This window comes from Phragmites australis, chromosome 3 (assembly GCF_958298935.1).
Source record: "Phragmites australis chromosome 3, lpPhrAust1.1, whole genome shotgun sequence".
NCBI lineage: Eukaryota > Viridiplantae > Streptophyta > Magnoliopsida > Poales > Poaceae > Phragmites > Phragmites australis.
The window spans coordinates 14082601-14225897 of NC_084923.1; the positions used below are offsets into that span (position 1 = coordinate 14082601).

Sequence of the window (143297 nt, forward strand, 5' to 3'; positions counted from 1 at the left end):
TCTCTGGGAAGAGAATCCCTGGACACATGGAAACTGCCTATAGATACCTAGGATATCTCATAAATAGGAAATTTATCTCTAGGAAGAGGAAGGAAGACCCCAGAGGGTGTACGACGACCCACTATATATGCAGAGCCTAGGGTGCTTGCAGAGAAAAAAGAAGAGCCGAGTTGAGACAATTCGACACAAGCCATTACACGCCATTGAAGCCTGCAGAAGCTCTACATCCTCCAAGCCTTTAGCAATTAGATTTGTACCTCCCCCAACTACACGCAAGGAAGCCGTTCGACTAGGTTAGATCCCTCTAGGATAGCCACACACCACCTTTTAACAGTCTCAGAGATAAAACCACTCTATGTGTTTCTTTGATTAGTCAACTCAAAGCATCCCCTATCTCTTTTACAAGTTCGTAAGATCGGTGGTTCACCAATCATTGACATAAGTGGTCAAGCTACGGTGGTCAGTTTTGATAATGAACTCTGAATGTTGCAAATAGGCATGCCAATGATCAACTGCAAATATCATTGGCAAACAATATTTTTCATAAGTAGCTAGACTTTGATTCTTAGAACAAAGACCTTTATTTAAAAATGTAAAAGGGTGGCCTGCTTGCATCAATACAGCTCCAATACCTCTATCACTAGCGTCGGTTTCAACTACAAACTGCTTAGTAAAATCAGGTAATGCTAGGACAAGAGTGTTGGTGTCCATTTGAATATAGCATCTTCCTTGAGCATATCAGTCAATGCCTTACTGATGAGGACAAAATTTTTGACAAATTTTCAATAGTATCTAGCTAGGCCCAAAAAGCTTCTGAGCTCTTTGCATTGGTAGGTAAAGGCTAGTCCTGAACATCTTCAATTTTGTCCCCAGGTGAAACACCCTTTTTAAATAACATGCCCAAGGTATGAAATAGTATTATGTGCAAAAGTACATTTATTATTTGACCTTTAGTCCATGATCTATCAGTAGTTGAAATACTCACTTCAAATGATCAATGTGCTCACTAAGGCATGATTGTATGTCAAAATATCATCAATGAAAGCAAGCACGCATTTTCTCAACAATGGAGCCAACATCTCATTCATAGTATTTTCAAATGTGTCTAGAGCATTGGAAAGGACATATGGCATCACTTTGAATTCAAAATGCCCATGATATGTTTGAAATGCAGTTTTGTGTTCATCTTCCTCACCCAATCTAAACTAATGATATCCTACTCTAATATCCAGTTTAGAGAACCATGAAGTTCCAACTAATTCATCTATAATTGGTAGAGGATATCTATTCATAATTGTGTTAGCATTGAGTTGCCTAAAGTCAATACAAAAACACCATGTGCCTTCTTTCTTTCTGACTAGCAACACTGGAGAAGAGAAAGGGTTGGTGCTCGGTTGGACCAAACCTGTTTTTAGCATTTTTGATACTCGTTGCTCAGTCTCAACCTTTTGCTCTGGGGTATATATCTAAGGCCTAAAACTCAGTAGAATGGCCCCATATATAAGAGAAATGTGATGATCCCATTTTCTACGAGGAGGTAGAGAGTGGGGCTCTTCAAAAACATCAGCAAACTCTGTCATAATATATTGGACTGTAGCGGGTAAGACAACCTGCTGCTTTTCAGGCACATGTACAGATAAGCATAAAATATGTTCCATGGCTTTACTCTTTAGCAATTGACTCTGATCAGCAGATAAAGAAGAGCACTAATTCAGTGAGTAGTGATCCCTTGTAGAGTGATTATCCTTCCTTTGCGCTGAAATGACATTTTCTTCAAACCCCACTGATTGACCATAGGAAAATGTTTAGCTAACTAGTCCATTCCCAATATTATGTCATAACATCCAAGTGGTAGAATTCTAAAGCTGGTGTTGAAGGTATGGCCTTGCACCCACCACTCACAATGAGATATCTCACTGTCACAATGCATATGCCATCAATCTGCTATTTTCACCTTCATCTTAGGAATGCCGGTTTGCTTCTTGTGAATTTTTGCTGTTGTGTGTGAGTTTATGAAACTATGTGAGCTACTTGAATCCACTAGTATGAGCATTTCTTGATCTTCAATCATTCCAAGCAGTTTGATAGTGTGTGCATTCTTTACACATGGCACTGCAACTTGAGAGATTGTCTAGAGACTATCTTCATCAGAAGTATCACCCTGAGTGGGAAGCTCTAAAGATTCTTGATTCTGCAAGAGATCAAGCAACTCTTCAACTGCATGTAGCTGGACTGTATATGCACAACGATGTTGTTGTCCCCACTTTTCTCCACATTTGAAACACAGCTCACACGCCCGATGATAAGCGTGTAGTGCTGTTACCTACCTTCAAAGGGTCGATGATCTGTTGCTCTTGCACTTTCCACCCCTCAATGATCAACTTCATTACTATCTCCAGATATCCTCACCATTGTGTGCACAGCCAGTAGCCGCCCATTCCCATGAACACCTAAGACGTGTTCTCCAAGTCGATCACCATGTGGGCGTATAGACATCCCCACACTCTGTTGTAATGAGGCCAATGCATGCGCAATATTGAGACCCTTTGGCCAATGCAATATGATCATGTTCCATATGTCCTCATGGATTCCATCGACAAACCATGTGGTGAAGAACACATGATCAAGAGAAGGGTTATGTTCTAGAATAGAGTGCATAACCGGCTCAAATCTGGTCATATAATCTTCCATCGTACTCACTTGCTTCATGTCAAACAGTTGGCGGATCAGCTCTTGATCTTATTCCTGTCTGAAACGATTGCACACCCGAGAGCAGAACTCATCCCAATTTCTAGTATTCCTTTGAGCTTGTAACCAGAGAGCCGCACATCCAGTGAAATGATAGGACTTCACCTTCACCCACCTCTCTAGAGGCACCGCATAAACTTCTAAATAATCTTCACATCGCTTCCTCCAGAATAGAGGGTTCTCACACTCAAAACCAGTAAATTCAAGTTTAAAATGGGCGTCGAGGTTAAAAGCAGAACTCTCGTATGAATTCAACTGATGAAATCGTTCAATCAGTGGAGGAATTGACGAAAGTGCTGGGAATGAAGCTGAGTGTGCACCTGTGATCAGGGTGGGCGCAGGGGTGGTGACACCCCCAAACGTTGTTCCCCGATGTTCATATGTCTCACCGTGGCCAGATTGCCTTGGCCGCGAATCCGCAAGAAACATGCCCAAAACTAAATTGGAGTGTGCACTTGTGGTGTTGCTAATGTCAGAGTTGGTCACCGGAGAAGCGATCGTTGGGTGTCTTGTGATTTGCTCAACTTACTACCAGAGATTGTTGACGGCGTGATGCAAATCTGCCAATCGTGTCTCCAATTCGGGCTGCCATTCCTTGATCGACTTCTGGAGCACTTTGATCCATTCTTGTGTGAGCTTGCTATCCTAACGGAGCTATAGCCGGACCTTATTGTACGACTTGAGGAAGGCTGCAAGTTGTTCCTTTATGGATTGCGTCTTCTGCTATTTGCAAGTTGTCGCAGACCTCAAGGGAGGGAGAAGCAGCCTTAGTCAAAGAAGAGAGAGAGAGAGACCGAATTCGAGAATGAGAGAAAGATAGGTGATGATGACTACTAGATAATTATGATATCTGGGCACCCGAAGGTTTCCCGTAATTGTCAGGGCATATCTTTGTTTTTAGAAAGGGAATCATTGGATGAAAGGAAACTACCCGTAGGTACTCAGGAAAGTTTATCTCCAAGAACGGGAAGAAAGACACCAGGGGACGTATGACCCCTAAATATAAGGAGCCTGGGGACCTTACAGAGGGAAAAATACACGACAAGTCAAGAGTCGCAGGTCTTTCGGCAAGACATTAGAAGGCAGAAGACACCACAAGCCGAACAAGGAAGTCGCCAACTAGGATAGACTCATCTAGGTTAGCCACGCACCCCCTTGTAACAGGCTCATATCAAAACAAGATAAACTTGATGTAGGGCTATTATCCTAAGTGAAGCCCAAACCTGTCTAAAAACCCCTCAGTGTGTTCCTTTAATTCGTCTACTCAAGGCATCCCACTTCTATTCTACAGGTTTGTAAGATCAACGGTTCACCAATTATTGACAGTTGGCGATGTTCGTGGGGATCATGATAATAGACGTTGATGATTCTTCACAGAACATGTCATCGACTTCGGCCAAGCATGCATCGAGGATTGGTTTCTCAGGTGAGGGGTTCTACGACAACTTCACCCCTCCCACCGATGGACCAGCGATCGATCACATGAATTTTGATGAAAATCTTTCCATCCATTATTCTAGAGATAAGGAAAGTCACTTTATAGATCAATGCACCAAGGATTATAGCATCGAGTTTCAATCGCTCAGTAGCCAAGACAACCATGAATGCCTAATTCACCACAAGACGGGATCTTCCCCCCCCCCCCCCCCACAACTTACGACAACATGGATTGTCGAGATAACTAACAAGAGCAATCCGATAAAAAATCTATGATGGATCTGGACACTTCCTCTAGTGGAGGTAACCCCTGAGAAGTCATCGCTATCGAAGACGAGGGTGACAGTCTAGAGAATCGTAATGACGATCTTGCAAACATGGATTATCGAGATAGCATTGTCAGCAATCGTTACAGAGAAGATGTGTACTGGGATGTGTTCTTTCTCTGGGAAGATGAATTATGGAATAGGTACCTGCATGATGTTGTGCATAGAGGTTGGCCTCTAATGTTGCTTGTGCAATGAAAGAATAAGGAGGTAGTTGGGGAGAAGTAGGGTGGAACGTATGCGGAGGAGGAGGGTGATGAGGAAGAGTATGATGAAGATGTCGATTCGGATAGTGCACATTCATCGGATTATCCGACTGAACCGACCGGTGAGGCAGACGAGGGGGAACAAATCCCTTCTCTAATTGAACAGATGGAGTGGGATGATATTCAGACTGATGAAACTCATCAGTATGATAGCTCGGATGATGAGGACGATGTTCCGATTCCCGCGGATTGGAACAATCCAAAGTTCAACAACCTTGTGGTGAATGAGGAGAATCAAATGGCCTGAGAGTATACACGGAATGAGATGGCCCAAGGAGCTAGGTATCCTACCAGTCAGGCTATGAAGAATGCTCTAACTCAATGGACGATCTCACTTCAGCGACAGTTTTATGTTGTGAAGTCAAGCAAGAAGGAATATGATGTGAAGTGCGTGAATGAGGATTGCGCATGGAGGTGCATGGCTTTAAGGGGAAGTGGGTTGACTATTGGGAGATGTCAATTGTGGTCGAATACACTTTTATGATGGAAGAACTTGAGCGGAGCCATAGGAACATCACCTCATGCTATATCGCCAATGTAATGTACACCCAGATTGTAGACAACCTGAACTACGAATCAGGGTCCATAATCAGGCAAATTGAGGAGGAGTACAAGTACACTATCAGCTACAATAAAGCATGGAGGGCGAAGAGGAAGGCAGTTGAGATGAGGTTCGGGACCTATGAAGCATCGTATGAGAATCTGCCATATTTGTTGCAGACTATTGCTCGAAGGAACCCGGAGATGTATTACGATATTGATAAGTACCCACTGCTGTCCAAACCTGGAAAGTACGTCCTGAAGCGATGTTTCTTCGCAATAGGGGCATGTATCGAAGCTTTCAAGCATTGTCAGTCAATCCTGTGCATTGACGGCACTTTCCTTGCCGGCAAGTTCATGGGACAGATCCTAACTGCTATTGGGGTTAATGAGAACAATCAAGTTCTATCGTTGGCCTTTGCATTTGTGGAGAGTGAGAACAACAATTGTTGGTATTGGTTTATGTACCGAGTGAGCATTATAATTATTGGTACTCGGTCGAACGTGTGCATTATACATGACCGGCATGCTGGGATACTCAAGGCAATCTGGATCTTCAAAATGGAACGGACGATGGCTTGATTGGACATGTGTGGTGCATGAGGTATTTGGGTGCAAACTTCTTCTACCAATTCAAAAACAAGAACCTCATAAACATGTTCAAGAGGTTGTGCGGTCAGAACCAGTAGCGAAAGTTTGATGCTCTTTGGAAGATACTGGACGAGCTGACGAAGAAGCAAACATTGGAGTGTGCAGGGAGACCCGTGACGGGAGAGGAGGACGTACCAACACCTCTTGAGTCCCTGCCAAATGATAATGAAGCTGGCATCACACGGATGAGCGGGTCATCTACGAGGTCATTTAGCGAATGGATTGAGAATGAGCCCAAGGAGAAGTGGGCTCTTCTCTACGACACAAACGGGCTATGACTACAAATTTAGCAGAGGTTTACAACTGGGTGATGAAAGGTGTGAGGGGATTGCTGTTGGTGGGGATTGTAGAGTTCATACTTCAAGGGACATGTAAGTATTTCAGGGACCGCTATGCAGTAGCGCACACAGCGCTGAATAATGCTAGTATGATTTATAGGATGAAGATGACTAAGTACATGGAAGACAAGGCGGAGAAGGAAAAGATGCACCAAGTGAAGACAATGGGAACTGCACAGCAGAGATACGAAATTCTATGCATGGACAAAGGAAGGAGAGGGAGCAAGCGTGAGAGAGTTATCCACGAGTGTACCATCTTCGATGACAGGTGCGTTTGCACCTGCTACAAGCTGATGCTATTGCATAAGCCATGATCCCATGTGATTGCTGCGTGTGCTGTGATAAGGCTGAGGACTCAGAGGTTCGCCTGCGACTACTTCAAGAAGGAAGCTCTGTTCGACACCTGTAACCGTGAGGTCTATGGTTTCGAGATTTATGGTTCTTTCACGAAGGAACCTGGGCCTGATGCTTTGTTCGTACCGGATCCTGACAAGATGAAGCATAAGAAGGGGCAGCACAGGACTACGAGGCTCCGTAATGACATGGATGAAGCAAAAATTAGACGCCATATGAAATGGTGCAGCAAGAGCAATGGAACCGGGCACACTAATAAGAAATACACTGTTGGTGTCCAAAATGTGAACCCCATGGAAACAGGTCCGTTCGGGTCTGCTGGAGATGAGAGATGTCCTCGTAGTCATCGATCGTTGGCTTCGTCGGCTTATTGAGATTGATTAATGTTGTAATTTCGTGTGTGATGGATATTCATGTGCACACAATTGTACTTTACTGTGTTAGTACCAAGACGGTCACAATATTCGAGGTTGTAACGTGTTATATTACGATTTGTTCACATGTTTATGTACCATTTGAACAATGTATTATATCATGTTATATGCTAGACGCTTACTCGTTCAGTTCCCACAACTAAAGACCAATTGACACTTCTTACACTTTGTTTTCTTCATATAAAAATGTACATAATTTGTAAACATGCAGGTATGGTGCAGCTGGAGCTGCTCAGCCCCTAGATCAACGTCAGGCACCGTTCATACCGCATCATGTGCAGGGTGAGGAACTCCCGATACTTCAACCTCGTGTGCCGAATGAGCTAATGAGGATTGTCGAGTGCTGGATCCCGAGGTTTGTTAATTTTGAATTTATGGTTCCATACGGATTTTGACACGATATTGGTCGCTAATTGTAGTATGCTTGCAGGTTGCATGCTGCTGGCCTACTTCCGTTATGTCGGCTTGTGGAGGTGGACGCGTTGACAGGGGCCTCGGAGGCGGTGACACGGTTGACCAGGAGTACTAGCTCATGACTTGCGCCCTCGTCTTCGACATCTGTGTCGAGGAGTACTCACCACATCGCGTCATGCAGCAGTTTGGGAAGTTCCGGTTGTGACCGCTACCATTGACTAGGTTCGTGCCTATCAACATACACAGGTGCGTAACATTGTAATTACATTTTCATATGACCCACGTGTACACCTTGTATTCATGGACTTATGTTTCTGCAGGTTCACAAGGAGGGGGGGCTCATTCCACTAGCGTGTTTGCGTCGTGTGTGCAGAGATGGGTTGAAGAATGGGACGCAGCTGTCGAGCACATCGTGGACAAGGAGCGGTCACACTCGGAGGAGGCGTACGCGGAGTACCTCTCATTGTTCGTGTGTCGAACACGGGTTCGAGTGACGTACACACCAGCCGAGTTTCCACGGCACGTGGTGGATGTGCGCGACACATACCCTACGCACAGGAACCAGGCTTGTTCGCTTGAGGTACGGATAACCGTACGTGATTCATCATTTACCTCAATTGTTAGCTTAAAAATTGTGAAGTGAGGTGAAGTTTATCTTTGCAGAGGGACATACAACGCCAGATTGATGCCGAGGCACGTGCGTCGAGACTACGGCTTGACAGTGGGGGTGAGGTCCCCAGGGCCGAGATGAGCGTGTCATTTGGCTGGATTATCCAAAACGTGGCGAAGGCCTTAAGATCGTTGAGCTGCAGTTCATCCTCCGATGTTACAACGAGACCACGATCGTCGGTACAGATGCCGGCACGACCGTCTGCCACGTTCACCACGCCGCCGCATCGACCGGTAGTTCCACCCTTCACTGTCGAGCGGTCGAGGACGTCTTCGACACCGTCTTCCTCTTCGACCCCTACGACGGCGAGGCAGTCTTTCACTGCTGCTGGTCACCCCCACTACAGTGGCACGTTGCATCAGCTTTTGTTCTCCAGCGCTGCTGACCCCTGCTACGGTTCCGCTGGCCACTTCCACGCCTTCAGTGGTGTGATGCACCCTTCCTCTGTGAACATAGGTCCTTCATGCTCTCGTGTCCCCAGTGCAGGTAGGACACTCGCTTCATGCATGCCATATTATTACGTATGTCATGGTTTACCAATGGTAACCTGATTTCTTTGTTGTTCCATGTGCAGAGTTTGATGATCTCCTTAGAAGTAGAGGTACAGGATAGCCACATGAAGCTACTTAGCAGGGACGTTAGTCAAGTCCCTGCTTACGATTTCATCGTCTGACAAAGCGACGAGATCAGTGCGTCACAGCTACCTAGTGCAACACTCCCGGGGAGTTAGCCCTCCCAGGACGATTATGACACTCCACCGCCTGTTGGCCAACCTGAGTGGCCGGTCATTCCACCAAACCGCCTGACGTACTCAGGTGACCACGTGCGAGCGATGAGGCGCAGGGTCCCCAAGACAGATGTGACCAGGGGTGTCGTCCCTAAGAGGGGATGTAACCTGTAGGATTCTATGTCATTGTTAGTTTCAGGGTGTTATGTACTAGTACTCTGTGTTACTATTTTACGTGTACTTTATGCTAGTATTTATATTGTGTGCCTGTCATATCATGTTGGATATTAATGTGGGATCTTTATTATCAGCCATGTTTTTATTAACTGTGTTCTCGATCGATACCAAGGAAGACCATCGTGCGGTCATATCCCCTTTCAAATCGTTCACTTGTAACATTCAAAATAAAAAGCCTTCGCATCAAAAAAATCTACTACTATAACACTTGCAAATACAATAAAACGTTACATGATAGGATATATTGCCTTAAGTATTGTAGCCATAGGCAGACAATAAATGATTACGATGACCCTTATACGTGATGTATTTTACGTTCTTCAATAAAATGGTCAGAATTTATCATTCTACCAATACATTTTTTTCTAAGTCTAATAATTTCATTGGATTCTCAGCCTTACATGCAAAGACAATAATAACTACTTGCTGAACTTTTACATAATGAAATGACCACACCAAGCAATAGCTTCAACAGGGAATCTCTGCCAAGCATCAATGCCATAACTTTTCCAGCTTTCACAGGGAATCCTATGCTCCAGCCCCAAGCTGAGCTTGTGCACTCAGTCCATGTACCAGCCCCCATCCATTATAAATAACCCCACCCTCATCCATGGATAGACCACTCTTTTCTCAGCTCTCTCAACTGCAATGTATTCCTCAGCTCCACCAAGCTCATTCAAGAAACATTAGAGGATTTTCATCCCCCAGGGGGTCGAACCATCGATGTACTTCTATGACGACCGTTGCAGGCTTTGCGAGTTCTAGGACATATCCTACACATATGGCCTAAGCTTTTTTATGTGTGCCAACTACCAGTACAACAAGCCTCGATATGGACCGTATGAGCACCCGCTGGTATAGTAACATAGATCACTCATGTGACACTTTCCACACGATTTCATGCACTCTCTTACTAATCCCCCATCTTGTTTCTTTTGTCCAGTCTCCTACACCTATCTACGACTTCATGCAATGGCTTGATATGGAGCAAAATGAGGACCAGAAGCGGTGGGTGGACATGGATATGCGATGGAGGAGGGAAGCTTACCAACGCCACGAGTACAAGCGACATCAAGAGGAACTACAGATGAAGCGATAGGAGGAGGAGCGCATCAGGAACGCCGCGAAGGAGCACCTACGGCTCAAGCACGCGAAGCAGAGAAGGAAAGGAAGCAAGGGCCCATCGCGCTAAGGCGGGGGGGGGGCGATGCCCTAAGAAAAAGCAAATATCCTAAGTGCACTCAGTAGAGAGCATCTATTGTACCCCAACCTATTTCTATTCCCTAAGGTATGTTAGGTTTAGCAACGACACGCTATTAGGTTAGTCTTTAGGTGTAATGTACATGCCAATATTTGTTGTCATCTCTTTACAATTATGGTCCATTCACGCAGTGATGAAAAATCCCATATCTCATGTAATATTTATCATCGTAGGTAAATTTCGTACCGAGTTATATAATATTTGTGCTTTATAACTACTATTGCTCGATAAAATAGATTTTGTATCTCATAGTCACTTCGTACAAAAAAATTTCACACACTTTTACACCAAATAAATAAATAAATTGAGAAAATTAATGTTCAATATTTTTTAACTTAACGAATACAAATTCTATTAAAAAACTAATTATAAAAAGTTATCGCCCGTTGAACAGGCGAGAGAAAGGTCTCGCCAGTTTAGCGGACGAGACCTTCCTCTCTCCGATTATTAAATGCGCTGCCAGTCAGGGCCCACAAGGTGTCACCCGTTGAACGGATGACGGTATGGTAGACTTTATTATTTTTGAAACAGGTTTGTAATCTTGAAAATTTTGAAAAAAAATAAAAAAATTCCAGGAACAACAACCGCACACAACACCACAAATTGGGCAATTTGCTACAACGAACTGGGCATGATTGAGACCGTTTTTTGCCCTCATCCATGGCTGTAAAACAGTAAGCACGCGAGGTGCAAAAACCGGTCAAGACAGACTGGACCTCGCACGGTTTGCAACCTCGCGTTCACATGGACAGTAACATCAGGCGTCCTGGGCTGCAAATTTGGACGGGTCAATTTTCCCAAAAGCTGGTTGGATGCTTGGGGAGATGTAGAAACCAGAGGCAGTAAGCCAAGGGCCAATGGGATGAGGAGCTAGTCAGATCAATCTTTTGCCAAGCGGTTCAACGGATACTTCAAATCTCTTTGCATTTTGACGCATTTGAAGATTTTGTTGCCTGTCACGATACAAAGTTGGGAACTTTACCGTTAGATCGGCATATCACAGGAAATGGTGACATCAGTTTGGAAGCATACGCCAGGGTACCTCTGTAACCAATCCAGTTTGGAGAATCTTATGGCGACTAAAAGTCCTTGGAAAAATGAAAATTTTCTGTTGGAGGGTGCTTCACATGATTGTTCCTGTAAAAACAATTCTTGCAAATCGCATATAGGCCACAACGGCCAATGTGCAGTTTGCAAACAGGACCAAAAGGCCTAAAACATTTGTTGTTCTCATATGCTAGTGCTGGAGAAATTTGGAAAGTTTTGGGACTCCAAAATGTTATTAGAGATTCTCTCCCTATTGATCAATCAGGTTCAGCTATGCTAGATCATATTCTGTTATTAGAGATGCTTTGAGACTCTAAGTATCACAAAGATCAAATAAATTGGTCTACAAGAAACAGTAGTAGTGACCTATTGGTACCTTTGGTAGTTGTGAAGACAAAAGGCAAATGGGGAGACTATCCCCCAATAGATGTTCTATGTCAATTTAGGGCCTTACTACGCATCATGCAAAGACGAATTCAAAGATTGGGACTAACTCTAGTCATCATTGGACCAAATCGTTGCCTAACCAAGTAAAGCTTAATGTTGATGCAAGCTTCCATGCAAATTTAGAACAAGGCGCAATGGAAGCAATTATCAAATATATGAAAGGGGGATACGTTGCTGCTTTCTGCTCGTTTCTCCCTCATGTTTTGAGTGCTACGACAGCAGAAGCTATGGCATTGCGCAATGGATTGATGTTAGCAAACAATATTGGATACAACAGGGTGCTAGTAGAATTTAATGCTATAGAAATTATCAATGCTTGTACAGGGCAGAATCAAATCTAGAATGCAGTGGTGGCGATTTTCACTAAATGTTCAGAGCTAACTGAGAAGATAGGGGGTGTTCAATTTATCTATTATCCAAGAGAAACAAACGAAGCAACACGTGAAATAGCTAGGTTTTGTTTTCTTCGTAAGGATTTATGTAATTGGGTTGATGAACCCTAAAGTTTATTTTTAATAGAATCGTGGACGATATAATTATCATTTAATTATCAATAAAGTCACCACGATGGCTTTTCCAAAAAAAAACTAAGGGCCATGTGTTGCATCCAAAAATGGGCCAATGCCGATGTACCATACGCTAGCCTTCACATCAGTTACAGTATACAATTGAAGATCAAACGAGTCATGTAGATCCGAAAACTAGCAGACGGCATCCATGGCATTGAGTCATCGACCAGGCAAATTGATGCAGGCGAACAAAGAATTGGGATCGCCATAATGAAGTCACTTTACTCCGTTGTAAACCCTTGGATTTAATATAGATGAGTAAGCTTTAGTGATACAATATCATATAAACAGTAAAACCAGAATAGTATTCTCATATACAGTAGCAGAATTGCTACAGTATCCTACTGTAGATTACAGTATCGCCTCTCCCACGTCACTGTTAACTATTGAAGTCAGGCGATCTGGATCCGCAGATAAGACCCGAGATCAACTCGAATTTTACCAAATCGGGTAGACGCCAAAATCGGGGTACGACTCCAGTGATTAAAAAAGAGCACTCCAATAGTCCAGTTGCATGCAGGGTTAACAAATTCATCGGTTATTGTTTTTTCGTGATAACTGATCTTACACCTTCGTTTTGATAATATAAATCGATTGATTATCAAATTTAAATTCAAAAGAAATCAGAAAAAAATTCTAAATAATTAGAGACAATTTTAATAATTTCTGTGAAATTTTTTTAAAAAATAATATCGTTTGTATCATATTCTATAGGGAGGAATTTTTTTTTAAAAAAAAGAAAAAACTTGAAACGTGCAGCTCATTTATTAACTCATGTTAAAAAAAATATTAACATGTAAACATATTTTTTTTATATAGGGTATATCTTAAGAGGATTTTTAAAATTAGTTACACTTTATTTAAAGTTTTATTAATTTCTTCATGATTTTTACAAAGTTCAGAAGCATAAAGTGAATATGTTAACAAACATCACTGTAATTAATTTTTTCTTGTATCATTATTTTTCTTATATAAAGCATAGTATAAGTAAACTAATAAAAGTGGATTCACTAATTTTGGAGGTGTGATGGGTTGGTTATGAATTAATCTAGTTGCAACACATTTACACAATCCTGCATATTACAGTAACTATTCAATGAGTTCATGTATTTTTAAAAGATATAGAATCATGTAAGAAGACTAACAAAATTGGTTTCATGATTTTTGGATTAGCAAAGAGTAAACTATGCATTTAACTTGGTTTAGAAAATACATTTTCTCACAGAAAATATTCAACTTTTTTATGAGTATAGATATTTTTATCATGTAGATCATGTTACAAGGAAACTAACAAAATTTGTTTCACTTGATTTGAAGCTCAGATGATTTAGTTATTGATTTTACAAGGTTAAACTATCTTTTGATTCTTTTGTTAAACTTCACTAAAATTCGAGAAAATCGCTCGATAAATCGCTAATACGGTCGGTAACCGGTGCAAACCAACTGGTTAATTCGGTCAATTCGGTCCGAATTCTCGCCGAATTTTAAATTTGATCAAGTGAATTTTAAACGAATTCTCACTGAATTTTACCCGGTTATCACGATTACCGCGATTTTTTGATAACCGCCGACCACTGGTTTTCGTTGGCAAAACAAATTTGTAAACCCTGGTTGCACCCTCCCAAAGGAAATGCTCGGCCGGTGCCCGGTAGCTTGCCGGATTGTTCTAGCTGCTGAATTCTTGAAGCTCGAACCCAACGAAGAGAAAGAGATTTTTCTGTCCTCGTGGCCATGTTGCGGCACAGTAGGAGTGGTGAGATTAGCAAACAGGGACCAGGAACGCGTTCGTTCAATGAGATTTTTCTGTGGACCACACGACACTCGCGTCTATGGAGCAACCAGCAGCACCGACCGGCGACGCATCCGCGAGATATGCCCTGCCCCTGCCCAAGGACGGAGTTGGCATCGGACCGACCCTTCCGGATTCCAGTTCCACTTCTCCGCAGCCAACGATTCTTCTCCCGGGAGAAAAATCCCCTGGTCCAGACGACGGGACGACCCGGCCCAGACGCTCAGCAACTTGGGAGCAGGAAAGTGCGCAAGTGGCGGCCATCCTTCCCGGCTGATGGCACCACTTACATCGCCGTTTGCTTTCGTTCATACGCCGCACACATCCAAGAGCCCTCTAGAACACCGGCCGTATGCATCACCGCCAATCTCGACGCTCACCAGTGTTACCTATATACGGAACATGTCTCGATCCAATTTGGATTCAGAGTCGGAGTGCCCGAATTGGTAGAAAAAATGAACACGGTGTCTAGTAACACTGAGGTGGCACGCACTAACGTCAAGCTGCAATTGTTTCCAAACATGATCCCAGCTAGAACCATCGTTCCAGCGCCACCAGCAGCAACCCTGACAATGGCACAGTTGGAGCCACGTCGACACAGTACAGGACAAGAACGTCGGGCACGGGAGTTCCTTTCTAGTTACCCGAAGACGCCAACGTTGCCAGCCGGTCGGCGCCGGAGACGATTAACAAATTGAGAAATCAGCAGAGACGATTGCACACGGCACACGGCAGAAAAAGGCGCAGCACCAGTGGAAGGAAAAGAGTAAAAATTTCCAGTGACAAGGATAATTGGAGTCCCCGGCCACGCGTCCGCCAATCCTCGGTGGACGACGCGGCCGGAATGGAACAGCAAACCCAACACAATCGACTACTGAAAGGCGACTACAGATGGCCCAAAAGTGGTAACACGACGAACAATTTCTCCCCTCTTTTCATGAGCTGCCCTAGCTTCTCAGATTCTCTGGTCTCTTCCACTAAGAGCGTAGGCAGGACGGCAGCGCGCGTGTACATCTCGTACACCGGCGCGCCGGTCACCTGCGATGCTGCTGGGGGTACGGCGCGACGCGCGTCCGCCGGGTCCCGTCCGACGGCACGCGCCCGCCGCGGCTCCCGCCGTCGCCGTTAACGATGTCCTGCAGCATCTTCTGCAGGTCCTCCAGCGTGTCCGGCTTCTGCACGAAGCCGCCAAGCAAGCAAGCATCGGTGTAAAAACGCCTTCTTTAATTGCGATTAGTATTAATAAATCCGTGTGGTTGGTGGTTGCGCATACCTCGTTTTTCACGTTATCCATCATCACCAGCATCTCCTGCATGAAGTCGGTGAAATCCTGGCCGTCCAAAAACAGAGCGAAGTAAAAAAATTTGAACCATCTAATACTAGCCCTAAAATGGCAAATTAATCAGAATAGTATTTTTATAGCAGTAATCGAAAGAATATTGATCGAGGAGTCGAGGACTACTCTACAAGACAATAAGCAGGGTAGGCAAAACTAACGGAGGCATTATTCACCTCCTCGTTGTCGTCGAGGGGATCGAAGAGCCCGGCGTCGTACATGGCCCTCCTCCCCTTGTCCGACAAAACTGCACCAACCAAACAAAGAATTTGATCAAATCTCGTGCAGGTGCAGCCAAGCAGCGACGGGCAAACGCGTGAGCCTTACCGGAGTACGCCTCCTGGATCCGCTGGAACCGCTGCTTGGCCTCGCCGGCCTCGCCGGGGTCGCTCGCCCACCGGTCCGGGTGCCACTTCTGCGCGCGCACGCGGCAAAAGATCGGAACGCTCAGAACAGAACCCGATCAAACACCCGCGCTCGCGCGAATGGACAGGAAGAGAACTCACCAGCGCGAGCTTCCTGTACGCGGCGCGTACGTCGGTGGCGGAGGCGTTCTTGCGGATGCCGAGCAGGGCGTAGTAGCAGCAGGCGGACGCGCCGGCGCCGCCGGAGGCATTGCCGGATCCGGCTCCGGCGTCCATGGCAACGCGGCAAGCGACGGACCGCCGGGAGATGCGACGCTTCGGCGCGGCGCAGGACTCGCACCAGAGAGGCTACCACGGCATCGAACTGGGAGGGGGACGAGCGAGACGGGAGGATCGGTTCGAAGGGACGCTACAAAAGTTTTTAATTCTTCCCGGCGGGGGCGAACGAAGCGGAGGCGGGGGAGAAATATCTGCATATAAATAGAGAGAGCGTGCTTTGGTCGTCGCGAGGGTGGGGGCTTGGGGCCCGTGAAGGTTCCAGAGCTCGTGCCGAGGCGAGATATTTTCGAGCGGACGCTCCGGGCTTCGCCACCGGGGTTCCAGCTATTTACGAGTTTGGCATCCCAGTTGGGCCGGGAGCCTAGCTTCTTAGTTCTATTCTTCTAGAGGCGCTGCATGGGCCTGGATGATTTGGCTGGAGGCCATTTGTTCTTGAGATTTTTTGTTTCTATATTTCCAAAACAGAAAATTATAAATCTCCGTGGCCATTTCGAATTTGACAGAACTAAACTCCACCCGTCCTTTCCGTGGACAAGAAGTAAAAATCATAATATTAAAAATCGTCGGCCATTTTTTCCCCGGCTACCTGAAAGGGCGGAAAGTGCTCCGGCACGCTCGCTTAGGAAATCGATCGTCCCGGTCTCGTATTGGAGTTTGTCCTGTAAATAAAATTTTGTTAATAACTTCGAGCATATGTGCATCATAAATAGTGTAATATACCTATTGTTTGCAGAGCTAAAGACTTTGTTAATTTCTTTAGTATATATAGATTATAGATTTAGTGTGTATTAAAGTTGTGTGAGTGTATATGTATAAAATATTATATAGGTTTGAATGTGTATTTAAATATTATAACTTGTAAGGTCATCTTCAACGACTACCTTAAATTTTTATCTTAAAAATACTATTACAGCATCCTCTATCACCATTACAGCATCTCTTATTTTTTCATCTCTAACAACTACTCTATTTTCTACCTTCTACTACTTTTTTACTCTCTCCAGACCCACTGTCACCCTCTATAAATAGTACTGAAACAGTAACCCGACAGTGTTTTCCTTCCTCCGGGCCACTGTCAGTCTCTATAAACAGTACTGCTACAGTATTGCGGCTGCTACAGTACCCCGCAAATTTGCGACGCTGTGCTCTCCGTAATACTGTAGCAGCATTGGATAGAGGATCTATTGGAATCTGTAAATTTGAAGACTCTATTAGAGTTAACCTAAGGGAGGCTTAAAAAAAGGAAATTGGTTACTCCTCCTTTATTAGGAAATTGGCCGCTGCATGTTGCTGGTCATGTCAGCATGGGCAAAAAAGTCCTTCACTGCCTTGTCATGTCACTGCATGTTGCTTTTTGCTTTATGTTAGCCACAGCATGTCAGCTTTGGAGTAGAGCTGAGGTGGGACCAGGTTAGAAAATTCGTCGGCAACCGATTAAAATGCGTGGTAACCGGTCGTCTCCGAGCGGCTGGGTTTCAAAAATCGAATAGTAATCTAATTTAAATTTAAAATTTTGAAAAATAAAAAAATTCTAAAAAAATTAGACACAATTCTAAAAATTTCTGTGAAAATAATTTTCAAAAATAATGTAGTTTGCATCATATTCTAAAGGAAGGAAGTTTGAAAAAAAAAAGGTGAAGCATGCAGCTCAGTTATTAATATACAAACACATATTTTTCTTGTGTAGAACGTATATTATGAGTATCTTTAAAATTTATTTCACTTTATTTAGAGTTATATTAATTCCTCTATGATTTTTACAAAATTCACAAGCATAAAGTGAATATGTTAAAAACAGCACTGTAATTAATTTTTTCATATCTACTATTATTTTTCCTACATAAATTATTATATAAATAAACTAATAGAAGTAGTTTCACTAATTTTTTAGGTTTGATGGGTCAATTATGAATTAATCTAGTTGCAACACATTTACACAATCCTGCATGTTACAATAACTAATTCATGAGTTCATGTATTTTTAAAAGACATATAGTCATGTAAGAAGACTAACAAAATTAGTTTCATGATTTTTGGATTAGCAAAGAGTAAACTATGCATTTAACTTGGTTTAAAAATTACATTTTCTCACAAAAAATTTTGAACATTTTTGTGAGTATAAATACTTTTATCATGTAGATCATGTTACCAAAAAAACCAATAAAATTTGTTTCACTTGATTTGAAGTTCAAATGATTAGTTATTGATTTTACAAGATTGAGATAATTTTTAGGTTTTTTTTAACTTTACTGAAAATCGAGAAAACCGCTCTATAAATCAAGAAAACCAAACAGTTACCGACAAAACCGAGCGGTTACTGATAATACGGAAATTTCGAGAAAATCACTCAATAAATCGAGAAAACCGCTCGGTAACAGGTCCAATTCGACCGATTACCGAGAGGCTGAATTCACGAATTTTTTCCCAAATTTTAAATTTTATCAAACAAATTTTATCCGAATTTTATTCAAATTTCGAACGATTATCGTGGTTATTACGAATTTTTAGTAACCGCTAGAGCTCGGTTACCGACGTGAACCTTGGGTGGTACTTACGCGGAGCCGAATTAGGTGGCTCATGTCAGGACAATTTGGTACGGCGTATGGTATGGTACATACGAGAAAAATTAGATCAGGTCATATAGTATGGATATACAGATCGTGCCATATTCAGTGTCTTAGCACGGTGGATGGTTCGGCCTAGAAATAATGGGTAGTACCTAGACCTGTCTGGTATGAATGGACTCGATTCTCGTAGAGTTATGAGTTGCTGATTAGAATATATTGTTATTGATGATGGATCAAACTAACATAAGTATTCGGCAGTTGGTATGTTGTTGGGCTCGTAATATTTTATTCAATCTTCTCTTTGTGGCGCTGATCAATTATGATAAAAGAGTCTTATGTATATTCACGAATATATTAAAGCTTATGTACTGATTATTACTAATTATGTTCATGTGTATCCCTATTTATTAAGCATAATAATCGTGTTTGCTTATAGTGATAGCTAGATCAAATTCTTAATGATGTTTAATTGTGCAGCAGTGATTGTATACAAGTTTATAAATACGAGGATCGTGCCTAAGCCGGCACGAAACGGCAGTGGCACAGTGTGCTATGGGCCATGCTTAGGCCTACCCGTCAGCTTGTCGTGCTGGCATGGCACAGCTCGATGAACTGAGCGGGTCCATTCTGCTCGACACGAGACGGCACGAAGGACGAAGGAGTCATATCGTGCTAGCCCAGTCTAAGCCCAAGTCTCACCTCTAGAGTAGAGCAGCGGTACGAGAAAAGTCTCTTGTTGCAGTAGAGCAGCTCTCGGGCTAGAGCAAAGGTGCAGCGAGAAAAGTGGTCGAGATTTCCACCCTTCCAAAGAGCGGTAGGCTGCGGAGGTGAAGCCGGTGCCACTTCCCAGCCGCTGGATGTGTGGGAGGTGCTTCTCGTCTATCAAACAAAACTAAGTGCTCCTTCTATTCTCATTGTTACTACGCTGGCATTAGTATCAACTTTTCGCTCGTGATGATTGTTACTTTTCTCCCATTGAACGGCGTTAGAGGAATTGGTTTTGTCAAATTCGAAAATTAGACGCATAGATTTACAATTTTCTTTTTTAAGAGATATAGAAGGAAAAAAAATATTTGTGTCACGGCCCATATCTACTGGCCGGATTTATTGGATCAGAGCAGTCACGGAGCCAGATCTCGTTCAAGCTCCTCCTCTTCTGACCTCCTGAAGACCAGGGGGAATGTGCTCTTAACCTGCCAAATTTATCTATGTGCAATGCTTAACCTACGCTACTAGAAATTTATGGGAAGCTGTTTGTGCAAGTTGTTCAATATGCAGCTATATTTGTGTTTGACCTTATATCTTTTCAATTTTTTTCAGGACCTTCTATAATCCAGTATATCAGTTAGCTTCCATTAATTTAGATGTCAGAATAGTGGTTTTCAAAAAAAGATTAATGGAATTTACGTGCATGTTTTTCAGTGAACTGTGACTTCGCGAGTCAATCTACAGGAATTGCTTTCAGAGGTGGTGGTAAGACTAGACTTCGCAGGTCAATAAAGTCACATTTCAAACTTTTCAATCACACATTTTGAACTTTTGAATGTAAAGAAAAATGAATCAAACTGGCACACACAGGCTAGCTACCCAAGAAAAAGCATATCAAACCATACCTATACCCTGTTTATTTCATGCAACAATGAATGTGATGATAGAGAAGTACAATGTACAAAAGAAAACAATCATTATGATGATAGCGAAAGTACAATATACAAAACTACGATACAATATTATTCTTTTTATTAAGGATAACGCACCAGCACAATCATACTTACGTACCCGTAAGTATGTCTCATATGACACGCCTGTTACAATACTAAACATTAAGTCACCTATTACACGATTGCTACAACAACACACATTCAATCAAACAACATTGATCGCATACGGAAGAAATAGATCACAAACACACACCCAAGCACACATACAGAACAAATACACGACAATAACGCACCAAGTACACGAGGCCAGACGCCAGCCGCGCTCTTTTCGGTATAAATCAGACCTGCCTCATCAACTCCAGGGCCGACTCGACGAGCGAGCCAACGCTGACGGCGCGGCGGCTGAAGCCGACGGTGCCAGAGAACACGTTGAAGCACTCGAGCCCGTAGGTGGTTTTGGTGACGTGCCTTAGTTCTAACTCCACGAAGAGTGCCACGAAACGCGCGTCCCCAGCCGCAGCATCGCGATGGCGAGCTCGATGGTGTACAGCCGGATGCGCTGGTGAACCATGGAAGGGCGGTTGTACTCCTGCAGGACCTGCACCATGGCCGCGTCTGCGACGCCTGCCGTGGCGAGGCTCGCTCGAAGCTCCGCAAGCTGCATGAAACGGAGCATCTGTGCGGCGAGGCCGACGGAGATGTTGAGGAGCTTCGTCTTCTCGACCATGATGGTGCTCAGCACCTGATCGACCATGGAAAATACGATATCATACGCGTCACATCGAAAACACATGAGAATTACATGTCGTTGTATGACCTCGGCTGCGTACCTTGGTGGCGCCGGAGGTGACTCCTCAGAGTGGAAGCTTCCACTCCTCCACGTCGTAGGTGCACAGGTTGCGCAGGATCTATCCTTGCGGCGCTGATGACGACGACGGGATCGTTCAGCGCCTCGACGAGAAATTTGTGGGAAGCTGTTTGTGCAAGTTGTTCAATATGCAGCTATTTGTGTTCGACCTTATATCTTTTCAATTTTTTGCAGGACCTTCTATAATCCGGTATTTCAGTTAGCTTCCGTTAATTTAGATGTCAGGATAGTGGTTTTCAAAAAAAGATTAATGGAATTTACGTGCATGTTTTTCAGTGAACTGTGACTTCTCGGGTCAATCTGCAGTAGAATAGAATTGCTACCAGAGGTGGTGGTAAGACTAGACTTCGCAGGTCAATAAAGTCACATTTGGAACTTTTCAATCACACATTTTGAACTTTTAAATGTAAAGAAAAATGAATCGAACTGGCACACACATGCTAGCTACCCAAGAAAAAGCATGGCAAACCATACCTATACCCCGTTTATTTCATTCAACAATGAATGTGATGATAGAGAAAGTACAATGCACAAAAGAAACACAATTATTATGATGATAAGGAAAGTACAATATACAAAATTACGATACAATATCATTCTTTTTATTAAGAATAACGCACCAGCACACAATCATACTTACACACATATGAGTATACCTCATATGACACGCCTGTTACAATACTAAACATTAAGGCACCTATTACACTATTGCTACAACACCGCACATTCAATCAAACAACATTAATCACATACGGAAGAAATAGATATTTAGATTCCATAGATGTATTTATTTTTAGCAATTGGTTAAGCAGATTAAAAGATATGGGTAAAACGGTGAGCAAAGTAGAAAGTTAGATAAATTTTTGAATAAAACAAGATTTGGGGTTTTAGTATTTTATTAAGACTGGGTTGGGTATTCATTATATAGACTTGAGATTATCTTGAGATAGTTCTAAGTGTAGTTTTGTTTCTCGGGTTTAGGGACTTTCGTTGCCCAGGGCATGACGCTAGGTTTCCGCTAAGGCTAAAGCAAATATATGACGAACTTGTGTGTGATGATATGATTCGCTTGTTGGTTGTTTTCTCAACCTGGTCAATTTTTTTTTTTTTTGGAAAAATGACGGAAAGAGGATTGACGTTGTTTATTAATAGAAGAAATAGTCGAGAACAACTATCCCTGCCGACAATCAAGGGAAAATAACTAGCGCCAGAAAGCACCGCTACAAAAGAGCAGACACGAGAACAACCACAAATAGACGAAAAACAAACAACTATACCAACGAACCTGTTTCTGGCTACTGGCACCAGCTTTTCTCCTTTGTTCTATGTCTATTTTTGTCGACATAGCCACTGTATGCGGATCAAGCAAATGACCCTAGAAAATAGGTCGATTTCTTTCATTCCAAACATTCCACCAGAAGTAAATAACAGCTCTATTGAACTCTCATCTTCCATCTTTTGGTATCTTGATACGAGCATGGCGCCACCACATTCAGGCACTGTTGTGATCAGAAAGAGCAGGGAGATGACCCCATCTAAACCAAAGAGATAAAGTGCTTCACACATGATTTGTGTAGGGACAGTTCTTCGCTAGATGCGTGACATCCTCATTTGTCGTGTGACAAAGGGAGCAAACCTGTGTGTGGCCATCCCTTCCTTGCCAAGTTATCAGTCGTCAGAATTTTCCACTGCACAAGTAGCCAATCAAATATTTTGCATTTGGGCTCCGCATGAGCCATCCAGACCAACCTCATGTTGTAGCGCTTGGAGGCTCCAACAAACTGTATGTTGTAGGAACTCCGTGAATCATAAGTTCCTCCCTCGATCCATTTCCAGCGGATTTGATCCTCTATTTCCCGAAGCAGACACACATGCTGCAGCGTAGTCCACAACTCAATGAACCAAGCTATCTCGTCCCGCGTTGTAAGAGGACGCAGGCTGGTGATCCCACTACCATTTTGAATCTATTTGTGCACTATGGGTACTTTATGTTTAGCCGTTTTATAGAGATCGAGGGCGATGACCCTCGGTGCTACCTCATCCAGCCAACTATCATGCCAAAAAGTGGTCTTTCTTCTATTGCAAATTGATACTTCAGTGGAGTCCATGAAGAGATGTTGATCCATCTTGTCACACAGAATTCGTAACTTGTTCCAAGGTCTTTTGGCGTCCACCAATCGGAACCAAAGCCACCGGACTCTCAAAGCTCTAGCAAAGCGCTCTAAGTCAAGGATACCCAGTCCCCCAAGCTCTTTGGGCCTTGCTACCACCTTCCAGTTCACAAGGGAGTGGGAACCGTTTACTTTCTCTGGTTCCTCACCTTTCCACAGGAAAGCTCGAGAAATGCGGTCAATTTGGCGTAGGAGCCATTTATGCAAAGGAAGACCGTCAAATGGCAAGTGGACAGGGAAGACAAGACTAACTTTACCAAAACCTCTTTAGCGCCAAAGTGAACAATTTACTTTTCCACCCGGGTAATCTGCCTCCCCCCCCCCCCCACACTTTTCCAAAAGGGACTGCACATCAATCTTTCTTAGTTTCGTTGTATGGAGGGGCAGGCCAAGGTACATGCAAGGGAAGGTCTTGATTGTACCCGGGAGTTCCTCTTGAATGTTGGCTAGTTGGGCATCATCACATCGAATCGGAAATGTTTTGGTTATGAAATTGGACAACAGACCCGAGCTCTCTCCGAACACTTGCAATATTATTTTTTATGGACCTTAACTGCTCTTTGTCCGGTTTCTAGAAAAGCACCACATCATCCACATAAAGGAAGCAACGGAGGTTAGCCTTTCTGGGTAGAACCGCCGAGAGAAGGCCGGTTTGCTCAGCCAATTGAAATAACTGTTGAAGCGGGGTCAATTGCGATGATAAACAACATCGGAGAAAGGAAGTCCCCTTGCTAAAGACCTCGTGCGTGGTTGACGTTGTTCCCAGGCTCCCTGTTGAGCAGAATGTGCGATGAAGCAGAGGCCAGAAGCTAAGCAATCCAATTCCTCCAACGGACCCCGAAACCCAGCGCCTCAAGGACCTCGAGCAAGAAAGGCCAACTTACAGAGTCGAAAGCTTTCTCTATGACCAATTTCATGAACAAGGCTGGTTCCTTTTTCCCGTGCAGTTCTTGTATCACACCTTGCACGTGGATGAAATTATCATGGATATAACTTGTTTTGATAAATGCATTCTGACTCTTCGACATAAGCTTGTTCAGATGTGGCGCCAATCTATTTGCAAGTAACTTAGAGAAGATCTTGGTGAAGTTGTTGATGAGACTTATGAGTCTATAATCCGGAACCTGAGAAGCATCAGTCTTTTTAGGAAGCAGGACGATGTTGGCATCATTGAGGTGAAAGTTGGCGCATCTCAAGTCGTCAAAGGCACGCAAAGCAGCCAGCAAGTCCGACTTGATAGTCTGCCGGCAAATTTTGTAGAACAACCCAATGTAGCCGTTTGGGCTCAGCAATTTTTCTGAAGGGAGGGATTTAATTGTCGTTAGAACTTCATCTTCCTCAAAAGGATCCTCAAGCTCACTAAGATCATGCTAGAGTACTCCATGGCTTCCCAGTTGAGCCTCACCGATCTCACCCTTGACGTCCTAATGTGCTTGACAAAATATGCGAACAATTTTGCTGTCTTTTCCTTCTTGTTTATAGCCATGCCGGTGTTTGTTTCTAATTTTTGGATGAAGTTCTTCCTCTTCCTTGCATTAGCTTTGAGTTGGAAGAATTTTGAGCTTACATCAGCCTTCTGAATCCAAGTGAGGCGAGAGTGTTGCCGTAGGCGTATTTTTTCTATGGTCACCAAACCAATTGCTCTACATCTAAAAAAATTTCCTGAACTCTAATTCATCTGGTGAACGGCTTCATTTTTCCTCCACTTGGTCCAGCCTCAAGATGAACTCTTGTGCGACCGCAAGTCTTAGTCTAGTATCCCCAATAGTCCTACACTTTCAGCTGCATAGATCGTTCTGAAGGCGGGAGAGATTTACGTGGAATTTTAGCATGTGATCACTCGAATACACAAACCTATCCTAGCTTTTTTGTACCACTTCGGCGAAGCCTGACATTTTAACCCAATACATAAAAATATGAATATTGAAGTAACTCTTCCACTGTTGGGATGGTGGGATCAGTCGTAGTATTCAGATAAGAATAAGACAAATAATATTTATTGTTTGCACATTTGCACTTTTGTACTAGTTTGCACCAAAGATTCTCCCACGTCTTGGGGAGAGGGACCCATGTCGACAAAGACCATAGTCGGCCTGGTTTCGCCCCTGGTAGCCCTGATCGACATGGTCCCGGATGAAGTCCCTCGAGTCCCGACATGACCTGATTATGTTATTTGAATATTCATATTTTCATATGTTGGTTTGATTCGAGTTTCATGATTATGTTCCTTTCAAAATTGATTTCATGATTCATGTTGTTTCTTTTGTATCATTCATATTCCATGGTTATTTCAATTCATGGTTGTGCAAGTTTGTTCTTATATTCATGTTCATGTGAGTAAGTGTTTATCCCACTTGCTCGACTTTACTTGTAAATACTAAAAATATATTCAATTTGTCTGTTTCATACATAAACCATTGTTACATTGTTGTTTTCAAGAAAAAAGAAAACTTCACTATTTCTCATTCTTCATTTACTTTGATGACGTGTATGCTCTTCCGGGTTTTATATTATTTTTGCTGAGTATTTTTACTCATATTTTTTTATTTGATTTTTAGGTACCAATTGATGACCGCAACATGTATATAATGAGAGTAGCATCACGATTGCGGACATGGCGAGCTTGCTGTCCATCCCAAGCAGCTACGGTGTCACGCACCACGGGAAGGCGTATCCACCAGAACACCTCGGTCGCCGTGTGGAACACCAGCATGTGGTGCTCCTGGCTCTCCTGCGGCGGCCAATGCAGGCAATAGTGGAGCCGGAGCGGCGAGCTAGCGAACGCCGGCGACGGCCCCCTCGCCAGCGTCGCGTCCAGGGATGCCGACGACGTGAAACGCCCGATGCATCTAGTCCTCTCCCGCAGGTCGAGGGTGCTCAGCATGATGATGTAGTAGTACTTGTCGGGACCCTCGCCGCGGTGGTACAGCACCCGGTACTCTCCGAAGGGCGCATGCGCGGCGTAGAGGGCGGTGATCTCGCTGGAATATGAAGCGGCGGGAGGAGAGCCCACTGGCGCGTGGCCGGGTTGCAGACGTAGAAGGCGCCGAGGAAGTGGAGGAGGAGGCCGTCCCAAGAGGCGTGGACCTTGAACACGTGGTCGTCGTCGAGCGCCGGGCCGCGCCCGACGTCAGTGAAGCCTTCGGTGACCACTCGGATCTCGCCGGTGCGGAGGTCGACGCCTGGACACAGAACTCAACGAACTGGTCCCCGGTTGCGGCGGCCTTGCGGACGACCGCGAGGACTGGCTGGAGCGGCTAGTGGCGGTGGTGCGCGAGGAGGAACTCGCAGTTGGTGGTGAGGAGGTCGCGCCAGGCCCTGCGGACAGCGCGGAATCAGAAGACCGACTCTGTAGGAAGGTGTGCGAGGATGGCACGGACGACGTCGTGGGGAGGAAGTCGGCCAACGGCCCCGGCCCTGCGTCCTCCGCATGGTTGTCGCTGTCGCCAAGCGGAGTGGACTGGCGAAACGAATGGTTTCTACAAGGGAGGGTGACGAGATGACGAAGGCGAAAACCCTACGTCGTGCCACTCGCTTCACGAAGTAGTAAATGGTTTCCAAATTTGCAAGAGGATAACAGAGATTAGGAGCTCCAGTTAACTAAAACCGCACGGGTTTGATCAGAAAAACTGGATTAAAACTACAGGGGATGGCGTATCAAGCCGGAAAACCCCCAAAGCCAAGAACACTAGAAAATCTAGCCCAATAATTGGCTTAGAGCTCACCTATTTCTCCTCCTCCTCCTCCGATCGTCCCGGTTCGTCGCCGTCCCTCGAAATCCTCGGCTTCCCTAACCATGGGGAGGGGTTGGTGTACGTACGTGTACAATCCTCCGCCTTGCCCCGTGAAGGGGCTAAAATTGGTATGGACCAAGGTGAAGCCTAAGTAAAAGTGTTTCAAATATTTTGGGCCGGGTCGAGCGAATGGAGATAACTACATGGGCTGAATGTGGTTTGCTACGAGATAATGCGTGCATGTTCTTGCAGCTGTTTAAGATCCTTGACACGTGCAAGATGTACCATGCAATGTATTATCCTCTGTGTGAGATTTTTTTTTAAGACTAGTCGAGTGTTTGTGCGTTGCAACGGAAATAAAGATTATAAAAAATGGTATTAAGTATATGTAAAAACTATTGCTTATATCAATCGAGGCAATCACATGTTTGTCTTTCGCCCTCTAAGCGTAGCCAAGCAATACATCCACTAACCATCCAATTGAACCATATTGCATTTGAAATTCATACCAGCAGTGAACAAACAACGCTCATAAAAACAATACACAACCAAATAGATTGGGAGACTAAAATTTGCATAAGATAATATTGTTGACAGGATAAAACATGACCTAAAAAGCAAAAATAAATTATGTAAGCAGCACAATAACAATTTATGATTTATGTAACAGAAGCTTTATATTAAACTACAAAGTTATACGATTCAAACATGACTATGTATTGCCATCAAACAAATTGATGCACAAATATTTTGTAGAGCTATGCAATAACTCTTAATAATATTTCTTCTAAATCTAAAATATTAACTTAACAATAGATGACAGTAACATGCCACCATAAAATCTTGCATATCATAGCATAAAGAACACCATACAGAAGCAGAACTAATATTTTCAATCACCAAATGCAACCAGCTACCAGGTATGCCAAAAGGCAGCGACTCAAAATGTCAAGCCAACTCTGCAACCCAGAGAAGTGAACGATGTTTATGATGAATCAACAAGCATAATGTCATTTAGCACTTGTGAAAAGGACCGTAAATAATCTCATCCAGTAATCCTAGAGTCCCAATACATTAGCTAAGGTCTCAATATATGTAAAAGAGAGAGCAAAAACTTCTGAAGATCACCAGAAATGAAGCCATCAAACTTTCTACTTCATCAACTACTTAGACTCAGCATTTGTTAACATTGACTAAAAGCCACCTTTCAGAATATGGTACACCAATAGAGCGATGTATAATCCAATATAAAGCTCGATAAGCCAGACGGCTACTGCCATCGGCAATCCAGCAACCACAGTTGCCAACTTGCAATTTACAGATTATGTAAAAGCTCATAAAAATCAGGCAGACAAGTCTTAAGCAAAATAGGCATACAATAAAGCTTAAGGCCCACAGAGATTTCACCAAATGCAGGATGGCACTTCATAAACTTGAATAGAAATAAACTAAATAGAATTTAAGATTTAAACATTTGCATTGGCAAACCTCGAGATGCTGAGGGGCTTTGTGATCTTGTAAATGGTGTAGGCGTTGTTGGAGCAGTCACATTTGATGGCCGAGTTGATGTTGGAGTTGATATCGACGTAGGTGGTGTCAACGTGATACCACTGCAGGACTCCCCGTTGCTGCTACACGGCAGTGACACTCGTAGGCCCTACCTGGAAGGTTAACAGAAGTTACAGAACAACAATAGGCATCTAGATCAGTAGAAAAACTGCCGTTATAGGGGTGACACATTCAACAAGTTGAATTGTATATGATGCCGAATCAGCCATTGCGCCAGGACATATAGTGATGATAAATCCAGTTACTGGAGCAACACATTCAGTAAGAGTAGTAAGTTTACTTTAATATGTCTAAAGAGTTAGGACATATAGTGATGCTTTGGTGTTTAGATGGCTCAAAAATTTCACTCAAATGTGCAATAAATACTATACTTGTAGCTCCACTCTGTCTAGTTCTTGAAAAGGGACAGACTGGCTCACTACGCAAAGAACCAATTTACCAAGACTAATAAACTACAGACAACCTTCTATTCCGCCTGGTAGTCTACTAAAATTTCAGAAACAATCAAATAGCTCATATCGTTGAAATAGTGGAAAATACTTAAATTGTCAAGGCTCCTTTCCATCAATTGCTCACACCCAATACAGAGCACATGCAGTAGGAACTCATTTCATGAACATAAGATAATCCCAAATTGTTATTCAATCACCAAAAGTCCTCACAGGAATAATTTCCATCCTTAAAATGGTGGAAACAGTTTGCATCATGCACAATAATCTCCCTTTCAGCCATCTTTGAAATAAATTTAGTTATTGTGTGGCAGTCAACACAAACTCGGAGATTCTTCATCACACGAATTATTGTTCCAGCAGATATCCTTATAATACCAAACACTATCTCAAGTTTCTCACTGTGACCACATACCACATCTCTTTTGCTCTTCTTCACTATCCTAGAAAACATCCTCTGTATTGGGTACATGTCCTTGGAGTGCCATTTGTTCTGAGAAAACATTCAGTGCACCACTAATCCTATCATACCAAGGATGCGACTTATCATGAGCTACAAACACATGCAATTTGTTCTTCACTTCAATCCAACTGCAAGCTGGCTCCTCCTTCATACCCTCGACCGAGTAATCTGTCCTAGCATACATATCAACTAGGCTACTACCAACAAAAACATCATTGTCAAACCCATTCCTGGTAGCAAATCCATGCACTTCCATGCCTCTCCTAACATCGACGGACTCCACAAAGATGGCAGCACACTCGATAAGGTAGATGAGTCAGGACTGAACTCATCCCTCCACATCTTCCTGACCAAGCCCACAACTTACTGGTGCCTCCAGTCCTCCATGCACCCCAGCACCAAAGTGTTCCAGGACACCACGTCACTCTTTGGCATTTTGTCAAACACCTTCCGCACGCTCACCAACAAGGTTGATTTGACACCTCCACCGCTGGAATGTGAGCCTGTCCTGAGGGGCAATGATACGAATCCGAGCGTAGGTGGTGAAGCGGTCGACGAATGCGCCGGAACAGATAACTAGCGGTGGTGAGGGAGGGGCCAAGGGCACGGAGGTCGACGGCAGTGCAGGACTTGAGCGTTGTGGGGAAGGAGGTTGGGACGTCAGTTGTTTTGATTACCTGTTGTGGTGATTGCAGTATGTTGCAACATCGGTGTGGAAGAGCAACGCAGATTCAATTGAAAAGCAAACAGAGAAGAGAGCAGCAGAGAGGTGGTAGCGGCCATGGGAGAAGCGGTCATTGATGGTGGCCGAGGCAGATTCGACAGGCGCGGACAGCGGCGGCGGCGACGACCGAGGTGGATCCGCTAGATGCAGATGACAGCCGAGCAGCAGATGAACTGAGTGGCCGGGGAGGAGCGCATGACGCATGGCTAGGGGTGGATCCGCCCGATCTGGACGAGAAGCGCAGTGAAGGAGACAGATCCGGGCATGGACTGTGTGGAGGTGCGTGTTTTGGGGGAGGGCAGAACGCGCCGGGACAGGAGTAGAGGTACTCGGAGGAGGAAGAACGTGGAGCCGTGGACGGGAAAGAGCGCCCACTGTCAGAGCGATGGAGGGGTGGCATGACGTCCTGGGCCAAAACCATTACATATTTTTTAAATAAATGATGATAAAATATATCAGCATGTTATATTTTACCGAATTCTTAAATGAGAGCAGAAATTATACTAATACTATCGGTACAATATCGAAATGCTACAGAAGGAAATTACATCACAAGTACTAGATGCCAATGGTACATCTGAGATCATGTAGGTTCAGTCCTTATTTGGTGAAATTAGGCATCTTTACAAAACCAGTAACATCAAGACAACTGATAACAGCTTGTAACAATCTCAATCTCACATGTTGTGATTGAGGGGCCTGTGAAAGAATACAACATTAGGTTCAATCTTGTGTTACTCGGTCCCCACGAGTCCTAGTCTTTTGTTGTACCGAGTCTTTAGCTAGTTAGCTCAGTGCACGATCGTCCTGTATAGCCTGCACCAAGTTCAATCTTTCTTCTTTGTAAGATCTCTGAACTGAAAAATCAAGTTGAAAGGTGTTTTGATATATATCTGATAAGTGATTACTAAGATTTTTATTTAGTTTGATGATTTTTTATTACATAAGCGTGTCTATATATTATAATTATGATCATGACTAACCAAAAGTATAAAGAAAATAGAGTTAGTATTTTTATCTCTGAGTCTAAGAAAATTTGCCTCACCGGATGTTCCGACATCCAGTGAAATAAACATGTCGGATGGTCCAGTGCTCAGGAAGATTTCATGCCGAAGGGTTTTGACTTAGTAGAGAAAATCCATTGAAACACCGGATGGTCCGGCGATGGACAGCATAGCACGCCAGACTAATTTTTCTAGAGAGATTGCAAAGCGTGTTTGCTGTGATTCTATACGTTGGATGGTTCAACGATGGAGGATGTGCATACTGGACTAATTTTTCCAGAGAGGATGTAAAGCTTGTCTGGTGATGATATACATGCTAGATAGTCTGGCGATTGAAGGTGTGCACACCAGAGGATTTTCCAAGAGTGTGTCGGTGAAGGAAGTATTGCACATGTCAGATGGTCCAGTGATCAGAGGGGAATACATGCGGATCATCTAGTGTTCACGATTTTTCTATGATGTGCTTTCAACTGAGGATTCTGATTTTGACTAATCTATAATAGAGTTAGAGATGCGTATTTATTTTTATTATGATATGCAGGTGATGGATGCAACTTGACGGTCGACGGCGGGATGATCGGGGCTAAGCAGGGTCTTTGATGCTGGAAGATAAAGGAGGCTGAGCAGAATCAATGGTGATTCTAGATATACACGTGGAGTTCAAGCAAAACGTGATAAAATAGATGAAGATGGCGTGTTGACAAAGTCAAGTGAAAGGGATATCGATGCAAGTGATAAGGTGGTTCGAGGGATCGGGAGCAAGAGAGACTTGCCGATGGTCAAGATCGCAAGACAGATTACACGCTTCAACATCGGATTGCTTGCTTAAGTTGTAAACAAGTGGTGGTAAGTCACGCTTTGAAAAATGTGCGAGACGGTTTCACAGTTTGGCCTCAAAATCATAGGAAGGAGGGGTGCACGTGGCATCATCGCGAAGCTTGCGTCGAGACAAAACTAAGTCATGAAGGCACCACATCCATCCAATGAATGAGGAAAAAGATAGAAGAAAATATTCTCGATGGTAGATAAGAGTGTATTGAAAGAGATGGATATTTTATGAACAATCTAGGAAATTTAGAGGTCAAAGAACCTATGCTATAAATACAAGGAAAGGCTGGTTGAGCCCTTTAAGCCATCCATTTGAGAGTTGTGTTCTAAGGTTTTAGAAGGGTGAGTGTAATGCTTAGCCTATGTATTATGTGGTAGCTTTTTGTGTGCAAAATACTTTGTAATCTGTTAAAAATAGGGTTATCGTTTTTAAGTAATTAAGTTCATATTGCCTCTTATGCTTGTGTTTATTTGCTTTTAGTTTTTCTCTATTGTCTCTCATGTTTCGTTGCGAGTTTTTCGGTTTTCATTACGAATTTTGTTTTGATTTGAGAGCTGAATTTTTTTCACCATGTTAAAGTGGTTCTTCTTATTGCTAGAGGAATAAAATTCACATTTAGAATTGATCTTGAATTTTCTTGCCTCTAAATCATCAACTTGAAGAACTTCTTCACCTAGTGACTATCTCTTAGGATTTAAGTGTTTTTTTCTCAAATTCCAAGCTTTGGTGTGTGATGACGCATAGATTAATTTTTAATAGAACTTAGTGTTCAATTCCATCCATGAGAAACATGTGTTCCTTAGAGATTTTCATTGTGATTTGTTTATCTCCTTTATGTTGCTTTCACTCTTAGTTTTGATGTGCGTTGGGTGAGAAAATAGAAAAAGATCATCTGTTTCAGAAGAAATTTGTTAAGACACATATTCACCCCCTCTGATCGTCATTCTCAGTCCTACCTGAATTGTATGATGTATGTATAAATACATTGAATCGGCACCAAGTTCAGTGCGAGGGTTGCAGCATCTTTCACGAAGGTCAAGGGATTCGACATAGTAATCAAAGAACCCTAGGTCCTCGGGGTAAACGCCCACATCGCAAACAAATAAGAAGAGGCGCTGGGGCGGCTGGCGGCGGTGGTGTGCAAGGAGGAACGCAAGATCGGAGGCCTTGCGGCGCAAGGCCTTGCAGATGGTGCAGCACCTAAGGATGGATTTCGGCGACAACAGGTGCAGAATCTCTGAGACGATCTCTTCTGGGATGTCAAAATGGGCTCTTCACCGCCTTTCCTGCGCCCTTGTAGTTCCCGTCATGATCGCCACTGTACTACGACTACCTAAAAGCTACGATTTAGCTCTGAAATGCCTCAAGATTTCCATGGATAGAGAAGGAATTCGGGGTTCCCAAACACAAAACTGGGAAGAAAAAAAAAAGAAAATTGAGCTCAATGATGTGTGCTTGGAGCTCGCCTGATCAGCTCACTCTCCAGTCCATCCTCCCTTCGACGAATTAGCCCTAATTTCCGTGGGTCTCTGAGCTCTAAAGTCTTCAACCCTCAGACAGCGGCAACTCAGAGAAGGGGAAGAAACGAGAGACGAGGAGGACGGAGAGCTCCCTCCCACACACACCATATTCTTGAAATCGGCTAGGCCGGAGAGGAAGATGAAGGTTTGGGTTGGCACCAATCGGGCCAGGCCTTCGTTTAACCAAGAAAAACCCATCAGATGTATATAGCCTTTATTAGAGGAGAACTCTCTCGACTCCTCTCATCCCCCTGCTACAGTACAGTGAAGCGACTCAGAGGCGATTTGGCGGTGAATCGGTCGGCCCCCTTGCCTCCGACGTCCTCCAGGCGTCGGAATAGGAGGGTGGCCCGACCCCAGTGGTGTAGGTTAGTTTATTACTAGTTTATGTAGTTTAGTTAGGTTGTGATGGTAGTTTCTGTGGTGTCGTTGTGGCAGCCACCCGTGCTTTTGTTCCTCGGCATCCATTCCGGTGATTTCAGTCTTGTATGCGAGATCTCTAGGGTTGCATGTGCAAGGGTAGTTTTGTGTGTTTGTGTGGGTTTTGTTTCTTGGTCGTTCGCTTCAATGCCGGTGGCCAAGGAGGAGGATGTTGTATGTTCGTCGGTGTTGGATTCTGCTCTAAGGTTTCTGCTGGAGGTGTCGGTTCTCTTCTTGTTCGGTGAGGTTACGATCGTTGGCCGTTGTGCATTGCCTATGCGTTCAGCGCTTCCAACGCTTGTCTGTGGCAGGCTGTCCGTTGTGCAAAAAAAAAATTTGCATCCTTGTTGATGGAGGGAACAGCTTCAGGCTTAAGCTTCAGTTCGCATCCATATCCGGCGAGGCAAGGTAATGGTCGGGTGGTGTGTCTGATGATGAATCAGTTTCTTTGAAGTTGTAGTCGGTGGCTTGTTTTTATCAATGATATGTCAATCCGGTCCCTTAAAAAAATGTATATAGTCTTTATTTGTTGGGTCTTGTCCACCGCTAATAAATCGTAAAATAAGCAAGCATGTCCCATCAGTGCAAAATTGCCTGCTACACCACTGAGCAAACCGCTGATGATTTCGTCCCACTAATTCGAGCGGACAGCCGGTTGAATTTGAACGACAGAATGATAATGTTTTTGGCCGATCCATGCCTTGTCGTGTATAAAGATGTCCTGTTTAGTAGGCCAATCTAAGGCGACACTGTATGCACGGTTTATGCACAACACGGCTCGAGTCGAGACGGACCGGATCGGCACTGTATTAGGTCACGAGTCATGTCTGGACCGAGCGCACGGCACGGCACGGCCCAGGTGAGTCAGGCCGGCACGGGCACAGCCTAGCTCAAGCCCGCACAAGCACGGTACAGCCATGCACGATCTGGCTCAGCACGTATGGATCCGACTATTTTCTATATATATTTTTAATTTTATAGCTATTTTTATCTATTATCTATATTTTTTTATCTTTTTTTATCTATTTTCTATATATATTTTAATTGTGTAGCTATTTTTATTTTATCAGGCTGGCTGTGTCGTTGGGTCGTCCGTGGCGCCGTGCTTGTCGTACTCGTCAGGTCGACCCGATACGACATGGTGGCTGAGGGGAGGTACATGGGTCAACATGACACGACCCGTTACAGTAGCCGAACCGTTCGGACCGTATTATAGCGCCGGATCCGTATCGAGCCGATCTAAATGGTCTATTTAGCCATTTCTAGTAGTGTAAACAATATTCTAGGCCCAACAGCCAGCTGATAAGTCTACCCTTCAGTCTCAGGAGAAAGCTCGACAAAACGTAACATTCACCGCACATATGATACATTTCAGACACTTAGCTGTAAACAGCACTAGGTAATTTGGCAAATGGGATATGATTGGGCTGTTCGGCAAATTAAGGGCACGTTTGAATGTACGCCCAGTCACCCAGTCAAAAAAAAAAATGCGTTGACCAAGTGCGTGTGTAAGCTGCCCGTCCTAACCGCACTGCTAGCCTCCCTCTCCTTCCTCCTCTTTGCCCCTCACCGCCCAGCATCAACGACTCCAACATTCGCAGTCGCCAATCAACGCCGACGCCAATGCGCTGCTCCCCTCCTGATGGACGCCATCACGTTACCTCCGCCTTTCCTCGACGACGACTTCAATTTTGGTGATTTCACCTTCGCCTCCGCACCAGCGCCCCAGCCCCCCCCCCCCCCCGCGGCCGATCCTTGACCCTCTGCCTTCGATGACGACTGGGGTGACTTCGTGGCGAGCCCGATCGAATACAAGTAGGATGCGTCCGCGCAGCCCACGCCACTAACGGCCATGTCCACTGCTTCCTCCTGGGAGAGGCCATGGGGCCCGCTCCCTCTCCCTCTGTTTGGCACTAACGACGAGGATGCGGATGGAATTGCAAAAATGGAGGTGAGCATTTCACACTGTGATGCATTTTTTTAATCACCACTTTTATTCCGTTAGTTGTTTTTGTCCAAATTTCATAAAATGTTGGGAGTTAGGAAGACTGTATAGTGCCATCAACACTATCCGAAAAGAACATATGGATTTTCACAATATGATGTTGCACTCGCAAACCAGAGAAACTGTGATGGTTTAAAGCTCCCAGGATTATTTCAGTGGCCAGCATGATGTATTGATGATAATAAAATGTGATAGCTAACATAATGCAAATTTGAATAAAGATCTGGTTGTTGGTGTAGGAGATAGGTATGTTGTTTCTTTGGTTCTGACAAAATTTAAGCTAGGTAGCCAAAGCTGGCCTATCTAAAAAAATCCTTGAAAACCCGTTGGTATTGCAATATTAGGACCTCTCAGATAACGGAAAAGTAAATCACACCATTATCATATTCAAGATAAAAAGTAGAACTACTTTGTAATGTATTGGTTTGCCTGGTAGTACATACAGCAAAGATAATGTTGGAGTGCGAAGCTCGAAGCTCCGACTGAAACACCATTCAAACAAATATCACTGAGTATTTGATAGCAGTTCAGTGTCAATGATAATTTGTACTAGAAGAGGATCATATACATGCTTGCAATGAATGATCATATAATCTTTCATAGAAGATAATTCTATAGAACTGCACCATTGCCAACCCCATCAGCAGTTATTTCTAGACTTTGTTTCGTCTTTTAATCTGGCTATTTATCCTTCTCCATTGGTTGCAGTGGTTCCTACACCCAGTCAAGACGTCTATTGGTTACTAGGTGTTCAAAATAGTGTATTTAGTGTTTGCAGTATTTCAACAATATTAACAATGTTATTGCTTGAAAGATATTTCGACGATGGTGGTTGGTTTTATGAAAGTCAACAATGTTATTATGTGTAAATTTGTGGCTCCTGTTGCAACGCACGAGTATTCAACTATACAGTTTAATTTGCATACACATGCAGAGTAAAGTCATCATCCATCCCCGGAGATACTAGAAATAAAAACAATTACAAATGAAAAAGAGTACATACTCTTACTATGATATACCACATAAATGAACTGAATATACTCATTTGTCACTATGAGTATACTTATATACTCATTCTAAGATACTCCAATGTGAACTACATGAAAAAATATAAATAAAGTCCATCAATTTATTAGATTTTGATAATACCTTTGTATTTATACATAAAGTATAATACACTCAAAACAATATGTGCAAACCACTAAAAAAACTATACATGTCACTTAAATGATCTTATATACTAACATGTTCCATATACATACCATTTATCACACGAGATATTCCCTATGTAATACGATACATGTGTGGGAGTACAGACTACCGAAAGTACCATATATATATATATATATATATATATATATATATATATATAGGAAAACTAGTATGTACTCCTGGGTGTATGTACTCCCACCTCTCATATACCACTTTTACACGTGTGTTATACTTCTTTATCACTTTAAATATACTTCATTAGTAATTATAAGATACTACAATACAAATCCCACGAAAATTTTTATGAAATTCCATGATTTTTATCATAATTTGCGTATATATTTCTTTTATGTATAAAAAAGAGTATATAGCAAAAATGAAAGGCTAACATTGAATTTTTTTTCATACAACTCATATTGGAGTATCTTAGAATTAGTATTAGAGTATACTAAAAATGATAAAAGAGTATAAAGTGTTTGTTTAGGTGGTATATTACATGTGAGAGTACATACTCCTAGGAGTATAGAATAGGTGTCCTATATATATATATATATATATATATATATATATATATATATATATATATATATATATATATATATATATATAATCGAGGCTATTCTGCGCCTATGCGCAGCGCGCGCTGCGCACATACCGCAACCGCTAGTTACAATCTAAAAAATTGCGAGTTACAACTTGTTACATACACTAGTTACAACTCTGAGTTACAACTCGGTCTCCAACATGCACCAAATAACTTGAGCGAGCCAACCAGCTTGTACCACGTCACCCATCATCCACCCACCAGAGCGTTGCATGCGGAGAATCTTTTGTTGATTCGAATCGTTAAAATGCAATATCTCTAGAAACACAGATCCAATTCTCGATCCGTTTGATGTATATTGTTGAAAAAAATATGCTTAACAAAATAAGATCCATCAAGACTATTGTCGGCGTATCAGGAACCGGAGGTCCCTGAATCCCGAGGCCAGGCCAGCCATCCGCCACATGGCGCCATCCCGCGAGGTCCCTCCTGTAGGATGAGAAAAGCTAAGGTCCCAGGAGAAGGTGCTCGGGGCCACAGTCAGTAGTTCCCGAGCACCCCAGTTCCCCGATGATCCACGGAGTCTAAGTACCGGGAAGAAAGTGCTCGGGGAGGTGTCTGGTCACCCCCGAGCACCCTAGTCCCCCGACGATCAAAAGAGCCAAGTTCCGGGAGAGAGTGCTCGGGGCTGCGCGCGACAGCTTCCGAGCGCTCGGTTCCCCGAAGGTCCTTACAAGAGTACTCGGGAGAGAGTGCTCGGGGCTGCACGTGGCAGCCCTCGAGCACTCGGTTCCCCGAAGGTTCGTGCAAGAGTGCTCGGAAGAGAGTGCTCGGGGAGGTGAACAGTACCCCCGAGCACCTGATACCCCGAGGACAAGGATGGGCATTCTCGGGAGAGAGTACTCGGGGAGGTGAACAGTACCACCGAGCACTCGGTGCCCCGACGACCCAGAAAGGCCCCCGAGGGGCCTACCGATGAGGTGTCCACCAGTCAGAGGTCCGAGGCCACATTTAATGAGCATGCGTGGCCTGACACCTCCAACTGCTCCCGCCGCAGCGTCAGTTCCTGCTATGTTTTGGCAGAGAGGCGTGGGGTCATTAATTGCACAGGTCCCGTCCCGTGCCATCCGGCTTGTCTCGGGATAACATCGCGAGGATCAAGGCGTTCCGTCTGCCGCCCTGCTGTGACAGAGGAACAAGACAGGGCGGGCACGCCGGGTTGCTCTGCGGCTGCCCGGTGGGCCCTCTCCACGACGCTCGTTGCCAGGGCGTTTATGGTGACAGGTGACCGGGAGTGCGACGTATTTTTCACCCCCGGTCACTTCACCCAGAGGAAATGATGACGTCTTTCCCAGTCATGGCATCTTGGAACTTGTGCCCCCTCCTTCCCGTTCGGGACATGTCGCGGCCGGTGAGTACTTAAAAGAGCCGGCGGCATAGAAGAAGGGGGATCCAGAGGAGACGCAGAACAACACAACGCATAAGGTACAACGTCAACAAAGAAGAACGAAGAGAGACATTGTGAGCAAGGTTGAGCACAGTTCCAACCGAAGAACAAGGAGCCTCAAGCTCTTAGTTAGGCCAATATTCTTGTAACCAGCAACATCCTTGAGGGACTTCCTCAGGACAGTTATTGCATCCATACAGGAGTAGGGTATTACGCCCCCGTGCGGCCCGAACCTGTCTAAATTCCGATGCATTTACTTCTTCTTGCACTAGGTCGACACCCCCACCACCGGCCGTTGCATTCATTCTCATTTATTTCTCCGACAAACTTATTCAGGATCATCCCCCGGCCGAATCTCTAAAAAGGGTCTCTCGGGATCCCTGCGACAGGAGTTAATCCTCCGACAACTATATTTTGATGAAGTTTTAGAATCATAAAGGAATTACGTCCATATAGTTACAATATGGTGAACATCGCAGTTACAATATGGTGAATATTACAGTTATAACATGGTGAACTGCAGTGTTCTTTGATGGTGATAGACACTTTAGTTACAATATGGTGAATTCTTTAGTTACAACATGCTAAACACTACAGTTACAACATGGTCGAGCAGTATAGTTGCAACATGAAAAAATAAAATCAAATTAATTGTATCATACAACTAAAAATAATTACAATATGATAAACACTACACTTAAAACATGGTAGATAATCTAGTTACAATATGTATATAGTTATAATCGCTTTGTCTGTGGTTGCAACTAATAGTTGTAATCGCTCTATCTGTAATTGCAATACTGTATACGGCGAGTTGTAACTCGTGAGTTGCTATTATGTGTCTCTGCGCATACACATATACTATACATAGACACAGAATAACAATGCAGTATTGACAGGCCAAATATTGTATATATATCATCTTATATAAATTTCGTTTTCTTTACAACGGGCACTCAATTAAGTCCTTCGCCGAAGTATTAACAGGCCAAAACATTGAGTGGGCTGGCGCATGGGCCATCCAACGTGCCCTAGCCTCTGGCGATCTAGAAGACTGGAGAGCTGACTCATCAGCGGATGATACCTGCCTTTGCTTCCAAGAACTCGCCATGTGCCGATGTGCGCGGTGCGGGTTGCTTTATTCTTGGACATGCTGAGCTGAACGCAACCAACATTTCCAGCCCAATCATCAGGAGGAAGGCGAGCATGATTATACTCAGACTTGCAAATTGGCACGTTAAATGGAAAAAAGTCAACCTCTTTTCAGAGTTGAACAGCTCAAACCTCATCGAGTAGACGGAGTAAACGGAGTTTCTGCGAGGACTCAAAACGTGGGCAGCACATGGAGGTTAGTTCGTACGTACAGTTGGCGAGGAAATGAATTTCGTTTCTGCCTCTGAAGCGATAGAACTGAAACTCTGTACCAATGAAATAAGCTAAGTCACGTCCAGTTAGTTATTGCCTTATTATCCTAGTTGATAAGGTGGTTCTTAGTAGTCAATACTCATATGACAATCACGAGCCTACCAAGTACTAGTATTTTGGTTCTGTTTTTAGTTTTATATCAGATATCAAGTTTGTTGGTTAAAATAAAATAATTTAAGTCTATATTTTAGATTAAAATAAAAATTAAATAATTTATCCAAACATACTCGATATTTTCATAACTCTACCTCTACAAATTTATAATGTTTAAAATAATCAATTCTAAATTTTTGAAACTAGAGCTATAATCAGCAGGCTTTTTGTTTGTACAAGTCCCCCTCAGAGAGGATGAATAATCGGGAAACTCTCCCTGTTTTTATCTTGGAAAAGACACGGCTCTATCGAACAGAACATACGTGTACGTGTCACGACTGCAACTCTAGGTCGACATGTATACCACTGTCGAAGCCAGCTGTTCTGCAGTGGCACTATACGGCCCTTTGAGTTTTCTTCGAAGAACAAGCAAAAACTCACGGTTGTGCAAACACCAGCATCGACTCCGAGCGCAGACGATCTAGCACTAGCACTTCGCAGCGGGAGAGGCGCACGCGACAGACAGGAGTGACCTCGCTGGAAAAAGAAGAAGACTCGGCTGGGCCGTGGAGACGTGTCAGTGCGCCACGGCTCAATCGCTCCGAGCTGCCCCGGTCTGAGCCACCTCGGCGGTCGCCGCGCCTTGGGCCCTGCAGCCGTGCTCGCAGCCTGGCGCCGCGCACGTCATCTCCGGCCGGCCGGCCAACAGTGCGCCCAGGCCTCAGGCGGTGGGGCCACCGTGGCAGTGACACCATATCCCCCTACGACGTGGAGACCCAGGCGGCGTCAGACGAACCAGTTGCCCCCGTGCCCGCCTTGGCCGCCGCCTTTCGCTTCGTTTCCCTGCCGCGCGCGCACGAGACCGCACAACGACGCACCCACGTATCGACGTGAAAACGAACAAATGAGGCTGTATTTTAGCTGGTTCAGCTCAGGGGGGGAGGCGTTTCAAGAAAAGAAAAAAGCTTGAAACGGGAACGTTATCCCGTCGTGGGCGTTCGTTCGGTGGGAGGTCAACGGTCGACGCGAAGGTGATTGAGATATCGTTTTCTACGCTAAGGCCAGATAGTTAAGAGAAATGATTTTAATGCTATAGTTTTTTTGTGTTTGTCAGAAATGATCGTGATGATCATAGGTTCCTGAGTATAGGGCTTTGTTTCTCACGGCATGTGGTCGTTTTACCATCGGCGGATCGAGATCCAGCATGTGCCAATTTGAACGTCCGAGAGTGGTAATTTTGGTTCTCCAGTGCGTTTTACTATCGTGCGTTGTACTTCTTTTCTTTTCTTTTTTTCTAGGACTTGCGTTGTAAAACGATTCGGCGAGTTTTCACTGTGACGGCACTTTGTTGTGAGCATGAAAATGTCTCGTTCTACGAATCTACATTGGAACGGAAGCTGGAATGGTAATTCTTCTATGTGGTGATGAATTAAGATCTTGATGATTATAGTCGTAGAGTGTGTTTGCTTATTTTTCACAATCTACCACTATACATATTAGACACACCATACAACTACGTATGTTTATATCAGCATCAATCAAATTTTCTTACTCTTTTGTTCTATATGTTATAGATTTATTTTTAATCAAATTTTACTATAAGTATGACGATCATTTTTTCCATTATAGATTTTATAATAACCACCCATTAACTTACCTTAGTTATAATGAAATTGAACGTCAACCAAATAAACCCTTAATTTCTCTCTCCATTCACGCCCGAATTCCCTACTTGCCATATCTTAAAGCTATGCAGAAATCAAGAAAACGTGTTAAATCAAAGCGAACAGCATTTCGAAATCCCACGGAGATATCGCGCGAAATCGAAATTTGGTTACCCGATAACCCCGAGACAACAACAAATCAGCACGGAACGGAAGGGAAGGGGGCAGCAGTAAAACCGAAAAGGCGATCTGTGAGTTCGGCGTCCCGCTGCCGCCCAGCCAGCCAGGCCAGCTGCCTCCTCCTCCTCGCTACAAGTCCTCTCCCACTCCGCCCCCTTCTCAAAGCCTGGAGAAAAAAAAAAAGGACGAGAGGCCGTGAAAGAATCCCCAAAATCGCAACGCAGAATTAAACAAAACCGGAGCGGTAGATACAATAAGCAAAAGCATCCCCGCAGCTGCCACCGTCACGCCACCGCGCCGCGCTGCCGCTGCGGAGAGAAAGAGGCAGGCGAGAGGGGAGGGAAGGGGGGAAATCGCCTGCCGCGGTGGGTTGGTGGGTGCCGCCTCCGTCTCCTGCTCCTGTTCCGCAGCCCACCCTCATTTACCTCGCCTGACCTCGCATGGATTCGCGCTCCCTTCTCCGCCACTCCACGCGCCGATCCGCCACCTGCCAGGAAAGCGCGACGCGATCCAATTGAGGTCGAGGAGGCGGGGGGTTACCTGTCTGTCAGTGTGTTCCCCTTTTGCTTCCGCCCAGCCTGGCCGCGCTGCCGCTGGACGAAATCGCTCGCCTGCACGGCGTCTTGGTGGGGTGGTCGAAGCCACCGCGCGGGCGGACCGTCGCAAGGAAGCGGTGGCCTCGCCGTGGGAGCGCTATGCTGTGGGTGGCGCGCCTTTCCGGCTTCTTATCCGCCGCCATGCTGATGGTGGTGCTGTCGCCATCCCTCCAGTCCTTCCCGCCCGCCGAGGCCATCCGGTCATCGCAGTTCGACGGCAACGTTCGTTTTCCCGGCCAGATCGCGGGGGGTGCCAGGGGGATCGCCTTCCGCCGCGCCCCGTCCTTCCGCAATGCCGATGACTGCGGGAGCGGCGGCAAAGGAAACGGCACCGCCGCCAATGTCTGCGATCCCTCGCTCGTCCACATCGCGATTACGCTCGATGAGGAGTACCTGAGGGGCTCCATCGCCGCAGTCCACTCGGTGGTGCAGCACGCCAGGTGCCCCGAGAGCGTCTTCTTCCACTTCCTCGTCTCCGACCCGGGCCTCGGGGACCTCGTCCGCGCCGTGTTCCCGCAGCTCCGGTTCAAGGTCTACTACTTCGACCCCGGCCGCGTCCGGGGGCTCATCTCCACGTCGGTGCGGCAGGCGCTGGAGCAGCCGCTGAACTATGCGCGGAACTACCTGGCCGGCCTCCTCGAGCCCTGCGTGCGCCGCGTCATCTACCTCGACTCCGACCTCGTCCTCGTCGACGACGTAGCCAAGCTCTGGCGCACCGACCTCGGCGGCCGCACTGTCGGCGCGCCGGAGTACTGCCACGCCAACTTTACCAAGTACTTCACCAATCGGTTCTGGTCGGACCAGCGGTTCGCCGGAACATTCGCGGGGCGGCGGCCGTGCTACTTCAACACGGGGGTCATGGTGCTCGACCTCGAGCGGTGGCGGCGCGTGGGCTACACGCAGCGCATCGAGCGGTGGATGGAGATACAGAAGTCGCCGGCAGGGCGCATCTATGAGCTGGGTTCACTACCGCCCTTCCTGTTGGTGTTCGCAGGGCACGTGGCGCCGATCGAGCACCGGTGGAACCAGCATGGCCTCGGTGGCGACAATGTCTTTGGCAGCTGCCGCGACCTCCACCCGGGGCCGGTGAGCCTCCTGCATTGGTCCGGCTCCGGCAAGCCGTGGGCGCGGCTCGGCGCGGGGCGCCCGTGCCCGCTCGACGCGCTCTGGGCGCCCTTCGACCTGTACGGCCCCGGCGGCGCCGAGGAGTCCTGGTAACCGCAACACTTGAAAAAGAAAGATTCTTTTCCTTCTTTGGCCGACCCGTATAAATTCTGAGCCCTAATTCTTGGTATCCATTACCTGTTCAAACCTATATGTTTTTTCTTCCCCTTATCGTTTTTTTGGTTCTGTTCGATCAAATGTTTTGTGTTAGATTGTTCATGTTGGTACCTAGTGATCTCTTCTCCCACTCTTTTTGATCGTTTTGTTACTAGACGAGGTCATTTGTAATCGTTTTATTACTAAACGAGGTCAATTGTATCCTACTTCACAGGATTGCAGGCATGCAGCCTCATTACCATAAATAAAAGAACAGAAAAACAGACTTTTGCAGTATTTGTTCTTTCTTCTCTCCCTGACCCTCCGCTGTTCGGTGGCTTCTCATTCACTCTTGCAATCAATCCACCCATCCATCTCAATGGAGAGTCAGTCAGTCCAATGCAGCACCTGCAAATCCCTTAATGCCGCTCGCTTAATACTATCCCCATCACCCCACCATGGACCGGTTTCTTGGACCATGGCAGATTCACATTCAATCACAAACATGAGTAACTTGGAATCCTCATCTTCGTGGCCGCGCACGAACTGGCTGACACTAACAACCATTTCGAGCTTAGCCCTTGCGCCAGATAAGTACACGAGATAATTATAGGCAGAGGCTGCTGTTAACTGAGCTCGCGGGTATTAAAGCAGGGGGAAATGGCCGGTGTGGGGGCGAGAACTCGGTGGCTGCAAGCAACACGGGGCTTGTGACTTGTGAACTACCGCCCAAGTTCGCCACTCTTTCTTTTCGAGGGTCCTTTACGGTGGGGCCTCTCGCCACTCCGGCTCCTCGCCGCTTTATTCTTTTGCAAATCATTGCTGTGTTGCTCTCCTCTCATCGCCATATATAACTCCATCGAGGATCTATTTCCTCATCTTCTCTTACAAGAACCTTTTGTTTTTCTGATCATCTCACTTTCCTTGCCAGCTCGCACTTAGCATCTACTTGTCGCCCTCCGCTCAATGCGTCCAACCAATATTTTGTGAACATTGTGGAGCAAGAAAAGAACTATTTCAGGTGTGTTTGATTTAATGGATGAATTTATAGGGAAGATGGCCATCTAGTTTTTTATGTTTAGTTCGTTCGATTGGTTGAATGGGATGGGTAGAATGAAAAAATATTCCCTCAGATCCTAATAAGCCGATCTAGCTGAAATTGGTCGGACCTAGCCATGGAGCTCCCTGCTCATCCACCCGTATATTTGCGTTGTAATTTTTCATTTAACTCTCGATTTATTTAAAAGTATAAAAATGATTTAAATTTTTTAAATGTTTTCATAAGCAAACTAAAACTCATCATGAACCTGTTTTAGTTAGTTTGATAAAAAAATATAAGCTAATATTTAATTAAAATTCTTCAAAAAGTCTACATTTGTAACTTTTAGTAATTTTTAATGCCTCAAATAAACTCTCAAAAATCTGAGAAAAATCCCTAATATTCTTCTGTACTAATTTATAAAAATATTTTTAATCCTATGTTATTTGGTGAAAAAGTGAGCTCCTTTATAATACTCTATTTATATATATTTATTTATTATTTCATGTCATATTCTTTTTTAATTCAAATTGAATTTAAATAAATTTAAATATGTACAAATTTATCTAAATGCTTATGGAATGCATAAATATAAATGGATCATCCTATCCACTCTAATCTCACTAATCAAACGGAAAATTGTTTCATCCTGTTCACTCTAATTCTATCAACCAAACAGAAAACTGGTATCACATCTATCACAACTAAATAGAAATTGTATTATACTATCCAGAAAAGCATGAATTGCACTTCCAGAAAAGCATGAATCGCACTATCCTATCCAACATCGTCATAAACCCTTTTTAATTCAATTTGAATTTAAGTAAATTCAAACATACACAAATATATCTAAATACTTATTATATATATATATATGTGTGTGTGTGTGTTGATACTCTCATCCACTCTAATCCTACTAACAAAATAGAAAATTGATTTATCCTATCAACTCTAATCCTACCAACCAAACAGAAAACTAGCTCATCACATCTATCACAAACAAACAAAAAATTGAATTATCTCATTAAAAAACATAACTAGCCATATCTTATCTAACGTCGCGCTCTAATGTCATGTTTGTTTCAGCTGGATATTGTAAAAATCAGTTTATAAATTGTGGATTGTGAGAACTGAATTGTAAAATTTGTATTGTAAAAGCTGGATTGTGGATTGATACAATCTGATGAAAGATGGATTGTTGGATTGTAACAATTCAGCTTTTACAACCAGCTGCTTGTTTTAGCTTTTGAACTGTGATCACAATCTAGCTTTTATAATCCGAAACAAACAAGCCCTAAGATCATCTCCAATAGATTCCCTTCGTGAAAGGATTTTTGTTCACTTCAGCGTTCCAACAATTTTCCTTTACGAAAAGATTTCTAAGGTCATTCCTTTTAACTTATGATTTTTCTTCTCCTTTATTTTCACGAATCTCATAAAAAACTGTTGAGGATTAAAAAATAAAAAAATAGAAAATAAAATAAAATAAAGAAAAAATAGTTGAATGTAGCCTAACCAAACATACCCTTCGTGTCAGTGCTTGGTACAGTTCGTGCGGAACTCCCGCTGGCAAGGGGGGCCAGCCAAGCGGTGAGGTGGTAAAGGGCGACGCGCGTCGGTTTCTGCCACTGCCAGGCACAGTTCAGCCTCAGCCGGGCTCGGTCGATTTGAGTTGGGTGACATGACAGTGATGGTCTAACCGACGGGCATTTTGCCTTTCTCACATGTTGGATTCGTGCTATGTTGAGAGTTTAGAAATCTACCGCACGCTTTACTGTTTGGTTATCATGCCTGGTGTTTGTCTTTTCTACAGATCAGGTTAGCAACGCCAAACCATGTATTTTTTCACCAAAAGCTACACCTTTACGGTGTTTGCTCCGGCAAAACCTTATTCGTTTCTCCTCCGGGTACGTTAGAAAGACCAAAATGCTAGGGCCTTTTCTGGGGCCCGTAGCATAACATACGCTAGCTGCTGCCTTTGGAGTAGTGCCGTATCGCGATACAATACTCTAAGTATTGAGTCATCTCATGAAAGCGAGCCGTGGGGGTGGTCCTCTTCGGCGCTGATGGATGGCAACGGCATCTCCTGAGATGCGCGGTGTTCTGGTGGGGATCGTTCACGCGCGTTGCTCTAGTTCCTTGCGTCGGTTGGCATGTCGGCGTCGCCGAGCACTGCCGTGGTGTGTGGCCGCGAGGGAAAGCTGACCCGGAAATGTGACCGGCAAGGCGAGCCGTGCATGCGCCTGCTAATTTTTCTGTTGCGAACCGGTGGCACGTCAAGGCGTCATCGGCGGTTCGGGCTTTAAAGAACGGCGTTTTTTTTGGGTGGGCGCCGGCGCGCCTGGTGCGCACCAGTGCTAGGTGCGGCCGCCTTGGCGGCCTTGCTGAGCAGAGACAGCAGTTGAGACGTGTCAGGGGAGGCACCGAGGCAGTGCCGAAACGAGATGGATACGGAGCCTGATTGCCCGTTCCCGCGGGGGGGGGGGGGTTGCATTGATCTGGTTTCAGTGGCACTGCGTCCTTTTGGCTACTGGTGTGATGTGTTGCTGTGTACGACGGGCTTGATTGAACAGTGACGTATCGCGGGGGCGCCGTGTCTGAGAAAGACGGCGTATGGACCCCGAAAAGTATAGTCCTTGGATTGTTGACCTTATATCAGGACAGGTTGCCCCGAGGAGGGGTCCGTAGACTGGGGATAAGATCCGGAGATTGTGGCTTGGTGGAATTTCATGGTTTCTCTTGTTCATTTGCCAAGGGAGATACTCTGTCTGGGGTACTTACCTACTTCCATAAGCTAGCTTATCACACAGGCTGGTGAGTGCTTGTCAGGGCCAACATAGCTTAGGCTTTAGATTTCTCAAATGGACCATCAGTCTTGTTGCACAGCTAAGGGGTACGTTCATGTTTCGTGATTGTGTGCCAGCTCTGCACCGTCAAGCTTCATGGAAATGCTGAAGTGTACGTGCAAAGGATGCTAGAAGAATGTGAAAAAATACATTGTTTGGCGTGATCGACGAGGCAGCATATGTTTGAGCATTCCGTGCCTGTTGAGTGGAATCAGGAGCATAGATCAGTCCCGATATACCATGTGATGGTAGGGCTCTATTATGAGAATTTTTACTGTGTGCAAGCTCTTTCTCCTCTGTGCTTGAAGTGAACTACCGCTTTACTTGCGATAGTAGGGCTCTGTGTTTGAGCATTCCGTAAAGATGCTCAGACACGTATCTGACGATGATGATGTCCAGCGTTGCGCCCTACATGCGAATGCATAGCCATTCATGTCCCAGTTATGGCATGGACCGCCACAGGTAGACACCGAGACACATGACAACAAGCTAGGCCGTTGCTGATATACAAGACATGATCTGCATTTGCCGCTGCAGTATGCATATAATATTGAGTATTTTTGGCCTTATGACTCTCTGGTCTACAGAACGGGACAGCCTTGTCCTGCTCTCTGTACTAATGGCGAATGGGAAGCTTGGTTCGTGTTGGCCGTACCTGCCAAGCACTTAGCGTCCGCTGAGCAATTTGTTCGCGGGTGGGAGGCCGCGAGGAGTGAAAGACAGCGTGGTGATGCGTCGTCCCTACTGCCTCGGAAAGGGGCGCTCGAAGCCGCTTCCCGCGGCAGGGAGTACAGGGCGGACCAGGCTGTGAGCCAGCTTATCCACGGCCTCCTTGCTGGCGCTCGCCGCAGCGACCTGCGTCTTCTCGGCCTGCACAGCCTGCGCTTGCACATGCACGGTCTCTTGCTGTACACGCGCGCGTCAGTTATCTCGCACACCATTCCATTTCCCGTCTGGAAACGTAGCATTTGATACTCTGATAGAAACTTTGCAGAGCTTTTATAGAGAACACTTTTACTTATCATCTTGCGTCTCAGATTGGGCCTTGATGCCGCTACAAAAGCAAGAAGCCAAGAGCATCCAAATACTCCTTAAGTTTGCTTTCGAAGACATCCCAACTCAAGTAAAGTAGTGATTCCCGAGCCAGTTACGGTCTTTGCACGGTCTCTCGTCTAGGGCCCATTCGTCACGCAGGGTGGGAATTTTCACAAGAATCAAAACATCAAATTGTGTTTATTATCCTCCTAATCTAAAAGAAGTTCCGTGTTGCAAATGGCATTTGTCGATACGGCATTTTCTCGGACCCATAGGGCCCTTTATTTGCCGTTTGTACTCCAAGGTCAGTAGTGTGTGGATATATACGACCTTGCCTTAGTCATACGTCTTAGCCGAAATGGTTGGCATTTCCCAAGCTATACAATGACAAGAAGATGAGATGCGTGTAAGATATTTCGTCAGAATATATGGACCAAGGCCACCAACCTCTTGAGAAAGGAATCATTAATACAAGGCGCTGGAATTCGGTATGCGTGTCAGCTGGAAGGGGGGGTTCGTTGCTAGGGTGCGTCCATTATCTGTGCTTTCATGTTGCGATCAGGAGGAGCCCGAGTGATCTAGCCCGATGGGTGAGATTGCTGGGGTACCGTTGCCTGATTGCGCCTCTCTGATCCGTCGATGGGCGATCAATGGCTTCCAGTTCTGTGTGGGTTAAGAACCGATGATCGTTAGTTACATCGGACGGCTGGTACCAAAAACCAGGCGCATGAACACCGAAGAGGAGAAGAGGGTTCACTGAATTGGACCTAACTGAGGTGTAGCATAGGAGACTGCATTTAAGTTTATAGTGTTTATTTGGGTTGTCATTTTGTAGGATCAAAATGTCTGAGAAAGGTGAATTGAGTTCTAAAACTTTTCTAACCTTAAAAACTATTTGCAAAGGAAAACAACAACTTTAATCTAGATGTGCACCAGTTTCTAGGTAATTAACATGAAAGCTCGAACAAGCACTATCCCTATTCTAACAAAGCAACCATACTAAAGGAAATTGCAAAAATATAAACGCTAGAAGCAAATTATTCAAAGTAAAGAGAAATGATATGGAGACTCGATTTTTTTCTTGTGTATCGAGGAGTTGGCACTCTCCCGAGTCCTCGTTGGAGCAACAACGCAAGGGTATAGCTCCCTCTTGATCCTATGCAAGGGACCAAGTGCTCTCTAGTGGTAGTTTTTCTCCACTATAGATCGATGGACTCCAAACCGATATATCTTCATCTTGGGATTTTCACAATTACTTCACCATAAAGCTCCTCAAGACCAAACATTATCAAGTTGTCTAGATGACGATAATCACCAAGAGCAACAAGTTAAGAACCTTACTTGACCTAATCTAAACCAAAGAGATAAGCGGATGCACACTAAATATTCTTCTAGCACTAATGATGTTTTTAATCTTACAATTAAGGAGCATGGAAATCACTCGAGTGCTTCGTCATCTCGACTCTTCAAGAATGTAAGTGAGCTTAACCACTAGCGAAGAGAGTCATCATAGCGCAGATGAGGGTGTATTTATAGCCAACCACCACAAACTAGCTGTTACCCCTCCACTCAGAAAAATTACACTTATCGGATGATCCAGTGATGACATCATTCTCTTCGTCAGACACATCTGATATGTAGAAGAAAACAGTGTCTAGAAACTGGTCATTATTTTACAGCACACTCATAGGATGATCCGAAGGTTTGAACTTCAACACAGGAACATCCTGTGTATGCCGACATGAGACCTTAAAGTCATCCGACTATGTACAATTACTCCTGTGATTATTCCAATGATCCCAGAATATCCAATGCACAATCCTCCAATGCATTCAACAGATCTTCCAGTGTCTACAGCTTCAAAACTTCACTAAAAAATGCTCTTTATAATTCTTTCGATGAGACCAGTTCATTGGAACATCCTATGAACATAGCTTCAATTTTTATCTGAAAATTGCTCTTTGTAATTGCTCTGGTGCAATCTTCTGGTATTAACATCAGATCATCCGATGAACACTGGAAATCTGTCATCCTCCAAATCAATCAAGACTTTGATCCGTTTTCAATCTTCGCTTTCCTAGGCTTCATCTAAGCTTTCTAGTGCTAGATTTGACTAGTGTACATCACAACTATCTCTCTAGCTCAAACTAGATCAAGCTACTATAAGTGGCGAACCTTGAGCTAACATGCAAGAGTTCTCTTCTTCTCCCTCCTCCTCTTCAGCTTTTTCTTCTTCTCCATCCTCTTCTTCCTCCTCCTCCACCCCTTGTTTTGCCTTGTGTTCCAGTGGCTAAGACTTGAGCCCCCCCCCCCCCCTGAAGATCTGCTACTTGCTACTTTTCTCAACCTCCTTAATAATACGGTCAAAGAAAAAACAAGAACCCTATCTACTCTAAGTGTCAAATAGCTCCTTGCAACACTTAAAACTAAATAGTCCTTAATCTTTGCACATATCCTTTGACAATCACTATGAATATCAATATTAGGTTTGAGAATACCCAAAAATTATTACCGTGACCTAACTTTCAATAATCTTACAAAACACATGTTAGTTATGATGATCGCGTTGTCACTGACCACCAAAACTGAAATAAAGCATCTAGATGCTTACACATTTCACACTTAAATGGACATGGGCAGTGAAGTTTCAGACAAGGCAGCCTAATTTGGTTGCTCACTACTTCGCTTTAAGGAACATGCTGCATATATGATGACCCTTTCGTGCGCCGCACTGTTCACATTTGTGCAAACAAACCATCATCGTTCAAGGTTGATGACGCAGATGGCTAGCCACACCTACTTCATTTGTCTCAGGCTCTCAGCTAACCAAGGTGCTAATCAACATGTCACATCACCGACACCAGTTTCAAATGGTTGCCACATTCATGTCACTCACTCACCCCCTTCACTTGCTCCTTGTCACGTGATGCCACTGGCCGCCACATACATACGTAAGCCATGCGCGCAGGACGCCAAGAGTAAGCGTACCAGAGCTCGAAACAACCTTGAACTGCTTCGCAGCGACGGGTCAACCCACGGCCTGATAGCTCCATGTCGACTAGAGCTCGGGGTCTCTACAGTGCTGAAGCAGTTGTTTATCGGTCTCGCAACAGCAACGGGGCAACCGACACGGCCGGCGACGAAGGAGGGACATGAAAACTAGCACGAGGAGGGAGCAGAAGAGAACACGTCCGGTGCGCCTATCTGCGTCATGGCGTCAGCTCATGGATCTCACGTTTGCGCATGGCTGGCCCGCGTGGTCTATTCTAACAGCGAGTTACCGGCGGCATGGTGGGCCGGCGGATCCAAGGAGGCGAGGTAAATTGCCGGACGGTGCCTCGTACGGCCTGCCACGGGCGAGCTGCTGTGGACTGGAGCAAACTAGTTTACAGATCGCCTCCTCCATGGACCTGCAAACGAAGCTCGAGCGTTTCGGCGTTTCGCTGCTGTGTGATGATTACTCAGACCGATGAGTACAGTGGTTGAAGAGTACGTGTAAGATCGACATTTTAGCGTAACCTGCTAACCATTCGCGAGACGAGGGATGGCTGGATCGCAAGGGGAGGTTGGCTGGTCAAAGATTGCAGTCGAAACAGGCCTATGCTATGCACGTGTTCTTCAAAGGCTTGCTGGTACGCAATGTAGCAGCACTGCAGCAATAGCTGCAGCACTAGCAGTAAACAATGTGTCCGTGTGCAGCTTATCTAAGACTTCCAGAGCAGCAAACCCAACACGGCCCTGTTGCGCTAAGATGCCGTGCAATGTAACAGGCCCGTGCAGCAAAAAGGTAAACAAGGAAATAGGGAATATATGCTCTCTTTCATGAGACCCTACCATCTTGGAAGGATACCTCAAATGGTGAGCTAGGCTCTGCATAGTGCAATCCTGTTTTAATGACTGCAAATTATGTAGTAAACATCAGTACATCACACGCATTTCTTGCAAGGAAATAAGAATCGTCCTTCTTTTTCTAAAGGAAATCCGGGTCCTTTATTCGTTAGCTGAAACTCATGGCCAGGAGACCCAGTCAACAAATCATGGAACATGCATGCCCGGCACCAGAGTACATGCACACTTAGCCACCAAATGATCTTCTCCATGTGAAATGCTTTCATGGCAGAACCGAGCTTCTCCTATGCTTGCAGGCTTGCAGCCTGGCTACTGATCTCCTCCATTGCACGCCGAATGTCCTCTTAAAAATGAGCTAACCACTACAGAGCCCACTTCCCTCTTGTCTGGACGCATGATGATTTCACAGCCCATGAGCCGCATTATTTATCTCAATAGCCCACTAGATTGCCTGCCTTCAATTGTGGCCCCAATTGAACCGGCAGGTCCTTCAATTGTGCAATTCTGGGCCTCGTACCTGCTGGCAACTGAAACGAACGAGAGCACTCAAAAGTCGAAACTCCTGGGTTTTCTGAACATGCCGATGGCGCCAAAGAGTTATAAAATTTTCCCTGTCCTTTCTAGACGACTCTGTAATCTTATGTTTCTCCAGGGTCGCCCAGACCCTCGATGTCAAATTCTGAAATGGTTCTTAAACTAAAACTAAAATGCTGAAAGGAGGTGGCTTCACCAGAGGCAATTATACTTCACTAGGGGTCCAAATACACTCGCCCGTCCTTCCTCCACACACTGCAAACTTGCGGTGCCTCCCCATCGCACTTACCATCGTGGTCGCGTGCAGCACCACCATGTCTGAGCCCTAGCTTGCTTGTGCATGGCGACGGCAGTAGGGAGGAGGATGGAACTCAGGGAGGACCAAGGGTGCAGAGGCGAGCGGGAATTGGCAGCGGGGTGTAGGGATGTAAATGGATGAATTTAAGAGTATATATCAAATATCTTTAGTTCAACTAATAACACTATTTTTTTAAATTGAGTAATTTTTTAGAAAATTAATGTATTTAATTAAACTAAAGAGCGTGGATGGATACCCTTAGTTTCACCAATTTGCACCCCTTACGAGGTGTGGACGAAGCCGATGGAACGACAGCAGGATGACCTTGGGTGCATGGCTGCAGTTACTGGCCGCATGGGGAGCATGGCTGCGATGGCCGGGTGTGGAGAAAGAGGGGGGGGGGGGGTCTGCGAACTTTGCATCCCAGTCGCGCATGCGACGTATAATATTTTCGGACTGCACCATAGCCACCATCTTGAAGTACAAGGAACGCATGAGAAAAAGAGAAACTGCGTGGTTTTTGAAAGAAAGTCGCTACTACATCTAGGGGTGGCAACGAGGCAGGTCGTGGCTGAGTGGAGCAAGAATGCATCTACCTGAAACCTGACGGGGCTCCGAGGATCAAACAGGATGCAAATAGACCCCTGCCCTTGGCCCCGGTGGGGACCCGAGACGCGACAGGGGACCCAAAACCTGACGCTTTTTTCACACAGTGCGGAGAGGATGGTGATGTAGACCTCTACGGTTAGCGGCGTTCGCACCTCCTCCAGTTTGCCCCCGTTGGCGAGCCTTCCACCAGATCCGCCCCGCCGCCTTCTCCCCTTCCTGTCACCATCTTCTTCGGCCAGAGCTATTGGTACGCCGCTGCGAAGGAGTAGGAGTCATCTGCCATCGCGACGTTGTGTGAGAGCTGCCTGAGGAGTTGCTTTGTAGGACCGAGGAAGGCGACAAGAGAAGGTGTGAATAAGAGTCTCACCAAATTCTTGGACGGTCTATCCTAATTTTTCACCTAACGCGCCTCAAATCAAAAGATGAAAGCAAGAAACTGAGAGAAACAAGAATAAATCACACCGAACATCTCCGAAAAGAATATAGTTCCAATGAATGGATCTGAACTCTAGGTTTCATAGAAAATCATTCCAAGTGTTATAACTTACAAAAACTTGCAACTCGATAAGGAAACACTCAAATCCAAAGAACTACACACCGGGTGAAAAAACTCTCCAAGTTGATGGATCTAGATGTAAGGGATTGTTCAAGATCAACTTATAGATGATTTTTATCCCTCTACCAACAAGAAGAATAAATTTTCAACATGATCAAAAAAAATTAGCTCTTCAACAAAAATAAAAATCACAACAACACTGAAAAAACTTACAATTGTGCAAGGGAGCCAAGAGAGGAAAACTAGAAGGAGATGAATACAAGCGTAAAAGGAAACATAATATTCATTACTTGCAAAGGAACATCATATTTTTAGTTGATTACAAAGTGATTTTGGATACATAGCTCTCACCTAAATCATAGGCTAAGCATTCATCTCTTTCTCTTCTAAAATCCTAAAACTCAACTCATAAATGGATGGCTCAAGAAGGATCTCATAGCCCTCCTCTTATATTTATAGACCTTAAAAGCTTCCTTGCTTCTCGAGTTTTTTAGATTCTTTGCTCCCCAAGTTTTATAGATCATTTACATCTCAAGTAACCAAGCTTTCTTGTATTACAAGTAACCTTCCTGATGATGACGTGTGTACCATATCTTGCGATCTCGACTGCTGAGGTTTGTCTCTCGCGCTCCTGACCCCTTGGGTTGCCTTATCACTTACATTGACATCCCTTTCGTTTGCCTTTGTCAACACACCACTTCATCCACCTTATCAAGCTTTGTTTCCTCTCCACATGTACATGTAGGATTACCCTTGACTCTGCTTGACCTATTTTATCATCTAGCACTAAGCACACTGCTTAGCCTCGATCATCCCGCCATTGTCCACTAAGTTGCATCCATCACCTATATATCATAAGACAAGCACATACGTTTCTTCAACTCCATTTATCTCCATCTCTAGTTAGTCATAATCATACATTATAATACATAGACATGCTCATGCAAACTAAATTCAATTCAACTCAATCTTTAGCAAAGACTCATCACATATAAAAAGGTGTGAACATCGGATGTTCCAGTGTTAATAGTAGTACAAGCACCAGAACATTAGGTGTGTACAACAGTAGTACAACTCTATGAATCCTCCGGTGATTCCTCCGATATGTGCGCCGGACCATTCGACGTGTAGAAGTCCTATTTCCAGTCAACTCTGAAAATTCTTCTGGACTTTACTTCGACGAAGCATCCAATGTATACGCCGGACCATCCGGCATGTACAACCTTGAACTTCAACTTCTGGAATGCTCCGACATTCCTAACTCTTCATCGCCAGACCATACGGCGTATACAAAACAAGCAGAAAAAATGTTCCGACGTATACTAACGCCTCTGCGCTAGACCATCCGGCGTGTATATATTTTTGGGACTTATCCAATTTAATCTAATCTTTTTCAATGACTTATCACATATAAACTAAGGTACATATCTACTTGGTTTCTCATGCTTCATGGTGTTGGTGATGAGGAGGTGGAGGAGGGGAGAAGGAAAGGTGTGTTCTTGGAGCTGCGGGAGGGAGAAGAAGCCAGGTAGGAAGAGGGGTGGCGCCTAGCAACCAACGGTGGTGGGGTCATCGGAGAGGTGAAGCAAGAGGTGTCAGAACTCCGCGACAAGGCAGGGGATGCGGAGCGCGCTGGGGTGGCCGCAGTCGTACTTCTGCGCCGCACGGTGTAGGAGAGCCACGAAGGCCAGCTGGCCCAGTAGTGCGGTGCACACGGAGAAGAGGTCCACAAGCCCGCCCTCCTCGTTGACGCACACCAGCATGTGCCCCTCTGGCACCGCTGCATCCATGCCGCTTTCTCCCCCTCATGCTGCCTTCTTCTTTGGTCGGAGCTCCGGCTCTAGGGGTAGCGGTTGACTCGTGTGGGGTGACCTGACCCACTGACAGTGTGACTGAGGGATGGGCTATAAGGGCCTAAGAGTTAAATGGGTAACGAGCCTCTAAATTTTAGGGCATATCGGGTACCTGTGGGTGCAAAATAAGATTCAGATCCGAACCTGACTCGGGTTGAGGGCTTGACCCGATGGCCCCATGAGGCAGCTTCTACACCTGAACCCGCCCCCCTCCGGGTCTAAAACGTACGGGCCCCCGACTCGACCTGGCCCGTTGCCACCCTTAACTACATCTACAAGTTGTTGGTTTCATCAAGGAGGAGATAGTTCTACAACGCATGGCTTGCGGCAACCAAGTGTTAGTTTAGTTTTCAATTGTGATAAACCTTGAGTTAATTATTTTCCTATATAATATAATCTATGTAAACTCGCATACTTTCTCGTTAAATGAATGGCTAGTGCTTCTGCTTAATATTAAAAAAAGAAAGGAGCTGGCTCCTACCTGACGGGATAGTATACGTTTTCTTTTTCAAAACAGTGGCATGAGCGCTGCCATTCATTTACGGAGAAAGTATGCGAGTTTACATAGATTGTACAGGAAAAAATGGAATAAAGAGAAAGTAAAAGAAAAGAAGAAAGAAAGAAGATGGGTTGTTTCTCTCTTCTAGCTCGTAGCCTCCTTTTTTTCTTTTAGCCACACAAGCATGGGCCCTTTCTTCTTCTTTCGGCCGCCCCGGCCCACTTGGGTCTCGCTCTCTCTTTTTCTTCTCGCCCGGGCCGTGCAGTAGTTGAAGTCGGCCCCCTTTCCCTTTCCCCTTTGGGCCGCAGCCGCTTGAGCCAGCTTATGCCGTCTTCTTCCTCCGGCCAAGCTGCCTGCAGAGCAAATCGATTCCCATCGCCTCTATTGCAAATCGGTGTTGCTCTTCTATCTCTAGCACTTGGGACCGGATCCTCTTAACGCTATCTGAATTCCCCCTCTATCTCTATCTCTAATTCGGTTTGTGTTGCTCCCGAGTTCGATCATTCTGTTAGCGCGATCTGGTTCTGGCTGCGAGGGAAGGAGTATACGACGGTGCGCTCATTCCCCAATCATCAGGATGGAATATACTGCGAGGGAAGAAGGATGTGCCGGAGAAGAAGGGCCATCTGATGTTATACAGTATGAAGTAGCAGCCATTTTATCACTGTCATTTGAAAATTGATCTTTTTCTCTCCGCTTTGCAAAGGTCTTTTTCATTTAATGGTGACTGGACTGAAGGAGTATCAGGTCAAGTGATGGTTATGTCGCCTCTAGTTCTGTTAGACTATATTTGGCATATTTTTTGTGATTGGCTCGCCTTCCTTATCCTCCCGATATTGTTGCCATAAGTCGATTGAGTGGTTATGAAAAGAGCGTCGCCTATATATGTAATTCTCCGTGATCAATACATCATCGCGTTGAGTCCTATCATCTCTCATGGTATCAGACTTCCGATCTCCCGCTTCCGCAACCTAACTCCTCTTCCCCGCGGCGCGCGCCCTCCCGCCGCCGCCATCATCGTCATGTCGACCAACTCCCCCCATTCGGCCGTCCTCGACTTCGCGGTCGACGCCATCGCCCAAGCTGTCCGTGCGTCGTTTCTTCCCCCGGACGACCTCCAGGTCGACACCGCAACAGCCACGGCCGTCGCCGACGGCGCCGCGGAGAAAGCCTCCGCCGCCGCCCGTCAGACCCTCGCCGCGTTCTTTGCGTCCCTGGCGCCTCCCACTGCGCCGATCTCGCCGACCCCTACGCCGACATCTGCGCCGGCCCCTGTCTCCGACTCCCTACCGGCAGCGCCGGTGTTCGATGCCTTGCACGCCGTCGTCGACACTCCTCCTCCACTCGCACCGCCAAGCGTCACCGACATCGCGGCGTTCTTCACGACTGCGGCTCGCGCCTTCGCCTACCCCTACGCCGGACCAACGCCGCCCGTCCCATCTTTCCACTGGCCCGGCGCTTCGTCCCGACCAGCCCCGTCGTTCCCGCACGTCGCCGCCAGCGGGTCTTCTTCGGCACCTCCTGCGCTCGACGACGACACCCGCGTCACGCTCCACGCACAGGCCGTCGGCATCCTCAACGTCAAGGCCCTCGTCCCCGTCACCCTCGACATCTCGGCCGCCAACTACACACGGTGGCACAGCCTCTTCCTTGTCGCGCTCGGCAAGTACGACCTGACGGACCACATCCTCTCCGACACTCCCTCTCCCGATCGTCCCGACTGGAAGCAAATGGAGTGCGTGGTCCTCGGCTGGCTCTACGGCACGATCTCCTCCGAGCTTCTGCAGGAGGTCCTCTCCCCCGACACCACCGCTCGGCTCATCTGGAAGGGCCTTGAACATCAGTTCCTCGGCAACCGTGAACACCGCGCCCTCACCTTGAAGGCCGACTTCCACAACTTCCACCAAGGGGACCTCTCCGTCGCCGAGTACTACCGCAAACTCAAGGCAATGGCGGACAACCTCGGCGATCTCGGTGAGCCCGTCGCCGACCACTCGCTCGTCCTCACGGCGCTACACGGTCTGTCTGACAAATTCAAACATTTAAAAACTGCGGTTACCTTGCAGCGCCCCTTCCCGTCCTTCGCCGAACTTCGTTCTCAGCTCCACCTCGACGAGCTCAGCCAGGCCCGTCCCGCTAACACCTCCTCCGTCTTTCTCGCTGGCACGGCCGGCGGCGATGGAAGCGGCACCAAGAACCTGGCGCATGCCACGGGCTATGGCGCCCCTACCCAGACCACCGGCGGCGGCACTGGCGGGAACAGCCACAACCGCCGGCGCCGCGGCGGTGGCGGCGCGGCCACTCAGAACAACAGCGCCAAATCCGGAGGTGGCGGCCGCCAGGGGCAGTGGCCGTCCCCTCAAAACCCTTGGGCCAGCACTATTCACATGTGGTCGGGTCCATTGGGCCGCGGCCTGCTGGGCCCTCTTCCGGCCGGCTCCCCCTTCGCTGGCGCTGTCCTGGCCGGCCCTACAGCCGGCCCACAGGCCAGCCTGCCCCAGCAGCAGCAGCCGTTCCTGGCGCCTCTCCAGGCCTACAGGGGTATGGGACAGCCGGCCCACTTCGTGCAATCCCAGCCCCCCACCCCAACGGCTTATCAGCAGCCACTGGGCTGGTTCGGTGGGGCCCCCTCGCAATGGGACCAAGCTTCACTTGCCGGCTCCTTCAACACCACGACTCTGCCACAACCCGCTCCAAATGAATGGTATATGGATACTGGTGCCACTGCACACATGACCTCCGACACCGGTACTCTCTCCTTCACCCACCCACCCACCTCTACTTCACCTTCCCATATTGTCGTCGGCAACGGCTCCACTATTCCTATTATCACCATTGGACACACTAGTCTTCGTCACTCAGACCGTTCTTTTACTCTCCGTGATGTTGTGTGTTCACCACATATCATTAAGAATCTGATTTCTGTTCGCCGTTTTGTCGTTGACAACTGGTGTGCTGTCAAGTTTGACCCCTTTGGCTTTTCTATGAAGGATCTTCGCACCAGGACCGTGATCGCCAGGTTCTATAGCTCCGGTCCCCTCTACCCGCTTCACCATGCGTTGCCTTCGCCACCATCTGCCACTGCTCTCACCGCCAGCACCACCACTAATGTCACCTGGCACCGTCGTCTTGGCCACATTGGCCACGACGCCCTCGCCCGCCTTGCCCCTCTTGTCCCAATGACAAAAGGTGGCCTCCCCGGTGTTTGCCACGCCTGTCAACTCGGTCGTCATGTTCGCCTACCTTTTACTAGTTCTTTTACTAGGGCCTCAGCAAATTTTGAGTTAGTTCATTGTGATTTGTGGACATCTCCTGTCGTTAGCGCCTCTGGCTACAAATACTATCTTGTTAATTTAGATGATTGTTCTCACTTTGTGTGGACTTTCCCTTTGCGCTTCAAATCCGACACTTTTGTCACTTTATCACAGTTTTTTGCCTATGTTAAAACTCAATTTGCTACTACCATTCGCAGCATTCAGTGCGATAATGGCCGCGAGTTCGACAAATTCTGCTGCCCGCACCTTCTTTCTCACCAATGGTGTTCATCTCCGGATGTCATGCCCCCATACCTCTCCACAGAACGGTAAAGCCGAGCGCATTCTTAGATCTCTCAATAACATCATCCGCTCTTTACTGTTTCAGGCCAGCCTTCCCGGATCCTTTTGGGTTGAGGCTCTCCACACCGCCACCCACCTCATCAACAGGCACCCCACCAAAACCCTCGCTCAACACACACCCTTTTATGCTCTTTACGGTACCCACCCTACTTACTCACACCTCCGTGTTTTCGGTTGCAAGTGTTACCCTAACCTTTCCGCCACAACCCCACACAAACTTGCTCCCCGTTCCACCATGTGTGTGTTCCTAGGCTACCCCCAACACCATAAAGGGTATCGATGTCTTGAGCCCGTCTCTAACCGGGTCATTATTTCGAGGCATGTTGTGTTTGATGAGCACTCGTTTCCATTTGCCGATCTTGCCGGAACTTCTAACAGTAATACTGATCTTGCATTTTTGGAGGATTTTTCGGCTCCCCTGTAGAGTCCAATTGGCGCGTCTCGCCAGCCCCGTACTGTGGCACCACTACCGGCGCCGGCCTCTCCGGACTCGGCTAGCTCGCCCGCCCCCGTTGCTGGGCTGGGGCTGCCGCCCCCTCGATCGGCCTGCTCGCCCCTTGCTGGGCTGGAGCAATCGCCTCCTCCTGCCGCATCTGGGCCGGCGTCCCCTGCTGGCGGTTCTACCGGGCCAGCCCACGACACATCAGCGCCCCTGGTCCAGGCCAGGCCGTCATCCCTCGGTTCCAGCTCGCCCAGTGGACCAGCCGTCGGCCGACTCGCCCCTTGCTGGGCTTGAGCAGCCGCACCTCCAGGCCGCTGGGCCGCTCGTCACCGGCCCACATCTCCCGCCGGCACCTACCGTTCCTCACCGCGCACGGTCTGCACGACTTCCTGGCGCCACGGCTCCCCCGTCCTAGCTCGGCATCTCGCCTGTCGTCAACACCCACACCATGACGACACGCGCCAAGGCCGGCATCCGCAAGGCGGTTACTCGGCTTAATCTCCATGCCAGACCACTGTCTCCCATTCCCAAGACGTACAGGGTGGCCCTCGCCGATCCAAATTGGCGCGCAGCTATGGAAGAAGAGTACAACGCTCTCCTCACCAACCGCACTTGGGACCTTGTTCCACGTCCCGCCGGCGCCAACGTCATCATCGGCAAGTGGATCTTCAAGCACAAGTTCACCGCTGATGGCTCCCTCGACCGGTACAAGGCTCGTTGGGTTCTTCATGGCTTCACCCAACGACCGGGCATCGACTTCGATGAAACCTTCAGTCCCGTCGTCAAGCCCGCCACGGTCCGCACCGTCCTCAGCCTTGTAGTGTCACGCGACTGGCCTGTCCATCAACTCGACGTCAAGAACGCCTTCTTACATGGCACCCTTCAGGAGACCGTCTACTGCATTCAGCCGCCCGGTTTTGTTGACTCCTCCTGCCCCGACATGGTGTGCTACCTCAACAAGTCCCTGTATGGACTCAAGCAAGCGCCTAGAGCGTGGTACAGCCGGTTTGCCACCTTTCTGCTGTCCATCGAATTTACTGAGGCCAAGTCCGACACGTCACTGTTCATCCTTTGCTGAGGCACTGACACTGTTTATTTACTGCTCTATGTGGATGATATCGTCATCACAGCTTCCTCCGCCAAGCTCCTACAGTGGACCATCTCAGCTCTGCAGTCTGAGTTCTCTATGAAGGATCTTGGCCCGCTACACCACTTCCTCGGCGTCAGTGTCACTCGGCAGAAGTCTGGCCTTCTGCTCAGTTAGCGATAGTACTGCATCGATATCCTCGAGTGTGCGGGTATGGCCGACTGCAAGCCACGCCACACTCCAGTCGACACCTGCGCCAAGCTATCTGTAGTTGATGTACCCCCCATGTCCGATCCCACAGACTTTCGCAGTCTTGCTGGTGCTCTTCAGTATCTGACCTTCACTAGACCGGACATTTCTTATGCCGTTCAGCAAGTCTGTCTCCACATGCATGATCCTCGTGTGTCTCACCTTACTGCCCTCAAAAGGATCCTCCGATATGTCCGTGGCACTCTCGATTTGGGACTTCACATCCACCGCTCCTCTGCCAGCGACCTCGTGGTGTACTCCGATGCCGACTGGGCCGGCTGTCCTGACACCTGGCGTTCCACCTCCGGCTATGCTGTCTTTCTTGGGGACAACCTGGTGTCTTGGTCGTCCAAACGGCAGAACACGGTATCCTGCTCCAGTGCCGAAGCTGAGTACCGTGCCGTCGCCAATGCAGTCGCCGAGATCACCTGGCTCCGTCAGCTTCTTCACGAGCTCCACTCACCTCCGTCGCGGGCCTCGCTGGTCTACTGCGACAATGTCAGTGCAGTCTACCTCTCCTCCAACCCTGTGCAGCACCAACGGACGGAGCATGTTGAGATCGATCTCCACTTTGTTTGTGAGAAGGTTGCCGTCGGTGCCATTCGTGTGCTCCATGTGCCCACCTCATCACAGTATGCTGACATCTTCACCAAGGGGCTCCCTACTCCTGTCTTCACTGAGTTTTGTTCTAGTCTCAATGTTCGCTAGCGACGCTGCGACTGCCGGGGGGGGGGGGGTGTTAGACTATATTTGGCATATTTCTTGTGATTGGCTCGCCTTCCTTATCCTCCCGATATTGTTGCCATAATTCGGTTGAGTGGTTATGGAAAGAGCGTCGCCTATATATGTAATTCTCCGTGATCAATACATCATCGCGTTGAGTCCTATCATCTCTCAAGTTCAGAGATATTCGCATGCTTACTTTGGCTGTGAGTTGTTCTGATTTCTAGCTACTATGTAAACCTGATCCATGTACAAAAGATGAAAAATGTAACCTGTTTGAATTGTGAACTACAACTTTGTACAAGTATTTGACACTGAGATTTACATATGAACTTCCACTTGAAAGTAAGCAGCATATTACATTCTGAAGTTCAGAGGAGTATGCTGTGCGTCTTTAATACAAAGTTTCTGTATTCTTTTGAGCCTTGATGTAACAGTACAATTTCTCCAAAATCCTGGAGTAGTATCGAACTTCTTTGGTATATGGCCCAGGTTTTTTTTTATGAGATTTATATGGCTCAGGGTTGTGTTAGCAGAGGCTGACCAGAATGCAATAGTCCTTGCGGCGTACTCCGATCAGGGTTCAATTTATCGACGGTAACCGGTCGAAATTCGCGGTTACCGAGCTTACCGTTCCAGTCCGGTTTTAGAAACTGAACAACAACCGAATTTGAATTCAAAAAATTTAAAAAAATAAAATAAAAATTCAAAACAAATTCTAAAAAAAAACTAGAGACAATTCTAAGACCTTCTGTGAATTTTTTTTCAAAAATAATATCGTTTGCATCGCATTCTATAGGGAGGATTTTGAAAAAAATAAAAAAAGTTGAAGCGTGCGGCTCAGTTACTAACTCATTAAGGAAAAGCTTAACATGTAAACATATATTTTTCTTGTGTATAACATATCTTAAGAATATCTTTAAAATTGATTTCATTTCATTTAGAGTTTTATTAATTTCTCCATAATTTTTACAAAGCTCACAAGCATAAAGTGAATATGTTAATAAACAACATTGTAATTAACTTTTTCATGTCTACCATTATTTTTCTACATAAAGAATATTATAAATAAACTAATAAAAATGGTTTCACTAATTTTGGAGGTGTGATGGGTCAGTTATGAATTAATCTAGTCGCAACACATTTACACAATCCTGCATGTTACAATAACTAATTCATGAGTTCATGTATTTTTAAAAGACATAGGATCATTTAAGAAGACTAAAAAAATTAGTTTCATGATTTTTGGATTAGCAAAGAGTAAACTATGCATTTAACTTGGTTTAAAAAATATATTTTCTCACAGAAAATTTTTAACTTTTTTATGAGTATAAATACTTTTATCATGTAGATCGTGTTACAAGAAAACCAATAAAATTTGTTTCACTTGATTTGAAGCTCAGATGAATTAGTTATTAATTTTACAAGATTAAACCTTTTTTTTTCTTGTTGAACTTCAGTGAAAATCGAGAAAACCGCTCGATAAATCGAGAAAACCGAGTGGTTACTGATAAAACCGAGCGGTCACCAATAATACGAAAAATTCGAGAAAATCGCTTGGCAACCGGTCCGATTCGACTGGTTACCGAATGGAGAATCTGTCATTTTTTTTATCCAAATTTCAAATTTTAGCAAATGAATTTTGTGTGAATTTTAACCAAATTTTGAGTGGTTATCACGATAACCGCACATTTTCGATTACCGCTTGGAAGCGGTTACCGTTTGAAAAACTGTAAATAAAACCCTGACTCCCATCCAGAGATTATGGTGCCAAAGGAGGGGCAGGTTTTCCAAACGGATACATGTGGTTTTAATTTTTCCAATATGTTTGCTATGTGTTTGGGATTCGGTGTTTGTCTACACGAATACTAGAATAATGTGGCAGGAGTAAACACAATGCAGGAGATGTGCTGCACACACTAGGTCAGTGAGCATCCTCTTGATCGTTAGTGGCATCGTAGATAAATGAACTACTTGAATTCACTAAATGAATGTTGATATGATTTTGGGTTAAATATTCAGGGGGCATAACTCGAAGACAAAGAAACCTTCTGTGTGTATTGGGTGCCAAGCTATGATTATGTCACACCCTAAAATTTTAATCTAGTCATTAAGTATACATAATCATCATAACATCATGTTTTATATGGTTGATTTTAATTTAAGGGTTAAACCCATTTAAAAATGATACGTTATTAATCAATGCACGTTTTCACTATATATGTATATTTATATTTATGAGTGGAAATAGTTTAGAGGTAGTTAGAAAGACCCTAAAGTCATTTGAGAAGGAGAATAAAAAGAAAAAGAAGAAAAGCAGAAAAGATACTTCCTGCGGTTTGACCGCCATAACTCAGAGCGTCATTTAAAACCACCGACTGAAGCTCACTCGTCTCTCTCGCTCATTTCACTCCTCACTCACTCCCCTTCACCCAAACCGAGAGAGAGGGAGAGGGAGAGGGAGAGAATCACCTCGATGGCCGAAGATCAACAGAGAAGACTTCCTTGAGCTCCCCGAAGGTTTTTTTGAGCTCCATCCTATTGTCTTCTTTGTCGGAGACGCTTCCACACGAGTTCTTCCACCTCGAGGCCAGTAACCACCTTGGAGCTCGATCTACGAATCGAAGCTTCCCCGGAGTTAGCTAAACCAATAGAAAGCTTTCATACATCGAGGTGAGACTTCCCCTACCTTTCCCCCATAGTTCTTGAGCTCTAAACAGCTCCCATTTCATTTAGACCCAAGATTAACCCTAGCCATGAACTTCATCCATGGAGTCCTCTAGTTTGGCTCCGTGCATATTGCCCATGTCACCCAAGAAGCACTTCTCTAGTCTTGTAGAGTGTTTTGGTATCTTTCATGGTCGAAGGCATCACCAGAGCCTTCGCTAGCGACCTCGTAGAGATGGCATCGGCCAGGCCAGCGGTCTGATCGTCGCTAAGACCGGTTTGATCACCAATTGTGACTTGGCCGATCAAACCTTCTGTCAAATTCCATCATACCGTCGCTAGGGCCAATTTGACCGTCAGACCCACAATTTAACTGCCAGACCTACTTAGTACCGTTTCCTTCTCTGTCCAACCCCCATGGTCTGACCATTAGCTACTCAGTACCATGTAACCTTAAATTATCTTATACGAGGTTCAAACCTTTTCTTACCCAATCGATTAGCATTCTTTTTCAACTACTTCTAAAACATGGTGCCTTTCATGTCACTCATGATCATGCATCATAAGCATAAATTTTCGCCATTCATTTGTTTATTCGATGCATTTTTTAATTGCCTAGAGAGTGATGCCTCGACGATTCAAGCGGTTGTCACACCCCAAAATAGTATTTTGGGTTGTGAGCATTTTAAAACAATAAAATAATATTTTTTCTGAAATTTGAAAGCTTTTCCAAAATTTTGTTTAGAGTTTAAAAAGAATTTGTTTTGTGTGATGAAAAATATATTTATAAAATATTAGATTAGGTTAAGGAATTTCAAGGTTGGATAAATCCTTATTCCATTTTCCCCATATTATCCAAAAATTCTTCGTGGACAATCTCATCTTGCATCATTTTGATCTAACTCAACGTGCACTGCTTTTCCTCAATGTTTTTCTCTCTAGCCTGTGGCTCCAAACCAATATCAAGCCATCAACCTTGCATCACGTTGGATTGCTAGCATGACGGCACACATGTGCGCTAAAGCTAGCCCACACCGGCTCTCTTACATGTGCATGTACCTGACTGTTTCAATCACTTCCAAACGATATCGTCCTTTCGTCTGGCAGCCAAGGTTGGCCACTAAAGCTCGAGTTAGTGCTCAATCAAGACGCATTGACATCTATTTATCCTCTTTCAATTCTTAGCAATTTATAGTGGAAACCGCCGCTTAAGTGGCCATAATGGCAATTGAAGTCGGCTACCAGTTACTCCTCGTCGTCAGCCTCATCTTCTCACACAGTTTCGGAGTTCAATATGGCCTCAAATGCAAACCTTTACAATACCAAAGTTGTAGGTCTCGTCGAGTGCTTCGATATAAAACTATGGAAGTCCCCTTTTGCATAATGAACCTAGGAGTTATGGCTCCCGAAATCAGTGCTGCGTAGATAAGTCTGAGTTCAAACAGTTTATCTTGTGGTACATTTTTAAAAATCAAGATGGAATTTTCAGAAGTCCAATGAATACCAAAGTTTTAGATCTTTTCGAGTACTACAATTTAGAGTCTAGAAACGTCCAATTTGGAGTTCGGACGATGAAAATATCATCCTCGGAATAGATATCTGCGGAAAAGGAAACCGTAACCGACTCGAACTCGAATCCGATTCATGTTCGGCTTGGACTCCACCTCAACCAGCCCCCCTAACCCTATAAATAGGAGTTACACATCCTCTCATATCCCTATTCCACACCCTTAAGCCTTAGACTTCGCTGCTGCCCTGTCCGTGCGTCGCCGTTCGCCGGAGCTGCCACCGCCGCCGCCCGTGATGCACTATCTCGTCGTCGTCTCGGCAAATCCTTCTTCCCCGATCATCACAGCAAGGTGAGGACCCCGGACTAGCCCTTTCCCCTCCTCCTTTACCTTGTGTTATCGTCCCATGTTATCCCTAGCCAAACACCCATCCCCTCGAATCCACCATCGCGCCGCTACGGTCGTTGCTGTCGTGGACATGCACTCCATCGTGGATGGCATCAGCATTCCCCAGACGATCAGAGCTCGGATCACTGCTCCCATTAACCAGCACGTACCCCTGGATGTCGCAAACGCCCTCACCAAACCATTTGTCCATTAGAGCCTCGACGCCAGCGGGATCACGATCACCGTGCCCGCTACCTAGTCTAGAGTTCTGCGCGTGCAGCGCGGGTTCAGATCGCGTTCCCTGGCGAACTCGCACTCCAACCACGAGTCCGTTGGCTGAAACGTGCCCCTGCTAGTCCTCTACATCATCCCAAAATCGGTTTATCCAAAGCTGCAACAGAGCCCCCGTTATTGACGTCGCAATCCTTGCTGCACAGTACCATACACGTTCTGCGTACCTAGAATGTCAGCCGCATTCCCCAGCGAACCAGATCTCTAATCATCGATCCCTTAGACAGAGATGTGCCCCTGGCTATCCTCAACAATCCCTAAAAGTAGTTCGACTAGAAGAGCACCGACGCCAACGATTTTGTGGCCGCTACACCGCTGCCCTCATGTCTGTGAGTGTTCTGCGCGTGTACCCAGAATGCATTCGCGTTCCCCGTCAATCTAGGAGTCGTTTGGATGCATCGACCGCATCACGGTGTGTCCCATCGCATCTTCTATGCAGCCACATGAAGGTTCCCTCGCATCTGCAGCGACGCCACCAGGAACACGATCCTAACTTCCAACGTCGTTGCGCAATCTCGCCAAAGTTCCAACCGATCGATCTCCTTCTCAGGTGAAGCCCTATCTAAACCATCACTGTAGAATCATGTTCCAGAAAATATGAATATTTCTATTCAAGCCATTTCTTGAATATCACAGCCAATCTCCGAGAATGTGCATGTCTTCTATGTTGTGTCTGTGTGCGGGGGATCTTTCGTCTCTCTTTTGCCGCTACCTCGAAACTTCTCTAACAAGACCAACCATAAAACCAAGCTTATCTTCTTGCATTCTACACCCGTGCTCTTGCCGTTGCTATTGCCATCTAATCGTGCACTTCGCCGCCTTCAGCTCGTCGGTGTGCATGTCCTTCTGTACCTTAGGTCAAACTAAGCCCTTCATGAGTTCATGGCTGCGATGCGCCCCCGTCTGCACCATCTCCGTCAACCTCGGGCCTTTTCCCTCACTAGTGACATCGAGAGCCCATCGTCAGCCGACTCCTCCATACCAAATTCCCTTACTCTGCTCTTTGATCTCGCTCTCTTGGTGAGAGTCCCAAATAACCCCTCCGGAGATCCTTTATTTCTATCTTTACTGTCCTATTTAGGATGTTTACACGTTAGCCTCTGCCTTCTATAGTTAATTCTATTACAACCTTTATTATTCAAACAGAATCATCTATTCAAATCTTGTTCAGCGAATTTCATTCAAATCCAAGCAACACTCTATGAATTCGCCTAAATCTCGTATCCTATCCAACCATAGAGTTTTTTTTTATGATGTGATACCTCTGTTTGATGTACTGTTCTTAGTTATTTATGTTTTCACTTTTGTCGGTTATTCCTGCGAGTAGATGACTACGTTCCGAAACAATACAAGGATCTCCAAGAGCAACAGTTCGGAAATCGATAATATGTAAAGTCAAGACTTCGAGATATACCAGAACTGAGTTTACGAATATCGCTGAGCAGCAGCCAGGCAAGTGTCCTTGAACATCTTGCACCTATTTTAGGACTTTTATATTAATTGTTTATCCTTTTTGCATGCATGTCTAATTTGGAATCCCATGATTAGGGTTTACTAGATTTTGTATGATTATACTTGTTACCGTTGATGAGTCATGAAAAATGAAGGGTAGATATGCTAGTTGCTGTCATGGTTGGGGTAAATGTTAATATTTACTAATGTTTATGCAACAAGAATTAGGTACGGTAATCTTGTAGTAACATGGTATAGGGATCCTAACAGGATGATTGGTATGTGGATGGTGCATGAAGGCGCATGTGTTGTACCGCACGATGGGAATGTGTATGTTCCTATGCGGGGTCCTAAGGACCGGTTCTTAAAGCCTGTAACCCGGTTGAACAGCGCAACCACGAGGCTTATATGGGTACAGCATGGTCAATTAATTAGATGTCCTCATTATTCTGTATGTACTAGTGGATGGTTGAGTTTCACAAGAGGGGGCCTCTGCAGTGGATGAAATCCCTATTAGCGGTGAAACTTTAGTGAGTGCATATGGATTTGGAGGCGCTTTGTAAAGGCCTTGTAGTGAGACCCCGGCTCTACACCTCGGAAGTGTGAAGCAAAATGGGAATCACAACTCGTGGGTAAAGTGTGCAAACTCTGCAGAGTATAAACTGATCGATCAGCCATGCTCGCGATCAAGAGCGGCTTGGACTTCTTCTTGATTAGTCGGGATCAGGGTTCTGGTATGGATGGTCGGGTAGCCAGGTAATAGGATTACCTAGTGAGTTATGATAGCCGGATATGGAATATCTAGTGAGTTTGGTAGTCAAATGGAATCCGACGAGCTGTTCTTCTTGTTAAAGTTGTGTCTTCACACTTAGTAAATAGGATGTCTAATTCTAGGAGTTATAGGTTAAGGTTGCTTAGTGCAGTAAACCGGTGTCTAACCCTTTCTTTACTTAAGCCATATGTCATACTTTCCTACACTTGCGGAGTACGATATGTACTCATACTTGCTATTTCCAATAATAAATATTGCTCAATTAGAGAAGACCTCATCAAGATCAAGGAAGCTGAAGGCTATATGAAGATAGAGCGTTCTGGGTCGCGTTGGCTCCAGTCGATTGCCTGTGGTGTGCCTAGAAGATCCTTAGGAGTCCTCTTGTGTTCTTCCGCTGTTATCTTGTAAACTCTGGTATTTATTTCAATAAAGTTGTTTTTGTTCGATATGGAACTGTATATCACTGATAATGTCACCGCATGTATGATGAAACTGATCCTGGCATACATGTGTAATGCACTTGGTTATTCTTTTGAAAAACCAGATGTGATAGTGGTCGAGGCTGACATCAAACCAGATTTGTATGTGAGTGAAACACCGAAACAACAAGGCAAGCATCTAAGCATCTAAGCAACAAGGCAAGCAACAAGGCGGTTTTAAGGGTGTTTCTCCTGTGCAGATGTGGAGTTCCCCTGGGTAGGTCGGGAGAGAAACTCAGATACCATAGACCGTATGCATCACTTAAGTACCGATCGTTGTTGCAGTTGACTCTAGCACTTACCGTACTTACCATATGTTGATCTAATGGTAAGATAAGCCGAATACCTCTGTAGCTGTGATCATTTGGGCTTGAACATCGACGGTGTGAGAGGACAGCCTTGTAGAGACACTTGTGGTTGCTCCTGGAGTTAACTAAAGTGGACTTTGCACCGAGTGATGCACAATTCAAATGGTTGGGACTTATTGGGAAAGGTTGATATGAGTACCCCTTGTATGGACATGTGTGGTCATGTAAACCGTATGGTCCTCAAGTCTTATAGGTAAAGTTGTACCCCTTGCAGGGTGTAAAAATATTTCAAAATATCACGCTCTTGATCATGAGCATGCTTTTGTCTATTTGCAGCAGTCGTAGAGTTACGAGTGTTGATTGATGTGGTTGATGGTTTGAGATGTGTTTTACAGATTTTAGTCACATGGTTCATTTTACATAATGTTCAGTTGATATTTATAGGCTAGTATGTTTCTTTGGTCAAGTATAGATACTTACATATGTGTATGTCAAATTTGCTTTTGCATATAAAATTTACTTAACCATGTGATTGCATCATTGCTAACATCCAAATACATAATCCTTAAGGCCGGGCTATTTATAAGTGCCTATTATGAATTAAGTTATGCGAGTACTTTCATACTCACGCTGCTTTTTCAGGTGTTACCGGTGAGGAGGAGTTGATCTTTGGCTACTTCATGCCAGCCGAAGGTGGCGGTGGGTATGAGTAGGCAGCTGCTCGGAGGTCATGCTTTTGTGATGGAGTCTAAAGTCATATGGCTTCATCCTTCTTTTGTTGTATAGTCTTTAGTCTTCCGCTGCGTAGTTTCTTTTGTTGGTTAAGAGTTGAGTCGGTTTTTATCTACTGCTAGCTCTCTTTTACTATAAATTATAATAACTTGGTAAATAGTTAAGAATTTGTAGTCTAATATTAATTACTCGCTCTTTATTAAGCTGTGTTGTGATGTTAAACATTGGAAAGGTATATGTTTCGATCTTAGACACAAAACATATGCTGGGACTACAGGGATGATATTCTGATTAGTCATGAGAGTCGTGATTAAAAAAATGATCGACTTAATGACTAATTAGAATACTGTTTGGACGGTTTCTTACATGTTATCTCTATTACCGCCTTGTTATTCCTGTTGCTGGATGATGAGTAGCTTGTGGTATTTTCTGTGTTGGCATGATGCCCTGTGCTTTTCATGCTGCCGGATGATGAGCAGGCTGTAGTGTTTTCTCTGTTGGCATGATGCCATGTGGTAAATGAATGGTTTGGCTATATGTTGCATGTGGTCAATGATGGTGTACTGAGGCCGAAGGAGAAGGAGGATTGCTGGCAATGTACGTGTTGCCCTAATCTATTGGTTGACAATGGTGACTGTTGCCATATTTGTGAGGTTGATGTTTGGTTTGATATGCTGATGGCAATAAGCTATAGCCAATGATGTTCTTGAAGCCCTTCGGTAGCTTTGTGATTATGATGATGCATGCTCACTTCTTGGGCTGATCATGGCTTAGTGCTGCCTGTTGCCTTGGGTTGTGGCCGTTGATGAGTTGAGGCTAAGGGGATGTCGCATGTCATCTGAGGGTTTTGTAGTGTTTATCGCCGTGATAGATAAAGATGAGGGTTGTGTCAGAAAACGCACTAGTGTGCTAAGCACAATAGCGGGCTCCCGGTTGCAGTTTGTCTGTGGCACTGTTTGTATCTAAGCATTGCGATGTCCTCTAGGTGTCTTCGTTACCTTATCTTTAGCTGAGGTCGATGATATATGACCGATGATACTCCATATAGCCTAATGGTCGATGATGTTAATCCTTAGACAAAACTTTGATTTACTTCATAATTATGTTATATTATTATTGGTGTTTGTCTTTTTTACAGCTATGCAGGGCTCAGAGACCGCAGTGGGATGATCATCACGTGCAGCTTAATCAAAAGTAGTCCGTGAAGACAGATATAATTAACCGAAAGGCTTTACAAAGCCTCGGAAACCAAAAAGACATGATTACCATATTTTAGTTAGTAAGATTTGTATGACCTGAGTTCAATGTAAGATGGAAACTTGTACTTTATGATTTTAAAAAATTAACAAAGTAACTGCGTTTTCGCTTAATTACTGTTTATTTACTTATATACTGTGTAAATACTGGTATGTCAGCATTTTAATCTATTCTAAGCAAAACACTGTCGATAGCAAGTTTCTCTTGCGCGAAACAACAGAAAGTTTCAAAAGCAATATTCAACCTTCAAGCATAAGTTTGCGCTTAATTTTGATGAGTTCGTTTGGTTTCTGGTCCAGTTAGTGATGAGTTTGCATTAGAATACTGGAGAAACTCTGGGCGTGACAAGTGCGCTCGAGGTTGGCAAAATGATTATAATTTCTCGTCCCATGTTGCAACGGTGCCCACCAACGACAATCACGGAACCATTAACGTGGGCTCATGTCCATATGCCACGCAGTCGACTACGCGTACGCAAATACTTAAAAAATCAACCTAGATCGAAGAAAAAGAACGTAAGTTCAATCGGCTCAGCTGATGGCCGCTGATCTTTACCTACAAATGTCGCAAAGATGAGGTTGTCGTGGAACATCAAGTGACCGTCTTTCGAAATTTCTACATAGACTCGATCAGCTAGTGTGTGTGAAGACACCGGAGTCCCGTAATCCAAAGCGGTTAAGAGCGCGGGGTCGGGTCGTGCGCACACACCTCAATCTACCAGCACCCAACAAAACATGCATGGAACTGGCCACGTTCTTCCGCGGTTTACTGCACCGAGTCAAGCGGGCCGTGTGCAAAGCCCTCTTGGTAGAAGCAACGCGGAAACAGCGGTAGCAGCCAGTGTTACAGGAATGGTTTGGATCTCGATTTGGTGGTTACAGGAGTGGCTTGGATATCGGAACCACATGTTGGTGCGGTGGAGCCGTGATGATATAACTCCACGTATCAGAGTTTAAATCCTGTTTAACGGTATTATTTGTAATTACAAAAAAATGGCTTGTTCTCCGACCCATTTTCGCGTGAAGCGTGTTCGCCAGAAACATCGTGCTGCCCTGTTCTTCGCTCTCTGTCTGCACCATGGATACTGGACCGACCACGAGCCACTCTCTCCCCTGCACAAACTTCACATGCCACATGCGCCGCACCCCACGGCCCGGCCCGGCCCGGACCGGCCCAAACGTTTCCATACAGGATGTCTCCTCGGCACATGCGCGGGCCCCACGCCGCAAATGGCAGAAGCCCCCACCCGCCGCCGTCCGCCACCCGCATGCCAGAATCGGACGGCCCACCCCGCCTCTCGCTCGTCCGCGGCGCCGCTGCCCGAACCGAACCCTACCGGTTGCAACCATTCTCCCGCCTCTCCGCGTTCACTGCGTCGCTTCCAGCTGGGCCCGGGGCCACGCGCCATCGTCCAATCAACGTCAACCCACGATCCTCCTCCCCTCCCCTCGCCTCGTTCTCGCCTCGTCGCCTTTCCGGCCGGCGTCGCTTTCCACGCTCTTTTTTCAAAAATCAATCCTCTCAACATTTTTTTGGGGGGATAGGTAGCACAGAGACGAAGGAAGCAACAGGCAAGCTACGCACGCCGCTCCCCCAGTTCAAACCCACCACCCCCTCGTCTCCCGTCCCAGCTGTGAACGTGCTTTCCAATCGCTTCATCTACCCGGTCACCCCGCTCCCGCTCAGCCCCAATCGCCAGCCCACTGCATCCGCGCTCCCGATCCAGCCATGGCTGGCTCTTTAGCGCCCCACGCCACGGTCCTCGGGCTCCTCCTGCTCGCGGGGCTCGCGGCGGCGCAGAGGGGGACGGCTCCGGCAGCGGCCGCCCCGGCGCCTGACCCCGGCTGCAACGGCATCCTGCTCACCTACACCATGGAGGCGCGCACCAAGATCCGGCCTTTCGTCAGCGACAAGAACAAGCAGCCCTACTCCTTCCGCGCCAACGCCACCGTGCTCAACTCCGGCACCCGCCCGCTCAAGTCGTGGGCGATGCTCGTCACCTTCTCCTACAACGAGATCCTCGTCGGCGTCGACGGCGCCGTGCTCACCGGCGGCGGCGAGCTCCCGTATAACACCACCGAGGACGCCGGCAACGCCACCTCCTTCTCGGGGTACCCGCAGACGGACCTCCTCACGCCCATCGCCACCGCCGGGGACCTCTCCCAGATCCAGGCCTCCATCGGCATCGTCGGCACGCTCTTCGCTGGGCCAGGACCCTTCGTGCCGCTCCCCACCGCACTGTCGCTCGACGACCCGGCATACGCTTGCCCGGCGGCGACTAACGTTACCGCGGGGATCCTGTCCACCTGCTGCGCCCTCACACCGGAGGCCGAGGCCAACGCCACGGCCATCGACGCCAACGCCACCGACCCGACCAAGAACTTCCTCCCGCGCGGCACCGGCGATCTCGTCATCACGTACGACGTTCTCCAGGCGTACCCTTCCAGCTACCTCGCGCTCGTCACGCTCGAGAACAACGCCAAGCTCGGCCGCCTCGACAACTGGCGGCTGTCGTGGGAGTGGCGGCGCGGCGAGTTCTTATTTTCCATGAAGGGCGCGCACACCTCGGAGGTTGACACGTCCGGCTGCATCTATGGGGCGCCGGGGCAGTACTACCAGAATCTAGATTTCTCTCAGGTGCTCAATTGCGACCGCAAGCCGGTGATCCTTGACCTGCCGCTGTCCCGGTACAATGACACCCAGATTGGGAAGATTGACCACTGTTGCAGGAATGGCACCATCCTGCCCAAGTCCATGGACGAGGCACAGTCAAAATCGGCGTTCCAAATGCAGGTGTTCAAGATGCCACCGGACCTGAACCGGACGAAGCTGTTCCCCCCTGCCAATTTCAAGATCGCTGGTTCATCGTCGCTGAACCCGGACTATACCTGCGGCCAGCCGGTACCTGTCAGCCCAACAGCATTCCCAGACCCAAGCGGGCTCGACTCGACGACACTGGCTGTGGCAACATGGCAGGTGGTTTGCAACATTACCACAACAAAGGGGGCCAAGCCCAAGTGTTGTGTGACCTTCTCAGCGTTCTACAACGACTCGGTGATCCCCTGCAACACCTGTGCGTGTGGGTGCCCGGCGAACAGACGGGGACCAACATGCAGCACGACTGCACAATCCATGCTCCTGCCACCGGAGGCGCTGCTTGTGCCATTCGACAACCGCACTCAGAAGACGCTGGCGTGGGCTGGGTTGAAGCACTACAATGTGCCCCGCCCACCACCTTGCGGTGATTTCTGCGGTGTGAGCATCAATTGGCACGTCTCAACAGACTACAACAAGGGCTGGAGTGCTCGGGTGACATTGTTCAACTGGGAGGATGTCGACATGGCCAATTGGTTTGCTGCCATCGTCATGGACAAGGCGTATGATGGCTTGGAGAAGGCGTATTCCTTCAATGCCACTGCAGTGGGCAAGAACACCATCTTTATGCAGGGTCTGGAGGGGCTCAATTACCTGGTGAAGCAGACCAACATGAGTGGATCGGAGTACCTTGTGCCCGGAAAGCAACAGTCAGTCATCTCGTTCACCAAGAAGCTGACCCCTGGGATCAACGTCGTTGCTGGAGATGGCTTCCCAACAAAGGTCTTCTTCAATGGCGACGAATGTGCAATGCCGCGAAGGATTCCAATGAGCAGTGGATTCAGGACCCATCTCAGCATCTCCCTCGCCTTGGTCTTGGTCCTTGCTGCTTCAGCTTTCCTAATGCTTCAGCAATGATCCTTGGGGCTACGATTCTTTAATTCTTTCAGGTGGTTGGATCGATACCATTTGTAAGAAAGCCTTTTTTTGTTTCTGTTGATTTCTTAGATCTTATTTAGCTGCTGTTATTAGTCAAATCAAGCAGCAATTTGTGCAACAGTATGAATACTTGAATAGTGAGAAAAAGTGGAGGGAGCATTTGTTGCGGGTTTGCAACATTGGTACCTCTCTCTCGTGACATTTACATGTTTACACTAAGATGAGTGATCTGTACATCTCTGATCCAGTTGTCTCATGTTGGGTACGTCTTTCATACGGAATATACTATGTGAATTCAAAAGGCCTCTGTTTTCCCTTAGATTTATCGTTCATCAAACCGTATGCCTGTTCATCTGATGGTGCTTTAATGCTTCTCTCCGGAGCTGTCCCTTCGAGTCTGCTGTAGTTAACTCTTATCAGAGGGTACAAAATGAGTGCTGTTGCATGTTCTGTGGAGAAACACCGGATGCTTTCTCAGATCAGAAATAACTTTAAAATAGTACGAATGTTTCGTGCGTCTTCCATTCAAATTCCGGAAGATCTTCGGCGGCCAGTGCCCGTTCGGATAGCCGGGGACCACTTGAGCCTTCAGTGTCCCCCGGCTGCATTTCAAACTGCTTGCAACTTGCAAAACGGTATCAACTGCAACGTTCATTTCACTTCTGCTTTCAGGGTTGCCACGAAGGAGCAAGCCGACGAAACCCCAACAAAACCTTTTGCTTTCTCGAAAGCAACTTGCAGCTGATAGTTGCATCGCCCTTTATCTGCTCGGCTGGATCCAAACGGCCAATGCTGCTGGCCATTGACCTTTCCCCTATCATCTTACGACATCTTCCTCTCAGACTTGTTGAAGATGCTGCGTATCATCTCTGCACGTAACGTAGGGTGTCCATTTCATGCCTGAGATAACATGACTGGCACGCACAAGCCTGTGTTTGTTTATGCAGGATTAGGAACTCGCTCATGCGATGTCATGGAAACCAGCAAACACCGTGTTTTAGACGGGCACGCGAACTTATTCATTTCTTTAAGCTCGAACTTATTCATTTCTTTAATACAATGATACGCAATTTTCTTCCATATTCGAAGGGGGAAAAAAAGAGTGTGACACCTAATGATATCTCAGGATATCCTTTTCCCCTGCAATTTGTGACCTGGGATGCAGGGACTAACATGCTGATCAGTGATTTACGAAAAAAACATTTTCGGATAAAATATGTACGTTGTGCTTTAATTCATGCCGGCCATGATCTCGCCTACCTTGTGCTATTATTGCTGCAAGAGCTGAACATCATTCAGTTGACTTCTTTTAAGGCTATACTTTTTGCAGAGACATGCAAGATGGGTCTGCCGTTTCCTACGATTTGTGGTGAAGAACAGGTCTCGGCTACAAACTTGTCACTGCGCCTGGCGATTGATCGATCTGTTCCTCATTTGACCAAAAACAAATAATAACGTGCAGCATGTTACTTTTGAAAAAGTTGAAGTACGCAGAGGCAGTACCTAACATGTGAATGGAGTGAAGGCTCCAAACCAATGTACTAGTGAGTTCCTGAGTTTTGCCACATTCAAACTTGATCAGAAATTATCGACGAGTTAGGTGAATTCTTCCATCATGGAACTTTAGAAAGTACGCGGCTGTGGCCTGTGATCGTATTGAGGGATGGTTTGGTTTGTAACCGGCATTTAGAATGCAGCATGCAGACTACAGACTACAGCATGCAGTTTAGGATGTGTTTGGTAAAGCTTTAGCTGTATAGATTCTTAGAGCTGATCATCTTTAGTTTTAGAAATTTTTAGAGCTATAAGCAGACTGAGAGTCTTTGATATAAACATCTTATTCTTATTTTAGATTGAAAATAAATATTTAAATCACTCTATTTTATCATACAAACTTTAAATCGTACATGAATCTTGGAGCTATAGCTCTATCCTCAGTTGATCGGAACTTCATTAGTGGCTTCAATCTCATTATTATTTTCAATGATCTCATGGGCCGTAGAGGCTCCAATCTCATGGGCCAACCCATCGAAATCCAAGTCCGGTAAACCCACCATGCGAGGGAAATTGCAGGCTCAGGTCCGACTCAAACAGCCCGGACCACACGCGCACATGCCGTAGCCCAATGGAGCTGATCGTGGATTTTTTTTCATTTTTATATATTTTTTAAATCAAATATTTGTAAATATATATATCTATTTTGAAAAATTGCATATCTAGATTACCGTCGCTTGTTGAAAGGGCGACAACAAGCGATAGGTTTAAATTAAAAAATATTAGATTTCAATGCTCTCAAAATTCAAAACACTATCAAAATAGTCATAAGAAAATATGTAATGTACAATATGCTATCATCTAGCTCTCTAACAAAATTCAGCTCAAATAATTACTTCTCATTGTTCAAATCATACTTTTATTTGAAATGGGAGAGCTAGATGATAGCTTCCTCTACACCACATACTTTTTAAGATTTTTTTTTTACTATTTTGAAAATGTTTTGAATTTTGAGAGCATCGAATCACAATATTTTTTATTTTTTAAACATGTCACCCCGTTTGGTATTTTCAAAATAGACAATTTATATTTACAATTTTTTGATTAAAAAGACATAAAAAATTCACTGATCGAGCACGAGTAGCCGCTGCCTTGACGCAACACAACATCCCAAGCGTGACCTGACCACCGATCACTGAACGAGCCAAACCAACCTAGCGTTTCAAAGCGAGCGCTAAAACCAGAGGGAGGCATTTCTAATCATGCCGCAAGCAGCAGATGCCACTTTCAGAAGAGACACCACATCACACCACCACCCCACGCTCCCGGTGCGGTTGATCCACCAATGAGAAAATTGAGTTTTTGCCCTTCTCAACAAAAACCAATGTAGTAAGCAAGAGAGTGATCATGTTTAGATCCGTTGTTGAGAAGGCAAAACCTCAATTTTCTCTCCGACAACACCCCTCCGCCCGGCCGCCCCGCTCTCCCTCCTGTTCCCGAACCCCCCCCCCCCCCCCCCCAACTCCTCCTCCCTCTCGCCCGCCGCTCCTCTCCTCCACGCCTCTCTCCCTCCCTCCTCCGTCCACACTTTCGCATCCCAGCAAGGCATGTACCTCCCGTAGCGTAGCGTCCCTCGCTTCCTCCTCCCATCCTGTATCCCTACCCCTTAATTTGCTGGTCTCCCTGCATTCTTTCGCCGTCACTCTGGATCTTGGTGGCCCTGAGACCTCTCAGGTACTTGCTTGCTTCTTTTTTGTTCCTCGTTGAGCCATTTTCAGGTTGTTTTTCGGTGAGGCATTTCGCCGAGCACCTGGGCGGCGTTGCTGGGACTGCCGTTTTACTTTCTTTTTAGGCCGTCTTTGCTAGTGCTTCTAGTTGGTTCCGTTGGTGTGTTTGTTTCACTGTGATCATTCGTGTGTTTGTTTCACTGTGATCATTCATGTGTTTGTTTCACTGTGATCATTCATGTGCTGTTTTTGCCTCTAGTTCTTGCGGGCCTCAGAGGAAATGTTTTTTTGGGGGTGTGTGCGTTAATTACATGTTCTGGAAATTGATGCGTTGTTTAGCATGTGATAGTTGTACAACCGTAAGACGTAAGTTGCGCATTATTGTACTGAGTGTAGAGGATCGAGACAAGGACTTGATTGTGAACACTCGCCATGAGATTCATTAAATGGTATCATAATGATTATCAGAATTGTCTCAAATCATCTTGTGTTACAGAAGCTTGATTAGTGTGCTCTAAATAAATGGTATCATAATGAATACAAGCCGTGAGATTCAATAACACAAAGATGATAATTAGCAACCAGGAACATGTGGTTGTTCCATGTGTAATACATTCTTTATACTTACTCTGTAGCTTCAATTAATTCGTGGGCAAGAATTGATGGCCATTTTATTCACTCATTTCAGGATAGTCAATGAGCATAGAATTCATGTTTCCTGATTACCTTAGTTGCTACTATGTGATTTAAGGTGTTTTCCGACTTCATCCTGAATACATTAGGTTGCAGAAGAACTTAATTAGCTGCCTGGTGAAATTGAAATTTTCCACCTGCATTCTAGTGAACTCACTTCAGAAGCTTGTTTGCACTATGTCTTATGCAAACTATTTGAAGAAACACACCTATAGAATCGTTGTTCCATATGCCAACTCCATCCTCAGAGCTTCTTTGGAGAAAGGCTTCCCACAGAAGTCACTAATGGACTATAACACTTTGCTCCATTTCACTGCTTTCTGCCCTGATTACAGAACCTATGCTCTCGTTCTCAAAGCTTGTGCAAAGTGCTCAGACCTCTATACTGCCATGGAAATCCATTGTCATCTTACTAAAGCTGGTCTGATATCCAATCAACATATAACGGCTCCTCTGTTCAAGTTATATATTGCTCATGATCGCATGTTGGAAGCACATGAATTATTTTGGTCAATTCTGGAGTGGAGTACCGATCCCTTCAATGGTAAGCTGATGCCTATAGGATTCTTGGAGAGTGGACATCTAGATAAGGCATATCCGATTTTCAAGAGGATGCCTGTCAAGGATTTGGTCTCATGGAATTCAATGTTTGCAGGTGCAGTAAGGAGCTCGCACCTGAAAGATGCAATGAATCTTTTTAGCAGGTTGGTTGATTCAGGTCTTGTGCCTGATGGCTTCTCGTTCTCCTCAATCCTGTCAGCATGCGCTCGAGCTGGTGCTCATCGATATGGAGTGTGGGTTCATCAACTGATGACTGAATTGTTGGTGGAAATGAATCATATTTTAAGCTCAGCACTTGTTGCCATGTATGGAAAATGTGGAAGAATTGATGTGGCAATTGAGCTATTCAATACAGTTAACAGAAACCATGTTTCTGCGTGGAATACAATGATTAGTGGCCTGGCAGCGCATGGTCTTGGATCCGATGTAGTGATTTTGTTCCACAAGATGAAAAATGAAGAACTGGTTCCTGACGGGGTTACATTTGTTTATTGACACCATGCAGCCACTGTGGCATGGTTGAAGAGGCTCGCCAATACTTCAAAGCAATGACTACAGAGTATTCTATCACACCAGAGGTTGAACACTATGGTGCAATGGTGGATACATTGTCACGAACTGGGTTGCTTGATGAAGCATACAATTTGGTAAGGTCAATGAATGTAAATCCCGATGCTGTGATATGGAGGGCATTACTTAGTGCTTGTTGTAGGTATCGACAAACGAAACTAGGTGAGTTCACTATTGAACATATGGCATGCCAGGGCAGTGGATATTATACCCTTCTTTCAAGCATCTACTCGACAGTAAATAGATGGAATGATTCAGAGGAAGTATGGAAACAGAGGAAACAAAAAGAAAGTTAGGAAGAGCAAAGGCTTGAGTTGGGTGGAATTAGGGGGAAGCACCCATGAATTTAAAGCTGGTGATCGATCTCATCCTGATACTGAGGATATATACCGATTGCTGCATGGGCTAAAAGAGCTAAGGCTGAAGGCTATGCTCCATTGACTGAACTAGTAACAAAAGATGTCTCTGAGGAGGAAAGAGAAGAATACCTCACCTTCCACAGCGAGAAGCTAGCAGTGGCTTTTAGTGTCCTTAAGACTGGCCCAGGGACAGAAATAATGGTGTCAAGGAATCTGCAGACTTGCAGTGACTGTCATCAATGGATGAAGATAATCTCAAAGGTACTTTGTCGTGTTATAATTATGAGGGATAGCATTCGATTTCACCGGTTTGAAAGCGGATGCTGCTCCTGCAAGGATTATTGGTAAGCGTTTTCCGGGTCAATACAGGTGTGATTCAGTTAACATTAAATCAGCTGTTCCGAGGGGACACAACTGATGTAATCACTTTCCCATATGGAGCCTTGGGTGCTGCTGCTGCATAGCTATAAGCCCTGAGACATTTGGTTACCAGTTTTGTCGATACATCACATGGAACCACGGAAATAAGGGTAGGACAACACAGACACATGCATTGTGTATTGTACACTCCCACCAAGCACGCGATTTCTGAGATCAAGGTCAAAACCTTCTACGCTGGATTTGTGTTCTTATTCATTCAGTGCTCTTATGGTTTCCAATGCGTATCATGTAAATTTTTTACTGGAGTAATGTGTGCTCTGCTATCTTGTTCTGGATGCTTACTTGTGTTGATATGATATGTGGTGTGATATATCATATATGTAATGACTACATCACTTTTAGTTTGGATGTTTTCCCCCCTCCATACTTGTCCGCCTGGATTAGTTTATGTTTTCCAAGTAAAATTGATTGTTTCCTTATCGTTTCAGGATTAATACTAAAGGGGCATTCAATATTTAATCAACTCAAGCTGTACCGATAAATAGGAACAACAATACCTTTGATGCCCCATTCACTCCATTTCTGCAATGTCCTTGTATTCTATTTGCTGCGGGAACTTTTATCAACTAAGGAACTCAATAGGAAACACTTATGGCATCAGATTGCTTAAGTACCACAGCAGATTACTGTATGAAACTTTACTTCCGAGCAGAAGACATCAAACTAGACCTATTAGTACAACAATATTAGCAAGAAGCACAAGAAAATGAAGTAAACAGTCATTTAGCAATAGCCGTCGTTTGCACAGTGAATCAGTTGAATCATCGATAGAAGTCTTCAAGCAGTCAGAGCTTGAGCACCTTAAATCACTCCAGTGCTACAATGTTGAGGAAATGTAATCTGGAGCCAAGACCAAATGACCTGCAACTATCCTTGTTTTTCATATTGAAACTACTGGCTTCTCACGCCGTGATGACAGAATTATTGAGTTTTGCTGTTCGTGATCTTATTGGGGGGGGGGGGGGGGGGAGATAGTACTTTCCAGACCCTTAAACCCTGAGAAAGATGTAAGAAATACACATGTTCATGGTATTAACAACCACATGGTCTGCAGGCCTGATATTCCAAGGTATGTTCTTGTCTTGTTATCCCAGATATTCTCCATTTTTTTCCTGTTCTCGCTTCAGTAGCCGTAAACCGCGGTCTGAGGGAAGATATAAGTCTATTGTTTGACGTTAAAATAGAGATTGCTTTCTTTATTGAAATCGAGGAGTGCTTTCTCTATCCGCCATATCCTTTCTTTCTGTTTTCCTTTGCTTGCAACTGTGTTCAACTGCTATTCATTTATTGTGATATTGTCTGAAAATGGCTCCTTATTCCTTAAGTTTAGTTCTAGGACACGTTTTGTTCATTTGAGGAAAACCATGAATTGAGAGTATCAAACTGATGTGTTATATTCTGAAAACGCAGTTATGCGAAAAGAACTATGAACTGAGATCAAGATTCCATTGTTACTTCCTGGAGGCAATCTGTTACCTTTTTTGGTTAAACTTCATTCGTTAATTATGATGCATTCAAAACTTTATTACCCTTGATTGTTTATGCACACTTATTTGAGTTTCTCATTTTTTATAATCATGGAGTTGACATGCATGGTTTTGCAGATTTGGGGTCGAGGAGCTTATCCCTATTCTACTACAATATGTTTGGAGTCGTCAAAAGGACGGCAAACCAGTTCTGTGGGTTGCTCATAATGGGCGTTCCTTTGATGTACCCTTTCTGATCTTTGAGTTCGGACGGTGTAAAGTGGAGATGCCTGGTGACTGACTTTTTGTAGATACTCTTCCTATCACAAGACAATTGGTTGATTCGAATGGTACGTTCTCGCATAAAGTGTTCTATCTGCTTGCACAGACATACTGTTTCAGTGCTAGATTGGTGAAAGATGCAGTGATGCACTCTACCCCAGTGTTGCTGATGAACTAGTGCGCTAAACCTAGTTTTGTTATTCTAGCTATTTCTTTCTATACTATTATAGTTTCGTGGTTAAGTGTTAGTGTGATGAAGTAAGCTGCATTAGGTCATCTCTAAGGAAGCACCCTAGTTTTTATCACTGGATCCTATTGCCTAACTTATTACAAGAACAGAAAGACATATTACCATGCAGCAGTTGATTCAAAATTAAACCTCCCTTTCATATTTGGTTTGCAGGTTCAAAACTCAGCTCTGCGTCATTGGAGAAGCTGAGAGAACGCTACGGAATCCCCCTGGCCGGGAGCCCGGGAGCGCGCACCGTGCAATGCTGGATGTGACCACCCTCTGTTATGTGCTGCAGAAGCTGACCTTTGAGCTGAAGCTAGCTGTTCCTCAGCTCCTTGAGAAGTCATTCCGGGTGTCCGATCTTGCATCTTGCAACGACTCGTCCTGAAAAATAACTGCATCTGCCTCGCCGGGAAGGTCGCCCGAAGCCCTAGACTGTTCCACTGTTGTTGTATTATTACAGAGCTGTTATTTGGAGATCCCAGCTCAGATTTCTATGCTGTTCTAACTATCGAATAAAACCAGCCTGATTGTTACTGATACTGCTCAGTACTACGGCACTCAGTATTACTGATACTTCCTGCCTTTGTAGTCTTGTATACATTACTGAATCATTCATTATTCATACATTTACTCGATTACAAAATTACATACTTCTGTGTGCTGCTCAACCAAGAAGAAATGTAATGTTCTCGACTGCTTCTAATGGGTCTACTGCAGTCTCAGTGTTTCAGAAATTAAGGGAAAAGTCTATTATACCCTTGTTGAGCTGATCAGCCCCACTCGTTTTGTATATGTTCAACCATTAGTTAATCTTGACGTTTATACAGCATAAATATCTCAGGTACAACCTGTGGTGTTTTAAAAAAATTTTTACAAGAAATGGCGTTTTAGTTATTAACTGCGAACAAACGGTTGTCTTGCAGCTTCATCAGAGGCTTGTTGTTTCCATAGCAGAGTGAAAAAGTCGATTCTGCCCTCTGTTTTGGTGGCCAACGGGTTCTATATAAGCCGGGGCTAATCAAACTACAACTACTTGCTTCCCTCCAATTTTCCAGCCCGACGGCGACACGAAGGTAACCGCCGCGACCTCCTCATCGTCTTCCTCACGATCCAAACCCTAGCTTCATCTCTCTGCTGCTCTTGCTTCGCAGCTTGTGCGCTCAAGTGGAGGCGATGGAGGGGGAGCTCGGGTTCGTCTCGGCGGCGAGACCGTCCCGCGACTCCTCCAAGGGTGGCGATGGCTGCGGCTTCGGCTCACCGACATGGGCGTCACCGCTGGAGACTCTGCTCGACTCGTCCTCATCGTGCGTCTCCGATGGCCGCGGTGGCGTCAACGGCGGCACGTCCTTCAGCTCGCCGACACGGGCGTCCCTGCCGGAGACGCTTCTCAGCTCGTCCTCATCGTGCGTCTCCGACGGCCCTGGCGGTGGAAACGGCGGCTCGGGCTTCACCTCGCCGTTGGAGACACTTCTCGACTCACCCTCATCGTGCGTCTCCGACAGCGGCGGCGGCAACAGCTCTTCGCTCGGGGTCTCGAAGGAGCGAGAGAGCGAGCTGCAGGAGCCGGAGAGGCTCCTGCGCGCGATCGCCGAGCGCTACGACGACTGCTTCCTCCGCCTGCGCGACGCCACGGCCGAGCTCGCCGACCTCCGCCGCGAGCGCTTCCGCCTCGGCGCCGAGAACCTGTACCTCTCCCTCATCCTCGAAGAGCTCGAGGCCGAGCAGAGCAAGCAGGCGTCCGCGGTGGCTCTGACCCCACCGCCGAAGCCAGTACAGGCTGAAGCAGCATTCGGATGCGCCCCGAAGAGCATCTCCATACGTTCGAAGGGCTTCCTTTCGCAGAAGCAGCCGCAAGGCGAGTCCAAGCCACAGCGCCTCCGTGTTCGCGCGTCTCCGGCGATGGAGGTGAGCCTCCAAATCCTACTACTATTCAATACCCACCATTTCACACCGCCCAGAGCCTTGCCTGTTTTACTCGTTGGAAATTTGCTCTTAAGAAAGTAGTAATCCCTGTAAATTGGTAATAATCGGGAAGCAATTTGGTTTACGCTCCAATTAGATTGTGAAAAACTCAACCCTAAGCTTGCAAAATCACACGAGCTCTGGTAATTTGTTATTGGCATTATCTGGCATTTAATTACTACACGTGAATCAGCAGGCTATGTTGAATTGGGCCAATTGAAGATTGTGCACTGAAAATTCGTAAGCACACAGCTTATGGTTACATAGTGGTTGGCAATTGCTTAGTTCGACAAGTCGAAATTACGCTCGAATTTTTTACTAGAGTTCCGTATCTGGTTATGCTGCAATTAGATGTTGAGATGGTCAACTTCAATTTAGGGAAAACACAAAAGTTGTGGCGATGTTATGGTTTACTTGGGCTTGATCAATCTGAAGAGGCACCAGCTTCAGTTAAAATTGTTTGACTAGGAATTTTGTGCTTTTAACTCGTCAAGCTCACAGATTTTGCCTTTAGGTTACAAACTGCTTGTCAATCGCTGTGATAGAGCGTTGATTTTGCTTAATTCGGCAAACCGAATGCAAACTCGAAAATTTGTTCACCCACATTCCGCGTTTGATCTTGTACTGGGGAATGGCGATCACAGGACGCGGGGGAGAGGGGGAAGAAGGACGGGGAGGTGGAGGTGGAAGCGTACCGACAGGGCGCCCAGAAGACGGAGCTGTGCAACAAGTGGGAGCGCGGCGCGTGCCCCTACGGCGGGCGGTGCCGGTTCGCGCACGGCCTGCAGGAGCTGCGCCCCGTGATCCGCCACCCGCGCTACAAGACCCTCCCCTGCCAGATGTTCGTCGCCCCCTCCGGCTGCCCCTACGGCCACCGCTGCCACTTCCGCCACTCCCTGCCGCCCACCGCCGCCGAGTCCTGCTAGGCCGCCGTGGACCGCCCGTCTCCCCTCCTGCTTTAAGCTGTGCTTGTCAAGTTTCGGAGCTGCTTGTCTGTCATTCATCGGTAGATCAGTTAGCTTAATAAAGTGGCAGCACTCTGCATGCATTCGTTATTAAGGTCAGTTAGCTTAATAAAGTAAGACTGCCGGGTGGGGACACAGCGGCGGCGGCCTCCAGCCTCCGGCCAGTGACGGCCCGAACGGCAGCGATCAAGTTCATTTGAAAAGAATATGGGCCAAATGTGCCGTGTATGAGATATGTCGAATGATTTCTTGGGAGCTGCAAGTGCCTCCATTGTTGTTTGGGAATAGCCCATAGGCTTTATATGAACATTGGACTGGGCCTTGCATCTTATATGCCGAAGCCTGAATAGTGAGTTTGCTCCTGTTTAGAATTTATCGAATGATTTCTTGGGAACTGCAAGTGCCTCCATTGTTGTTTGGGAATAGCCCATAGGCTTTATATGAACACTAACGTATTAATCCGTGCAACTGCACATGCTAGAAATTTAGCTTACGGTTGAATTATAAATATTTATGTTAATAATGATTGTATGCTAAGATACATTAACTATTTATATTTAAATATTAGAATGTAAAATATAAATGTAATTTTTGTTCATAATATTGGAATCATGTTTATTATTTGTGAATAGATCTAATTTATAATTTTCATTTTATGTGTTATGCAAATTGATTTTTATTTGTTTCTTGATTTTTTTTGAAATTATTATTATTTTTAATGTCGTCACCGTATCTCATATTTTTTTAAAATACATTATAAATTTTTTGATATTATTTTTGTGTGATAATCCGTAATATATTTGTGTTCTGTTGTTTTAATTTTGTAATGTTTGATTATAATTGATTTGGAAAAATATGTTAATTGCTAACGTAACTAAGTTGGAGTTTGCTAACGTAACTTTGTTGGACAAATGATATCTACAACAAAAAAGGAAGAAAAGGCAAGGCAAGAAGTAGTCTTGGGGCTGGACTCTATGATTTATTTTTTAATCTTCTATGTTGTTTTGTCTGGTTGTTGATCTATGGTTACAGGTAGTCAATCAATTAATTCGATGATTGAATATTTTATTTTTTTATAGAAATTTCTAAGATTTTTTAAATTAACGTGAAGTGACTGCAATTAGTAAATATAAGATTTGACTGGGCCTTGCATCTTATATGCCGAAGCCTGAATAGTGAGTTTGCTCCTGTTTAGAATTTATCGAATGATTTCTTGGGAACTGCAAGTGCCTCCATTGTTGTTTGGGAATAGCCCATAGGCTTTATATGAACATTGGACTGGGCCTTGCATCTTATATGCCGAAGCCTGAATAGTGAGTTTGCTCCTGTTTAGAATTTATAATATAATGCCTTCTGTTCTTGTGGGTGACTGAATGAATCTGCAACTGGCAGCGTGTCCCCAGTTTTTATTGATTTTCAAAGCGTCCTTTTTCTGAACTCAAATTGCAGAGCACAAACATTATTTCCAAAAAAGATTGTGTACCAGTCGCCGGGACTCATTGACCTTTCTAGTTACCTCTTGCATGTGTGCCAGAGGTGCGATGCAGATTTCGTTTCAAAAGAAGTGCCATGCATACTGCAGAGAGGAGCTTTGACTCTAAAGTCAGATGCGGCATCCGGCATTGCAGGTTGTCAATAGTTGCAGATGTACATCATTCAGTTATCAATGTTGCAGTGAATGAAGCTACCCATTGTGAAATATTTTTTTGAAAAATTCATTGTGAAATACAAATAAGTGTTTCCCTAAAAAAAGAAATAAGTGCATGAGTTACTAATTTGGGGGCCTCGAACATAAACATGGAAGGTGATTCTCAGATCTCCATTGTCCAAATGGAAAAAAGTAAATTTTATAAAACTATAACTATTTATACTTAAATATTATAAAACTATAACTTCTAAAATGAGTTTTATAAAACTACAATTATTTGTGCCTTTAGTAACACAAAATTATATTTTTTGCATAAAATTACACTATTTTACACAAAATAGTTATAGCTTTGTAAAACAAAAAATATAGTTTTGTGTAAAAACTGTAGTTTTATATTATTAAGAGTATAAGTATTTGTAGTTTTATAAAACTCATTTAAAAAGTTATAGTTTTTTAATAGTTATGTGTAAACAGTTATAGTTTTATAAAATTTAATCAATGAAAAAAGAATATCACATCTCCACGACTCCATCCAGGTTACAGGGAGCATCAGCGCGGCACCTCGCGCGCCCGTGCGACCTGTGTCTCCTTGGCCCTAACCGACGAGAGAACAAGCGCCGCCTCGGATACCATACGCGAGCTATCGCTAGGGACAGGGCAGACGCCCAAAGCGGGCGGGGAGCAGAGCATCAGCATCGTGTGCTAAAGACGGCCTCTTTCTCCCTCACATGGACGGGGGTGTGCCGCTGCTAGCTTTCCGAGGGAGATTTGAAGATACCACGGCGTCGGCAGCGGCAAAAAGCCCGGGTCCGGACGAGCATGATGTAACGAGCATGCCAGCCAAGGCGATGGTAGAGCTGAGACACCAGACGTCCAGACCAGAGCCTCTACTGCTAGACTGACTGCTACCGCTATCAGCTTATCCTCGAGGGAGTGCCTGTTTGTCGGCAGATGCCCTGATCTCGCACTTTCTACGATTCCTTTTCGGGAATTAGGGGACGAACGGAAATCGAGTTATCTGTCGTATCTACATGCATATCTGCATATGCGCACAAAATATGTTCTATTATTAAGTTCGGTACTACTCTCCATGCTCAGGAAGAAATGGTTGGATCATTTGAACTGTTAACTGAACATTCGCCTTTCTTTTACATGATTAACTGGACACATTGGTTGGCGTGCATCAACAATTCATTCACAGCTGAATGGAGCAATCAGAGAAAGATAAAAGAGAAAAATTGAAAAGCACTATCATTTCATCCTTCTGCTCTCCACAGTCCACAGGCACACGAACTGACGAATGGAATGCAATGGCATGCAAGGGAGAGGAAGAGATTCCCCTTCGTTGCTTTGTTTCGCTCCACTTTGCACTTCCTTTCTTCCCTCGCTCCGAGCACCTCCACCGGCGAAAAGCTCACCTCTGTACCCATCTTTCAGCCCCGAAAAGCCTACCCGACCAGGGCATCCACAGCACAGTCCATGGCCACGACCACCGCTCCTCTGCTTCCTGGAAGCTTCTTCAATCCAGCCACGCACCACCGCGGCCCGCCTTCCGATGCGCCCCGGCGGTGCCCATTCCATCCCCATCTCCGTCTCTACTAACGGCCATGCGCACATAGCTAGCTGATAGCCCCGCTTTGCCGCTTTCCGATCTGACAAAATCCCGCGCCCTTTCATCAGGCGACGACACTGAAACAGAGGAGCCGAGGAAGGAGGAGGGAAAAGCCGAAAGCCCCCGCCCCCGGTGGGTGGGCGAGCCCCGACTCGAATCTTGGCATTTCTTGGGATTCTGATGGGGCGCGCGCGAGCGGGGGCGCGGCGCTTTACGGTCTTTTGCCGGCCGGGAGCGTGTACGTGACGAGAACGCCCCCCCCCCCCCTCCCCCGGGCGAAGCTTCCCCGATGCTTCCTCTGCTTTCTTGCGCCCGCTATTTATAGCCGCCGCCGTCACTGCCAGGGGTTTAAGGTAACGCTGGCCAGTGGCCACTTCAGGTGAAGCTGAGCGAAGACGCGAGGTGAGCGTTGTTGTGGGATTGCATTGTACGTCGCCTACGTCGCCGGGTGCGGTCGTGATGGACCTGAAGAGGGCTCTGGACGTGGAGGAGGAGGTGGTGGACGGCGACGAGGAGGAGCTCGCCTGCCCCGACGCCAAGCGCCGCCGCACGTTCCTCAAGTGAGTTGCAGTGCATGCATGCTGCGTTTCCTTCCCTCGTGGGCGGACGGAATGCTCGACCTCTTGAGCCCTGACGCTTTGTGTTTTACCTCTGTCCTGTCCATTTGCAGTAGCTCGATGCAGGAGGCCATTGGCGCGCAGTACATGCAGAGGCATTTGCCCAAGCTGGAGCCGTTTCTGCGCAGAGTTGTAAGCACTTTTTCCTGTTGGCGGCCAAGATCATTGTACACTGTCAGCTTCGATGGAATTCTAATGGCACTTCCCCATTATTCAGGTGCAAGAAGAGGTGCACAATGTTCTTATCCGCCACGTTGATTCAGCAAACAGGTTAGCTTCTAAATAATGATTGCATTAGTATTTTGAAGTCCACGCTGCTTATTTCTTGTGGAACGCCATGGTAGTAGTCGTTAGTTTCTCGGTGTTATGCAGGCGCGATCCTTCCTTCTAAACCCGGTGCTCCCTACTTCTTTTCGAATCCATCCAAGCCATTCCTTTCACTTACCACTCGTGCATCCATTGACATGTTATCTTACTGGCTTGCTGCTGAAGCACTAGTGTTTACAGTAACATAGAACAGCGTAACTCTGTTGATGATTTTTCAACTGTCGCGTGTGCATCTTGAGTACTGGAATTTACTATTTTAACGTTGTAGAGTAGAATATACCCTTCTCCCGAGTTTGCTACTCAGGATGCTGTTACAGTCCCTCTGAATAGTTTGTTTTGATTGTTTCAGAATCCTGTCAATGCAGTGCTAGGTTTTAACTCTTTTACTGCTAAATCTACTTTAACACAAGTGCCAACACATATCTTTTCATTTCACTTGGTATGTGTCATGACTGAACTTGTGTTCTGCACTGTTCAGGCTCCCACTTCAACTAAAGACGAGCAGCAAACGGTACAAGCTGCAGTTCCAGGGCAATCTGCCTCAGACCCTTTTCACTGGCAACCGAGTGGAGGCGGAGAACAGGCAGCCTCTCCGCGTTGTTCTGACCGACGCTGCCAACAACCAGACAGTCACCTCTGGCCCCTTGTCCTCGATGAAGGTCGAGCTCCTCGTTCTCGACGGCGACTTCAACGCCGATGAGCGGTTGGAACACACCGAGAAGGAGTTCAACGAGAGCATAGTGTTTGAAAGGGAAGGCAAGAGGTCACTCTTGTCGGGCGAGGTGATAATCGTGCTTGAGAAAGGCGTTGCTTCCATCCGGGACATCTCTTTCACGGATAACTCCAGCTGGATAAGGAGCAGGAAGTTCAGACTTGGCGCGAGGATCACTCGGGCCAGTTCGATAGACGAACGGGTGCAGGAAGCTGTGAGCAATCCTTTCCTAGTGAAGGATCACCGTGGAGAAGGTAAGATGCTAGTATACACTTTTTAATTGCCACAAATTTGTGTTCATGAAACATTCATCCTTGTGGTTTTTGAATTAGCTACTGACTGAACTTTCTTAAATTCAGTGTACAAGAAGCACCATCCTCCTGCATTAGCTGACGACGTATGGCGCCTGGAGAAGATTGGAAAAGACGGCGTTTTCCACAAGAAGCTTGCTGACTTCGGAATTCACACTGTCCAAGACTTCCTCAGGAACTTAGTGATGGATCAGTATGGACTGCGCAGTGTAAGAAACCTACCCTATCACATGATATTCTGCTTCAGATTCACTGGAGGTTCCATTCTCATCCTGTGCTATGTTCCCATTTTCAGTTACTTGGAAGTGGAATGTCGAACAAGATGTGGGACTCAACCGTCGAGCATGCCCGGGAGTGCCTGCTGGACGACAAGCTCTACTCCTACTGCAGCGGCCATGCAATCGTTCTCCTGTTCAACTGCATCTACGAACTTGTTGGCGTGATCGTTGGGAGCCACTGCTTCACGTTGAATGCCCTCACTCCAACACAAAAGGTAAACAACTGAACAAACGAAAGGCGTAATCACATTTCGAACAGCACCTGAACCTGTTGCGCACACGTTGCTTTTGCAGGCGCTGGTGGCGAAGCTGCAGCAGGACGCGTACAAGTTCCCAAACCGCATAGCAGAGTTCAAGGTGCAGTCGCAGAGCGCCGACCAGTCGTCGCACACGGTCCAGGCCCCGCCTGCGGCCGTGCCTGGCTCAGCGAGCACACAGATGCCCAGCCTTCCTCAAGGTGTCCATTGCTTCCCAGCAGGCGAGCCGGGCTCACAGGACGGGCTGCTGAATTCGCTCCACCACCAGCCGCTCAACGAGGCCCTGGAGGACGTGCTGCGGTCGGCCGGCGGCGCGTACCAGCCTAACGAGCTGTGGTACCCGTCGTTCGGGGCGGGCGGCTTCGACGCGAGGGACCCGTTCGACGTGCAGTTCAGCAGCTCGCACCCGTGCGGGCTGCTGCTCTCGAGCACCGGAGCGCGGCTGTGAGGAGGTGAGCGCCCAACGTTTCATGACGTCTCGCCGGAGACGCCGCTGTTCAGCTCTGCGTTTCCGCGTTGCATTGCGCGAAAGGACCCGAGTAATGGCGCCACCGTTTTGGTTGGACGCTGAGCGCTGCTGCTGCAGTGCTGCAGAGGGGAATGCATGGGTCAGGTCCATCAAACTGTCTGCTAACATTCACAAGTTCTTGTTGTTTGCTTCGTGTCTGGGAGAAAGGCAAAGCTGCTGGTGCAGAGAAGATAATACTGCTCCAGTGCAAGCGGTAGGATCAGATGTGATCTTTGTCATTTTGGGATGTACATGAGTCATGAAAAAGCACTGCTCTGGGGGCTCTGACTGTTCACCAGAGTCCTATGTGTGTAAAATCATAAAAGGTGCTTTGCTGTTACCCCTCTTTCATTTCTGTCATTGTGACATTGTATGTTGTAGTTTCAGGTTTTTCTTTTTCGGTTTGTGAAATCGTGTTGCAAGCTCGTAAGCCGTTTCAGGGTGCCCACTTCTAATCTTTCTCTGCTCGTAACCAACAGTGAAATGAAAGGCTTCCATAGTAGAACAGTAGATCGTACATATGCTCTCTTATGTCTAAAATGGACATGGGGGCTGGGAGTACTGGGCATCAACAAGCAAATATTTCAACATTTCAGTTCTTCAGGTCAAGGTAGTTGGCATGGTTGATGACTTCTTCCAGCACACCATACGGATGTGCTGTAGCCGTATATCTCTTGCCCTCAGATTACTACTAGGGAAAAAGTTATAAAAAATGATGTGTCATATGAATGCATCCAATCATTCTCACAGCACCAGGAGAGCAATACGTTTCTGCTACACCGTATTTTGACAATTCAACCGTTAGCTGAGGGTAGGTAGTACAAGGACATAAGTTTTTTCAGAATCAACACACATGGCATCCAGGTTGCAACATTATACACTCACAGAGTCGCAGATGGGATTGAAAATCGAAATGAAATCACAAACACGATAAGAGCCAGTCCAGTCAGATACCAAATACTGTCCTAGAGTTGATCAGGGTGCAATAAAACATCAGTTATGTTCGGCTCCATGCAAAATATGTTCCAAAGAACAAGGAGCCTTGCCTCAAACATTGTTAAGCTAGTCATTTCTCTTTAGATACGGGTTCACAAGACTACAGGATTGAAATTCGGTCATCTACCTTCCCAGAGCAAATGAAAATTTTCACCTCGCTGTTGATAGACACCAAGCTTGTTAGCATCTAAATTTGTTCACTTTAGGCTAGACTGCAGTTAGTTTCACCAAATAATACTTGGATCCAACAACAAACAGATTATTCTCCTCTTCTTACATGGCACACAAAACTGAACCAGAAGACCAGTTTTCATGGACAAGGACCAGCAATTCCTATTAGTAATTTCACCTACAAGTTGTTGAGCGGCTAGATCTTTTACCTTCCATTGCATCCTTCTTTTTCCTACAGTCTGAACAAAGATAAGGACCACCCCAAGGTGTTGATGGGGCAGAGCAGCAGCCACCTACATTGTCCATCATTAAACCTTCGAACGCTTCTTGGTCCACTTGGCAGATCGCACAGCGAAATGGGGGCAGATTTGCTTTAGATGGAAGATTCCTACCCAACCTGCAAAACAGTATAGATGGCAAGTTAGGGCACTATTGAACAGGCTCAAATGACCAGGGCGTTCCTCTACACAAAGACCATTTACCTTAAGAAAAACCATCAATCAGCAATAGATCTCAACAATCAAACAGGCAAAGTTAATAAGAGAGGCATGTGATGGCTATAGATTGGAACAGCCTGAATGAGATGCTCATAATAGTTTAAAGAGTTTCTTTTTTCTGTTCTAGCACTCACCGAGTCACCGTACATGGGAACCTGGACCTTTTACTGAAATACAACAAAGACAATAGGAATGGTGGCATGCAATCAAAGACTCTAGTGTGGTTCAAACAAAAGGGAGCATACAATTAAAAATTCTAGACCATATATTACTGCAAAACAACTGCAAACTAACAAAACTGATATTCCTTTTTATATTGCAAAAGACCTCGAACTGGAAGAAGCAAAAATGACACACAAATGCTATATCCAATAGAAGTTTATCTCAATATCCTCATCAACCATATCCACAATGCGACAAGCGATCTATTATTAGAATATTACTTAGCCCTTTTCCCTTGTTTACTTTTTTAGTCCTCAACCAAACACAAAAGAATAGGTTGTGCCAGTGTGAGTATATACAGTGGCATTTCCCAGTACACCAGATCTAATGGAACATCAAACCATACCGAACCAAGAGAGAATGGAAAAACTAGGATCCTAATGTCTACCACTGACTCTTAAGTCCAGACGTGAACCATACTTAGCTAACGAAAATAATTTCTGTAACACCAAGCACAAAGGCATGAGACCGAAACACACTACATAAGATAATCCATGAATAAATGTGTACTTTACAGGTTTTTCATTAAGTACAAGCTACAGAGAAATAAGGTTTGACAAATCCCCCCTCTAACACCCAGAGGCACAAATACAAAAGGGGGAAAAAAGGCAACCAGTTTATCGGCAGAGAAGAATTCAATTATTGGGTGCAAGTATGGGACAACTTGTTCATACACCATATCTTATGTCATAAAACTAAATCAGGGACATGCGATTAGTGAAGTATCAGAAATGAATCAGTGACAACACAAATTCACATATGGCATGGCAAAAACTGCATGACTAAGAATGCGTAATTGTGTATTGAACTGCTAAAAGGGGAAGCAGAAAAACATGAACTGCAAGAGAAAAATAAGAACATGCCTTTCTTCCAACATTGCAGATCCGTCCTCAAATAATTCTTCCACAGGGCTAAATGAAGCAGATTTGTCTCCAAGCTTTCCGACAGAACTATGCGACCTCCTACCAAAAAGAAGAGACCTCAACTTGTTCTGATTTTTCTTTGGAGACAATGGTGGTGGCGTTGAACAATGATCAGACGCGATAATGTCAACAACCACACAGGTGGTGTCATCCTTCAATCCGCTTGTCTTCAGAGCTTGCTGTACAAGCAAGATGGATACAGATTAGATGATAGAGGCAGTCAAGCATAACAGAAAGAGTACAGGATGATGTAATAACTCAGCCACACGCATAATCACCTTAACAACAAGCTTTGCAGCCAGTTCTGCAGGCAATCCCCGACATGCCTGAGCAGCAGTCTCTGAGGACAGAGCATCCCATATTCCATCTGATGCAATTATTAGCCTTCCACCAGTATTTGGAAGCTACAATTACCGAAAGTAAACCACATGTTAGCAAAGATACATTAGGATGAGCTAAACTCCTTCCGATTGATAAAAATTCCTGATTTCACCTTCACTTGCTTGACATGTGGAATTGGCACGATGAACTCCCCGACATCAGTATCCCCAATCGACCTCGAAAGGCACAATCCACCTGGCCAGCATCGGAGAGGGCCCACCTAAAAAAGGATAAACGGCAATGAACAACAAAATTCACGCCCAGAAGTGCTTCCAAAGCTTGCAGCAGCTGTATCCTCGAATATTTTTTCTTCACCACAATCACTGAGCAGTGAGCATTACCTCCTGTCCACCGCAGAGGTTAAGCCGGCTGACCTCCCCTCCACTCGCCGTGACACGCTCACGCTCATCTGCATTCTCCTCTAGCCGGTGATCCACAGTTAGCAACGAGACATCGCCGCCCTGTGTACCCAAAATGCATCTGGAGTCTCCCACCGACGCCACAGTGACCGTGAACTCATCAACCACAACCAGGGTCGCCGTTGTCCCTGACGTCTCCCCTGCACCAATTCCCAAAGTTAACATCTTTGCAGCGAGGTTTGCCCAGACTCCCAACAGCATTGCAAGGATCACTCGGTCTCACCCTTGCGCTGGAAGTCAATGTCTGTTTTGACGAACCCTGCGACGAGCGCGCGCGGCAACGCCTGTAGCCAGTCCTCGCGGCTGATGCCCTGCGGCACGGCGCTCATCACGTGCTCCAGCAAGTGCTCCTTGCTGAAAACCGCCGCCGACACGCCATTGTGCCCGTCGAACACCTGCCAACCGCAGATCCAAGAAACCAAAAAACAGGTCATCACATTACCGAACCCGAACGAGACCAAAAAGGCAGGACAGCGAAGAGAAGAGCGCATCGTACAGCGAAGACAGAGAAGGCAGAGGATGGGTCGCCGGGGACGCGGAGGCAGTCCGGCTTGACGAGGAAATAGTCCTCGCCGCGCTTAGCGAAGCCGGAGTGGCCGTACCGCACGAGCGGGCGCTCGGAGCCGTCGCCGCGGAGCTCGCGGCCGATCAGCGTGGCCAAAGGCAGCGCCGAGAGAAGCTTCCCCTCCCTGGCGGCGCCCGCCATCGCAGCTTCTCGCCGCGGTCCTACACAAGAAGCACCACCCTCCCAAGAGCCCACCGAAACGACACCATTTCTCGCGTGGAAAAGCTCGGGTCGGCGGGGAATACCCCAAGATGGATCTGGGATCACGCGACGCGCACTCGGACTCGGAGGTCGGAGGCAATGGCGACGCAATGCCGTCGGCGACGAGCTGGGATTTGGGGAACTTGGCGAGGGGAGCGAACTGAGAAGAGACGGGAAATGGGGACGAGGATTTTAATCAGCTGATCAGAGTGAGAAGGCGGAGGCGGCTATTGTGATTTCGGAGTAAAACAAGGGGGACGGTGCAAAATTCCCTGGCCAGCAGGCGGGCAGGCAGAGTAGGGCTGCGTCTGTGCAACCGTGCTCATTAGCTGGTGGTCAATGGTGGTTTACAGCTTTTGGATTAAGATTAAGAAAGCGGTGTCTACACTGGATCTTGTTGCTGTCGTCTCGTGGTCATCAACGTGTCAGTATCTGTGCTTTGGTCACCCATTTTAAATATATGTCAAGATTAAATTATATATATATATATATATGATGACTCCATAAGTGATATTTAATAGTGTTATTATATAATGATAAGATTTATTATAAAAATATTTGTAGGTCTTAAAGAAAACACTAAGATAATTTTTAATAGTAGAGGATTCTTCATCCATCTACAGACGTTGTCCGGGGAACACCAGCCTAGAACATGATTTTCAAGTCGAAATCTTTCTTCACCTAAAACTCGGTTCCATCGGCCGAGATGTCCTCGAAGTCTACACCTTCTGAGCAGCATAAGAAGTTGAGAGAAGGCAAACGTGAGTACATGGAGTACTCAGTAGGTGTGAAAAAATATAACATAAAATCTTAAGGCAAGAAAAGTTTAACTCAAGTTTACTATATCTATGTCATCATAATCTAGGACTCAAAAAGGACTTAGAAATTATATTTACTATGTGTGATGACTCCAACATTAAAATAACAGCTTATCGAATTCTATCTGACTACCAAACGCACCAGATATCCCATATCCGGCTACCAACTCATCGGTGTATCACCACTCGACTACCCAAAACCAACCATCCAAGATCCCCACTCATCATAAAGAAGTCCAAACCCGCTCTTGACCGTGAGTATGGTTGATCGATCAGTTTTATACTCTGCAGAGGTTGCACACTTTACCCACGAATTGTGATTACCGTTTTGCTTCACACTTCTAGGGTATAGAGTCGGGGTCTCACTGTAATGCATTTACAAAGCGCCTCTAAATCTATATACACACGCTAAGGTTTTATCGCTAAAAGGGATTCTATCCACTGCAGAGGTCCCCTCTTGTGCCACGCAGTGAAGTTAATCATTTCTTCAACAACACTGACTAGCACCTCTCAAGGTCGCAGTAGAATCAAGGATCACCTTGGAAGTGACGCTGAGTTTCACCGCAATTGAGGATTATCGGGAGCAGTGAAGCGTGCCAGTGCAGTTCATGTGGAGCTGTTAAACCCTTCAACCCTATTGGTTGGCACCGTGGCTGTTACATGATCGCAATAGAGTTGATAAAATCTCGCTTAAGATGTCTTCACTGGCTGGCACCTCCCAAGGTCGTAGTAGAGTCCTCTGTCTTTTTATGACAACGCTGGCTCACACCTCCTTATGTCGCAGCAAAGTCAAACCCTTTCAACGATACTGTGCAGGCGCCTCCCAATGCCGCAGTAGAGTTAATATGTTTCTTTTGAGGAGTGGTGCGTCTGTCCACCACAAGTCAAAGATGTTCATCATTGGCTGGCTCCGCAAAGCAGATGCGGCGAAAAGCTCCGGGGTGATACTCGGTAGCTGTTGTATTCCTTCAAGTTGCAAGCACCAAGTCGAGACCTCACTCCATGATCTCGCGTGAGCTCAACTTGGTGGGGGGCATTTGTAAGACTGTATTTTGACGTAAGTGCCCATTTTCATATCTATAATATATTTGTTGATACATATGCGGGCGTATATGCATATTGTATATACATATGTATAAGGAAAAGAAAATAAAAAAGGGGCCTCTCTCACTCCAATGGGCCATATCGGCCCATGTTCGCATTGCCTTCCCCGGCTAGGCTGGCCCAACCCGAGCCGCCCTATCCTTATCCTCTCTGCTAGGAGGACCATGTGGTCTTGTGCTTCTTCTCTCCGTAGCCTCCTTCACCCACACGCGCCACAACGCTGGGCCGCCTCTTTGGACCCGCGCGCGTCCCACCAAGCCGTCGCCCCTGGCCGAGCCCCCGCGCCGCTCTGTCCCTGGGCCCGGGCCACACCGCCATGGGCGCGCCGAGCCACTTTCTCCTTCCCCTTTATCTCTGTCATGTGGACCAGGCGCCGAGCCGCTTTCTCCTTCCCCTTTATCATTGTCTATGTAAGTTTGAGTTAGCCCTGAGTCCGATTTGTTGAAGATTCGGTTGGATTTCCCGGATTTTGGGGGATTTGATTCGGTTTTCTTCGGTGGATTGGGATGGACTCTATCACTATCTCTATCCCGGGGAGCCCGAGTCGCCTCTATAAAAGCAGGGAGGGGCTCTCGGTGGAGGGGGATCGATTTTGGGGAAGATTTGCCGAAGCCTTGCCCGTGCGCTCATCTGCTGTTGCGCTCTAGGATTCTGTCGCCGCCGCCGCGAAGGCCCCTGCTGCTTCCCCATCTCTGACTAGAACGGGTTGACATCCGTTGCCGTCACTGCAATGGCTTCAACCCGAGGTGAGACCCCGACGTCATCCCCTCCTCCTCTCTAATGTTCTGCGATGGCCAGCCATCGTGCCGCGCGTGTGGCGCATCGTCGCTGGCCTGAGTCCAATCCCTGCGTGCAAATCGGGAGCGGCAGTCTAGTGCAATGTGCGCACGTGTGGTTGCTGTGCTGCGTTTGTACCCAGCCTTCATGCTGCAATGCTCTTCGCTGGTGTGATGTTGCCGTCGGTCTGTGCTGCCTTACCGTTGTGCTGCTGACTTCCTCGCCATTGGTCAATGATGAAAACTGAGGCCCAACAGTGATTCTCCCTTGTGCTTTGTGATAGCCCGGCCTTCATGCTGTCATTCTCGCCGTCGATCGGTGATGAAAAAACTTAGGCCCGACCAATATAACTCATCTTGTGCTTACTGTTGTGATGTCGTCGTGCTCGTCGGCCAGTGATGAAAAACTGAGGCGTCGATATAACTCGCCTTGTGCTGGGTCTGATGCATGCTGGTCTGATGATGTTGAGTTAAGAATGATGCCAATAGGGGCTATGATAGCCATATTGCTACCCTGGTGTCCACTTTGCCTGCTATTACCTCATTTTCTTGCCTTTGAGGAAAGGATTGTCCTTTTTGCCTTGACTGAAGGATGGTAGAAGTTATGATGTTACTATGGCTTGTTGATAGGTGCCCTCTACTACCTTGTGATGCTAATTGCAAAGTATAAAGAGAAGTGTTGTTGCTTTATTGTTGGACAAGATGGTGAATGGGGCTGCTTGTGATATGCTACTCTCTCTGTTGCTGGCTATAATCTCTATTGGTGGCTTACTTGATGTTGGGCTCTTGGTTTGTTGTCAGCCTATCTCCTAGCGTCTGATCCTATGGGTGGTTCTGTTGGTGGCTTTGCCTTAGTATTGAGCCCTCCAAACTCTCCTCTTGCCGACTATGATATTGTCCTTTGGTGCCCTGCTATGCTACTGTTGCTCGCTGGTGCCTACCCTCTGATGCATATGTTGTTACCCTTGCTGTGATCACTTGCTCTTGATGCTAACTCCAGAACATACATGCCTAAATGGTTGATGCCTTTGTGGCTCACATGTTATCCCCTTGCCTACGTGGATTTACCTTTGTGTCATAACGCCTATGTTGCTACCCGATAATGAGTACCATAAGAATATATGCCTATGTGGCCGGATCCTGTGTGACCCAAAATTGATCACCCTCGCCCTTTGTGGCACGTTGCCTTTGGAGCCAGTGGATGAGGATAAGTCCGAGGCTCGAAGAGTTGCTAGTGAGTCAAGCACGGCGTCGGAGCTCCTGATCGTGGCCAAGCGGCCATTTCCAGTAGAAGCTACGCATTGTGCTACTCTCCTAGCCCACCTTTTAACACATACATATACAATTCTGAGGCCTACGTGGCCGATGATGATCCGGTATACATAAACAATCCAAAAGCTCATGCTAGATTGTTGTCCCATCCTCTATTGTTTTATTTCTAACGCTTACTTTGCTTAGTCTTTGTTGTATGTGACTACAGCCTTGCAAACTTAGAGACGATCTCGGTATGACGACCGCCAGCGCACTTAATCGGAGGTAGCCCGATGACGGGCATAATTAACCGGAGAGCCTCACGAGGCCACAGGAACCAAGACGAAGCGATCATAAAAAATCATAATTCAGATAGCGTGTGCGTTGTGGAGTAAAACTTTGTAATCGAAAGATGTACTTTATGAATTCGATGCAAATGAATAAAGTTTACAATTTCATTACATTGTCTTCTGTCTTTCGTATACAATGTATACTGGCACGCCCGTAATACTACATACATACAAAGTTACAAATACAAACTTGAATGCAAGTTTCCCTTGCGCGAAACATCGTCAATTGTGGTAGCAACAAATGAAGCGTTAAAAGCTGAGGAAAAGATTTGGCAAGATTAGAGAATCATCCTGAAATAATATTTGTACAAAATTAACCCTACGTTGGTTTGATTAAAAACATACAAATTTGATTCCAATCCGTATCGTTGTTGGAGAGAAGATAGAAAAGAATTTAATAAATACATAAATAGAACATAATTACAATCAACATTGGTCAAAAATTAATTATGGACCTTCATAAAATTAATCATAAGACTCAATACATGATCGCAAACAACGCTGGTCAATATGCAACCACGGTAAAAAAAAGACATAAAAATTCTCTACGTAAATTTTTCCATTGGTTCTAATTTATCCAGAGAAAAAAATTCATAAATTTTTTGTGCATAAAATGTCATTATTTGGGCCACATTAGTCAATTAAACCAATGCATAAAAGAAACGTAAGTTCATTGGGAAAATCACTTGAGAGAAATAATCATGAATTTTGTACATTAAATATTATTTAATTGGGATATTAACATTAGTAATTCCAGTGCATAAAGGGAAACCGTTAAAATCACTGGAAAACACTTTAAAATAAAAAAAGCCCAAAATTTTTGGCATGTCGACCCAACCCAGCCTGGCAGCCAAAAATGCGTTCGTGCCCGTGTGCAGCCCATTGTCTCTAGCACCAGTCCAAAGGCGCAGACACATGGAGCACAGCCCCGGAGGGCAAGTCCGATCCAGAGGGAGAGCGCAGCCCCCTCAGCCACGTACTCTGGCCCAACCGATGGTCCCATTACGATTTTGCCGCAACAAAAAATGGAGATCGATGCTTGAAACCCTAACCCTAACTCATTCGATCCTCCCACTTCAAAGACACTGCGACCGTGAGAGAGCTGAGCGGATCTGAGTGCTCCAGCAGCACAACGCTGCCAGTAAGAGAGAGAGAGAGAGAGAGAGAGAGAGAGAGAGAGAGAGAGAGAGAGGAGAAGCATAGATGAAGGAAAGCTGCCACTGCCATGAAGGAAATGATGCGCGGCTCTATCTAGTAGTTCCATGATGGCAACTAACCGCGTGCGGTGAAAGGAGGACACCGGCAGAGCTCCGATGTGCACAGGTGAAGGGAAGGACGACAAGGAGACATCGGCGACTAAGAAGGTCCACACGTGACCGACAAGAAAAGGATTAGACCTGCCTGGGAGCTGGGACTATGAGACTCCGGCAACCTCACCATCGACAACATGATCAAAAACGTAAGTGGTTCCCCCTCCTCTTGATTGATTAGGATTTCCCGATTTAGGGATCAGGTTTTAGGGTTAGGGATTTATGGGAAATTTGGGCTCGAAATTTTGGGAATTTCCCTTTAGGGTTTCGGTTTAGGACAAGAAAATGAGGATTTAGGGTTTTGGATTGGGGAATTAGTGATGTTCTTTAGGATTTGCAGTAGAGTTTCTCGAATTTCCCCAATTTTCCTCCTTCTTGATGCTCCCTGAGACAAAATCTTGCCCTAAAACCCTCAAACTGAGTCGAATAGCACACAAGAATATGCAAATGTGCACAAATTACAACTAATCCAAGCCTGATTGGCTTTAAAACATGAATATATGCACATAACCATGACGTAAACTCATTGGTCAAGCTTAATTGGACATGAAAAGAGCTTAAAACGATATTAGACGAGGTTATTAGGGCTAACCATGGACTAATTGATCCTACTTTAACATTAATTAGCACCAATTTTATCAAACTTGAGGCCAATTAACCCTAAATGAAGAACAATTGTGCATAAAAGTGGCATGAGTTCATTAATCCGAGCCGGATTAGGACTTAATAGAACTAATAGACCATGAATCATGAACATAAGTATGAAAACAATCTAATCTGTGAGCAATTTGCCTTAAACCAAAACCAATTTGGCATTAATTGGATCTAATTATCATCAACAGAGGTATAACATGATTAACAAAGGGTAATTCGCATCATGAGAGATTAGCTCGAGGCCTAACCCAATTGAATTGGGGCTAATGGGTTCATAGCAAGGCTAACAAGGCTCTTATGCCAAAATTGATTTAGCCTTAAACATGAACACCAATCTAATACGGAAGCGTGACGTTACATACCCGATTGAATAGAGGCTATTATGGTCTTGATTTGTCAGTGTAGTAGATGTCGGCATGAGTAGAAGGACGTTAGCTTCATGTAGCTAATTGGTGGCACGTAATCGTGGATGAATTTGTTGCTGGACATGCAGGAGCTATTGATGGCGATGACGATGGCAGTGGCGACCTTCACCCCGTAGTGATGCTCTTAGGATCGGTTAGGGTTTGAGAAGGATAGCTAGAGCTCGCATGAATAGGATAGCTTCTGCTAGAGTCTCCCGTTCTGATTATATAGAGTCACATGGGATGGGACCACAACCAGTACATGGTTGGTTGTGCCCCTGATCAGGGCACATGGTGGGGATGGACTCCCCTAAATCTCTCAGTTTTAGTTGGAACATGGAAAATGTTATGAAGTCGAGATCAATATGCAACAGGGTTATGTCTCCGCGTCGGCACCACACTGGGACCTATGGAAAATGGCATCACAGACTTGCTGTACTCGTCGCTGGTCGCATTTTGTGCAGTGCGCTGTGTACGTAGTTCTCTGGTACATTATGCTGCGCCATTGCCGCACCGCACGGTAAGATAGCTTAGCGGAGTATTTGCATCAGTACTTCGCTCTGTTGCATAGAAGTGACTTCTTAGCTATTCTGTTACAAGCGTTGAGTTGCAGCCCGCGGCGCCTGCGGCCATGAGGGTTTGAGCGGCCATGCAAGCAGCGATAGACGAGAGGAAACATAATTTTTTATTATTTTATATTTCAAAAATAAAAAATGCAAAACTATCATTTGAAAAATTTGCAAAAATAGGCCATTGTCGCCCTTCCAATGGGACACCTTTAAAAAAATAAAGATGTCATCTTTCCAATAAGCGATAGCTTAAAAAATCAAAAGCACACTGCGTTCTATGATCTCAAAATTAAAAACCTATCAAAATAGTAATAAAAAATTCTGTAAAAAAGTGTACGTTGTAGAGGATACTATGATCTAGCTCTAAGAAAAATTTAGACAAAAATATGAATTTTACAATGAGGAAAAAAAAGACAAATTTCGTTGTATACAATTTGTCAGACTATGTACAATAAAATTTATCTTTTTTGTTTTTTATTGTAAGTGTAATTGTTTGAGTTGAATTTTTTTTTTAGAGATAGATTATACCATCCTCTATAACATATACTGTATTTTTTAAATTCTTCATGACTATTTCAATATTGTTTTGAATTTTGAGAGCAATGAAATATAATAGTTTTTATTTTTTAACCAATCACTTGTTGAAAAGGCGACATCTATATTTTTATATTTTTTCAAATGGACGTCTAGTTTTGCTATTTTTTGTTTTTCGAATTATAAAAATTAAAAAGGCGCAGTGGGGGCAACTATTCGTCGTCCGTGGTGGTGGGCTCTTGTGTAGCGAAAACGATCGGACAGATCCATGTTATCGACTGGGCCATGTCTAGTTGCAGGTTCAAATGGGCCAGTAGATCAGCTAAGCTGGCCCATCTGGAAGAACTGAAATATAAGTATTGGGCCTACCTTTTTGTGTTTCCTTTTCGGCAGGATTGCAGAATGAGACCACCACCATTCACCAGTTTAATATGTTAGTATGTTATGTTTATAATGCGTGCTTTTCTTTTCTAGTAATAAGTACAATATCTGTACTTGCTCTACCTTTGCAAATTCTCTCTGCTAAAACCAAACCAAATGGAAAACAAGCACGAAGTTCCAGTTACACATTCATCATTGCCCGACAATATGTAAGTTAAGAAACAGGCACAATTCTGACCAATTTCCACCCAGAAATGCATGAGACGACATGCAATTTTAAGTGATGCTCGAAAGCAACAACCAGAGGTGTCCAGCAGATAAACATAAAATTTGCATGTTCAGGTTCATCTCATCTCTTAGCAGGCACTGCAACTGCACAGCAAAGCCATCGTTCAGGTCGCTCTGCATTCTCAGTAACGTAAAATTTCAATGCAAGTTAGGGTGTTGGCTGTACGTTGCATTAGCTGAAACGAACCTATATCACCAGACATTATTGTTATGAACTTCATGGAGAGTGGACCTATGGAAATCATATGCTGATTGAAAAGAATTGCAACCAAAGCAAAAGTGACACTCATAAGGATGCTCGATAGCAAGAATTGAAGGACATTGCAAAAGAACCTTTATCAAAAGATAAAAGCGTTCGACTAGAGGAATTAGGCACCAGCTTTTGATCAATCGATTTCCTTTCTTTTCATTATATATTATGAACAAGATACTAAGATTAGCAAGACTCAACATTGCCTGATAGGCCAATAAAAAAAGGTCAATGGCCTCACACACCAGTTGTTGAGATCACAACTCACCACACTGACACAATCAATTGGGTTTATTGTCACTCATTGCTGTACTCGAGAACAACCTCGCAATCTCTCATGACAAACGCTGAAAAAAGCCAAAAAAAATGCACACGATCATTGTAAGAGTCCTACTTTGTACCAGCTTGTCTTCCATTTGATGAAAGCCTTCTGCTATCGCTTCTGCTTAAAGGTTGCCTAACAGACCTGTTTGAACCGTTGGAGGCTTTTCTTGACGCTGATGGTATTTGAGAATGAATTGGTGTCCTGATGTGTAAATGCATGGGACAAAAAAATTAGTCTTTCAATTGAAAGAAGTGATGATGATCTACCTGTATGTTCTTTGTTTTCTCTCTTTTTCAAAACAGTTCAAAATTACGGGAACATATAACAGAAGATGTTTAGACAAAAAAGATACACAATATTATATGTACTCCATACTAAAAAAGTTCTCAGACGTCCAGTGACCCTGTGATTAACCTTAGCAAACAACATTCTTAAAATTATTGTGATCCACATTCATGAATGGAACGTTCCACCGCTTCTATTCAAATTAAGCAAAATTCAAACTGTATCTTCTAAAACTGAAGTTAAGATATTGTGCTAATGTGTTGTACTATAGCTCAGGGGCGAAGCTAGAGCAAATAAGACCTTGGTGCACCAATTCATCAACTTATAGCAATGCATAAATTTTCAAACAATATTTCACTAAATAATATTGTGCTGTCTTTTGGTTTTGGACGCTGGTGCATGTGCACCATGGTTGGTCAATGTGGCTTCACCACTGCTGTTGCCCATGCAAAATGAAGTCATAGTTTATAATACACTGTAAAGTTTTGAGAAGTAGCTCGTAATTTAAATCTACTGGAACGAGTTCTTATGTGTGCTCTGTTTTCCGTGATGCCAGATAAGGTAATACACAATATTATTTGCTGCAATATAGATATTGTTAATGCCAAAAACAGTTACCTGGAATCTAAGCTGTCTCTTATCTTGGTTTGCGGTTTCTTAACCTTCGATCCACTCTCACTAATTGAGTTAGTCATGCTTTGGACATTGAGCTGCCATAGTGCGTCTGATTCCGAGGAATCACTTGTTGCCATGTCAATGTCATCAGAATCATCAGTATTTGTAGAGGAAAATCGTGGCCTTTGCTGTTCAAGCTCATGGTCGTTCTTTTGCCTTGTGTTATTTCTCTGGTACTGCTTCTCCCTCATACCTGAATGATATCTCTGGTAAAAGAAGTCAGGTAAAGCTGCATTGTCCCCCTCCCAATCACTGACTGGGTTTTTGTTGTTCACTACAACCTTATCTATCCAATCCCCACCAACTGCTTCCCTTTCATCTCCCATCTGAAAATTCACCCTCAAATTGCTATCTGGCCACGAAGGAGAATCATTTGATGTTAATAAATCTTGGAGATCAAAGCTTGGTTTCTTTTGCCTCAATGTAGGATTGGCTCTAACCTGGAAAAAAAGACAAACACATGATTCATGATCATACAAAAGTATTGAAGAATCATATGGCAGTTGAAATGGCAAGGGTGCATGATCATAATTCACTATGCCACATATCATTGATTACCAAACAATATGGATTGCAAAGGGTATATAGTCGTAATGGAGAAGTCAGAACATTGCTACCTCTATGTTTCCGACATCCTCCATTGGTTGTCTGAAGTTAGTTTGGCTAGATAGTAAATCACAACTACCCTGCCGCCTAATTGAAAAACCAGGCGAAGGCATCTTCATGTTAAATGCCTCAGAGTCGCGGCTCGTGTTTTGCTCCAATCCTGAATCTTTTGCCGCTAATGCTGATTCGAGTCGACCAATCTGAACATAAACAGAGGACGTAAATATCTTGAATATATCAAAGGCGGTAAGAAAATATGATAGATTAATATAATAGAAGAAATAAACCTGCTCTTTTAGCTCTCTAACTTCTCCGGGTTCTTTATTTAGTCGAGCAGCACCAAGTTCAACAGTTGATACACGCTCGGCAAACTTCAAGGTGCTGATTGTTTCTCCTACAGCATCACCCTCTGGGCTTATATGAACAAACATCAAGGTTTTGGCCTGGCCTCCTGTTGATAAATCGATATAGTCCAGTTAAAAAGGAATGCTCACTATACTCAGCAGCTAGCACCGTACGAAGAAATTGCAAGAGAGTTATCTTACCGAGTGAATCTTGGAGGAGTTGTGTTAATTTACTATTCCTGTAAGGTACATGTGCATTCTTGTGGGCAAGCGAAGCAATTACATCCCCTAAGGCTGACAATGATTTGTTGATATGCTGTGCTTCTTTTAACCTTTCTCCAGTGACCTCTGATTTATCAACCCGTTCACTGCCTGCAAGATCAACTAAATGCATGCAGCCACGAAGAGTGGTCCCTGATGTCAAATCTCTTCCCTGAACATGAACAGTTAAACAACTGCAAGATTACAAGAATATTGCATTATTTACATTATTATGTTAAAATAACTTGAAGTGATTTGATAATACATAAAGGTCGCGAAGTTACCTGTGGGAACGACTGCTCCGGTCATTTAGTGCAGTGGCACCAACAGCACGATTCTTCTGTCCAATATTCATCAGTTCCATGACGTCCATTGTTGACGCCACATGGACAAGGCTTGCATCCGGCACATTAAGCCCATTCTGAGAGTTACTCCGAATCTCTAATGTATATATTTGTTAAGGAAATCAATGTCACGTGACAGCATCATAATCCAGGTGAACACAATTTATAAAACATAAAAGAAAGTGACATAATTTGATAGAAATATCACTGCAGTAAGGATATCTTTTGTTCAGACCATCATTGACAAGGAGATCCCTGACTTGTTCATTATAAATCTCAATCATTTGCACAGCAATATCATAAATGAAGGTTCCTTTTCTTTGTTCAGCAAGCTTAAACAGATCGCCAAGTGCCCGATAGTTGACACCTTGGGTTTGCTCAGTCATGTTCTTGGGCCCACTCTATGTAAAACCATCAGAAAGGATGTTAAGATATACAAAGGACCACAGTGATAATACAGCTTGCGAAATCTCGTAGTAGATGTTATTCACACACTTTGGGAAAATTATAGGTGTGCATAACTCACCATTGTGTATGTCTTCCCTGATCCAGTTTGGCCATATGCAAAGATACAGACATTGTATCCATCAAGAACCGAGCGAATAAGGGGTTGGGTATCTAAGAACACCTCATCTGTGCAAGGGAACTATGTGGGTCTTCTTCTATTTAATGTATTAAAAAAATGAGAAACAGGGTTCAGGTAGAAAACCTTGTGTTGCTGATGGGCCAAAAACCTTATTGAAGCTAAAAGTTTTTCGGGCTTCCTTTCCAGATTTTGAAGAAGTGACTATGGTTATGTTGCCCTCGTCGATGGAACCCAAGGTAGAAGGACTGACTTGTCCAGGTAAGAAGGGTCGTACCCTGCAATATACCCTGATACTGCCTATAGACAAGAAACATAAAATTAGGACTGCACATTTTCCTTTTTGCACGTAAATATTCAATGTAACAAGCGCACCTTTAAGATCCTGAACCTGATTGTATAGCTTTCTATTTTCTTCAAGAACTTTGTGATAACCTGAAGCAGCGTGAGCCAGGCTAAACAGATGCCTTCCTGAAATAAAATTTGCAAAAATGTACTTTATTAAAGTAGTTAGTTAATGAATAACCAGAATTTCATAAGCACATTCATATTACCAAGAATGTTAAGGTCTTCAGAGTACTTCATTTGCATAAACTCCATGCCCGCTTTTGTAGTTATCAGATCAGCCTTAAGTTCCTAAAGACCACAAGAACCATGAACGTTTATGTAACCACTATAAAGATATTGAGGAAAAAATGAGCACTGAAAAAGTACCTCAACGTTCTTTGACTGTTGTTGAAGTATTGAATGTTGCTTCAGTGCCACTTCTCTAGACGTTTCTTTTTTTGTTTGTTTATGTTTACAATAAACTTCTGTTGTATCCATCTACAGAGAAGAATACCAAAGAAAATTTTGGATGTAAGCTAAAAATAGTAGCATAGTTATCTTAACTATGTTTGTGATAGCAGCAGGAGTTAATTGATGACTAAGAGGAAATACAGTTCAAGCATCTTAAATAAGAGTTATTTACAACTTGCCTTTCTCTCACTAGGATTGGGAATGGCCTCAACAAGAACCTTCGATTTCGAAAAGGATTTGGTCCTGTCAGTACCATTTTTTAGAGTCGCTTTTACCTGTTCCAGTGTATTGAAATTTTGATTATTATATTACCAATTGCATGCTCTACATATTGCCATATGTCAGTTTGCAGAAGGATTTCAAAGCCAACAGATAAAAATTAGACAAACGGTACCAAACATACCAATTCATTTTGACTGCTCAAACGATTCTCGAATTCTTCAACAAGCTTGCTCAGCATGGACTCCAAGAGCTGCATACAAACGACAGCGTAAGAACTTCGTGGAACCAGTAATCTCATAAAAAAGTAACCGATTAGAATATACTCCATTGAACTGGTAAATAGCTCACAATAAAATGGGGAAGCAGATTGGCCTACCTGTGGAATTTCATCCGGCCTCTTATCGGACAAAACTGCACTAACCAACATTTTCAGCGGACGCGACGTCGACTGTTTGGAGACACATACACAATACCAGCAGTTTAACCAGATTTCATCTAGAAAGAGAAGAGAACGCAGCTTCGAAGAACGTGGAGCTAACCATGTCACCGGAATCAAGATGAGTATCGCCACTGAATCCAGCCTCCTCATAAGGCATTTCGCCCTCATTCATCGATTGGCACCTCCGGAACGGCTCGGAGTTCTTCCTCACGAAGGACTTGCCGGAAGCCGACGGCTTCAGGTTCCCCCCGTACTTCCACGGCCCGGTACCACCGCATTGCTTCCAGTCACCGTACGACTTCAGTGCGAGGACGCAGTTCACCACCCTGGAACTTTTCCCTCCCTGCACCCAGAAAGGCAAAAAGGAGCATCAAGGTCACAGGCTCCACGAGTGTGTTAAAAGCAACGATGCGTGGATAAGTTGCTGCAGCTGCAAGCAAAGCCAGGTGGTGGCTCCCCACCCGCTCGCTCCGACACGAACCTGCTCCAAATCGGAGGCCTCAAAGCACGGCAGGCCAATCTCCTGCGCCGCCACCAGGAAATTGCGCACGTTCTCGAAGTACTGGAACGCCAACAGCGCTGCGCCGTCGGGCTGCAGCACGGAGTCCGCCGCCGTGTTCACGACCACCTGCAATACGAGCGCGTAGCACAACGAGCACCGTCACGCCACAGTGGCAACAGCGGCGGCGGCGGCGGGAACGAAACAAATTGACGAACACAAGGAGAGCGCTTTGCCTTCGGGACGGCGCCCGGGTGGACCCGGTTGAGCGCGCCGCAGAGGATCTGGCCGTTGCGGAGGCCGAGGCGGAACTCCTCCTCGGACGGCTCCTCCGGGAGGTCGCGCGCGGCGATCGCCCCCACCGTGCGGCGCAGCCATCCCGCCGCCTCGTTCCGCCTCCCCGCTGCACCCACGAGCCGAAACAAACAAAGCTGAGAAACGCACGAGCGAGCCAGCCAGCCGAAGCGGCGAAACAAAACCCACTCGGACTAAACCGCACCGGCTTCCTCGGCCCTGCGGGAGGCAAGGTCGCGGTCGCTGAGGCGGCACCCGTGCTGCCGCAGCACGTCCTCCACCAAGGCGGACGCGGAGAGCGAGAGGATCGCCGCCGCTGCCTCAGCCATGTCCTCCCCCACACGAGGCGCTGCGGTCGGCTGGTTCGGTTTGAAATGGGCAGTGGAATTAAGCGGTTGCGGAGTCCATTAATGGGCGCTGCGTCGTCCTGCCTGCGTGGTGGTTTTGTGGGGGTGGTTATAATGGAGGGGAGGGGAAGGGAGTCGGGGGGAGGTGGGAGCTTTGTGGGCAGCTTGCTCGCTTGCTTGCTTTTCTTTCGGCTGTTTCGGGTTTAAAATTCTCTACTGTCCCTAAAATAATATTGAGTTCCGTGTCATTTTTTTCTATTTTATTTCAATCTAATAAAAACTCATATTTTGTTATTTACTCTCGTTTTTTTAGCTTTATCGGTTTGTTACTGGCTATAAATATAAAAATAATTTTACTAATAAAAATAAATAAATAAAATTAGAAGAAAAATTGACACATAATCTATTCCTTTTTCAAATCCATCTAAAATCAAACTACATCATTACTTTCGATGTATTCATTCGACGACGCTTTATAACGTATGTATATCTGCATACTTTAAGTGCATTGTGATCATGACTCCCGAGCTCCAGCATTAAGTAGTTAGGTTCGGGAGCCGATTAGTTACTGCTAATCATCAGCCCTTCCTTGCTCTTCTGGCAGATAGTCACCAACAATTTACTTTTATTTGGATTTGTAGATATCACAGTTGCGTGTTATTTGCCTCAAAAATCAATGAAAATTGATCTAGCTGTCTACCTCTTTCCCGCATCCTTCTTATAAGCCTCTATATGTACCGTGATGCTATCTTGCTCACAAGACTTAACACACCATGTGAAATAGTCACTAAAAAACTATGACAAAATTTGCACGGTGTTTCAAGGCTTGGAGCACGAGAGGGCCGGAGCGCTAGATATGTTCTGTAGGCCTATCATTCTGTAACGCCGAATCTTAAAACATACACACAAAAAATCAACAAACCAACTTTCAATGTCGTTGCCGCCTCGCTTTTTTTACCCCTGGCACCGACCATTCCATAGCCACCACAGCCCTAGCCCTTCACTAGTTGTCACCCGACTCTGCCTAGTCGTGCCACCCTCGCCTACTTCCGCCGCCATTCGTTGCCGTCGTTGTTCGGCCGCTTGTGCCACCCTGCGCCACCTCCTGCATCACATCACCGCCGCTGCTAGGTCACATGCTGTCGCAAACGCTCGTCACTGTCAACGTTCGCCGCTTGCCATCACCCTCCACTCGGCTCGAGACATCGCTCGCCATTCAGCTGCCCAGCCATCGACGCCACCGTCGGTCACTAGAGCCGCTAGCCGCCGCTGTTTTCGTGCAGAGAGGAAAAAGAAACCAAGAGCAGGAGCTGTAGAAGAAAGGGAAGAAAGAGAAAGGAAGAGATGAGAAAAGAAAAGAGGAAAGGAAAGGAAAGGAAAGGAAAGAAAAGAAAAATAAAAAAGGAAAGAAAAAGAAAAAAAGAAAAGGGAAAAGAAAGGAAAGAGAAAGAAACGCTAGATCAAATTGGACGGTTGATTTTGTGTACCCAGATGTGTAATGGGAAGTGGATCGGCTAGCAATAAAAGTAAACTAAAAACTAGGATTAATGGATGACAATTGTGGTCTAATTAGAGAGAGAGCTTTCACCTAAAGTCAGAAAACCAAAGGTGTAGGAACTCTTCTGTGGATGCTCCAGATGCATTATTTTGCGGTTATTGATTAAGCAAAATAAAAGTTATGGCTCGAGCAGTAAGTAACTTAGAGCATTGGTCCAGTTTATGAGAAACGATAGAATAAGGATTTCGGGATATGGATAGTGAAATGATCGATGACGTCATAAGAGGAAGGGTGAATTAGGATATTTAAATATCTATCTAGCTCCAAAAATATCATAAGATAAACTTATATCAATTTCTATCTAAATATGCTCTATATTTATCTAGTGTATCTATTCTACCACTCAAAAGATTCGTAACCTATAGCTAATCCTAGCAAACTACTCTATGAAAGTAAATACACAAAGATAGATTGCAAGAATGTAAATGTGGAAGTATAAAGACAGTAGAGAAAGCAAACATGACACAAGAGATTTTTATCCCATGGTATCGATGGTATAAATATCATCCCTAGTTCACGTTAGAGCTCCACTAAGAATATGTCTCGATCGTCAAGACTCTTTCGGGCATAACTCTTGAGTCATCAAGTCACAAAGACAAGATCTCAACCTAGATGAGCCACTAAGCAATCAGGTAAGGTCTCACTACTAGCCTCTCTCCCGGTCACTTGTCGTCATCTTCATATCGGAGCTTGAGCCACCAAGGCAAGGGTCTCTGTGTCACCATACACGTGTCTTGCCGCCGCTACACACCAAGTCAGAGGGTCAACAAGCTTGAACAACTCCAGCTCAAGGTGGCAACGAGTTATCAAGACTCTAAGGCACTGGCGTACTACCCGGTATAAGTTAGGATCACTCATTTATCCACTCTCTAGGCAACAATCACCTAGCAACACTCTCTCTATACCTATAAGCACAAATCACTCACTAATCTTATGCTTAATTGCCTTGGATGATCACTTTAAGTACTTTGGTGGCTTGAATCTCTTCTCAAGTGTCTCTGTGTTTCTCTAGACTCCAGCACATTCAAATGGTCGAGTGGGTGGGTATTTATAGCCTTAAACCCACCAACTAGCTATTTTCCTAATGTCTCAAAAAATTTGTTAACACCGGATAATCCGTGACAATAGTAGTACTAACACCGGGTCATCTGATGAGTACAATCTCAGAAATTAGCTGTTGAAACCCCACTCAAAGCCTCTATGAACACCGGATCATCCGACATAACCTTCAAACCATCACCGAACTATACGATGAGTTATCTTGAGCTAATCGAGCCACTTCATTCTTCTATGCACAAAATACTCCGGTGTACACACATATATCATCGAACCATCCTGTCAGTTAATCTTCAGTTTTCAACATTTAAATCTTTCTCTGCATAAAATGACCCAGCGCAATACTCCAGTGAGTACATCTCCAATCACCGAACCTTCCAGTGAGTTGATCTTCAACTGTCTTCTTCTAGAAATGCTTTGGTGTGTACTGATTCATTGAGCACCGGATCATCCGGTGAGGTTACCCTCACCCTCTGTCAGAAATGCTCCGGTGTGTTCACCAGTTTATCATCAGACCTTCTGGTGAGTGTAACTTCCTTGAACTTTGCTGATAGAAATGCTCCGGTGTGCATTCAGGTCTAACATCGGACTATCCAGTGATGTCTTTCTCTTTTGCTGAAAATACTCTGGTGAGTATATCCTTCAATACACCAGTTTATCCAGTGAGAACAAATCTCTTGTGACTTCTTCGATTTAACCAAACTTTCTACCAGCTGCGGTGACTTTTTCATATATTTTATCCATGAGATCTACTAAAGCATATACTTGACAAACTGTTAGTCGTAATGACTATATTATCATTAATTACCAAAATCATAATCATAGCTTAATAGGGCTATTTTCGCTACAATCTTCCCATTTTTGGTGATTGATGAAAACATAACCAAAGCAAATGACAAATAATAAATGATCGGATGCATGTTCTTATCACTTAGTCCCCCTTTTGTTGTAAAGAGCACAAAACCTTACCACATTACTTGAATGCATGTTCTTACCACTTAGTCCCCCTTTTGTTGTGGCTCCACTTTTCTTTATTGCTACTATTTCCTTTGATCGACCCATGCAAGAGATTCTTCATTACATGATTTTGATACCAAATTTAGATGAGTCTCCCTTTGTCAACTTTGATATCTTGCTTGTTCTTCACTCGACATGTATCTTACTTTGGATGTCAAACTTCTCCCCTTTTGTCAACAATCTCAAAAAGGGTTACAAACACATGTTAAACTCGAGGAAGAGCGTTAATGCACATGAGAGAGAGCTTCATAAATCATAATTCAATGAAATGATACCAATTGAAAAGATATATTTATTGTAAGAGTAGGAGACATTGATATCATTTGAAAAAGACAATCAAGGATCATAATTCATGAAACACATAATATGATTTAAACTCCCCCTATATATGCATACATATGACAAAAGAGAGATATATGCACAACTAGACAATTATGTTAAGATTGAAGTTTAAGCCATATTATGTATGAAAGTAGTTTAATTGAACAAATAAATTGATAATGATATCAATTGAAGCCTTTAAGCATTACATACTTTCGAAGACGTGTTGATTGCTCCATGAGACTATAAAAGATACATCTTGCAACACATGTTAGTCTCAAAATCATAACCTATATAATATGCTCCCCTAAATGTGTGCATACAAATGTTGAAAACTTGTGAGAGATATGTACTTATTTTCTTTTATAACAATGAGAATTTATCCTATAGATTGTATCATGACACATAAAAAATATCAATTGTAAAACTAGTGACATGAAAGAAACCTACAACTAATAAGCAATGTAGGCTGCTCATAATAAAAAGATAAACACAAGCAACATACCATATGAAAAGAATCTACACTAGGCATTGCAATAAATTAAATTGAGAGCATGCAATCCTAGACAATGAGAGTTAATTCATTAATATAGAGGATTTAACATCTAGTACATTTGCCTTGTTTACCTTTGGATGAGAATTTGGGTATATGATGATTATGATTTTCATTAATATACCCAAACTTGTACTTTTTTCTTAAATCCTCATGGCCGCCTCGGGCTTCAAGTCTTCTTTAGAATCCAAATCGATTGGGACCCCTTCATATTGGTGATGACTTTCTTGGGCACCCAAATAGGTTGGTTCAACCCTCGTTCCTTTCTCCAAACCATGTGTGCAACTATTTTGTCATTTTCTTCTTCTTGAGCTTGTAGTTGTTACTTTTGATCTTGGTCTTGTAGTTGAACTTAGTGTAGATATTGGAGGTCTTGTTAGAGATGTTCGTCATCTTCTTCTTCTCTTTAGTCTTCTTCTTGACTTGCTTGCATTGAAAGGACATGTGGCCTTCTTGATAGCACTTAAAGTATACCACGGTGGACTCCTCTGCAAGCTTTTTTACCATGATAGCATGGTTATCTTGAGAAGGTTAGATATGGTTTTTGTCCTTTAATCTTTCTAAGTTCTTCTTTAGTTTCTCCACTTCTTGCTTGAACTCATCATTCTCTTATGCAATGAGTTTATGAGATGATTCTACAATAACATTCTCAATGCATGTCTCATTGCAAATAGGTGAGCTAGATAAATCGATTAAATCATCATAAGAAGTAGAAGCATCTACCTTAGCCTTGAAATTAAAGAGAGAGATAGATTACTTCAAAGGGATCTTAGTTTAAGATTAAATGCACTCAAATTTAGGTTGATCTCTAATTGCCTTCTTTTGGAAATGCTTCGGTGTGTACTGCTTTATTAAGCACCGGATCATCCAGTGAGGCTATCCTCATCCTCTGTCAAAAATACTCTGGCGTGTTCACCGATTCATCATCGGACCTTCCGGTGAGTGTAACTTCCTTAAACTCTATTGACAGAAATACTCTGATGTGCACTCAGGTCTAACACCGGACTATATGGTGAAGTCTTTCTCTTGTGCTGAAAATACTCCAGTGAGTATATCCTTTAGTATACCAGACTATCTGGTGAGAATAAATCTCTTAGGAATTCTCTAATTTAGCCAAACTTTGTCCCGGCTATGGTTGCTTCTTTATCTATTGAATATATAAGATCTACTAAAGTATATACTTGACAAACATGTTAGTCCCAATAACTATATTACCATTAATCACTAAAATCACAATCATGATTTAATAGGGCAATTTTTGCTACAGGATAGAGAGCGTAGCTCAGGCACCCGATGTATAGTTAATATATTCTTCAGGTTTAGAAAGTGTCGGTGCTAAAGATGTTAAGTCGGATCCTAACCATGGTTAAGGAAAGTACATGGCGAGCCCATGTTATGGCATGATTTGCTCTTTGAATGTTTTATCGATCCATTTTAATTGTGTTTTCAATATTCGTATCTTCTTGTGTTCACGAGATTTAAGTTCATGGTTATGTTCATTTTAAATATCAAGTTTTGAATTATTTTTTTACATTTCATTCAAGTGTCGGTGATACTAGATGTGTAATTTAGTTCTTATGTTTAGGATCATGTGAGTGAGTGATGGCCCTGCTCACTTAGCTTTACTGATAAATGCAAAGTGTCCGTTTTAAACGAAAGCTATCATTTCACTGTTGTTTTTAAGAAAAGAAAAACTTTATTATTTTTTGTTCTTCATTAAATGGGGGGGGGGGGTGTTGTTCTTCCGGGTTTTAAATTATACTTGCTGAGTATTTTTACTCGCTCTTTTATTTCATTTGGTTTTTAGGTACATAACTATCGCAACATGTTCGGAAAGGGATGTAATATCACGTGGCAACATGTGTCAACACCCATATGTCAATATATAGTGTTTCAACAATGTTTTAGCTACTTTGGCTAGTTAAATGATTTGGTTTTGTTTTTTTTTTCATCTTACCAGATCATAATCTTAGATGGTGATGTTTACATTCTGTTTATAAAAATCATACATGTGAATTTCGTATGTTTTATTTGTTTGAAAAAATGGCAGATACAGAAAAAACCCTATCAAAATGTGTCATCAAACTTTTAGTTTAGTTAAAAGTAGGTATTAGGTAGTAAACTTTAGTTATATAGATACTTGGGGCGTTACACATTAGCCCCTCACCCTCCTTACAACTCGGACACACCTCCGGTCACCTTGACTATGACCTCCTTATGTGGCTGATACCATTCTCTGATGCGAGTAACAGCACCAAGTGCGGCATTTGCCTCCACTTTAATTTGCCAAGCCGCCATCTTAAACCGTTTTACGGCAAATTCGAATAATAATCCTAACCCTGAGCCCTAGCTCGTGACTGGATGGAGTATGAATTTCGAAGAGGATCGGAATGTGAGAAATATGACAGTCCTTGCGTAAATACATCAAACATGTTCTTTTTTCTACTATGCATGGTGTCGGTTAAAATTGTTTTTTACAGAGATGCCCAAATTAAACAGATTTTTGTTTTACATGGTTGAAGCTAACTCAAGACCAAGCAAGTCTTCTGCTTCGTCATGTCGGTGACACAGGACTTCACCTACACTTTTTTCAATATTCAGCAGGTGCTCTGTTTGACATAACTAGGTCAATCCCATGACAAAGAAATCACCAAATGATCTGCTAAATCCTTTTCGTTTTTTGGGAAATTTTTGTTTTACTTGGCCACTCACGAAGCGCATCCTTTTTGCCAATTGTTCTTTTCCACTTTGTGCGCCATCATGGACAATTACAACGGACCAAGAAAGCACGATGCGAAGACTGAAGTTTTGGCAAGTTTCAAGGCGAAGCTATATACTGCTGACATAGAAAAACGAGAAAGAAATGTTGCATTCAGCCGTACCTACTCATTACTAACTAACTTTGCAGTACGATCATCTTGGGATGACCGACTCAGTTGCTCACCATGTTTTGATCTTGAGCTTTCAATATTATATTAGAATAAGACCAACTGTTTCACTTTCGGAATGAAAATCTTGTTGTGAAAGGATTTTCGTTCCCTTCAATGTTTCAACGGTTTTTTTTCACGGTTTCTGTCACGAATGGATTCTAAGGTTATTTCCTCCAGGACGGGATTCTCTCTTCTTTTCCTTCGCGATTTCCCTCGAAGAAAAGCTGTTAAAGATGAGAGAAAATAAAGAGAATGAAAATAGAAAAGGGAACGAAATAAAGGAAATATAGTTAGAGATAATCTTATATCCGCTACTTTTGACACTACTTTTGACCTCAATTGTGAATTTGCCATTATAAAAACGCGAACTGCAAGTTTGAGATTGGAACCCAACTTATTCCCTCCCGTTTGCCACTACTTCCTCATCCCATTAAGAATAGTTACATTGAGGGTGCAAAAATAATTGACCAAATTAAAAAGAAAATTCACAGTGACATAGAAAGACAATATTGCCCATTCCTATATGTATCCTCCGAAACTGCCCGTGCATCCACCCAACGACCGCAGTGGCAGGGGCGCCAATGACTTGTTACATCCGAGAGGAGCAACAGTCGGTTGAGATTTGGAGCGTGATGGGGGGGGGGGGGTGAGTCAAGCATGAGGAGCTAGAGGTGCAACGACTAGGAAGCGAGTTCGACGGTGTCAGGAGGACTTGCAGGCAGTTGAGCGAGCAAGTAGCAGCCGATGAGCTTGAGATGTGCGATGCCAGCATGAGCAAAGCTACTTGGAAGGGAGAGAGTGCGGATGCACCCACGAAAAAAACAAAAATCATAGTTAAACCTTAGAAATTTTACCCTTAACGTACCCTTTTCAACTCAAACTCCTGCACCCACTTAGTCCAATCTTATGAGCTACACCCCCTCCATTTCGCTCTAGCTTCGCCACTGGATGGCGACGAGTGAGTTCAAAAGCTGCCCATGAACTGCCACACACTACTCCCTGCTAAGGCTTTAATGCATGTGGAATCTTGGAGTTGGATTGATTTCTTTTGTTTGTACCAAACATCAGTTTGCTTGGATGGATTTATTGTGACTTATTATTTGAATGGTACCGAAGCTCAACTCCAAATCTTTCTTCCTCTCTATCGATTTGTTGCGGATTTCATTACTGCTTGGATTGATTTTGGGGCACAACTGTACCTACTAGCTCCAATGGTGCCTCGTCGTCAACCATGGCCACTTCGTCCGTTAGTCCAGTGACGCACCGCCTTTTGTGGGCTCGAGGAGGGGAGAAAGAGATGGGCATACACATCATGTGAACCGTGTTTGGTGAGTCTGTTATTTGGATGGCATATTTGATGTATCACGAGCTGTTCGGTGGCAAATATGCATTTTGTCTTCTTTAATGGCAAATATGCAAAATGTGGAGGCAAACCAATGGGAAAAATGCAAATGCCCCAAAATATTATGCCAGCTGCTTTTGTATAAAAGGATGTCATAAACCGGGTTTGCGGGTTGTAAGCTAGTAGTGCGTGTGATCAGTAGTCCGTGATGTTTCGAAACATCTTACCGTGTAAAATTGTGAAATGTTGCCACCAATAGCAGTATTTTGCGGTCCAGCACAAAAAGTGGTAAATAAATGAATTTTCCTTGTGCCCTATTCAAAACTTAAATAAAGGAGAGTCGGTTGGAACGCAGGAATTCGACGGGAATTCCAAATCTGACAGAATTGATGAAATCTTTTGTGTACAGGACCTAAGGACAGGACGACAATGCCACAGTGCTACTATTTAATTAAAGAGCATCTATTCAAAATCCTAACTCCAAGACGATCAAAACAAAGCTCCAAAATTACAACGCTCCCAGCAATCAATCCTCGGCGACCGCGACTTGATCACTTACCCTGCCACGTACGGCCCACACGTGCTCTGCTCCCTGCCTGCCTAACGGTCACCCAAGGGTTTAAACGGCGGCTCGTGTGCTCCGACCCTCCCGCTCACAGCTTCGTGCTACAACCAGGCTCGGCTCGGCGGTGGGGACTTCCGCGCGACGAAAGCGAGAGGGGCCCACGTCGCAGTGGGGTCCTGCCGGCGCGTCTTCGGGAGGCCTGCTGCCGCCACGAGGTAAAGAAAAGATAGAGGGGGCGGGGACGCGGGCCCACGATGTCAGTGGTAGTGGCGCGGAGGGTTCTCGTTCTCTGCGCGATTTCAGTGACGCGGGCCCACGATTTCAATTTTTTATAATTCTTTTTTCATTTACGGTGAAAAGACCGAAATTCGTAAAATTTTAGTTATTTTTCATTCTTGCATGTTAGTGAAAGAAAGTTTCAAAATTAAATATTTGGATCCCTCCAAAATTCATGAATTTTCACTAAAATTTTAACGATATTTTAATCCGTGTAGGTGGTAGTGTGTTGTGACTGAGGACTGAGGAACCGAGCGAGCCACAGGAATCAAACGCCTGATTAAAGGAAAACAAATGGCAGATCCGGATGCCTGCAAATGGATTTCACTATCTTTTCCGAACTTTGATTTTGTATAGTATTAGTAACTTGATTATGGATGCCAAAAGTCTAGTAAATTTGGCAAGTACTTGTCAAAACATGTTGAACGTATAGATTTTGCAAGAATTTCTTGGGAATTCATCTGCCAGTCCAAGTGTCCAACACAGGTTCAAACATGCTTTTGAGGATAGAAGTGTCATATTCTATGCATCTTCTTTGTAGATCATAATATTAGGCTTAGGAATGGGGCGGATCAGGACCGAGTGTAGCAAGAATGTATCCGATCCGAAACAAAAAAAAAAACAACCCACCTCCGAAACATCTAACAAATGAAAAATCTCCCTTGATCCTGAACCTGGCAGAGACCTGAAACCCGACAGGACCCCGCGGGGCGGCGCGCTACGGCGGGAGCAGTGGCGGATGATCACGGCACACGCCGACGCGGCGCGACGAGCTGCAGCAGAGGGAGCGGCGACGACATGGCTCTGACCGCCGAGGCGGGAGCTGCTACAGGCATGGCAAAGGGAGCAGCAGAGGGAGTTGTGACGGGTGCGAACAGGACGCAGGAGGGGCTGTGGGCGTGGTGGAGGGAGCGGCGGCGAGAGCAACGGTGGCACGGCTTCGATCGCTGAGGCGGATCGGCTGCTGGTGTAATGGAGGTAGCAGAGCGACGGAGGGAGCTGCAATGGGCGCACGCAGGTGGAGGGAGCGGCAGGCGGGCGAGCAGCTGGCCTGTTGTGGCCTGCGGTGTGGGTGGCCTGAGCTGCTGACCTAGCTTTTCAGAGCCCGTGGGCACCCACGGGCGAATATGCGCCCCTACCCACGATCCAAACCCAAATCGGGCCCCCAACCCGAGACACCCGTGAGGCAAAATTTGCTCTCAATCCTATCCCCACCAAGTATAAAACTATGAAGACTCGATCCGATCCACCTCATTGCCAGCCCTCCATAATAGGGTGCAATACTAAGCATCTTTCAGTGAGCTACACGACCCTTGCTTGAACCTTGATCGCTTGTCAGTTTCCATGGCTTTTGCGTCCTCACATAAACTAGCAGTGTGCTACAAGCCTATGACCATAATGTTGTTTCCTACGAATGATTTGTTTTTTTAGCAAGCATCATGCATAAAAGTGCACCGGTCGCCGTCCATTTTGTTCTCAATTTCCGGCGTTAGGTGCCACTTATGGGGTCCATTTCCTCCAAAACTTGGAGCATGTCGTATGAAACGTACACAAGGTCCCAAATTGTTGCGCCAACAAAATCATGAATATAAGTGGGAATTAATTGATACTTTGATGCAAAAGGCCAACGAGTACCACGGCAAGATTCTATTAATTTCGCAAGATGTACTTACCAAAATCCATTTTATTTATTGTGGTCATACCCAAAATTAAGACCATTTCTCAGTTTCGGGAATATAATCTGGTTTTATTTGAGACTAATAAAAAAAGTAAATTTCATAGAACTACAGATAATTTGATAAAATTATCGTAAAACTACAGATTTAAATAATAGTTTTTATAAAACTATAGATCTTTAGCAAAATTATCGAAAACAACAGATTTAAACAATAATTTTACAAAACTACAAATTTAGTATCGATTTTATTGCAAAACTACATATTCTAGAGCAGTTGTTCACAATCCCGTTACCATACCGATCGGACCTCGTTTGCAGTCTCACAGCAGCTGACAACTCATGAAACAGACTGTCCGGAAGCTCATGAAACTACATATACTATGGCAAAATGATCATAAATCGCAAAATTACAGATTTAAACAACAGTTTCACAAAACTATAAATTTAGCGTCGATTTTATCGTAAAACCATAGATTCTATCGTATACATGGACGAATGGACCCCGCTTGCAATCACATGAACTCTTATACGATCTGTTTCATGAGTTAGCAGCTACTATGAGATTGCAAACAAGGCTCGGTCGTCATAGTAACGGGGCTTGAAATAACTCCTTTAGAATATGTAGTTTTGCGATAAAATCGGCGCTAGATCCGTAGTTTTGTGAAATTGTTGCTTAAATCTGTAATTTTACGATAATTTTATCAAAATATCTATAGTTTAAGATAAAATTGATACTAAACCTGTAGTTTTATAAAATCATTATTTAAATTTATAGTTTTACGATAATTTTATTAATATATATATATATATATATATAGTTTTACGAAATTTACTCATTAAAAAAACAGCCGGTTAGCCTACTTAGTATCTAACACAATAACGTACCTTGCACTGTAATGCACTATTTGCAGCATTTGTGAATAAGCAATATGATGAGTCAGGAACGTAGTGATCAATGATACGTTAAGGATTATGCGCGTGTCTCTGCGTGGATACCTGAGGAATGCGACGTTAAACAACTCGACGCATTCATATCATCATATGGCCAAAGCTTTCGCACTTCAAATTCCAGCAGTTTGCTTCACCTCAGTAAGTGGTGGTCCAAAAGTGGTCACCTGGTCACTCGCTCATACGGTGGTCCGTCGATCGATGGGCTTCTTTCTGTTCTGTTTCTAGGCAACGACGGACACCGTATCATCGGATGCGACCCCTGCATCTCAGCGTCGCTCCAGAAACAGAGCTGTCTGTCCGGTACGGGACACCGGCGGGGAGCCTGGTCGGGCCGCCGTTTTCCGCAAAGCCGTTGCCCGTCGGCACAACACACGTACGGTTGCGTGCATCGGAGAAAAAGGCTTGCATCGTGTGTGCGTCTACCGATCCACGGTGGTTCAAGTGCCAAGCATCGTTGCAAGCAAGCGCGAGCAACAGCCAACCACCAGCACCAGCTTAGCTAAAGCAAGGCCACCCAAATGGTAGAGACGGCCAGTGGATCTCCTAGCGCCAGGAAACTATTGGGAAGTTAGTTCGACGACCGGCCGGCCGGCCGGCCGGAGTGGCATTCGGTCCGTCGACCTCAGCACCGAGCGCGCGCCGTCCAAAGGCATTCGGGCTTCAATTCCCCATGATTGCGGAGGCTTGAGCCGGGCGTTTCGGTTGTTGCAGATGATTCGCGATAAGCAACGGCGCTGTCACTGTCGCATCGCTAAAGGGGTTAACGGATCGGGAGGTTGGTGGGTCGCGAGCGACGCGATCGGCTTCTGTCTCTCGGTTACTTGCAACATCATCAGCGTTGCTTGCTAACAAAACCAAGCGCCTGAAACGTCGATGACCTACGTCGTGCTACTAATGGCTTTACGCACAACTGCATGCTAGCTATCGCACCAGTTGCACCTTCACATCAGAAACGAAGAAGATTGACGCTGTACCTGTACAGCCTAAGGGCGTGGTTTTCGATCTTCTCTGCATCACTGCATCGCCCTCGCTGCTAAATCTAAAGCTCAAAACAAAAGAAATTCCTGATGGAACATAACATTTGAAACCGTGTACAGTTGCACAGCTGTGTTCTTTGTCTAGAACCTTTAGCTAGCGAGGTCACAATTCTTACAGGAGTCACGAAACAGAGAAAGCAGATCAATTGCCAATTTGCCACACTGGAAGCGTCAAAAAGCCTACGTCCATGCTTGCAGCTAGTCCTAGTTGTAATCCAGTGTCGGGAAGAGGGAGAGAATCATGCAGCGTGGAAGAACAGAGTCGAGAGGACGCCTGCTTGCCTGCCTGTACAATCATCACCCACCCGCTTTAATCGAGTTGAATCGGATTGAATAATGACCACGCTTACTTCGCAACATTCCAGAATAGAAAACTGTTCAATGGATCCGCTCACCACTTTAATCAGGCATTCTCCTTCTTCCCCTTGTGACTTGTGATTGCTCTGATGCTATTGCCATCTACCCCTTTCCCTGTAGGCCAACTTGCATGGCGAGCAAATAGGATACTGTGATCTGCTGTGCTGAAGAAAGACATGGTCCTGTCGATTCGTGGTTGTTGTGAGACGAAAGGCCAAAGGATCAGTGGGTGTTCTGGCGCCAATCCCACTACGCATATTTCCTACTGCCAGAAACCAGCTGTATGATTGTATCCAAGCTTGTTGCTACTCGGGTGATTTTTAGCTTGTTGCAGGAAATTTGAGTGCTCATAGATTCTCATTTGTTCACAATTTTGTTTTCTGTGGAGTGATCTATTACACACCGCATGGCAATTGTACTCAACTTTGTTGTTCCCCATATTTTCCTAAAGAAAAAGAAACTGAAAAACAAAATGGAAAGGAAAGAAGAGATGATCCAAAGGTGCTTCCTTTTCGCTGTGTGTGGAGCTGGCTGCCGCTCAGAAGCACGACGCAGGGCTCAAACAACACTCAAAAGAAACATATGCCAATATCTTTGCTCGCTTTCTCATGTCCAGCCTGATGAGCGGCTCCGCCTTCTGCCCAGCTGACCCATGGAACATTTCTGCCTGCACCGCAATCAAGATGGCCAGGTAGGCGTTGGGCCTTTGAGTCCATCATGTCTCACACCGTAAAGGAGAAGGCGATGGTGGCAGCAGCTTGGAATGAGATTATCCAATTGCAATGCAAAGGCCGGACAACTCAGGTCACGGCAAAAGCGACTCCAAAGACACAGCGATGTGCTGTCGCCAAGTGAGATTTTACTACGCTTTTTTCGATAATAGAAGCTTCTACGTACTAGTTTAGGGGAACTGTTTCATGCCACGAGTAAGAAAACGGCTTGATACCAGACTGGTTCTGCCGACACGGTAATCCGTAATCCTGCATGTAAGAAGCTAGCTTTGCCATTGTTTCAGCACCCTGTCATGTACTGGCTGGGCTGGCCCCAGGCTGGCGTCCCTAGCTGGTTGGACACCGGGTACAAAAGGCCATGAGACAGAGAGGCTCATCATCGAAGAACAAGAAAGAACAGAACCGGACTGAACTGATTCCTTCCTTCTCGGCACATTCTTTTTCCTCGGCTCCTATCCTACTCGTGGCTTCTCTTCCTTGATCCTGGTTTTGCTGATATCTCTGTGCTTCTCTCTACCTCATGCTGAATCCGTTTGGTATACTGAACCTGATTTAGGGCAAAATACTCATCTGAGTTATGGCGATCGAGTGTCATCTGTTAGGTCTAATACATTAAAATCACAAAGGATCCAATAGCCTAATGAACATGAACATCTAATCGTATTATGAAATCATGTGATCAAGGACACTTACCTTCAGCAGCGGGCTGCTAAAACTATTCAAAAGTTCGGTTCTATAGATTCACGAACTGCTCATCTCCTATTACAATCGCTTACACCAGAAACAAACAAGTACAAGCATCTAAGAACAGTACACTAAACAGAAACAAAACGTTATGAAAAGCTTACTAACGGATAGTACTCGCTTCTATGATCGTGTAGGTGCAAAAATAGCTTAAAACGGAGCTCGTATAAAAAAAGTTCTGAGGTTTTAAGTTACATGGGCTTTTCTGAAAAAGAACAAGAGTTAATTTGTAAAAATAGAAAGTTCCAAGGACTTATTTGCAAATAAATAAAACTTCGAGTGGCTAAAAGTAAAATAACAGGGGCTGAAGGGGGCTTTTTTTGAAACCCAAAAAGTCTAGGGACCTAATTACAAAATTACCTATTTAAAAGAATTAATAGATTAATTTTAATTTATAAAACCTAATTATGACATCAGCACGCTAACGTGGCTGCTGAATGGCTCGGCTCAGCTGATGTGGACCGACACGTAGAAGGCACGTGACGCTGATGTGGACTATGAGTTCTAATTGGGATTATGTGACACGCGGTGGCTTTCTAGTGGTTCACGAAGGGGTATGGCTGGATCTAATCATGGTCGTTCATCTACGATTGGACGGTGGGGGGCTACCTTGGATCCGGCTCAGGACATTAACGACGATAAGGTCGGGAGGACGGTGGACGATCGAAGAAGGATGGTGACGATCGGGGAACTCTAGCAAGCGACGGAAGACAATCTTCAGGCGTCAGGGAGTCTGTTTGATAGGCATGTCGGTGTCGGAGCGCAGCGGAGTGACCTAGCGACGGTGAGCTTCAACGGCATAGCTTCGGCGACATCTAAAGCTTCATGCGGTGGCCAGGCTTCAACGGGAAACGATGGGAGACGATGAGGTGTGGACGGGGAAAGTGGGCATGGGCTTGAATGGCATCGGGGTTGTGCGGAGAGCTCGACAACGGTGGGGGTGCTCAGCAGAGTTCGATAGCAGCCCGAAAGCTCGTGGGTGGATGAAATCCAGTGGGATTTGAGGGTGTGGGTGCGGTGAGGTAAAAGGAGGCTCGGTCAGGGGTTCGATTTGGATTTTATAGACAGGGGGAGCGGTGGAGAGAGATTGAGGATGATGGCGGCCCCGTGTGTCAGAGAGAGAATGGAGAGAGTGAGAGAAACAGGTGTCACATGGAGGCGTGTGTTGTCGGTGTAGGATCATTGTCGATGTCAACGTAGATAGTTGATGTCGTTGGGGTGGCCGACAATGGTGATGGCCTTCGACTTGCAGTAGCACATCTAATGATTGGATTAAGGTAGTGATGTTTCTCAGGCCACACCTTAGGTACCCGACTCCCTTCTCTACTTATAGTGTTGTGCAATCAGGACCAAAACAATTGGGTGTAGCGTTAGGCGCACTCCGGATCAACATGCATGGGTGGGTGGTTAGTCCCCTAAAGACTCAATCATTTTGACCAGCCGAGATCACCATACCAGCATTCTTCCACTTGATCGAATGGCTGACATTATAAGATCCACACTTAATAAAATAGCACACCAAGATACAATGTTACAATAGTCAATAAGACACTACTAAAATATCAACATCTATAGTATACTACTTTATCTTGATACTTATACTCATTTGAGCGATGGTTTATGCACTTATTGTCTTTTAGTGCAGTTTGTTTGCATTTGTCATTATGTGCATATTACAAGGTGAAAACAAACTTTATAGTTCCAGAATCAAAATTTGAGATCTCACTTTTTCCCAGTACTATAGGCTTCCATTATTTTTACGACGACAATATTTTAAGACAAGCCTTTAGTTAGAGAATCAATAAGCTTGAACTTGATACTTAATACTTATAGTCTGAATCATCAAAGCATTAAATTTAATATAGGCTGAACATGAATAATTCGATTCTAGGTCTATATTTCACAATGTCATGTGTTTGGCAGCACCACTTGACATGGTGTTACTCGAAACAAAATTCCGAGATAGAATCTTAACCCAAAAGAAAGTTTCATTATTTTTAAACCACAACATCCTAATATGGATTTCTCATTTCCCAATAGCTTTATAACATATCACAAATCAGTTTGCGTCATTAATGATGCCTTAAGAGGTTGGTTAGAGTCATTCTACAACATGACTCCTCCCACAAAGGTGAAGAATTGACTTGACGTGGATTTCTTAATATTAACACACCTTGCATAATTGGTGTCTGAATAATCCATAACTTTCTGGTTATTATACTTCTTATATGTAAGCATGTAATCATTAGCACCCTGCATATAACACAGAGCTATCTTTAGAAGTTTTACAATGGTCCAGTCCTAGATCAATATCTACCAAGTATCCTGGTTATCAACATTAATGAGGACGTATACAAACTTAAGTATACATAATATTCACGACAGCGGTAGTGTAAGAAAAACTTTTATCTCTCTCAATAATCGGAGTAAACTCCCTTAACATTGGACCTATCTTGATGATTCTTAATATTTAAAACATGAGAGGCACCACCAAGACAATCTTAATACCCAGAAGAGAAAAAAAATCTTTGAGTCTTAAACATTAATATTCCTATTGCTGATAGTCAACAAGATATCATCTATATAAACAGCTAAGAGGTTAAACTTACTCCCACTGATCATAATATGGTCTTAATGTTAAAACTTAAAGTATCTTTATGTGAGGCTCACATTATCCAGAATCAACCAGAGGAAAAACTTTTGGAGACGAATGATTGCTAATCTTTTGGACTTTCGGTATTGGAACATAAGCCCGGTTATCCTCAAGTGTAGTTTTCCTTGCGTCAGAGCTTCCACTAGAATCGACATTTCTTTAAACTTAGTGGTATAGCTTTGACAATAATAATAGCATCTTTTAATCTGGATGGAAGCTTGTCGATCCCATGCATATAAGTATCTTAAGCTCGACGGTTGGTATTTTCCTAAAACATAAGATGTTGGTATTAATTTGCTAGGATACCGACTAAATTTATGCATAGTTATCTTTAATACTTCTGTAAGGTATGCATAAGTATGTGAGTTCATCAAAGGTTGAGACAATAATGTCATTTTACTTAAAGAAAATATACTAAATAAATTTAGTCATGGGGTATGTCACACATAATCAATATTTCTTTTCTTAGTGAGATGTTTCATTCTCCCAATCGAAATGTGGCATAAGTATCAATGCCACAATTTTGATTAACTCTCATAAATATTTGACTTTAAGTGAAGTTAATAGAGTTAACAACTTATTTAATGTTCCCTAAATAATTCATAAGAGTGTAACGTAGAGAAACACAAGGAAATTACTTCTCATAATAAAGACATAAATTACATTATTAGGATGGAGGATGAAAATATAATTTAGTACTGATGAAAAACTTCTAGTAGCCTCAATATTAGTCTCCTATCCATTTTCTAAGACTTCGCTTAAAAACTTTGATGTTCTTAAGGTAATGTTGATAGCATAAACATAGTCTTTTATCTTAGTATCTCGCCAATCTTTCTTTATGAATGTACATATTTATGGGAACAATTATAGTTCACTTCTCATTATGTGTTATGATCCTCTTAGAAAGGAATGATGTAATAAAGTGAATTAGAAAGTCTTCAATAATTCTTCATGTCCTAGCTCATTAACCTTTGAGCACTCTTATGATTAGTATATTGGTAAAAACTTTTTGTAGAGCTTCATAATGCTTTTCCATTATTGCCAGATAATCATAATTTAATCGGAGGATTTCTCCCTCATATCATCATGTTCGTCAGGCTCATCGACCTTGCCACGCTCTACAGCGTCTTGGATGCCTTATCATCATGCAGCAACAGCGACACCGCGGCGTCAGCCAAACTCGCGGAGGGCTACACCGTTGAGCCACCCATTGACTTGCATGTTTTCCTCGGCATGCTCACCCGCCTGGACATGTATGAGCGATGCACACTCATGTGGCTCGCATACTCCCTCCAGCCGCCACCCATCTGCGCGGTCGTTGATGTCCGCTTCATATTCTGCAATCTCGACAAGGAGGATTTCGTGCTAGTAGCGCTCGAGCCATCGCCCCACGGTGCCATCGTCGTGCTCAATTGCACGGAGAACATGGATGTCGGCAAGACCGCGCTCGTCGATATGCTACGGGCCAAGGTGCGGCATGACAGGTACCACGTCATGGGGTACATCGTGTCGTGGGACATCACGGAACCATTCAACACCAATGTCACCATGGATTCCAAGTGGGATGACGTGCAGCAATGGCTCATCGACATGTCCAGCGGCTGCGTTGACGGGATCCACGGTGGCAAGATCAAGCCTGGGAACTCCAAACGATAACGACTGACACCTCCTTAGCTCATCCTCGAAGCATTGTAGTGGATACTGCAGTAGTGTGTATAATGCGCTGGAGTACAGCATGTTGGCCCTCGTCGATTCGGATGTCCCATGGGATCCTGGTGGTGCGACGGTGGCGGCTTGGGGGCAAGCCGCATTTTAGGGGATGGGAATGTCATGTACTAGTTGGGCTAGCCTCATGCTGGTGTCCCTAGTTGGCTGAACACCAGGTACGAAAGGCCATCAGACAGAGAGGCTCATCATCGAAGAACAAGAAAGAACAAAACCAGACTGAACCGGCTCTTCTTCCTCCTCGACACCTTCTTCTTCCTCGGCTACCTCGGCTCCTATCCTCCTCTTGGCTTCTCTTCCCTAATTCCAGTTTTGCTAATATCTCTGTGCTTCTCTCTACCTCATGTTGAATCCGTCTGGTGTACTGAACCTGATTTGGGGCAAAGTACTCATCTAAGTTGTGGTTATTGAGTGCCATCGAGTCAGATTGCTTGTTGATCAATCGAGGTCTGTGAGACACCCAAATTTTTTCTCCTGCGATCCCAGCCGTTGGCCACTCCATCAAGAATTACCAAAACATCATGGAGAGCATCTGGATCCCTAGAGTCACGAAGGAAGGAGTCAATGTCTGAGCTTGCAGCTGCATGTGTTTTTGCTAAGGGGAGTGGCTCACTACTACAAATAAGATGTTCCATGACGAATTTGCTATGACAATTGTGAATTTCGGTATTAATTATTATCATTTTGCGACGAAAATCCAGCCATCGTCATAGACTAGATTGGGACCAGAATTCATTAGCTCTTTGTGACTATCCCAAAAATTTCGTCACAAAATATTGTTATAAATCATCATAGATAGTCCCACCCCGAAGGTAGACATGGGAGAATAAAAATCTATGACGAAATATATATATTCCGTGACAAATATATCACATTTATTGTTTCGCGTTTTTATGACGATATTTATTTCGTCATGGTGTGCAAACAGTAGAAAATCTGTGACGAAAAAATTTTGGCCACCAAAATTTTCTAACTTTCCCACTGTGATTTAACTCTCTCTCTCTCTCTCTCTCTCCTCTCTCTCTCTCTCTCTCTCTCTCTCTCTCTCTCTCTCTCTCTCTCTCTCTCTCTCTCTCTCTCTCTCTCTCTCTCTCTCTCTCTCTCTCTCTCCTGTCCCTTATAGATCCTTCTTCCCAATCAAGCACCCAGCTAAGGGAGATGGCTGCCGCTTGGCTCCTTCCACGCTGCCAAGAGGAGGTGCAGCACCACTGAATGGGAGGGACGCTGACCCCGATGCCTGGGTCTTTCCATGCCACCTTAGGTGAAGCTCCGTGCCCCATCCGCCGAAGCACGCGAGCCCCAGATCAAGAGTCGTTCCCCTTCCCCTCCGCCGTTAGGTGTGAGCCCACCGCTGGTTGAGCAAGCCTGCAACGAGGTGAAGAACCAAAGTCTGCGACAGATATTGTTTCTGAAGTCCTCACTTGGTTCAGTGAAACAAGTAAGTTTTTGGAGAATGTTGGGATTCAGCCCAGCCATAAGAAAACTTCACAAAGTACAGCTGCTAAGCGCATACAAGAGCTTGAAGAAGAACTTTGATTGTGGAAAGAAGGCGCAGGAAAAAGTTGAGACTCAGCAGCATGAGTTGGATGTATTGAAGACGCAAGTGGAAGAAGGGAAGAAAGAAGCAGAAGAGATGGATCTGTGGAAGAAACAAAAAGAAGCAATTCCTCAGCTTCTCTTGAGCCAATCATAGGTTTAATGAAGTCGATGCTGTGGAAGCCAACTGCCTTGAAGTCGAAGGTGTGGATATTTTGCTGAATTGATAGTCTGAGAGATGATATTTTGCTGACTTGATAGTCTGGGAGATGGGTATACTCTATTTTGTAGGTGTGATGCTTCATGAAAACTTATGCCTTTTGCGTGAGAGTGCTGTGCTCTTCTATTATAGTAGGATATTTTTATGATTTCAGTGGTTGATCATCTCCAACAGTTTTTTTAGTTCTAGAATCTCTTCACGATGAGATTTCATTCCCTTCAGCGCTCCAACAGTTTCTCTTCACGGTTGCCGTTATGAAAGGATTTCCAAGGTCATTCCTTCCAGGACGGAATTCTATCTCCTATCCCTTCGCGATTCTCCTCGAAAGAAAGCTGTTGAAGATAAGAGAAAATAAAGGGAATGAGAACGAAAAAAGAAATTAGGAAGGAAACGAAATGAAAAGAATAGAGTTGGAGATGATCTTAGAATGGTGATTCGTGCTACCAGTGCAGTTGTAAGGGTGGTTATTTGTGACATGTTGTTATGTATCGTTTGTGACATGCTTATTGGTCCATTTCGTCAGTGACAAAAAAATCGTCATAAAATCTACCCATGTAATGACGATTTGTTCGTCATAGATTAACATACAATTTATGACGAATCTGTTCGTCACGGAGTACATTGTACCACGCACATACTATGACGCTAGAAATATGTCAAAAAAGGTGTTCCATGACGAATTTTGGTTCTTCCATGATGATTTTCAGTCATCATAGAACATCAAAACTCCAGTAGTGTAAAAATCTAGCTGAGTTCATGTATTCGGAAAGTGCAAATGATTGACAGTTAAAGTTTCTCCTTTTCATTTCTTTAGAGGAAATAATATTTTCATAAAACTATAAACATTTAGACATAAACTAAGATCATGCATGAATGCTGTGAATGTCCATACTAATGCATCTTTCGTTAGATAAGTAATCCACCATAATCATTGCGGGAGCTGTGTGCCTCGCTTTTCTGGTCTGCTGATAGGGTCTATGCATCCCAAAAGCAGGGGAAAGAAATGAAAATGCAGTGCAAAGTGTTCTTCGATAGATTACTTCACTGATTGCAGCAAGTTATGATGAACAGTGTTATCTTAATCTAGTGGCAATCAAAACATGACCATGCCACCGAATCATGGAGAGCTTAGTGTAAGGATCAGTGGACGACGCCATCATTGCGCAGGATAGAGGAGATGATTTCCAGGTAACTGTGAAGTCTGAAGGCAAGGCTTCCCAATCAGTTGGTATTTCTCACGGACATGATTTTGCGAGATATGACGCTGATTTTTGTTTTTTACAGGCTTACAGCTTCCAAGAGTTACCTGCTTGGCATGGTGTTGGTCTTTTCTTTTTTCTTTTTTTTTAGAGGCTGGTGTTGGTTTGTTGGAGGAGCAATCATGCTGTGGTCGGTGGATCAGATGTGCAGCTATATATTTCCATACTGCGGGTGGTACAGATCCTGAACAAAGCTATCATTGGAGCGACTGAAGCGAAGGTTATTAATATTTTTTAATATATTGAAGAATACATAACAGTTTGAAAAAATTATATGGGTAAACTATATCGTCCGTTCAACACAAGAACATGACCGTTTAAAAAAATTGTATGCGGAGACTATCGTCACCTATTCAATAGGTAGGATCTTGTTTTAAATTATATGTGTAGACTATCGTTACCTGTTCAACGGGCGAGAATAAGTTCTCGCCGCGAAAACAAGATCTCGCCTGATGAACAAGCGAGAACTTATGGGATCTGGTGCTTAGTGTATTAAATAACTTAAAGAAATAAAATTCATGTTCGTTCAGTGGGTGAGAACTTAGTCTTGTTCATTAAATGGACGAGACATTCATCTTGCTCGATGAATGGGCGATATGACAATTGTTTTCGGCCGCTCAGTATAATTACTTTTTTCGGCCGCTCAATATAATTTTTTTAAATATAATTTTTGTATATGGCAATTTAAAAAATATTACACATTTATTCGGTAAAAAATGCTAGTTGTGTAAATAGTTATCCAAATGGTATTAGAGAGTGCTTCATTCTATTCTTAATTTTGGTTCAATGTCATTTTATTGACATTTCTTATTTAGTTGATGTAAAGGTGTGTAATTAATTTTTTTAGTGAAGTATTCGTGGGAGGGTGTAAAATATAAATTTTCAAATAATAGTAGTTGTGAAACATAATTATCGTAAAACCCGGATGGAGGTTACATATATTAATGAACATTACATGAGACGTAGGGTTTTCCTTCGTAGCGCAAAACCCTAATTATATAGAAATGGCGATAATAAATATTGGTATGCACGGTACACCTAAAGAGTAACCTAATAGTATGCCGCTGCTAAACTAAAATGTTTTGAGAATAAAAATAAGCCGAGTTACAATAGATACTTTCTACTGAGTGCACCTAGGATACTTGCACTTTCGTAAGACATCAGGGCCGTACACCTTGGCGCGATGGACCCTCTCTCGCTTTCCCTCTCTACTTCGTCTGCCTCAGCTACGGTGCGCTCCTTCGTTGCCTTCCTCATGTGCTCCTCCTCTTGACGCTTGAGCCGTAGTTCCTCCTGCTATCAATATCCGCAATGAGTGTCTATTTCTCCAGTGGTTCGTGTCTGATCCAGTCGAAGAAATACTTAACCCTTCTTACACTCTTCCTTCTCCTGGCCACACTTCGCTGCTCTAGTGGTAAAGTCTCAAGGCCCTCGGGCTCCTTCTACCTCGGTACGACTAGCTTCTTCAAAACTTTGTCCATATACTTACCAGTTAGTTTATCCAGCTCTTCCCACATTGTATCAAATTTCCTCCTTTGATTCTGTTTGCATATCTTCTTAAATAGATCCATCAGTCTCTTGCTCCTGAATTGTTTGTAGAAGTTTACTCCGAGATACTGCATGCACCAACAACTATGCAAATCTGGCCACAATAATACCCTGCCTGCACCACTCTGCAATGTGTTGATAGCATTCAACAATCTACATGATAATTGTGGAGTACACACACGTTAGACCTGTTACCAACAACACCTCTCTTAACCCACTATAAGAACCACAACCAACTATCTATAGACTTACGCTCGACAAATACAAAAGCCAAAGGCACATCTTGGTTCTCACCATCATCCCTGATACCTGTGAGTATCTATCCCCTGTATTTGCCCATGAGGAATGTTTCGTCCACGCACATCACCAGTCGGCAATATCGGAATACCTCGATCATACAGCCGAATGACCATAACGCTCGCTGAAGGACTCGATCTACATCCTGATTGACAAAATAATGAGTAGCAATGCAAATGCTCGAGTTCCTACCCTGAATAACCTCTAACAGTGAAGGTAAATTGTGGTATGAGTTCTTATATGTGTCAAAACCTCTTCTATAACACATTCTGTTTCGCTCTTTATGCCATATCATATGAAATCTCTAATAGCATGCATAACTCCAAACAGAGACATACTAATCTTCTTCACAATCTATTGGTATATTACATTTGTAACATAATTAGCGCTCATGTTCCTATACGTGCACAGATGTCGACTCAAGTTGTAAGTATGTGACTCAACAATAGACGATAATCATACCGTATCATAACTTGGCAAGAATCCATGAACTCACCAAGTGCAACCTTCAGCTAAACATTTTACATCGTATCTTTGAGGATTAGATATTACCACTTTAAACTCCCTCACCTTCGAGAAACACCATCTCTTCACTGCATGCTACAGATGGACCTTATCATGAAACATATAGCCTTTGGTCACTACAATAGAATTATACTCCTATGCCGACTCGTGTCCATCGTTCACCGTTAATTTCTCCAAAGCAAATTTTGTCCATTTTTCCGGGATACTTGCACATGAGTTCATAAATGTGCGAAATTTATCGTTATCTGCCTCCATCTGATCCACTAGTGCCTTGTACCACTCTCCATAATTAGCACGCATCGTGGCCTGATTTTCTTCCCCATTATTATATTCTTCTCTTGTGGTTTGTTGCTAAACCAATATACTAGTCTGCAAGGGTACCTTCGGAACCACACTTTTATGCACCTTCTCATGGATAATATTTTCACCAACAACTGCTACGGTGCTAGATTCGGCTTCTATAGACCTAACATTGCTCGCTTTTACAAGGATACAGTGAGAAAAATCTCGTCTCAACCCCAGTAACATAAATTGTTGTGATTGCTTATATCATATAACCTCCAAGAGCTCTCACTGCTAGCCGATTTTTTGACGTTTAGGAATCAGAACCTTCATTATCAATCATTGATATGTCAGACTAAATTATGACAGATTATACAACCAACCTAACACTTAAAACCATCAAATTTCTTCTAAACTATACAATTATGTGTCAACATATGAGTTCAGATCCACCACTGTCGCAATGCATGACCTGTACCCAGCTCTCTCTTCAAAGGCTTGAGTTGTTACGCTGACCTGTGGCCCTGCCTCGTCAGTCCAATGATTCGTCGTCGTCCTCCCTCGTTCGTCGATACGAACCGAGACGAAATCCCCAATACCCCTCCACGGCTCTCGCACCCCACCCCCCTCCAAAGAAAATCAAACACGCAATCGCCGCCAAGTAGGTTTACGACCCAGGGACGCCGTTGCTCTCGCTCCTCCTCCACGCTAACGCCAGCCGCCATGCCCTCCTCCGAGTCCCGCGACTTCCTCGCCCACCTCGAGGTCTACCTTGCTCGCCGCGACGGCGTCGACAAGCTCCTCAAGATCTCCCGCTACGCCGCCCGCCTCGCGCTCGCCGCGGGGCCGCCGCTGCCCCCCGCCGCCTCCTCCCGCCTCAAGTCCTTCGAGTCCAGCGTCGGCCTCAGCCGCAAGGCCTTCCGCCTCGGCAAGTTCGTGCAGTCCCTCAACGCCCTTCGCGCGCACCCGCACCTGCCCCCGCCGCCCGCGCTCCTTGCCTACGGCGGCGAGGGCGTCTACTACTTCATAGAGCAGTTCGTCTGGCTCGCCAAGGCCGGGCTCCTGCCCGCGCACCTCCTCCCCCGCCTCCAGCGCCTCAGCGCCTGGGCCGAGCTGCTGGGCTACGTTGGCTCCATCACGATTAAGCTGGAAGAGGTGGCGAAGATGAAATCGTCCATCAGGAAGCAGCTTGCGGAGGGCTGCGGGGAGGAGAGCGAGGCAGTGAGGACGATGCGGGGTAAGCTGCTGCTGAAGCGGATGTCGGTGGTGCAGGACGTGGCGGACGCGGTCATGGCGCTAGGAGACGTCACCGATGGGAAGGGGTTGCTCGGCAGCTCCACGCTGATGGCATCCGCAGGCTTGCTCTCGGCGTTGATCAGCACGCACAAGAATTGGAATTCCTGTTGAAGCCTGAAGGTAAATGTTATAGATAGCACATCATATGATGAAATAAAGTTCTGATTGGAACAAGATTTAAGGGCTGCCCCTAGAAATCTGGATGCTCTCAAACTTGGTGCTGGTCCGCTGGAGACTGAATGAAGTTCATGCTGGTACATTTGGGTAGAGTGCAGAATTTCGTATGTTTCAGCCATCGTGATCATTCAATTTTTGCTTATGCTTCTTGAACGTGTATATGCTGCGTATGATCGATTTCATAAAAAATCAAGAAATAACCTTGCTTTTCGCCAACTACATATTAACGGCTTAGTATCTAGCTGCATGATACTCAAATCAGAAGCATTGAGGCTCAGCTAAAACCTTTAGCTGTCTGTCAGGGAAGATATCTCCATGTCAAATTAATATGCAGCACCAAGATGCACGTTTGTTATACAGATATCAAGTTAGTTATTAATTTATCATAATCTGACTTTCATGCACAAAAAGAAAAAGAAACGCACACCAAAGCCATGCACTTAGTTTCCCTGCATCTTTTTTCCCCCTACTTTTGTGTTAATAATATTGAAAGAACAGTTGCCAAATTGGATGTCAAAACTCTGAAGCTAATGTAATTAAGGCCTGATACATTCATGAAACAGAATGCTCATGTCCCCAAGCATAAGTGAGGTATGAAAAGGATGAAGGAATGACGAAAACTAAATCCCTGACATGAACTTGACACTAGCAAGAGGTCCAAGCTTGAATACATCAAGATGTCACTCGGTGGCTCTTATTTTGCAGGCCAAATATAAATTAGATTTCATTTATATGCTCGATTGCCACCTACTATGTTAGCCTAATATTCAGTCAACTGGAAAGAAGGGTGAGTATCTGCATTTTTATAAACCAGAAAAAAATAGAACTTCAGGAGCTGTTTAGTTGCAATGAATCATTGTACTGTAGTATTTATTTCATTACCTCCAAATTGCAGCCAGATTGCCTTTCATACTGTTCTAAGAGGAAAGCTGCAACTCATAGAATGTGAATTAGCTCTCTTGTTACATTCACTAGCTATTGCTTCATGTAATGGCATAAAGTATGGTAGCATTGTCAAATTTCACCCGATCCTATGTTTCATGCAGCCATGGCTGGCATTAGCATTACTTGAGAATCTATATTATTATGAACTTGAAATTTGCTCAAATTTGACTCTTCTATTAAACTTGCTCCGAACGATCTGCTGCTAAGGACAAGGTGTTGCTGTGGTAGCGACTAGAGAGCTGTAAGTGCCTCAAGGTTCAACAGTTCTATTGTAAAGCGCCATTGCCACTCAAATGTTGTAGTGATGATTTAGCAGCTTTACATTTTTTTTTCATGTTTAGTAAGAGAATGCTGCAACCTAGTTTGATTGGCTACCTAAGAAAATTTATATCCTGGTTGTTTGCACTTATTATTCATGCGATAACTCAAAATATGGTGTTTTAAGTACGGTCAGATTAGTGTTCTTGGTTTCAAGCAATGGTTGAGTAGGTTCAGTTTAATGCTATTCATGGTATATGCGCTTATATAAATTTGTTGTAATTTGTAGCGGCATATTGCTTAAGCCTTTCTGCGAGCAAAATAAATTATGAATGTATCAATAAAAAGGATGATGGCAATAAAATGATTTAATCAGCAATGAACAGCTTACTATTTTTATTGAATTTGATATTTTGTATTTACTGTTTGCCACATAACACGAGAATTTCTTATAACTGCTTATTTGTAGGAGAATTAATTTCTCTCATGATGAATTGCCTGCGCTGTTCCACCAATCGAAACATGTCCAGCTGCATAAGTTTGACAAATCATAGCTGCTGTTATGTCACAAGTTGGATGACAGTTGTGATTGAGATTATGAGCTACTATACCAGTTTCAAATCGAAATGGAAGGAACTTATTTGTTCCTCGTAAAAGCATCATGGAAGCAAATTATATTTTAAGTTAATTGCTGCAAAAGCGATCGATTAGAAACTTTTTTTTGGAGCAAGACTGCTTTTTGCCTGGGATCAGGCGTAAGGTGCAGCCTACATGCACCATTCTCATCATCAAATATGTCCATTTTGTGGGTACTGATAATCAACCGCATCCACTCTGGTACCGTTCCTCTTTTGTTAGACCATTAGTTACAACAACCTTGGAGCCTCCCAATCTGTTTGCCAACCTTTTAAACTGACACGTCGGCCCGAACAACATATGCTCTGTTGAACTTTCATAACGACTCAGTGAAGGCGTAAGATGAACCTGTCATCTGCACCTCACATGGGAGCGACAAGGCTATCACTGTTTTGTTTCTTCAGCTCTGGGTCCGGTCGAGTTCGTCGAGAGATTATACTACTATTCTACAGAAACATAAGGCTGTGCTCGGATGCTGCCAAATTTTTTGTGCCGCCCCATCAGAACATCAGCTTCGAACTTTCGATTCACAGGGTGCAACACGGAGAGCGCACATGAAAGCTAGCATACTCGGCCCCGTGGTGTCCATTTCCAGCACGAGCCTGAAACCGGCCGACCCCTGAAAAGAGGAACCCGGGTGCTGTGCTGTCATACAGCCGCGGGCCACCGTGAGGAGACGGCAAAATCCTCCTTTCCCCCTCCCCCATCAAACTTCCTCACGAGTCACGTGCACGCAAGGCACCACCACGGGCGCACGCCACTTCAGCCGCGCCCGCGCCCGCGCCCGCGATGCCACCAACGCCGAACCCACCTAAAACCGACGGGGAAAAACGCATCAGAAGTCGCCCGCATCGCGCAAGCGAAACACGCGAAAATGGCTAGGAATACCGCGGCGCAGCGGGCGACGAGTCCAACTCCAAACGGCCCAACCCAGCGGCCAGCCAACCGCAGTGGCCGCACCACCCGCCCCACGCTACGCGTTTCGCGTTTCGTCTCGTGGGGTGGAGAGGGCGAGGCGATAAAACCACCGCGTCCGCACCCGCCTCCACCTGCCGTACGCGACGATGCTTCCCCCCCACCCCTCGTAGCTTCCCCCCATCCGCGGCCTGCCCCGTTCCCCTTCCGTTTCCTTCCTCGCTTCTCGATTCAGCTCGCGCCGCCGCCGCCTTCGCTGACCTGCGCGCGCACGAGCCGATTCGAGCCCACCGCTACAGAGGTTTCGAGAGAATTT

The 143297-nt window shown here is 44.9% G+C and overlaps 10 protein-coding genes and 2 pseudogenes across 11 annotated transcripts in view; 9 read left to right on the forward strand and 3 right to left on the reverse strand.

Moving 5' to 3' along the window:
• Positions 1-15008: 15008 nt before the first annotated feature.
• On the reverse strand, positions 15009-16429 carry LOC133912316 (uncharacterized). Of its 2 annotated transcripts, none has more exons than XM_062354985.1 (5): positions 16098-16429; positions 15919-16006; positions 15753-15838; positions 15529-15585; positions 15009-15430 (listed from the first exon to the last, which is right to left on the reverse strand). In XM_062354985.1, exons 1-5 carry the CDS (start codon positions 16230-16232, stop codon positions 15290-15292), a joined length of 507 nt encoding a protein of 168 aa, XP_062210969.1. In that variant the 5' UTR covers positions 16233-16429; the 3' UTR covers positions 15009-15289. The 2 variants fall into 2 exon arrangements, with proteins under 2 accessions (XP_062210969.1, XP_062210970.1); XM_062354986.1 differs by having other exon boundaries at positions 15768-15838; positions 16098-16425.
• Positions 16430-42793: 26364 nt separating this feature from the next.
• Positions 42794-44937, forward strand: LOC133912317 (probable galacturonosyltransferase-like 7). Its single transcript, XM_062354987.1, has one exon. It carries the CDS (start codon positions 43480-43482, stop codon positions 44596-44598), a length of 1119 nt encoding a protein of 372 aa, XP_062210971.1. The 5' UTR covers positions 42794-43479; the 3' UTR covers positions 44599-44937.
• A 30261-nt stretch (positions 44938-75198) lies between these two features.
• On the forward strand, positions 75199-77659 carry LOC133912320 (COBRA-like protein 7). The gene has a single exon (XM_062354989.1). The coding sequence runs from the start codon at positions 75458-75460 to the stop codon at positions 77459-77461; it is 2004 nt and encodes a 667-aa protein (XP_062210973.1). The 5' UTR covers positions 75199-75457; the 3' UTR covers positions 77462-77659.
• Positions 77660-81394: 3735 nt separating this feature from the next.
• Positions 81395-83668, forward strand: LOC133912321 (pentatricopeptide repeat-containing protein At5g50990-like; annotated as a pseudogene).
• Positions 83669-84370: 702 nt separating this feature from the next.
• Positions 84371-85936, forward strand: LOC133910515 (exonuclease DPD1, chloroplastic/mitochondrial-like; annotated as a pseudogene).
• Positions 85937-86470: 534 nt separating this feature from the next.
• On the forward strand, positions 86471-87314 carry LOC133910516 (putative zinc finger CCCH domain-containing protein 21). The gene has a single exon (XM_062352888.1). It carries the CDS (start codon positions 86484-86486, stop codon positions 87312-87314), a length of 831 nt encoding a protein of 276 aa, XP_062208872.1. The 5' UTR covers positions 86471-86483.
• A 317-nt stretch (positions 87315-87631) lies between these two features.
• On the forward strand, positions 87632-88355 carry LOC133910517 (putative zinc finger CCCH domain-containing protein 21). The gene is made up of 2 exons (XM_062352889.1): positions 87632-87730; positions 87917-88355. Exons 1-2 carry the CDS (start codon positions 87632-87634, stop codon positions 88196-88198), a joined length of 381 nt encoding a protein of 126 aa, XP_062208873.1. The 3' UTR covers positions 88199-88355.
• Positions 88356-91940: 3585 nt separating this feature from the next.
• On the forward strand, positions 91941-94847 carry LOC133911003 (calmodulin-binding protein 60 D-like). Its single transcript, XM_062353236.1, has 7 exons — positions 91941-92057; positions 92168-92246; positions 92332-92384; positions 92920-93407; positions 93513-93673; positions 93760-93957; positions 94037-94847. The coding sequence occupies exons 1-7, from the start codon at positions 91957-91959 to the stop codon at positions 94445-94447; spliced, it is 1491 nt and encodes a 496-aa protein (XP_062209220.1). The 5' UTR covers positions 91941-91956; the 3' UTR covers positions 94448-94847.
• Positions 94848-95644: 797 nt separating this feature from the next.
• LOC133912322 (probable protein phosphatase 2C 33) lies at positions 95645-99196 on the reverse strand. Its single transcript, XM_062354990.1, has 7 exons — positions 98613-99196; positions 98340-98511; positions 98039-98256; positions 97810-97917; positions 97595-97720; positions 97257-97495; positions 95645-96071 (listed from the first exon to the last, which is right to left on the reverse strand). Exons 1-7 carry the CDS (start codon positions 98820-98822, stop codon positions 95849-95851), a joined length of 1296 nt encoding a protein of 431 aa, XP_062210974.1. The 5' UTR covers positions 98823-99196; the 3' UTR covers positions 95645-95848.
• An 8513-nt stretch (positions 99197-107709) lies between these two features.
• Positions 107710-113735, reverse strand: LOC133912323 (kinesin-like protein KIN-14F). The gene is made up of 19 exons (XM_062354992.1): positions 113452-113735; positions 113189-113355; positions 112935-113081; positions 112554-112796; positions 112391-112462; positions 112196-112264; positions 111972-112067; positions 111709-111819; positions 111549-111630; positions 111370-111465; positions 111121-111294; positions 110938-111044; positions 110632-110812; positions 110352-110511; positions 110008-110261; positions 109750-109913; positions 109474-109662; positions 108800-109296; positions 107710-108097 (listed from the first exon to the last, which is right to left on the reverse strand). The coding sequence occupies exons 1-19, from the start codon at positions 113573-113575 to the stop codon at positions 107962-107964; spliced, it is 3069 nt and encodes a 1022-aa protein (XP_062210976.1). The 5' UTR covers positions 113576-113735; the 3' UTR covers positions 107710-107961.
• Positions 113736-139295: 25560 nt separating this feature from the next.
• LOC133912325 (peroxisomal membrane protein 11-3) lies at positions 139296-142753 on the forward strand. The gene is made up of 2 exons (XM_062354994.1): positions 139296-140170; positions 141900-142753. The coding sequence occupies exon 1, from the start codon at positions 139478-139480 to the stop codon at positions 140159-140161; it is 684 nt and encodes a 227-aa protein (XP_062210978.1). The 5' UTR covers positions 139296-139477; the 3' UTR covers positions 140162-140170; positions 141900-142753.
• A 430-nt stretch (positions 142754-143183) lies between these two features.
• Positions 143184-143297, forward strand: part of LOC133912324 (uncharacterized) — a 4330-nt gene continuing 4216 nt past the window's right edge. Inside the window, exon 1 of the mRNA XM_062354993.1 lies at positions 143184-143297. This exon is cut by the window's right edge and continues 89 nt beyond it. The gene's annotated coding sequence lies outside the window, so the exon portion shown is untranslated.

Bases quoted from the DNA above. Each gene is read 5' to 3' on its own strand.
- LOC133912325 (XM_062354994.1), top strand. From the start codon at position 139,478: ATGCCCTCCTCCGAGTCCCGCGACTTCCTCGCCCACCTCGAGGTCTAC.
- LOC133912322 (XM_062354990.1), bottom strand. From the start codon at position 98,822: ATGGCGGGCGCCGCCAGGGAGGGGAAGCTTCTCTCGGCGCTGCCTTTG. The intron at 98,512-98,612 runs GTACGATGCGCT...TGCGGTTGGCAG, and splicing joins CTGCCTTCTCTGTCTTCGCT to GTGTTCGACGGGCACAATGG. The intron at 96,072-97,256 runs GCATGTTCTTAT...ACTGTTTTGCAG, and splicing joins TCTGCAATGTTGGAAGAAAG to GTTGGGTAGGAATCTTCCAT.
- LOC133912316 (XM_062354985.1), bottom strand. From the start codon at position 16,232: ATGGACGCCGGAGCCGGATCCGGCAATGCCTCCGGCGGCGCCGGCGCG. The intron at 16,007-16,097 runs GTGAGTTCTCTT...GTGCGCGCGCAG, and splicing joins CGTACAGGAAGCTCGCGCTG to AAGTGGCACCCGGACCGGTG. The intron at 15,839-15,918 runs GTAAGGCTCACG...TGGTTGGTGCAG, and splicing joins GATCCAGGAGGCGTACTCCG to TTTTGTCGGACAAGGGGAGG.
- LOC133912317 (XM_062354987.1), top strand. From the start codon at position 43,480: ATGCTGTGGGTGGCGCGCCTTTCCGGCTTCTTATCCGCCGCCATGCTG.
- LOC133912320 (XM_062354989.1), top strand. From the start codon at position 75,458: ATGGCTGGCTCTTTAGCGCCCCACGCCACGGTCCTCGGGCTCCTCCTG.
- LOC133910517 (XM_062352889.1), top strand. From the start codon at position 87,632: ATGGTCAACTTCAATTTAGGGAAAACACAAAAGTTGTGGCGATGTTAT. The intron at 87,731-87,916 runs GTTTGACTAGGA...TGGCGATCACAG, and splicing joins CACCAGCTTCAGTTAAAATT to GACGCGGGGGAGAGGGGGAA.
- LOC133910516 (XM_062352888.1), top strand. From the start codon at position 86,484: ATGGAGGGGGAGCTCGGGTTCGTCTCGGCGGCGAGACCGTCCCGCGAC.
- LOC133911003 (XM_062353236.1), top strand. From the start codon at position 91,957: ATGGACCTGAAGAGGGCTCTGGACGTGGAGGAGGAGGTGGTGGACGGC. The intron at 92,247-92,331 runs GTAAGCACTTTT...CCCATTATTCAG, and splicing joins AGCCGTTTCTGCGCAGAGTT to GTGCAAGAAGAGGTGCACAA. The intron at 93,674-93,759 runs GTAAGAAACCTA...TCCCATTTTCAG, and splicing joins ATCAGTATGGACTGCGCAGT to TTACTTGGAAGTGGAATGTC.
- LOC133912323 (XM_062354992.1), bottom strand. From the start codon at position 113,575: ATGGCTGAGGCAGCGGCGGCGATCCTCTCGCTCTCCGCGTCCGCCTTG. The intron at 112,463-112,553 runs GTTAGCTCCACG...GTCTCCAAACAG, and splicing joins ATCTTGATTCCGGTGACATG to TCGACGTCGCGTCCGCTGAA. The intron at 111,045-111,120 runs GTTTTCTACCTG...TCCCTTGCACAG, and splicing joins TGGCCCATCAGCAACACAAG to ATGAGGTGTTCTTAGATACC.